The sequence below is a fragment of the Xenopus laevis genome, chromosome 1L (genome assembly GCF_017654675.1).
Source record: "Xenopus laevis strain J_2021 chromosome 1L, Xenopus_laevis_v10.1, whole genome shotgun sequence".
In the NCBI taxonomy this organism is placed as follows: Eukaryota; Metazoa; Chordata; class Amphibia; order Anura; family Pipidae; genus Xenopus; species Xenopus laevis.
In genome coordinates, this window is record NC_054371.1 from 137,256,200 (window position 1) to 137,400,378 (window position 144,179).

Below are 144,179 nucleotides of genomic sequence, written 5' to 3' on the forward strand. Positions count from 1 at the left end.
ATATGTGAGTTTAATGACAGCCAGTTTACTGTTAATCATTTGCACCCATTGTTTGACTGTAGGTGCTTGGGGGCTCATCCACTTCATTGCTACAAGCTTCTTTGCATAGAAGTACACTGATTTTAACAATATCCTGGTTTTATTCAGGGGAACCACCGCATCAACAAGCCCTAGGAGGCACACCTCTGGAGTTACCACTCCCGGCAGGAGGAACTGCTCTTTTACCACTTTGGTCCAGTACTCATGAACTAGGGGGCATGCTCATAACAGGTGGAAGAACCCAGCATCTGGGGTCTGACATTTGGGGCAAGTGGCACTAGGGTTTCTGCCCATATTTTTGAGTCTCAGCGGGGTGATGTAGGTCCTATGCATTATTCGGTATTGAACCATCTTATCCCTAGTAGAAATCAGAAAATCATAGACTCCCTCAACCGCATCCTCCCACATTGCAGCATCTAAATGAGGTATATCCTCAACCCATTTACTCATTACCTTCTCAAACGGGTTGCCTAGAGCAGAGATCAGAGACTTGTAGAGGTCCGATATTAATTTTTTGGGGCTAGGGTCCCATAGTCTGTGCACCTTGTAAGCTCCAGTATCTGAAATAAAAATTTTTCTATCATATTCTTGCATACCAGCTTAGTTATTACCACATTTGACTTTACATGTCTAGCGGCAGGCTGTGCCCTTACATATGTTGTCAGGGTCGGGCTGGGGGTCCGGGGCCCACTGAGATTACTGTCTCAGGGCCCTGCCGTACCCCCCCCAGTGTTAGCAGCTGTCAGTGAGCTTTTGAGAGACACATACAGAGGTTTTTCTGCTCACAGTGAAAGCTGCAGGGGTCTGTTCTGAAGCACTCACTGAAGCACTTAGTTACTCATGTCCAGAGAGAGTTGCTGACTAAAGGTGGCCATACACTATTAGAGGTCACCAAACGAGCGAATCTTAACCCGATATGCCCACTAACGGCTGGGCGATATCAGGTTAATCTGAACATTCGGCCCTGGGGCCGAACGAGCAGATTTCAATCTGTGAATGGGCGCCGACAGGTCACAGGACTGCATCAACTAGCTGGTGCAATCCTGTATCAAAGAAAAAAATCAATCTTGCTCGATCTGTATCTGCCAGATTTTTGGCCTGATATTGATTGGGGGGACCCGTTGGTAGTCCCCACACATGGGCAGATAAGATGCCGAATCGGTCTAAAGGACCCATATCAACAGCTTTAATCTGGTCGTGTTTGGCCACCTTAACTCATAGTTGGAGAGCTGAAAAGCAGGAAGTTGGGTTCTGTTCTATTCTGTTCGACATCCAATCACTCCAGCCTTTATACATTTTTGGCTAACTATATTGAAAACATTTTTTTTATTCTACACAGTCTATCTATTTACCCAGTGTTTTAATTTTACACTGAACTGTTCCTTTAATATATATGCTCACAATATTACCCCCAAAGCTGTCTGAAGGAAAAGAAACAGACATTTGAACTGCAGATGCTTAAAAAAAAGAAAAAAGCTTAGGTGCTTAGGTCATCCATGTGAAGATGACTTCTGGTTCAGCACACAGAGGAATTCAAGCGGCCGTCACCTTTACACATTCTGTTATGAAGCACTTTGGAAGTCAGATTGAAGCTCAAGATTTAAAAAGAAAACCAAAGGGGAGAGTAAGCCTGACTTATATAGCAGTTTGGTGGGAATTAAAGGACCAGTAACGTCAAAAATTTTTACAAAAAAATTTGTTAGCATACAACGAAAAAAAACCACCAACACAAATTAAAATTTAAAATAGCAAAGCCTTTATTGACAGAGGGTGCAGCAGCTGCAGGCGGGGAGCAGCACTGCTCACCAAAAGAAGCTCGTCCTCCTGGGGTTGCCGGCTCAGTGTTGGACGCATTCTTTTGCGGCTGCTTTGTTTCAGCTGCCTTGACAGTGACGGAGTGGGCACGGGGTCGGCAGTGAGGGCTGCATTCCTGGAGCGGAGGAGCAGGAGACATCGCCTTCATACTGCTGTTGGATGAAGAAGAGCTGGAGAAGGCGATCAGGCAGAGGACACGCTGTCAGTGTATAGCCAGGAGGAGAAATCGAGCGCTGCATATGGATGGTCGCCCTTTCGCCGTTTATGAAGAGGACAGGAAGTGGAGTTTCTGTAAGTTATTTCTTAATAAAGGCTTTGCTATTTTAAATTTTAATTTGTGTTGGTGTTTTTTTTTCATTGTATTCTAACGAATTTTTTTGTAAAAATTTTTGACGTTACTGGTCCAGTAAGTGTTAAGCTAACTTGGTGTTACTGGTCCTTTAAAAAGTTTTAGGGGCAATGATCCTCTCCTTAAATATAAGTCCCTCTCATAACCGTTATCCCATGTTCTATTACTTGACTAAGAGCTCCACATTTTCCGTCAGCTCATGAAACACCAAGACAACAGTTTCTATACAATTTATTGTTCCCAAGTTGTCCATTACATTATTCTCCATTAAGGGAGACTTTCAGTGCATGGCAGAAAAGCAAAGCTGTTTATGGTTAATGAATATAATATTATTATAGCTGTGTCAGTACGTCTTGCCTTTCATTTTTATCTTGCCATTGTTGCACCGTAATTGTGCGAGAGTAATGGAAAAAAAAAAAACAACCCAGCTGCAACAGCAATCTTGTAGCTGCATTTGTTTGTCTAAATATTGAATACAGTCTAGCTGACATGAATTCACTGTGATCCCCCCTCACAACACAAAAATTCAGAGGCAGTGATCCCTTCAATCCCTACAAACAGGCCCGGATTTGTGGAAAGGCCACATAGGCCCTGCCCAACCACACCCACATTGGTTCAAAAACACTGGGAAAGCGCTGGAGATACAATCATTTTTTAAATTTCCCCATTGATGATGAAAATTTGCACGAATAAAGGAGAGGGGACAAGTGCGACGAACGGCAGTGGGCCTAGGGGCGCCCTCTATGTAAATCCGGCCCTGCCTACAAACATCCAGCGACACAATGAACTGGCCCAAAACCTGAGGTAGAGGGTACAACCTGTACTAAACCTACAATACAAGTTGGCAACCCTGGGAATTTAGTTGCAGGTCCTGTCAAGAGTCCGCAGCCGACACTAGAACCCATTACCACTTTCCCATGTTTGAATTTGCCGCTCACCAATAGGTAAGCCGCAGTGGAGCAGTCACATGGTGGGACCACATAACCGTGACGTCAGGTCCTTTCCTAGGATAGGAACTAGCCGCTACCATTCTACAACCCCCTGGACATTTGGCCGCGCCCACGCCTTTCATTTCAAGTCCGCCTCCCCCGCGCGCAGAGTGTACGCCATAACGCCCTCTCCGTTCTGCTGTGCCTGGCCCAGCTCTGGCGTCCCTCCTCCTTCCCTCCCCCTCTCCACCCCAGTTTCGTCAGACGCACGCAGTTACGTAGTTGGTCCTGGAGGACAGGACGCAGCTGGAATCAGGCAAAGCAAGTAAATGGCAGGTGACAAGCACTGAGGCAGCGGAACTTACTTATTAGCTCCTGAACACGAGCACTGCTGACTGACATGAACTGAATGAAGTAATTGGTCCGGTCGCATCCCGGCTCCATTCATTTATTTGCTACATTTTGACATTTCTGGGCCGGCCCCTAACACTATGCGGGCCCCCTGGGTCGCCGAGCGGCTAATCCGAACCTAGTTACCGGCTACCTGGAGTTAAGCTGTGACTGTCCAAACAAGCCCAGAAACTGAAGTTGATGCTGGAGCAGAAAGTAGCGAGTCCGTCACTCCAGTTATTACAGCTGTAGCCTTAAAGTCTGTGAAAAATGGATGAGCTGAACAGTGTGTGTGACTCTATTTAATCTGACGAGAGTTCCGGATGGGGTTACAGAATGCAGGTGGACAGACAATCGAATTTGCATTCGTCTCTGTAGGTTTACATACAACTGGCATAATGTGATTTAACTAGACTTTGCTTTTTTTAATGTATTTCATCTTTCCCCCTGTGACAATCCCATCCCATTGAGATTCACTAAAAGGGCTTTGCATAATGTGCACTTGTATTGAAACTCAGTAGAGCCTGGTTTTTGTGCTGCTGCAACTGTTCAATCTCACTGTACTTTAAAGGGGAACTTCCCTTAAACTGATTATTTTCTCTCCTAATAGAAATCCAAAGCTTAGATACAGATTCAAGATGATCCTCCTATGAGACTTATCTTTACCTGTCAGTCATCTGTTATCTTATACTGAGTTTTCTGTGCAGTTTTTAAAGGGATACTGTCATGGAGAAAAATGTTTTGTTTTTTTTTTGTTCAAAATGCATCAGCTAATAGTGATGCTCGAGCAGAATTCTGCTTTGAAATCTGTTTCTCAAAAGAGCAAACAGATTTTTTTATATTTAATTTTGAAATCCGACATGGGGCTAGACATATTGCCAGTTTCCCAGCTGCCCCCAGTCATGTGGCTTGTGCTCTGATAAAATAAAGTCACTCTTTACTGCTGTAACAACCGAACAATAGGAGGGTAACCAGATAACAGCTCTGTGATACACTATAACAGCTCCCTGGTAGACCAATAGCAGAACAGCACTCAATAGTAAAAAGCCAAGTCCCACTGAGACAGACAACACAACAGCCTGCTAGAAAGCAGTTCCATCTTAAAGTGTTGGCTCTTTCTGAAAGCACATGAACCTGGCAAAATGACCTGAGATGGCTGCCTGCCCACCAATATTATGAATTTAAAAAAAATACACTTGCTGGTTCAGGAATGAAATTTTACATGGTAGAGTGAATTATTTGCAGTGTAATTTAGAAATAAAAACGACACCATAAAAAATTATGACAGAATCCCTTTAATATCATACTCTAATAAAACTTTTTTCATAGGAGGATACTCTTGCATTAGTTGGGCCACTGGCCCAAAAATGTTGTTATGCAACTTCACCTTAAGAATCCATCTCTACGGTTGCTTGACTACAGCACCCACAATATTTTAATTCATGATAATAGGTTGGTGGAAGTTGTAGTCCCCATTGAAAACATCTCTAAGCTTTTAAGGCCTCTCTAATCTATTTGAATGGGGAGTATGTAAGATGCTTACAAATGTACATCTTATTCCAATAAAGTTATATTGATTTGATACATGAGAAAGCAACTAGGGATATGATACATTTTAAGCCTTTACACACACCATACCTTTGCATTTAATAAGACAGCTGCAAATAATACCTGGCCCATATTATTGCTGGAGAACACAGGCATAGTATAAGAGGCTTCATACATCAACAGGGGAGCCTGCAGTTCAATTCCAGGTATTTCAGGCGTTCAAGGCATCAATAAGCATACAGAGGTTATACAGTGCACCTTTCAAACTGCACCTCCAGTTGACCACAAAGTAATCTGGTCTTGTGTGCTCAGTCTCCGTTATCCTTAGGAAGGTTCACCCCCAAAAATGCCCCCATTTGTATCAAGTAAGTTATAATCTGCCAACTGCCTAGAAGACAGGTTGCACTAGTAACCCAGAGTAAGCATACAGAGACTGGTTTTAACATTTTAATTGCACTGTAAAGCTAATTATTGAGTTCTCACTCAAAACAACCTCCATATCACAAGTTTTCTCAGAGCATGTTTTTGTCAACTAGATGATAGAATGGAATTACATCACCCTAGCTCCCAGTGTCACTGAATGAGAAATTAATCTGTGGTTGGACAAGCAGTAATAGACAATTTGGATTCCAGAATATCATCAAAAAGTTATGTCAACTGGCATAAATGAGTTGCTGCTGGATGCAGGGTTAACTATTTTTTTTAATCGCTCATTGTATAATAAATAAAATACTCTGATAGAGGTGTTATACTTTAAGGGGCAAAATCTTAGGGGGCACTCAAACCTTGAGGAAGATTTAATGAAATAAAATATCAACCAGTACCCCACATGTCTAGATATAGCCCTCAGCAAGGCACTCTGCTGTCCTTCTTATTAAGCCCATACATGGATATTTTTTATGGCTGCCCTTGTCAGTACCCTTTAATCCTCATTGTATGGGATATTATATAGTGTAACTTTATGCTTAAAGGCAGGCACATTTGGGGGCATAAGACCAGAAAGCAAATAACTGTTATAAACTTGAATATCAAAAAGTCCAAACAAAAATATTATTTCTGAGCAAACAAACGCTCTTGTTAAAACTAAAAAAATACTGCATTTCTTCTTTCACATGTATCATTTGAAGCAGTTATTGTGAAACTGAATATGAAGTAATGGATAAATGAACTAATGACCTATTCTGGCTAGTTCAGTCCATTCTCGGTTTAGTTTGCATGAGTATTCTGACAGATTAAAATACTTTGTTGTCCAGAGTGGATAGTTTCATGCATGCACAGAAAAGTCCGTCTTACATATGAAGTTCCACCTACGACATGCTCCTTACTTTGCCTTTTGCGTAAAAAGGCACACTGATATTTTATGTATGCGTTTGTTTTAAAACGGTTCTCACACAGAAATGTGCTTGCTTTCTTCCGCTTGTTAGTCATGGTTGGTATATTTTGGCACTGATCCCACAAGGCAGAGTCCATTGTTTGTTGCAATTCTCAGTATTATTCACAAAGGTAGAATAGGCCAAGTATATATTAAGTAGATTTTAAGCAATGTTTCTAATTTCTAAAACAATGTTTGATTTAAATTGTTTATATAATCTCTGTAATTCTTGTAAATTAGACATTAGCTCATGACACAGCTTGGCACATACAATATATATTGCGATTATATTAACAGTGGTATTATTTTCCAGGAATATGTAAACAGCAAATTATTAATTATCCCAAAATCGTATCTAAAATACCAGAATAGGCTGTTATTAGCAACTTTGAGATCCTTTATGGGTGCCAGCCCCACAACACTACACTATTAAATTTAATTATAGAATACTGTAGGTTTACAGATGGATGTAAATGTTGAGATCTTTCTAAAATGTAATAGTTTTCATGTGAAATAATTGCATTACAGGTAAAAAGTATGGTTTGTATATTTTTGTAATGTTGTTTGTATAGCAAGTTATGCATTTCTAGTATTTATTTTTGCTTTTAAGGAACTTAAGAGAGAAAACATCAATAGCTGTGACATCTAAAGGACATTCTGAAGTAGAAGATGACAAAAGAGCACTCTGCACTTCTACTCGAAGAAGATGCATCACAAGGGGCTTAGCAAATTCAAACACTGCTGCTGCGGAATCTGTGATGGTGCAGGCCCAACGACAAGAGGAGTTTCTTAAATCTAAAGAGGAAAAAAGGTAACAGAAACTGTAATCACTTGTATACATGCCTCATTGCTGTAGCTTATTTTGTGCATAGAATATCCTTTTTACAGAATAAAGTTTTCTGATTAATAATCTTATTGTGTCATTGTCTAATGCCTCTCTGAGTGAATACTTCATTTTTTGGTTACAGAACACGGATTCCAGTTAGTTGCTTATAAAAAAAAAAAAAGCTTGACTCAAGGGGGTACTATTGGTTTTTCACTTATTTTTATTTATGCTGCGTAAAATACTTTTGTTCATTTACTATTGATAATAATAATAAACCAACCATTAACTTGTAAATATTCATATTAGTTAATAGAACCTGCAGAGAAAAAAAAACTCTGCTCAGATCTTTGGAATATTGCATTGCTGCCAAGACTCTAGACCACAATGAAACCACTGTTTTTTAGCATTTTTACCTATAATTGACAAGATTAAACCAATCCATACAGAATAAAGGTGCATATTATCCCCTAAATACAATGTTGGTGGCTTAATTAAAAAATTGCTAAAACAAGTATATGTGTGTGTTTATAGAGAGAGAGAGAGAGATTACATTTTAAATATAATTTGAACTTTTTTTGTAATAGTAAAAAAAAATTAAGCAGGAAGGTGTGAGACCTTTAATATCGGGGGGGTAAGTTGGTCAACAATTGAAAAAATCAATAAGCAACAATAAAAAAAATTTACACATGTGACTTTTCTTGTGCTGACTTTTTTTGTTTTGGCTACTTTTTGTACAAATACATTAAAGTCAATAATTTTTTTTCTTGCTGGCAACTTTTTTGTGGTGGATTTTCTGGAAAAATTTGAAGATGGTGAAATGCTGAATTTCTCTGCAAATCCATCCCAGGGGGAAAATCAGCTCATCACTAATTCTGAATTGTTTACGGAACAATTAAAGAACTCACTAATGAAGGTTTCTTTAGTCCCAACTCTAATAATACAACTACTGATGCATGGGTCACTCAACAGGAAATATAAAAGATACTTGAACATGTAACGGTAAACAAAGGTCTGGAACCAGATGGTATTTATCCCAGGGTACTAAACAAACTTTGCTCTGTGATTGCCAAACCTCTTTACTTTATTTTTCAGGATTTATTGAAGCCTGGCATGGTGCTGCTATTCAAAAAGTGATCCAATTTTAAGCCTCAAAAATATAGGCTGATTAGTCTGACGTCAGTGGTAGGAAAGGGTATTAAGGTATACGATACTTTACTTCATTACAATTCACAATACTATGAATTTGTGACAGCATGGTTTTATCTGTAACAGCTTGCAGACTAATTGAATTGCCTTTTATGAGGAGGTGAGCAGGAAGCTCGACTCTGGGATGGCAGTGGATATTATATACTTTGACTTTGCTAAAGCATTTGATACAGTACTACACAGAAGGTTACTGGTTAAATTTAGGAATGTTGACCTGGAACATAGTATTTGGACCTGGGTAGAGAACTGGCTGAAGAATACATAGAATGGTGGTGGTAAATGAAACATTTTCTAATTAGACCAGTGGAGTGCTTCTGAGGTCTGTCCTTGGTCCTTTGTTTTTTAACTTGTTTATTAATGACCTCGAGGTGACCATTGAAAGTACTGTTTCTGTTATTTGCTGATGATACTAAATTGTGCAGAAGTTCCATGCAGGATGCTGTCATTTTGCAGAGTTATTTGACTAAATTGGAAAACTGGGCAGCAAACTGGAAAATGAGGTTCAGTGTTAATAAATGCAAGGTTATGCATCTTGGTAGAAATATAAATGTGCACTGTCCTGCATAAAAAGGGAATTAATTCAAGGGATAAAAATTATATTTTATCTCATGATAGGTCCCTGGTTAGGCCTCACCTTGAGTATGCAGTGCAGTTTTGGGCTCAAGTCCTTAAGAAGGCTATAAATGAACCACAGAGTGTGCAGAGACGTGCAACTACATTTATTAAAGCGATGGAAGAGGGCATTATAGAAGTTTTTCCCATAAAAAGGATCAACACACCAGAGGCCACCCCTTAAGACTAGAGGAACAGAACTTTCATTTAAAGGTGTGTAGGTGTTTTTTCATAGAAAGGTTGTGGAATGTCCTGCTGAGTGATAGCAGATTCTATTAATGCCTTTTAAGAGTGGCTTGGATGATTTCTTGGACAAACATAATATCATAGGCTATTGTGATACTACAGTCTACAATTAGTATTGGTATATATCGTTTGTTAGTGTATGGAGGGGTCCATAAGAGTGTGTATATATGTGCACTGTGTTTCATTTGGAGAGGATGAACTTTGATCTTTTTTCAACCCAACTTAACTATGTAACTACTATGTAACATGATATTATATATTTCTCCAGGCTCAGAGAACAAGAGCGACGGGAAGTGGAAGAGGCCTGCCAAAAAGAAGCGGAAGAGTGGGAAAGGAACTTGCTTGCCCTTTCCAAGCCCACCTCCATAAAAACCATGTGGGAAATACCAGCCATTGGTCACTTTCTTTGCTTAGCTCAACAAATTTTGAATCTGCCAGAAATTGTTTTCTATGAGTTGGAACGGTGTTTATTAATGCCTCAATGCAATGTTTTCCTGTCAAAAATAATGACTTCCTTATTAAGCACCCCACATCGCAGACCAACTTTACATCGTAGGCCTAACCTTCCATATAAGGAGTGGGAAAGAGCTCTCGGGCAAAGGATACAGCAGTGGTATACCATGATAGGTCAAGCGGAAAACCCAGATCATTGTGCTGAGAAACTTGGCCTCTGCTCTCAGTTTTTTATGGTACTTGGTGAAATCAATCCACTTGAAAAAACTGCATTTCATGAGCTGCCATTCTATCAAAAAGTTTGGCTGTTGAAGGGTCTGTGTGACTTTGTGTATGAAACTCAGAGCGAAGTCCAAGATGCTGTACTTGGCCAGCCTATTCATGAATGTAGAGAACTTATTTTAGGCTATGATTCTCAAGAAAATGCATACATTCACTTTCCTCAGTTTTGTGGTGCAGATGTCCGTGTGTATAAACAGAGACCATTTCGAGCCCCTGAATATCCAGTCCCGCCTGTTAAGGTGAAAAGAGCTCTCAAAAGTAGACTGGTGAGAGCAAAATGTAAGTTTTCTAATAAATGCAATGGAGACCTAAGGACTGCCAAAAAAGTGTTACCTGAAATCTATAAGGCGTGCTTTCAGAGCTGTGAGAGACAAGAACACTGCCATGAAAAACCTCAAGTTGAAAATTGCAGCAGCACAGTGCAAGATGCAAAGATAATTTGTGAGACAAAAGCCCATCTGCCATGCAACACTACAGAAACTGTATGTTTTAAGGAAAATGTGGAAAAGCCCATTAGTCCTGGAGAAGTAGTTGGTTATGGGGAACCGCTGAGTCCTGGAGAAATTCGAGTTCTTGAAGATGTTAATAAATATGGAGAGGCAACAAGAGGCAAATCAGAATTTAGCCCTCTTAAAGAAAATGCGTTTAAAACTTGCCAGATTCATGTAAATAAGAACCACACTGATAGTCCTGATGTCATTTGTCATCAAGTAGCTATGGATAAAATTTTAGATAGTTCTTTACTTAACCACAAGAAATTAAAACTCGGCAGAATACGGGCCAAAAAGAAAAAAAATAAGAAATTTAAAGATGTAATAAATGACTACTTGCACGTTAAATGTGATAACCTGCAGTTGCACAAATTCAGATCCTTAAAAACTGAAATTCAAAGCAAGCTGTATTTTACAAAAAAGAGAGCAAAACATAAGAAACACAAATCAGGTGAGTATATAACTTCAGCAGTGAACTTGTATAAATATTGATTTATATATGAAAAGCTGTAAAGGGTTAGGTACAATAAGGTTCTTTAATAACACTGGTCAGAGCAGTAGTAGTAGTCTAGTGGAGGTAGAATAATGCAAGGACATTTACCAGTGTTATATCAGATCACATAAGATCTGATAGGTGGTATATTTACAAATCAGATTCAATTGTAAAGTAGCTTGTATGCTGAGCAAAGTAACGCAATCAACAGAAGGAAAGGACACTAAGAGGAACATCTTTCTAGGACTAAAGTAGTTTTGAAGGTAAAGATTGTCCCTACTAGTGATGTGTGGGTTGACCATGTTGCCCTGCACCTGACCCGGCAGTATTTATATACCTGCATCTGCCCCGCCCATCTCTGATGTCACCTAGGAGGAGGGGTGTAGCACAAGACTATAATTACAGGCTGCCAGAGGGAGAATGGTAAGGTTGCCGGCAAGGTGAGTGTATAGTAGAGTTCTGCCCCCAACTTGCCTGTAGCTTGCATAGATATGTGGATGTGGTCTGAACCCATCAGACCCACAGGTTTTGGGCCAGCCTGCACCTCACTAATCCCACTATCTTTTTAGGTACTGATAAAATTAGGGTGGCTATCATACTGTGTAAAACATTGGTGAAAACCATCACCGGTGATGTTGCCCATAGCAACCAATCAGCAAATGGATTTCAACAGTCACCTATAAGTTAAAAACAAAGATCTAATAGGTTGCTATTGGAAACATCACTGGTGATGTTTTTCTCCACTGTTTTATACAACATTATATATAGGCCGCTAGGTGTTTGTTATTTTGTCAACACTCTGCATGTTTAAGGAAGCAGCATACCCCTTTGTTGAAAATGAGTTCAATGAATAGGGCTTGTGTTGTATACTGGCAATTAATTATTTACTTTGAAAGGACCAAACATGTTAGATTGTCACAAAAATGTTTTACATCTGTGGACCCACTTGGTTGATTTATAGATATGACAATAATAATTCTGCTGCTCTCCTGATCATATTCAACATAAAGAATACATATAGCATAACTTAAAAATCTACAATCTTGTAAGCCAGGGGTGTCCAAACAATATTGCATCCAATAAAGGGGCCATTGTAAAGAAAATAGTACATTTTAGTCCAAAGTGAAACCAGCACTATACTATACTATGTATTATTGCCTACAACAGGCGTGCCCAAAGTCAGGCCCGGGGACCAAATGCGTCCCATTTTCAAATTTACACCGACCCTCAGCCTCCATCATGAAATTAATAATAATTTGGCCCCCCCAGCAAAGTGCAATCAGGAATCACGTAGCAGTAATATTGGGCACATTAGTGAAATGATCTGCCACTTGGTCTATATTGCTGCCTGTTTGTTGAAGGTGTTAGCAATAGATACTTACTGTCACATAGTGACGCGCTGCTTCACATACTTCTTTAGCGCTGAAAAATATATTTTTTTGGGGTGCACATAATTTTTGTGCCTTTATTCCTCAACAAATGCTGTAAATGTGTTGATTTTGCAACATCTGGAATTAGAGAACTGATGGCTTGTATGGGGTGCCTTCATTTTGGGGTTCATATATGCCACATTCTTAAGTAAACTAATACAGTGGGCCTCAAACTGTTCTGGACTCCTGGCATTCATATTTAGGGTGTTTTACTTTGGTACATAATGATATGTGGGAGTTAAGATGTGGAAGTTTTGAAGTGATTTTTGAAAATGTCATCAAAATTGCCAAATTTAGGCAAACTTTGCAGCTTGGTAGTTAGGAGTAGAAAGGCATGCATACCCAATTTGGATTCAGGGGAATGGGTATTTTCTCTAGTGTGTGCTTGGGGGACACAGGGAGCCATGGGGTATAGCTGATACCATTAGGAGGTAGTAGTGTAGAAAGAACCTCACGGCACACAGGTCTGCATGAAGTTTTCAGTGATTTATTGAAGCGGAGTGCACAGCAAATGCACCAGGCATATCTTTGCTGACCTAGAAGGTGGGTGTTCTAATCCACACTACATTGCTTGGAATTGCCATTAGGAGGTAGGACACAACAATAAATGAAAAACTAGCTCCTCCCTCGCTGGTTTATCCCCCCCATCAGGCGGAGCCTAATCCAGTTTTTTGTTGTGTCCTCAGGAGGTCAGGACATGTCCTATTTTTTCTCTTCAGAAATTATTTTAATACCTTGTATTCATAACATATGGAGTTATGCCAGTCACCTACACTGTGCAGGTTGCCTGTTGCATATTATCTCCCAACGTGGGAAGTGTGCCCGGGGTTTTTTGTGCTTCACAGCCAAACCATCCAGTTACTATCAACCTCTCTCATTGTGCACAGGAGGAGTGAACTGGCCAGGACACGGAAGGCATTGCGACCCTGGGGGGGGGCTGAAGAATATAACTTCCCCTAGTCCCCTTCTCATTCTCAGCGGAGAGGGCTCTCTATCAGGCTGCATTATGCAATGTGGGAACTCTGATACTTAAGCCTGCGGGTTTATTATGCGCGACCTCTAAACAAAAGAGAGGTGCTGGAATAGCTATGGGGGTGTGCATTGTGCGGCTCTCCCCAGTAAGCAGGGCTTCATAGCAGACATGCGATCCCGCTGTGAAGAGGGCCCAGTTCTCCATGCGCGCCATTCCATTATGGAGGCCTGTCAGCACATCCTCCATTGCGTGTCAGCATGGAAGCGCATCACGTGACACGCACTGGCGCGAAACTCCTTACAGGAACTGCATATCCTCTTGTAATTACACTCTTCCGCATACACAGTGTGGCCGCATTCAGGATAACGCACACGGCAGAAGGGAGCTGTTTGTCTCACAGGACACGGTGACTAGATATAACTAGCCCTTCTTGACCTCTGCTATACCCCAGCAGCAGCAGTGTCTAAGCCTTTCTGCTTAGCAACCATAGAACCATTCTTTATCTCACCATGGCTGAGGGTAACAGTGAGGCCCTTTTTTCCAAGGGGAACACGGCTACCTCTGTCAGATACTTGGCTTGTGCCAAGTGCCGCAAAAGGCTCAAGGAGGCTATATGCTCCAGATGCAAACCGACAGCCAGATAAGGAATCCCCAGGTCCTGCTCCAGTTCAAACAGATAAAGCCACTCAGGGCTGTAACACTATATTCCTACTATGACACAAACCCCCACCATTCCTGATTGGGCAGCACAGTTAGCGACAGGCCTACCAAAACTGGCACTGTCAGACAAAATTCTTTACAAACTAGACAAACCCAGACATAGAGTTTCTAAACAAAGAGCTCCCTCCCCATTGGATGAGTAAAGTGACAACTAGAGGGAGATGGGGGACTCTGCCTGTCAGAAGGTGAGCTATCTTCCAGCTCTGATCATCTTGAGGAAGAACTGTTTAAATTCTCTGCTGAAGCAGTAGACGACCTCATCTCCTCTGTATTGGAGACTCTCAATATTCAGGAGCCAGGGACCAGCTCAGATACATCTAAGTTCCTGTTCAAAAGGAATAGTAGGTCTTCACCAACGTTTCCTACTCATTCACAGCTTGAGCAAATAATTCAACAGTAATGGAACAAGCCAGAAAGCCGTTTCCAACCAAACCGCAGATTCCTCAAGCTTTACCCATTCTCTGCAGACACCACAGAAAAATGGTCTTCACCGCCTTCGGTGGACGCACCAGTCTCGCGGCTAAGAACACGGCATTGCCAGTCCCAGATGCCTCATCCTTTAAAGACCAAATGGATAAGAAAATGGATGGGTTACTGCGGTCCCTATTCTCAGCTTCAGGCTCTGCCCTTCGTCCTATCCTGGTCGGCAGGGCTGTCCAAACTTGGTCGGACTCACTGGTTCAAGCTATTCTCTCAGGAGTTCCACGACAAGAACTGCCTCAGCTGGCAGCCCAAATCAAAGAGGCAAATGAATACATTTGCGAAGCGGCCTTAGACGCAACGCAAGTGGTTAGCAGAGCTTCAGCCCTATCTGTAGCCACCAGACGGTCTCTTTGGATGAAACTTTGGTCTGCCGATCTATCTTCCAAAAAATCTCTTACATCGTTACCCTTTAAAGGAAAACTACTGTTCAGTCCAGACCTTGACAAGATCATTAATCAGACGACAGGAGGAAAGAGCACCCTACTTCCACAACCTAAGGCTCGCTCTTCCTTTTGTAGAGGAAGGTTTTTTGTCAAGAGCTAGAGGTACTCCCCACCACGGCAGACAACTTCCAACAGGGGACCCTTTGCAAATACACGTAAACCCTCCACCAGAACATCCGACAAGCCCTCTACCGCATGACGGGGGGTTGACGGCGCATGGAACACCTTTGGGGGAAAGCCTGCTCCATTTTGCGCAACAATGGATAGAAATCACGTCAGATTCCTGGATACAGGAAGTTGTAACCCAAGGGTACCACCTAGAATTCAACTCCTTACCCCCCGCCAGTTTCTTCAAGTCAAGAAACCCAACAGATCCAGCCAAATTAAGCGCTTTCCAAAAAGTACACTTTCCCAAGTGGATGTGATTTCCTCAGTCCTGCCAAAAGACCGCTTCAGAGGATACTATTCCAATCTGTTTGTAGTACCCAAAAAAGAGTCCCTACACTCCATCATTGCAGCAATGACTCCAGGCCAATTCTTAACATCTCTAGATATAAAAGACGCCTACCTACACGTGCCCATATGCCATCCACATCAAAAGTACCTATGCGTCGCGGTACAAAACCACCACTACCAATTCAAGGCCGCTCCACTTTGGCCTCACGTCGGCACCAAGGGTATTCACAAAGATCATGGCAGTGGCCACGGCAGAAATAAGGCAGTAGGGAATTTCCATAACTCCCTATCTTGACAATCTGCTAATCAAAGCACCCCCTTTCACCGAAGCGCAAAGAGCAACCCATCGTGCTATGGACAAGCTCCAAGAACTAGGATGGTCTATCAATCTAGAAAAATCCTCCACGACACCCAGTCAGTCTATGGTGTTCCTAGGACTAACTGGCCTCCCTAACTCCCATCTCTCCACTCTACAGTCTGTATTAAACACTGCTGCAAGAATTATCCTCCTCTCATCCAAAAGGGTACAGGCCCCTCCACTGCTGAAGTCCTTATCATGGCTTCCTATAAAACAAAGATAACTTATAAACTCCTCCTCATAACCTTCAAAGCCCTTCATTCCTCTGCACCTAACTACATCTCAACTCTTGTCTTTCTATATGTTCCTGCCTGAAACCTCCGCTCCTCTCAGAGCAACCGCTTGGTTGTACCCCCCACTACTACTGCTGTTTCCCTATCAAACCCTTCTCTCTTGCGACTCCTTATATTTGGAATGCCATTCCTGAATCTCTCAGGAGAGAATCCTCCTTCAATGTTTTTAAAACAAAACTCAAAGACTACCTCTGGCAGCACCTGGATAACACCTGAACTGGCACTTGTATAACAGTGTAACAAACTGTAACCCACAGCACCTTAATACCCCTCTGAATTGTCTGTATGTTACCCTCCCATTTAGACTGTAAGCCCTACGGGGTAGGGTCCTCTAGCCTTTTGTTTCCGTGACACTGAGCACTTAATCTGCATTGTAATTATATTTTATATTTATGTGAATTGTATTCTAATAATGCACTTATTGTTACTTTTTATTCCAATGACCCCTTGTTTGTTACTACTAATTTATTGTTTTGTTGTACAGTGCTTTACCCTCAAGGAGCACTTTACAAATAAAAATATACATACATAACATACATACATACATACATACATACTTCTGTTCGACACACAGACACAAAAAGTTTCTCTGACCCAAGAAAAGATTGTACATCGCAAAGCCTTAATATGGTCTCTACTGGCAAAGACAAGCCACACAACCAGATTCTGCATGAAAGTACTGGGGGTCATGGTGTCTACGATATAAGCGGTTCCCTTCGGTCAAATCCACATGAGGGAGCTGCAACGGAACATTCTCACATCATGGAAAAGAAAATCCTTGTTTCAAGAGATACGTCTTTCACACAGAATGCGAATATCGCTGACCTGGTGGTTATGAACACCTCTACTCTCCAGAGGAAAGCCTCTTAGGAGAACCACAGTGGAGGATAATGACAACAGATGCAAGTCTATCAGGTTGGGGGGCAGTCCTAGAAAGCAAGTCAGCACAAGGGCTGTGGACTCAGGGGGAAAGCCGTTTATCCATAAATCTATTAGAGATCAGGGCGATTCGGCTAGGACTTCAGCATTGGCAAGTCGAACTGTTAGGCCAGCCAATAAGGATACAGCCTGACAACTCGACAGCGGTGGCTTATTTAAACCAGCAGGGGGGCACAAGAAGCAGAGCGGCCTTACTAGAGGTAAAGCACATTTTTCAGTGGGCAGAACAAAACAACACCAGACTGTCGGCCATATACATTCCGAGTCTTCAGAATTGGGAAGCAGACTTCCTCAGCCGCCAAACATTAGATCCAGACGAATGGGCTCTAAAGGAGGAGATATTACAGGAAATAGCCACAAGATGGGGTTGGCCAGAAGTAGATTTGATGGTGTCCCGCAACAATCATCAGGTACTACCTGCAAACACTCTCACAGTTCCTTGGGACTTTCAACTAGCATATGCATTCCCTCCAATTCCCCTGATACCCAGAATGATCAAGAAGGCACAGAAAGAGAACACCACTCTCATTCTCATAGCCCCAAACTGGCCTCGACGTTCATGGTTCTTGGATCTCATCAACATGTCAATAGAGGAACCATGGACTCTACCAAACATGCCAGACCTTATACATCAGGGTCCAATTCGACACCCAAAGCCTCACAGCCTCAACTTGACTGCATGGCTCTTGAGACCAGCATCCTAAGGCGAAAAGGATTCTCGGACGCTGGATCATACTACAGAGTGTGAATTAGCTACAGACAATGGTGCATACAACACAAAGTAGACTTCGAAACTTTTTCTGTTCCAAGACTTTTGGATTTTCTCCAAGAAGGTGTATCCTTGGGACTATCACTCAGTTCCCTCAGATCCCAAATTTCAGCTCTCTCCATTTTATTTCAGCGAAGGCTAGCCTTGTTGTCCGATGTCAAGACCTTCCTTCAGGGAGTAGCACATGTGGCCCCTCCATTCCGAAAACCAGTGCCAACATGGGTTCTTAAGGCACTTCAGAGAGCTCCGTTTGAACGACTGGTGGCCATTCCATTGCAGTGGGTAACGTGGAAGACAATCTTTCTATTCGCAATTGCCTCAGCAAGACGAGTGTCCGAGATCAGTGCCCTATCCTGTAAACCTCCATTCCTCAATTTTCAGAATGACAGAGCAGTGCTTCGTACATTACCGACCTAAAGTGGTTTCGGCGTTCCACATCAATCAAGAAATTACCATTCCTACTTTCTGTCCTTCGCCTAAGAATCCCAAGGAAGCAGCACTTCATATCTTGGATCCAGTATGTGCCCTAAAATTCTACCTTCACAGAACCCGTGAGGTACGGAAGACTGACTCGCTCTTTGTGACATGCTCTGGTCCACAAACAGGATCTCCATCCACTAAGACTTCCATATCAAGATGGATAAAGCAGACAATACTGGATTAGGCTCCGCCTGCTGGTGGGTATAGAGCTAGTTTTCCATTTATTGTTGTGTCCTACCTCCTAATGGCATCAGCTATACCCCATTGTTCCCTGTGTCCCCCAAGCCACCAGAGAGAAAAAGATTTTACGGTGAGTACACAATCTCTTTTTCTAAAAATTGGTTTTCTCAGGTGAATGTACTCTCTTGTACCTATGCCCCTAAAACATGCTGTATATGTGTTGATTGTGCAGTATCTGGAATTACAGAACTGATAACATCTATGGGGTGTATTCATTTTGAGACCACTATATGCTACATACTTAAGTATAAACCAATGCATAATGGGCATCAAACTGTTCAGTGGACCCCTGGCGTTTATGTTTAGGGTCTTTTATCTTAGTTTTTTTATCTTAGTTTCTAATGATATGTGGGAGATACTTTGCTGCAAAATAGAAGCTTTGTGGTGATTTTCGGAAATGTCACCAAAATCGGAAATGGGAAAGCTTTGTTACTTGGTACTTTGAGTAGAAAGACACATGTACCCAATTGAGATTCATGAGAATGTGTACTTTCCAAAAATATATGGTTTTATGGAGTGAATACCTTTGCCCACCATAAAATGCTGTAAATGTGTTTTATTGCAGTATCTGGAATTACAGAAAAGATAACATGTATGGGGTGTCTTCATTTCAGGGCCCCTATATGCCAAATACTTAGGTAAACCAATGCATATTAGACATCTACCTATTCAGTGCACCCCAGGCATTCATATTTAGGGTATTTTATCTGGTTACCTAATGATGTGTGGGAGATATGATGCTATAGACTGGAAGCTTTGAGGTCATATTTAAAAAATGTAACATTTTTATAAAAAAAAAAATTAAATTTTAGGATAGAATTGCAACTTGGTAGTTTGGAGTCCAAAAATATATTTACCCATATTGGATTCGTCAGAATCTGTTCTTTCCCATATTGTGTAGTCTTCTAGGGTTAAACTACTGTTAGTGGAATGTTTGACCTTAACTCATAAATATGCAGTTTTGTGGAGTCAGTGCTTTTGGTAGTGTACTGCTTGAAGTTTTTGACCTATGCAAGTGAGAAATATAAAGATCCATGTAGAATGAGTGCACACTGGGAACATTTTTTTAAAAAATCATTTTTTATTTGAAAAATGTTTAAAAAACATTTTATGCTTGTGCATACAATAAATTATGTTTCTGATATGTGTTTGTATTATGGGGAACATGGTTTAATTTTTTAGACACTTAAAAATGCCTAAGACTATATCTTTTACAGAAGGAATTAAAACAAAATTCTAGCAGATTTTGAAAGCTTAGATTGTCCTGAAAAAACATTATATAGTTTTCCTGGGTAAACTAAAAGAACCCCTCCCACCCAGGAAATGTTCCTAAAGTAAAAGAGCTGAAAATGTTCAAAAATGGTGTGGCAATAAAAGTACCAAATCGGCTGTCAGTGAAAGGGTTAAACTATTACATCATAATAGCTGTTGATTTGGCATAAAATGTCGCTTTGCTTGTAGTAGACCAATTGCCTTTAATAGCTCAGTGTGCTCAATCAATTTCATAAATATAGATCCATTCATATGTATAAAGTTTGTCTCCTTTTTTTGGAAGGAAAAAATACTGTATTCAAAAAAACAGTTACAAAGAAAAGGAAAACAACTACAAACTCACCTACAGCCCCTGAATTCCAGGTAATTTGTTTTGTTTTAAAATGGAGCTATACTATACTGATACACCATCAGGGTGTGCTTTCTTTATAGTTACACCCCTAACGGCTACATAAACTTGGCTACTTACCAAATGCTGCAAATATGAAGGGCTAAATATAAATATACATAGTGTATCTAGTTTATATGGCTTGTAGAGTTGTAGAAACAGTCATTAGTTCATGCACTGCTCTCTTTTCAGATTCTCTTAGGAAAGTTCATACACCCAGGGAACTTGCTTGCAGGTAGGAAGACTCTCAGGCTAGAGAAAGCACAGCAATGTTTGAGGATGAAAAGCCAGATGGGAGGCCCATGAATATAGAGGGCTTCTGAACACTTCCCTATTTTTATATAAATAAAAAAATACTAGAATCCCAATAGGTTTTCTGTGGAGGCAAGTAGCTTCTAGTTATGCAACTGATGACAAAGTTGTATGCAAATTGCCTGGAACCAGAGTGAGCTAGAAGGAAAAAAATACAGAAAGTGCTTTAGTTTAAAGCAATCTTGTGTGAGTACTAGAGAACCCTATGAATTCTGGTGTAAAGAAACAAGATACCTTTATAGATAAATCTTTGAGAGTTTTATCTAAAATCCCAGCCTTGCTACATAAAGTACAGATGCAGAGTGCAGTAAACCCTCTATTCAACATGAGTGCAATGAATGGTACGTAGCTTTTTCCTATTGTTTTAATCACAGAACATCTATGTTTTTATATCATGAGCTAAGCAGGGCATTTATCTCACAAGGACCACACATGGAGTAGCTTTAATTTCCCTGTTTGCTATATTTGACTAATGAAATTACTAAAAACAGACTAAAGCAATCGACTATAAAAGTATGTTTAGCACAAGTTCTATTCATTGAGCTCATGTTACAAAGTGGGTATGCTGTCATTTTAAGCTGGCAATACAAAGGTTTCCATGGGTGGTTTTCTGGCATATTGAGCCTTGCACATCTGAGCATTTGAGGTTTTGGCCTTCAGATCACACTGGTGGAACCTATATAATCTAGACACAGACTGCACACATAAAACAGGGTAGTATACTGCTTGTCCTTGCTTTATTTATTTTCAGTATACAGTGCATCTAATTTTCATAGCAAAAGTGATTTGTTGTTGGAGCATTCTTCAGCAAAGACAATATGTGTTGAAGGGAAATGATAATGATGATGTATGTAAAAGAGTATCCACATTTTAGCTTTGTTATTTATTTACTTGTATTGAAAGTGGCAATGCAAATGGGTTTTTGTTTTAATGAAAGTATCCTACTATTATTCAAGGCTGATTTATTTCAATTAACAGCTTGTGTGTACAAATCTTGACGAACTCAGGGAACTGATTAAGAAAATCGAAGGAGAGCTTAAAGTTTTGGAAACCAACAAAAAGAAATCGGTGAGTATAGTGAATAATATTTGAGTAGTTTTGGAGGATTATAATTAGAAAGATTGGGGTAGTAACCGTTCAGGCTGCACTCGAAAAGCAGCATCAGTTAAAATAATTTTTTTTGTTATCAAACACCTCCATGCTTGCCACCAATCTGACATTATTGGACCAAGGTTTAGAGACAGGGACAGCTATATTTACAAGAACAGGGGTGTAACTACAGGAGAAGCAGACCCTGCGGCTGCAGAGGGGCCCAGGGGGTATACGGGGCCCTATGAGGCCCCAATAATCACTTTCTACATATTTTGGTAAAAAGAATAGCCACTGGATATTAGTTTGCGGTTGAGCCCAGTAACATATAGTTATGCCACTGTACAAGAAACCGTTGTGGTGTAAGTTCTTGAATAATTTATTTGTACAGGATGGGCTGACAAACTATAGCTGTGGCTGTCCCATCCAACCTTAGCCACAATTACCAACATGAGCAAGACTCTAATGCTTCCATTTTACAGACCCACATGCTTTGCTTTGTTTACAAGTCACACATCCACAGTGGGAATTAGGCAGGCATGTATATAAAATACCAAAACTAAACTAGCTGTAGATCATAACACTAGTCTTCGATATTATGCTTGTTCAATAAATCCTATGCAGAATAACTGTTCAGTGGACCTCTGGCATTGATGTTCAGGATGTTTTCTCTTGGTACCTAATGCTATGAGGAAGATACGAACTTCCAAAGTGAAAGTTTTCAGATGATGGTTTTGGGGGTCAATGTATTTTTTTTTTTTACCCCACTAAAATGCAGTAAATGTGTTTTTTATTCCGTAGCTGAAGTGACTTCCAGAACAAGATTTATGCACTAACTTCATTTTAGGGTCTCTAAATGCCAGATACTTTGGTAATCCTGTGCACAATGGGCATTAAACTGTTAAGTGGACCACCGGAGTTCATATTTAGGATGTTTTTTCTTGGTACCTTATGGTATGTGGGAGATACAAACTTGCAAAATGAACCTTTTGAGGTGATTTTTCAGAATTTGCATACGGTACATTTTTTATAAAAATGTTACGTTCACAATAGCTTTGATGTTTGGTAATTAGGAGTAATTACCTCACATCAGAATGGATTTGGCAGAATGTGTACTTGTCAAAAATATATAATTTCCTGGGGTAAACCTACCGTTCCAGGAAGTTTGCTGTATTCTGCTGTAGTGCTTTGTAATTTATTGCTGAGAGTTTTTGATCCATAGAAGTCAAAAATCTCCATAAAATTATATTATATAGTAATGGAAAGAGACTTTTCCAAATCATTTGGTTTTTGTGCATAAAATGAAGTATTTTTCTGGTATTAATCCCTATATGATGAAAAATTGCTTTTTTAAAAATTTTCTTTCTTATTTAGAACTCTAAATCTTGCTCCAGATTTTCGGCAAATTTAGAAAGCTTAGGTTCTCCTGAAAGAAACAATGTATAAATTTCTTATGTAAACTAAAAATTCCCCCCCAAGCCCCTAAAGTGAGAGAGCACAAAATCTTCTGGCAAAAAAACAGCTGGCAATGAGTGCAAATGAAATGGGAAATTCTGTTGGCACTTAATGTGAAGAACCACCTACTCTGTGTTGTACTATATCAAATCCTTTAACAATGTCAGAGATCGCATCCACTGCCATCCTGTTGGGTAGACATAATCAGTTATTTTTATTTGTTTCATAAACATACACAATAACTAGGGATGCACCGAATCCAGGATTTAGTTTGGAGTTCAGCTTTTTCAACAGGATTCAGCCAAATCCTTCCTCGGATGAACAGAATCCTAATTTGCATATGCTAATTAGGGGCGGGAGGGAAATCACGTGACTTTTTGTCACAAAACAAGGAAGTAAAAAATGTTTTTTCCTTCCCACTCCTAATTTTTCAGACGAATCTTTCACAAAGGATTCAGGGGTTCGTCTGAATCCAAAAAAGTGGATTTGGTGCATCAACAATAACACATTAAATTATGTACATCCCATCCATGCTGTGTTGAAGTTTACACTGTTTCTGCCCCCTCCTTCACTCCTCATTTCCAATAAAAACCTTTGTAATTTTATTAAGCTGTACTTTTTCTGTGGGTTGAAATGCACATTCCATTAGATTTGCTGCCATTTTATCAGCCCTTTTATAAGAGACCCTTGACACCAAGAAATAATTACAGATTCTCTTCTATTAATGAAGAAAAATAAACTTTGGTTTTACTAAACAAGTCAAGCCTTGTCTCTTTCAATCTTTTCGAAAACAATCACAGCATGCAGGCAGGTGTCATTTCGCCGAAATTGTTATTTACGCATGCTTTGCATCATGCCTAAATCTTGTGTAAGCTCCAGAAAAGAGAAACTGATGCACACACCCCTAAACATAGGCTATCAGTTTATAGACAGACGGGAAATGTGTGTGAAGTGAATGCTATGACAGTGAGGTAGGGCAAGCAATGAATGCATGATTGACACCCAAGGGCTTTTATTATAAAGGTCCCATTTAAAACACAATTAGATATATCTTAGCTGTGTTTCCACTCTTTTCTACTTTCCACTTATTTACTATAAGCCACTTCCACCTGTACAACACTTTCACTTTACTTAAATTATGATTTAATCAGCCCCTCCTCACATTTCCCTTCTTGTTTATCACTTTGCATGTAATCTAAATATTTTTATAGCTGCACTGTTCTTATACTGTACAGCACTATACAATATGTTGACTTATTAATATTAATACTATATAATGGGATTCATGTAAACAGCAGAGAACAGATTTTGACTACTTTTCCAACATCTTGAAATAATGTTTTGTAGGAGAAATGGTATTTCAGAAGACAAGGTGTAAAAGAGTTGCACAGCACCTTAGTTCGTTTGCTAAATGAATTGCTGCCTTGGGAACCAAAGCTGCAGAAAGCTTTTCAAAAACACAGGTACTTTCATAATTTCTTAAATGGCTATCACATTATAAAATACCTATAGAAAATCAGTGATAGAAATATGCATCTTGCTTTTTAGCAAGTCAGAAAATATAGGGTTGCTGAAAATTGCTCTTAGTACAAAATTGATCCAGGCACTAAATCCAATTTCCATCTTGGAGTCAAAAAGGAATTTCCCCCCCTCTGAGGCAAATTAGAGAGGCTTCAGTTGGGTTTTTTTTTTTGCATTTCTCTGGATCAACTAGCAGTTTATGTAGACAGTAACGGTTGAACAGAATACGCATGTCTTTTTTTCAACTTAAGTTACTAATGCAGGTGTTCTCATCTGGTTCCCCAAATGCTTTATGATACATCACAGTAAGGTGTACAGCACACAAAGCCTAACATGCGATCATAATGTAGTAGTTCTGATTTATTAACAGAGGTGCTCAGATTCACCAGTACACCCAACAAAGGGGTCCACCCACAAAACTGATAAGATACACCAGAGGATTTCTCCACATTACTTTGCCCAGTTGTGCTTTGTTTGTTTTGCACCAGTGCAGTTACTTAAAGCAATCAATCCGCAATTTGATCAGTCTACTAAAAGCTGACTACAGAAGCAAATATCTCATTGGTCGCTAAAGGTAAGTGAACTGTTTTCCTGGTATACTACCAAACCCTTCTTCATTATCCGAGTCAATCTGATGTAAAAATTTAGAAGTTTTGAAATATTAAATTATTACAGAAAGCCTTACTAGTAACTGACACCATATGTGTGACCAGGCTTTTCTATCTCCCATGTGCCACTGAAATGTGTGCAGGAAAAGAATTCAATTTGCAAAGGTTTGGGCTAATCACTCACACCTGAAGGCAATAGCCAAAAAAATTTCTTTAATGTGTTTAGTCTGAGATGAACCGTATCTATCCTGCTCACAAACTGAGAACTTCACCTAGTTTGTGGAGATTTTTGTAGACTGCAGTAGAGTAAAACAATAATGATGTAAAAGGATTGTTTTAATTTGATTATTCTCCTATGGGAAATACATCAATCTATTTTAGAAGACTGGAGAACAAAAAGGAAATTGTACAAAGAGAAACAAAATTAAAAAGCAGGAAATGTAAACTCTAACAGATAGCACAAAGCTATATAACAAAAAATAAACTAACATAATAAAGATTTTTATTACATTTCAAAAAATTGGTCATTTTGCGAATCAAGTAACTTGTGTAATAAATTGTGGTGAGACATTAATCCATGGTTGAGATTGTATAGAATTGATGAGGGTCCTGTATAGTAGCAAAAGAATAGTCCGCAATGACATTTTTGCCTTTAGCATTTCCACCTTAACTTACATTAACTTTACTCACATTTAACAATTATGTATGGATATATGTATGGATATTTCCAATTTCAGAGCTCGTCTTAAAAAAGATTTTGATGATTTTAAAAAGTTGCCAGAATATAGAAACTTTACCAGGGAACATGGTTCTTGTGAAGAATATGAAGCATCCAAATCACCAAGCTCCGCGACTAGCACACCTGCAATATGCCATCAAAATATTCTGAAAGACGATAAGCTTGGTAAGATTCTTGGTTTTCTTTTTGTACAGCCGACCTATGCTGAAAATATATAGCTCTCTATAGGATTTGGTTTGAGATTTGGCCTTTTCAGCAGGATTTGGCGAATCCTTCTGCCTGGCCGAGCCGAATCGGAATCCTAATTTGCATATGACAATTAGGGGTGGGGAGGGAAATTGCGTGACTTTGTCACAAAACAAGGAATTAAAAAATGGTTTCCCCTTCCCACCCCTAATTTGCATATGCAAATTCATATTTTTATGCATTCCAATGTATTGAGTTATTTAACACATTAAGACCGGGCCTTAATTTAGGGTCAGGTTTCATGTCACACTATGTGACCTGATTGAATCCAGACTCCTGGACTATGGACTATTTACAACCCACCCTAATTCATTGTATTATCTCTACATTTGATCTCTATCTATCTGTAACTTCCTAATTTATTGCCCATGAATACCTTTCACTGATCTAACAGTATATATGCTGTGCTTTTCCAGCTTTCATTTGTATTTTGCCTGACGAAGGGGCTTTGGTGCTCCGAAAGCTTGCATTGTATTTTTATTGTTAGCCAATATAGTTATCACTTCTACAATACTTTTTTTTTTTTAAATTTGTTATTTTTATCTCTGTAATAATAAAACAGCACCTTGTACTTAATCCAACCTAATATATAATTAATCCTTAGTGGAGGCAAAACCAGCCTATTGGGTTTATTTAATGTTTACACGATATTCTAGTAGACTGAAATTACGTAAAGATCCATTATCCGCAAAACCCCAGGTCCTGAACATTCTGGATAACAGGTCCCATACCTGTACACACTTAAGTCTAAGTAAACATTCTGTGCTGTATACAGTTTTACCAGAAACTAGATGTACTAGGGTGAAGTCAGAAGTAAGAGTACTTGCAATAAGGTCCACACTCAGATGTGGTCTTGGATCTATATTATTTTAAACTTTATTGAATTAATTCACCTTAAATTAACCTCATTTGCACCAGCACTTTTTATTAATGAACTCAATAATTACTATTTATTTCAATTGTTGCTTGTGATAGCAACACATGTTACTTGCACTTACCAGCTTAATTAAGCAAATTAGATGACAAGGAATATATAGAATTTTTTTTTAAAACCAATCAATTGATTAAACAATGTTTAAATAAACACTTGATTAATTTTACAATCATGAGCATTGATTTCTCAGTAATTCTCAAATATTAATTATCACTAAGCCAATTGAGTTCATAAAGCTCCCCATAGACGTGACGATTCTTCTTGCCGAACGATCGATTTTAGGGAAGTCCAACCAATCCTTTGAAATTATATATTGAGTTTACTGTATACGATTCATGCCTTCAAAGTTGTCTACAGCAACCCCTTGGATTTTGTCTTGCCATGTTTTTCACTGCACATGGTTAATGTGATTTGGACGGCTGTTAAGAAGCTATGCTTAGGGGTCTTCGGAAAGCACAGCAACTGACAGAAACTCCGATCATGTGATGTCAACCACCAGAAAAGGAGATGGGGAGCTAGTGGGGGCATCTTAGGGGTTGTTCACCTTCCAAACACTTTTTTCAATTCAGTTGTTTTTAGATTGTTCCCCAGAAATAAAAAGTTTAAAGTTGAATGTTCGTGTCTCCGGTGTTTGAGTCTGGCAGTTCAGTAATTCAGGTGCAGACTCTGAACTGTTACAATTTTGCAACATTTAGTTGATACATTTCTCAGCAACATCTATGGAGTATTAGTAACTATTGTATCAATTCTAACAGCTGCATTTAATGAAACCCAGGGATTCTGCTCAGCAGGGACAAAGATAAGAAATGTATCAATTAAATGTATCCATTAAGAACAGGTTACAGGATCGGCAACCCCCCTCCGAGAGCTGCTTCAGAAATTGAAAAATTACACTTTAACACTTCAATATTAGAAAAACAGTCACACATAGAAAATAGAAAGGCATTGAAAAAAGTCGTTATTTCTGGTGATCTATAAGAAAACAACTAGTTGTTTGAAGGTGAACAACCCCTTGTTGTGGTGCAGATCTTCAGAGCGAAAAGGACTAATAACATTTAACATTTTCTAGCCTATTTGTTTGTTCAACTCTTTCATTTAATGTTCTGGATTATTGTCATGGTAATTCCATTTAGAAACATTCCTTGTGTTTTACTTAAGACTCTGTGGTGTTCAGCTTCTGATGCTTTTTATCTTGCAGATACCCCTAAGCTTAAAGAGATGGATGCACATGAAAGGGACAAATTAACTAAAAATGAATCCTTGATAAGAGACTTATCCCCAGTGCGCCAGTGCAGATCATCCATGAGTCCAGGTGCTGAAGCAAAGGATTTTGTGCTAAGAAAGAAAGCCAAGTTATGTGCACAGGTGGATAACCTGCATTGCACTGAAGTAACACAAACATGTTGCGGCTTAAAAGACGTAAAACAAGTTAAATTAGAAGGTCAGCATATATCAAAAGACATGATCTGTGCTTCAGTTACAGATTCTGCTAAAGGAACCAAACCTATTCAGGCTTTGATTGCAAAAAACACTGGGAACAAAGTGACCTTAACCAGCCATCAGACGCAGTCCACAGATGAGACAGTATGTGCTGGAGAAACATCAGCAATATCCTATACTCAGTCAGTTCAGACAAAGCCTTTGCTGACTGACCAGGCAACTTCCAAAAATCCATTACAAAGGATTTATAAGTTGCCAGATGGCCAGTGTATCCCAATTGACCTACAAAATTCCATGGTAAAGATTCAGGTTCAGCCTATGACAGATTCTAAAACTGGGGAAAATATAATGCAGCAGGTTCTATTTTTGCAAAAAAACCTGTATATTCAGTGCAAAGAAGAAAAGGCCGATGCGAAAGCAAGTCAACAAATGCAATCAAACACCGGAGGACAGCTCTGTATATCAAATGAAACAAATTCCATACCTCCCAAGAGTTTTGCTTTTCTAGAGAAAACATTTGCACTGACACCATCTGTTCACAGCACAAGTATGGTGCATTTTAAAAAACATTCAAGTCCTGCTGTAGTTCCAGAGACTGTAATATCCACGCCTGATATAAATGTTTCTCAGTCACAGTGTGACAAGGGCACTACTAAGATTCCTGTTCTGGGTACTCTTCAAGCATCACTAGGCCAGTCTGGAACATGTCTTCCTGTTCAGTCTGACACGGCAAAAGCACCCCAAACTAAGGACATTGCCAATCACACACTAAACCTGTCACCTGCAACAACTAGGGAACCATCTGAATCAAAGCAAGAACTGAGAACCGTGTGCATTAGAGATTCTCAGTCAATCCTTGTACGTACACGAGGTGGTAACACTGGTGTTGTAAAAGTACAAACAAACCAAGATCAGACCACTAATCCAAACTCAGTTTTCTCATTCACACCACAGCTTCAGTCATTTTTGGTGTCAAAGGTCAAAACATTAACTTCATCCACATCAACCTCTGTACCACCAGTTTTATCTTTACCGCCACCCGGCTTTTACTCATCTTCTGAATACTCACAGATATCTTCAGAATCTGTTTCTGGAGGTCTAAACCAGGTATCTGGAACTAACACTAAGCTGTCTCAAAGACAAACTTACAACAGTGATTTTATATCTAAGGTGTCAGATAATCTACAGCCTTCTAACCTGCTCTCCTCTGTTCCATCAACAAGCTCTTGGCTTCCATCAAATTCATGGGGTAATATGAATGCTGCTGTGTCTACTAGTAATTTATGCCATGATGGTTCATCACGTGGACGAAGTGGCATTATGGTCTCTGCAGCAGACATAAAACAGCCTGAACAAAAGATAAGCAAAATATCTGTGGTACAACCAGATAGTACCACATCAAGAGGTGAACTGGTAAATGTGCCAAACCTTCAAAGGGTGAAGTTAGTTACATCTTCTGTTCTTACACCTGGAAATGCAACAAACATGAATGTTTCAGCAACACAAACATCTTGTTCAAGCACCCCCCAAAAGTTTGTATTCTTTAATACACAAGTTCCAACAGGTTTACCTAGTACCACCATAGCAGTGCAGTCCACAAAACAAACAGTGCCATCTTTTGTTGGAAAGACACATGCGAAAATGTCTGAGCAATCTCAAATTATTTTAATTCCTTCCACATTAGGCACACCTGTGAAAATGAGTTCTACGCCAATAGTGTCTCAAGTTAAAGATTTTAAAATTGGACTAACAATAGGTCAGACTATTGTAAATACTGGCCATGCTGCAAAAAATATCTTACCAGTGCACATATTGCAAACAACATTAACCAAGGGTGAGCAGAGTGTCCTTAAAAAAACTGTTGTCTCAGATGTAACTAATTTGATTTCAGGTCCTGAAAATGGTGGCCATATTGTTGGTCAGAATCCTAATTATGATTGCACATTAAATACAGCAAAATGGCCTGCAGGATATGCTGCTGCCTCTTCTGTTAATTCTGTTGTAGCACACACCAGTTCCACAGATCAGAATAACAGTCATGTGGCAAGTAATGTGCCAGCTCTGCCAAATAGATTGTCCTCCACAAATATAAGCAACACTGTAGCTATATCCACAGTAAAAACAGGACATCTCTCTTCTTCTGTTTTACTGTCAACAACACAAATGGCTGGTCAGGTGAAGAGCACATTGTCATCTTTTCATATTCCAGTTTCACCAACATTTTCTACTTCTTGTGAGCCTTCAAATGCAACAACTCCAATAAGTTCTGCGAGTCAACCATTTTCTAAAGACGAAACGATTAATTTTCCAACACAAATATATTGTAAAACACTGTCAACAAATGTCTGTACATCACAAGGTTTACATACTTCTTCAACCACAGTGACTAAACCAAGGTCTGATTCCTTCTTTTCTCAAGGTTCCTCTGTTCCTTTACAGATACCCTCAGTACTTCCTTCCACCCAACTGTGTGGACAGTTAAATGACTCTTGCTTTCAACAGAAGATCGTTATCAATACCAGCACACCACTGGCACCTGGAACCCAGATCACAATTAACGGCACATGCTTTATTGTGCCACCTCAGGGTCTTGGTGTTGGAAGTCACGTCGTTCTAATATCTCCCTGTATAAAACAAGGGTTTCCTTTAGTTGGTAATAGTAGGCAGACAGGCCATGGCCTGGGTATTAACAATGCCACAGAACAGCAAATTACCCTAAATCAAAATATGCCTTTAGCACAAGACCTTAACAAGTCACTTACTATCTCTAAAAACATGAATTCATTTGGCACTACAAACCTGTTACCTGCTGTACAGGCTTCAACTCTAATTAGGATGTCTAAAGATAGTGCTCCAGTGGATGGGGTTCCACTAGAGTACCCAGTTTACAACTGCACTTAGACCACTACTACTTTCTGCTTTGTAGCAAGGCAGATCACCCCAGCTAAGCAACACCTTACCGCTGTCAGCAGATACCACCATTAAAGACATTGGGGTTCTTAAAACTATTCTGCCTCCATCTGTATTGTCAGATAGTAAAAATGCAGATTTGGCCTTTGCCGCATATAAGCCCTCTGTGCCAGATAAATTGCATACTATAGCATTATGAGTTAGGTAAAAGAAAAAGATGTATAATTCAGGTTGGGAATCTTTGTCATCTGCATTTTGCTGGACATAAGTTTACTTTTTTCACCAGCCATCCATTATGCCAACATTGAAATGACAGGAATGGCAGTTAAAGGGGTTGTTCAACTTTAAATTAACTTTTAGTATGATGCAGACAGCGATATTCTGAGACAATTTGCAATTACTCTTTATATTATATTATTTATTATTATTTAGCTTTTTGTTCAGCAGCTCTCTGGTTGCTAGGGTCCAAATTACCCACACCAGGCAGCAACCAGGCAGTGGTCCTTTTGAGAGATTGCAAGAAACTGTAAGGTGAACAGGAGAGGGTCTGAATAGAAAAAAATTGATAAACAATTGTAGCGTCACAGAGCAATCGTTTTTGACTGCCTTTTGAAAGCAGGAAAAAAAATGCAAATAATTCAAAAACTATAAAAAATGAGCACCAGTTGCAAAGTTTTTAATAAATGGCCATTCTAAAACATACTAAAAGAATTTGAATGTGATCTGCCCCTTTTAAGATGCACACTCATGATTTTGTAGAATAATTTTTTTTGTTAAACTAATTAAGCATTGTTTGTTGTTTTAAGTACCATGCAAAGAGTAAAGTTTACAGTTGATCTGAAAAGACTGTATGTTTTTTGTAGTTGTTAATCCAGGGAAGCATTCTGAAAGCACTTAGTTAATACCAGGGTTAAAAAAACAAATAGTTTCTATAGAAAATGTCCAGTTTGACATTGGTAGTCTAGGTCTTTGAGCTCTTTAATGACTTTGTTGCAGTTTGTCTAGAACAGCATTTGTCTTTCTACATTTGTAAAATTATTTTTTTCCTTTAAAATGATGTAGAAGTGTACATATTCTTTAACTTTAACATTCTTGACTAAATCTTATGTATAAAGAACAGTGTCTTATTTATGTTTTGTTTACATAATGTATAGTTTTTTTAAGTATTTTAGTGATTTTTTGAACAGTGTACTGTTTAGCATTGATGCAGACCAAGCTGCATGTAATAAATTAACTAACTTGCTGTATTTTTTTTTTTGCCACAGTTAAGTTCTTCAGTGTTGGGAATGTAGTATAGCTTCACATTTCTTTATTCAGATAAATGTTAGGAAAGACATTTTTTTTTTCATTTATTGTACATAGCACATCCATGGAATTGTTCAGGCACATTAAAGTTTTTGCATTGTAGCTCCTAGAATTTAGGCTTGGTGCATAAAGTGCTATTGGAAAATAAGGAAAATATTCTGCCAGTTCTAATAACCCATGCGGAGTAATCCAAAAATTTGAGCTGTGTCATAGGTGGTTTATTTAGCCCATACATATCCTGCAGCAAGGGCAACATCTCGGGCCCCTCCAAGACCTTTATCAAAGGGACCCAGAGGGGCCCAAAACGTTGCATTTGCTGTGCCAGAGGCATCAACTAAGAAAAGCGTAACATGGGTTGCATATATACTTCATATAATACAGTATACTTAAAACTCCAGTGTTTAAAAATGGCTTCCCTTTATTGTACGTTGCAAAGTGTTTTTTTAAAATCCACAATTTACTACAGTTTGTGCCTTCTCACTTAAAGGGGACCTGCCCCTTAACAAATAATTCCAAATCTTTTTCAGTGGTGTTAGTTAAATCAAGTATACTATACTTACACTATATAAATTATATAAATCTTGTTTCCTTCAGTCTTGGAATTTAAAGTCACAGCAAGCTGGCAGCTGCCATTTTTTAGACACTGTTATTTAGGCAAGCAAGTAAAGAGGGGGAATGTGAGGACTTCAGAAACATCTTGAAGGTACTGAATAGAATGTGAAAGTAATTGCCTGCCATAGAGGAGGGGAGGGTAATATATCAAGACACAACCATAGATCAGCTAAACAGCCTATGGAAAAAACAAATAACAGAACCTACTGCAATATTGTTAATATTCAGTGCTGTCACCAAAGTGTTGCAGCATTATTCTGTGTGTGTCTTGAACCATAGAAAGTCTATGCACATATTTTTCTTGTGTGTTCTATCGTGATTTCTACAAAGTGCTATCTCCAAAATAAAATTATAATTAAGTCAAATAAGGTGTTTGTAGTGCTTGCTTCAAAAGGTTAAATTAATTAAAGTAAGGTGCAATCAATTGATGAAAACACCATTGTACAGTACTTTAATTAATTTTAGCTTTTGAAGCAAGCACTACAAGCACCTTGTTTGACTTAATTATAATTTTATTTTGGAGATAGCCCTTTGTATCACTATAGCAATGATACAGTTTCTAAATAATTAAATTATCCCATGATGGTCCATCACATGAAAGAAGTTCCAACACAATGAAAGAAAGATAAGTAAAATATATCTGTGGTACAACCTGATAGTACTACATAAAGAGGTATATAGCATAGCCTTGCAGTCCGCAAAACAGCACCATCTTTCATTGGGCAGTATTCTAAAATGTCCAAGTAACCTCAAATTATTTTAATTCCTTCCACATTAGACACACCTGTTAAAATTAGTTCTGTGCCAAAAGTGTTTCGTGTTAAAGATGTTACAATTGAACAATTGGTCAGACTATTGTAATACTAGCCATGCTGCAAAAAAAATGTTACCAATGAACATTTAGCAAAAAACATTAACCAAGGCTAAAGAAAACTGCAGACTGAAATGTAACTTAGTTGATTCCAGTGACTGAGCTTGATGGCCAAATTGCAGGTCAGAATACTAATTTTGATAGCACAGTACGTATAGCAAAATAGCCTTCAAAATGTGCTGTTGCATCTTCCATTAATTCTGTAGCACCAGATCAGAATAACAGCTATGTGACAATTGTCCTTCGCAGTCATAAGCAACACTGTAGCTATATCCTCAGCGAAAACAGGACATACCATATGATGTAATTCTGATCATGATTACATTTCAGCAGGGGGTATTCGTTCTTGTAGCATCCTACAGAATGTGGTGCTGTTGCATGATAAGATTTTGTAGGTCCAGTAAACTATGACACACGAAATCTGTTCAAATCTTCCTTGATTTAGCTCTTGGGGTACAACTACACTGACGATTTCCCCACGGTTGTGCTGGATCCGACATGCGCCAAAACGCAGGCGTCAAGTCCGATACAACGGAAAACAAGGTAAGCAACAGCAGTTGGAGGGTGTTGCAGTGTTCGTCCGGCGCTACATGACTGTCGGATGCAGATGCTGCGATATGCAATTGCTAGCTCTTTGTGGCTGGGTCCCTGGAGCAGATATGCAGGATGTTCTGCTATCACATACACCTTAGTAGGAGTTGGGTAAGCGCAGCTGGTATTGCAGGTGGTCACAAACAGGGAAATAGTATCTCAGGTCTGATGTGACCGATATTTGTTCGTTAATAATGAATAATTATACACAATCATTTCAAATGTTTTCACTTATGAGCTGCAGGCTTTCAATTCCATGCAGTTGGGGTCAGGAATGTAATTACCTTTAAACATACAGTAAGGGGAAAGAGGTGTAGCATTTGTGTAGTGTAGAATACTGGTCTGCATTGACACTGAATCAGTTAATAACATGGAGGGGCTGGGAAGAGAGAACAATGGATACGCAGAGCAACTTCTGATTGGAGAGACCAGCTGCATATTTAAATAAAGCCTGGGTCAGCAGTACACTGGTGTTTTCCTATGAGCCACTGTAAGAACCTCATCTTAGGTGGCATTTTTCCAGAGTTGCCATACCTCTGTTGGATTCATGGCATTTCAAGCACACAAACAAACCCCATAGGCCAAATAAAGAGTGACTAATAATCTTCTATGTATAACAACACTGGCTGGAGTACGTACACAAGCCGTCAGTGAACACTGCGTCTAAACCTTATCTCGCCACTAGGTGTCAGCAGAGTCCAACACGGATTCGACCTAGGCATAAGCAGCAGAGACCGGAAAATATCGAACTGCGGCAGCCCAGTAAAATCGAACCCATTGATGTACGCGCATGGGATCAGCTGTTACTTTCGCAAATTAGCGACAAGTGTTCCTCGGCCGCTTCATGCTGACAGAATGTGGAGGCCTGTACGGATTCTCGCACGAAAGGTGACGGTGCCGCATCAAACACGGACTGCATCCCACTGTATGTTGCCGTGTACATGGCAACATCTGCAGGCGACTGGGAGTTCGAGCACAGTGAGTCAGTACCTGGGGCTTTCAAAAATTCCTACCGCAAAGGTAGCGCTGCATGATGTGCCACAGGGGCGTGGCGTCGTGTTTTAGCGCCCCAAGGTCAGCCATTTGACCTGCTATCACGTGACACTGCGGGTGGTCATTCAGACTTCTAGTTCTAGTGCCACTGTGGAATTACATTGAATACAACTGACTGAGCTGCATTTGGAATGCATGGTTTTTGCTAATAAGTAATAGAATGGAAGATAATAATACTACTGCGTGGGAAATGCTACACACTTGCTCACTGTGTTTCCCACAAGCTTCACTCTTTAAAGGTAGATGTAAGCCTGTGTCAGTGGAGGAGTATAGCTGGGAGCAGGTTTATGGCCATATTGATATATTAAAGGGATCCTGTCATTGGAAAACCATGTTTTTTTCAATTTTGAAATCTGACATGGGGTTAGACATTTTGTCAATTTCCCAGGTGCCCCTGGTCATGTGACTTGTGCCTGCACTTTAGAAGAGAAATGCTTTCTGGCAGGCTGCTGTTTTTCCTTCTCAATGTAACTGAATGTGTCTCAGTGGGACATGGATTTTACTATTGAGTGCTGTTCTTAGATCAACCAGGCAGCTGTTATCTTGTGTTAGGGAGCTGCTATCTGGTTATCTTCCCATTGTTCTTTTGTTTGGCTGCTGGGGGGGAAAAGGGAGGGGGGTGATATCACTCCAACTTGCAGTACAGCAGTAAAGAGTGATTGAAGTTTATCAGAGCACAAGTCACATGACTTAGGGCAGCTGGGAAATTGACAATATGTCTAGCCCCATGTCAGATTTTAAAAATTGAATATAAAAAAATCTGTTTGCTCTTTTGAGAAAAGGATTTCCGTGCAGAATTCTGCTGGAGCAACACTATTAACTGATTCATTTTGAAAAATTTTTTTTTTCCCATGACAGTATCCCTTTAAAAAAAATAAAAAAAGTACTTTGCAATTATGGAGCAGCCAACCCTTATAAACTGATAACTCTGCAGGAAGCAGAAATGTCTTTTTATAACCATGACTGAGACTATTACTCACTGGAGTAAGAGGAGATAAAGAAGAACTTTATGCAATTCTCTGCTTTGTACATCATTACATTTATACATACAGAACAGCCATTAACTGAGGTAAAACATGATTATCAATTAAGAATTATTAATAAAACAGTATAACAGCAACTAGCCACAGTTACATGCCACTAGCGAATTTTGCTTTTCAGCTGACTGTTTATTAAAATCCGTTTAGAGAGCCCCCATCCACATTTGTTTCTCATCAACATTTAATGCCTTATTAAATTATATTGACAGTACAGAAAGTTGACAAGAAATTCAACTGCAATTAATATTTGTTAATATATTCTTGTATTTTTTCCCTAGATCCAAACTTTACAGTGTTTTAGCCACTTGCTGGACTTAACTACAAGGAATACCCCGCTTCTTTATAGCAGAAATGCAGGAACCCTTTCAAATTCAAGGTAAAAAAAACACATTTGCAGGATGTATTAGTAGAACTAACATTTGGGGGATTACAGTTAGGATTCCCAAATAGACAGCACCACACGTCCAGTCAGATTCCTTAAAAAGCCTTTATTGAAGAATTGGCTTTAGCAAGACAGAAATACAGCGACGTTTCAGGCCGACATCAGCCTTTCCTCAATTTATGGATTACAGTTAGGTCCATAAATCTTTTGACAGAGACAAGTTTTTTTAATTTTGGTTCTGTACATTACCACAATGTATTTTAAATGAAACAACTCAGATGAAGTTGAACTGCAGACTTTCAGCTTTAATTTAGTGGGTTGAACAAAAAGCCTTTTTTTTAACACAAATGCTTCATTTCAGGGGCTCAAAAGTAATTGGACAAATTAAAAAACTGAAAATAAAATGTTAATTTCTAATTTGTGGTTGAAAACCTTTTGCTGGCAATGACAGCCTGAAGTCTTGAACTCATGGACATCACCAGATTCGGGGTTTCCTCCATTTTAATGCTCTGCCAGGCCTTTTTTTAAAGTCTCTATTTTATTTTTAATACAGGGAGCACCCTTATCAAACTGAGGTTAACGCCCAGCCACGGGCTCCATATTCTCTCTAATTTATCCGGACAACCTCTAGCCAAATAAGTGAGTTTAATTGAAGGAAGAGTTTTGTTAATTAGATTGACCCATTGGGTAACAGTGGGGCTGTTTGTACCCATCCAGTTCATTATCACCAGTTTTTTTCACATAATAGAGTGTGACCTGCATAAGTGTACTGGTTTTATTCAGTAGCACTAGGTTTCCACTAGCCCCAGAAGGCAAGTTTTTGGGGAATGCACTTGGGTAAGAGCTAGATTGTCAGCCAAGTAACGCATCGCCTCCCTCCAGAATCTCTGTACTGGAGAGCAGTGCCATGCCAGGTGCAAAAAGGATGCCTCTGACTCCTGACATCTTGGACACCTGGATTTCAATTCTCGACTCATTTTTTGAAGCTTTATCAAGGTTATGTATAATTGGTGGATACATTTATACCAGCCTATCGCGCAGAGACATTAAATCATAGTAGAGTGAGTCAGTGGCCCCCTCCCACTATTCCTCGCTGAGGCTCTGCCAGGCCTTTACTGCAGCGGCTTTCAGTTGCTGTTGGTTTGTGGGCCTTTCTGTCCGAAGTTTAGTCTTCAACAAGTGAAATGCATGCTCAATTGGGTTCAGATCAGGTGACTGACTTGGCCATTCAAGAATATTAAACTTCTTTGCTTCAATAAACTCCTGGGTTGCTTTGGATGTATGTTTTGGGTCATTGTCCATCTGTATTATGAAACACCTCCCAATCAATTCAACTGCATTTAGCTGGATTTGAGTAGACCGTAAATCTTCTCAGAATTCATTCAGCTGCTTCTGTCCTGTGTCACATCATGGATAAACACTAGTGTCCCAGTGCCACTGGCAGCCATGCACACCCAAGCCATCACACTGCCTCCGCCATGTTTTACAGATGATGTGGTATGCTTTGGATCATGAGCTGTTCCACGCCTTCTTCATACTTTTGTCTTGCCATCATTCTGGTAGAGGTTGATCTTGGTTCCATCTGTCCAAAGAATGTTTTTCCAGAACTGTGCTGGCTTTTTTAGATGTTTTTTTTTTTTTTTTAGCAAAGTCCAATCTAGCCTTTCTATTCTTGATGCTTATGAGTGGCTTACACCTTGCAGTGCACCCTCTGTATTTACTTTCATGCAGTCTTCTCTTTATGGTAGACTTGGATATTGATACGCTGACCTCCTGGAGAGTGGTGCTCACTTGTTTGGCAGTTGTGAAGGGGTTTCTCTTCACCATGGAAATGATTCTGCGATCATCCACCACTGTTGTCTTCCGTGGACGTCCAGGTCTTTTTGCATTGCTGAGTTCACCAGTGCTTTCTTTCTTTCTTCTTGTACTAAACTGTAGATTTTGCCACAATATTGTAGCAATTTCTCAGATGGGTTTTTTCTGTTTTTGCAGCTTGTTTCACCTGCATGGGGAGCTCCATTGACAGCATGTTGTTCACAGCAAAATCTTCCACATACAAGCACCCCCCCCTCAAATCAACTCCAGGGCTTTTATCTGCTTAATTGATAATGACATAATGAAGGAATTGCCCATGAAATAGCTTTTGAGTCAATTGTCCAATTACTTTTGAGCCCCTGAAATTAAGTGATTGTGTTAAAAAAAGGCTTTAGTTCCTCACATTTTTATGCAATCTTTTTGTTCAACCCACTGAATTAAAGCTGAAAGTCTGCAGTTCAACTGCATCTGAGTTGTTTCATTTAAAATTCATTGTGGTAATGTACAGAACGAAAATTAGAAAAAAGTTGTCTATGTCCAAAGATTTATGGACCTAACTGTATGTTTTAGGGCTCATATTTTCAGAGTTACAGCTTGTAAACTTCCAAGTTGTAGTCACTGCAGTGATTATGGAACACTTATTCAGGGTCGGACTGCAGTTTCAGGTCCCCTCTCTGGACACCATGGTGGCATGTGAGCGTTAGCACGTGCATGCAGGAAGAAGAAAAGCAGCGCAGGGTGCGGATCTGGGCTGCTGGGGCCCACAAGAGCCTGGGGCCCACCGGGTTTTTCCTAGTGTCCTGCCGGCCCAGTCCGACCCTGAACATAATTAAGATTTCTGCACATTCACAGCTTGTGTACTTCCAGGTTGTAGTCACTGCAGTGATTATGGAACACTTTATTAAGATTGCTGCCCATTTTTCTGTTTGGGAGTGAGCAGTAATTTAACTGCTTAATGTGCTCAAAAGGCATTTTAGGACTGTTGTAGCCTGAAAAATACTGCAGTTTGAAAAACCCTGGAACTAGTTTTGTAACCTGGAATACTTTATGCTCTGAGGATTTTATTATATTGCAGCTCACTTGATGAAACAACGTATGAGAAGCTGGCAGAAGAGACCTTGGACTCTCTAGCAGAGTTCTTTGAGGATCTGGCCGATCAGCCATTCACACCCGATGATTTTGATGTTTCTTTTGGGGTATGCTTGCTTAAATATGTATTATTTACATGATTCTTATAGAAAATGTTACAGACACATCATCTTCAAAACAAAGGGGCAAATTCACTAACCTGCGGAGCTGCGCCAGCGATGGCCTCGTCGCACTTCGCCTAGCGAATTTTCGCCAGCGATCCGCAAATTCACTAAAATGCGAAGTTGCGCTCAGCAAATCGAAAGGTAGCGAAGTTGCGCTATCGAAGGTGAATTTGCATACGGCGGGAAATTAAAATTTCAATGGACGTATATGTTACAGCAAATACATAAAACTATACAATTTCAAAATGAATCAGTTAATAGTGCTGCTCCAGCAGAATTCTGCACTGAAATCCATTTCTCAAAAGAGCAAACAGATTTTTTTATATTCAATTTTGAAATCTGACATGGTGCTAGACATATTGTCAATTTCCCAGCTGCCCAAGTCATGTACCCAAAATGTGATTTTTTTTTTTTTTTTTTTTTTTTTAAGTCATATCTACTCTATTGCATTTCGCAAGGTCTAAGCTGGCGAAGGCAAGTCTGGCGTAAGAGGTAACGTTCAGTAAAATCAACTTCTTAGTGAATTTGTGTAGTAACGATCTTTAGCCCTGACCAAAATTCGCTTGGCATTAGATTACGAAGTTGCGCTAGAGTCTATCTCCTTCGCTAGCTTATTTTTGCCAGCGCTCATTAGTAAATAGGCGGTGTATCGAACTTACTTAGCTCAGCAGGGAAAAAGATAAGAAATGTATCAACTCAAATGTATCAATTTAGAACAGTTTCTCCCCCCCCCCTTCCCAGAGCTGCTTTAGAAAGACAAAAAAAAGGTATTGAAGGTACACTTCAAAAAAAACAGTCACACATAGAAAACAAAGTAATTGGAAAAAGTCTTTATTTCTGGTGAACAATCTGAAAACAACTGAACTGAAAAAGGTGTTGGAAGGAGAATAACCCCTTTAAGTGAGAACATTTATTTTGGGAAATTGCCTGTTGGCAGTGGCAAACAAACCAAAGCAGAGAACACAATTATTTTCTCCAGTATGAGCTGGGACCACCCCACATAGCCATAAATCTTATTTTTTTTTACAGAATATAATTAATATTATTCAAACTAGTATATATTTATGTTCTTACACTGTTGCAACTGTACTGGTGAAACCGGTATTCAGTATTAATTGCGTTTTTGTATGTAATCCTTTGTTAGATATATAGATCAGCTACTGTCTGGAACAATCTGTGTCCTGCTTTTTTATGTATTTCCATTTTCACAGAATGGTGTACTAACTATTAAACTGGGTGGAGACACGGGGACCTATGTGATCAACAAACAGACTCCAAACAAACAGATCTGGCTGTCTTCTCCCACAAGGTGATTTTTTAAAAATGTTTTTAGCTTGTAGAGGAGTGTTTTCATGCACACAATGCAACATTTACAGCTCTCTGCTTCTAAGGTAGGACAAGGAATTTACAATCACAGAATCCACGCTCCTAACTGCATATTTCAAAACTGTCCACACTTTGCAGGAAACAATATAACCAACTTATTTTAGCAGTGCTCCAGTGTTCTTAGCATTATTTCTTTGCTGATGACTGACAATTGGAATACTCTTTCAAGTAGCAATAGTGTGCTTCAGTATTTGGGTTGTATTCTAGTCTATGTGCATTGTAACCAAAAAGAATAAAACTGCCTGTAGAGAGGGCCTGGCAGTTTGATTGATAATGTTAGCCTGTAAGGGAAGGTATCCTCATATAATTTCCCAGTTATTGCCAATTTTGCTAAGACCAGAAACATACAAAACACCATAAGAAATGGGTTTCCCCAAGTTCAGTGTTTGAAATTTTTACCAATTTGTAACATTTATGTGAGGTTTCCCTTCCCTTATTTTCTTATTGGCCAAGGAAACAATGAAAATTTTCATGTTTAACCTGGGGTAGGTAGTAATATTTTTGAAAGAACCTATTGAGGTACAGTTGTTACTTTCAGTTAATATGTTATTACTTTTTTCTTCTCATTCATTTTCTGTCTTTGTAGTGGGCCCAAACGATATGACTGGACTGGAAGAACATGGATTTATTCTCATGATGGAGTTGCACTTCATGAGCTGTTGGCAAAAGAATTATCTGTTGTACTAAAAAATAAAATAGACCTATCAAATTTGCTCCATTCTAATGGGAATTTAAAATAACTGTGATCTACATAGTCTGCATCATACATGTTTGTGTCTTCTTTTTCATATATATATATATATATATATATATATATATATATATATATATATATATATATATATATATATATATATATATATATATATATATATATATATATATATTGTGCCCATTGTTTCAGTAAAATTATTTTTTCCAACTGTGACTCTAGGCTTTATTTATTTCTAAAGCTTTTCTGTTCTGTAAATTACACCTACAAGCCTGTAGCTTTCTGGACAACACACCTGAGACCATTTAAAATGCAGTTATAATGTAATATTTACACAATTTTATGCAAATAGGCCATGCTTATTCCAAAATTTGGAAGGAGGTGAAAGGCACATAATCTGTCCAATCAATCCCAATTTCTGTCAGAGTGAAATAAATGAGTAGGCAGAGTAGGGATGCACCGAATCCACTATTTTGGATTCGGCCGAACCCCCGAATCCTTCACGAAGGATTCGGCCGAATACCGAACCGAATCCGAACCCTAATTTGCATATGCAAATTAGGGGTGGGAAGGGGAAAACATTTTTACTTCCTTGTTTTGTGATAAAAAGTCACGCGATTTCCCTCTCCGCCCCTAATTTGCATATGCAAATTCGGATTCGGTTCGGCTGGACAGAAGGATTCGGCCGAATCCAAATCCTTCTGACAAAGGCCGAATCCCGAACCGAATCCTGGATTCGGTGCATCCCTAAGGCAGAGTAACCCTGCCAATGCTTCTTATCTATGTCCACTGGTACCCCTCCACACTCTTTCCTTCGGAGTCCTCTTTTTGATTCTACTAGGCACTGGAGTTCCCACAATCGTTAATTACTCTTCATGAAGTACTTTCCACTTGAGGCCAGAGTCTGAATTGATCAATTAACCCCCCTCCTGTTGCCAACATGCTCATTCTAGCATGCTGGGCAGAGAGAGGAGAGGTTTTTGCCAGAAAACACCTTCAAGGCCATCTAATCAAAAGTAAGGGTAGGTGTGATGCAGGATTTTAAAATGCAGGAGTTGGAAGCCCTACGTCTAAAGAGGTGCATTTAGATGTACATGCGGTGTGCTAAAACAATGGATCATATTTACACAAACATGATTAAAATGTCTATCCCCTAAAATTTTCAGTGGTTACTTAAATTGCTGATAATGATATAATTGCGATTCATGAACCCCACACCATTATCTGACAATGCTGCTTTCCTTTCGATCATTCATCTCACCCCCTCCCATCACCACCAGATTCTAAATCCCTCTTAAGTGGAGAGCAAATGGGCATATTTAATTTATGGTTGGGGGTGTAGAATCTGTCCATTTGCCACTTTTATTGCGGAGGTCCCCCCCCAATATTTGTTATTAAAATCTCATGCATTGTGCCAGTCGGTTCACCTGTACTTGACACAGGCATGTTTGTATCGCTATTATATTCCATGTACACAGGAAGAGTAATTTCAGGACTGATGAAATTTGTCTCCATCTTGGTTTTGTTTGTTTTTTTATAGATAAGGACTTTAGGGTAATGTTTCTCTCTGTGCACCTTTTTTTTAAATTATTAAGAAACGGCCTTGAGGCTTTCTGATAAACATTTAACAAGGTGTTTATTGTGATGAAAATCGCAGAGTGAAAAATTATGCAAATGGCAATGTAGTAAATGTTTAAAGCCCAAATAAGATTAGGCTAGAAATGCTGTACTTTATATTGTAAACTTACTGTACCAGTGTTTAAGCAGCCAGTTACCAGTAATGATCAGTGTCTTCTAACTTTACCATTACAGATCCCTGCAGTAACGTAACTAGGTGGTGGCGGGTCCAGGCCCAGGTACGGGCCGTGCAGCCGCCCCCACCCCCCTCTGTGCTGATTTTCTTAGTGGCTGCAGCATTGCAAGATTTGCCGGGGGGCGGGCCCTGGTCCAATTGCACCCCCTTCTCCCCCAGTAGTTACACCACTGGATCCCTGTCATTTTAGGGAATATTTTGAGTGTCAGTGATACTATACATTCTCAAAGTGTACAGGGCATTGAAGTTGTTGAAAGAAGAACGATGCTGACTAATTGCACACCCCAATCTCATTAAGATGACAAGTGATGTTATTTTCATAAACTAAAAAAGAAAAAAATGTTTACATATTCAGAATTATCTATTTCAGTTCCCACTACAAGAATGCCTTATAAGGGTGAAGTCAAAAGGCATCCTGGTTTATATAGATAATTCTAAGAGTAGGTAAAACGTTTTTTGCTTTCTCGAGTGATGCAAATGAATGAATCAAATTATCAATCAGTGCACTGGATTATATCCTGCACCAGCACCAATTCAACAGAAAAAAAGACAATGGGGATCTACTAAGGGGATCGGAGCAGGCACAGATCTTTACTGCTAATGGGTCTGTAAGCAAAGTAAATGAGTGAAGACATTTATTCTTTTGAGTTCTGGCATTTGTTAGATGACCGTGGTCTAACTCTGTGGTTCATGGGCTATATGGTGGAGGCGGAGATGATATTTTCTCGTAGGCTGGTGGGGCACCAGGTACCTGCAATAAAATGAAAGGTTTTTTAACCAAACTAAATTCAAAAGGACACCCTCTGTGCTATGTTATAACCTATATGCAATAAACACACTTATAGACTTACTGCAGAGTTTATTGTACTGTAGTCTTGTAATGGCACCTTACATTCTGCATTCTCATTGGATCCCCCAAGAAAAGACCTGATAGCAGCAGAGCTGAAATGTTGGTTCTGCATTAAACAAATTATATTAATGATCACTGCCCATGCATCATATTTTATAAAATGCATTCTGTGTGCTGAGCAATGATAGGATGTTAAAAGCATGACAGAGCCTTACCTTGAGGATTTTATAGCCACTTCGTTTTTTATAGTACCAGCAACCAATGACAAATACTACAGCAATGATGATAGCAAGAATAGCTATGCCAGCTGTCCTAGAGATAAAAAGAAACAGAATTCAATCAGACTATGTTAAAGAACAAAAAGCTTTGCTTTCTTTATATTTGTATAAGGTCTCCTGTTTAGGGGGGGGGGATATCCACTAAGATACAGATTTTATCCCCAGAAATGTAATTTTTCCTGCCAGTGACCCTCTGCTTAAAACAAAAAAAACTGAAAATAAGTAATGCCAGTGTTGGACTGGGGGAGGCGGGGCTCACTGGCAAATCTGAGCTAAGGGCATATAACTACATTCACCTCAGGCAAACTGCACTGCTGCCTGCACTGTGCTTAAATCTCCACAGCCCCAAATTAGGAATTTATAAAAATAAATATATATTTATTTATTATATAAAATGGCAAGTGTAAATATATAAAATGGCAAGTGTATTTAAACAGAAGAGAGAAAGTTACATTTTCTATATATGGACTTTGGCACAATATTAACACATTCTGTTATGTATTGTAGAAAAAAAAATTGCATTGTCTGCAGTCCCCTATTTAGGTAAATAGGGATCCAACAAGTAGGTGGGCCTGAAAGGTCAAGTTACTGTGCAACAAACAATCCACAGTTTTGGAAAACGTGATATAGTGATAAAATGAGTATAATTTTTAAAATAATATCAATATCCCCTTACAAATAAATTACCAAAAACAAGAACCCCTTAAATACACATTCAAAATGGTATTTCATGACTTTGCTACTACCCAAAAATTATAAATCTCCTTTATACATACTCTTCCACACTTAGCACTTTGTATGCATAGCCTCTGCCTGAGCTGCTGTATGCCCCCAGGTTATGTGATGAGTCAGGCCGTGGCATTGCTAGTCATCCACACTTCCTGGCTGTATAGAGTGCAAAAAAAATGCATTCACTGAAAACATTATACTTAAAACTAATGCCCTTCCCATTCACATTTTTATACTACCCCCTCTAGGTTTTCTAATTGATGTAAAAAATAAAAAAAAATGCAATTAACCCATTCATGGATTTTAGGACATTTCAATGCATGTGCACAAAATACATACCATATTACTCGCCTGCTAACATAATTGGGTGGTGGTGTTTGAGTTAGCAATATTTTATTCATTAAGGTTTACATTTAAGGTTTATTAAGGTTTTTAACTTAAGTCATTGTTACAGACATACAAGCATGCTATATTGTGAAGAGGTGTAATTATGAGAGACAATGCTGAAATCTGTGATTCCACACATAGCTTTATTGTGATATTTAAATTCTTCCTCTTTAAAGGTGAATATTGCCATGTATGTAAAGAGCATGTATTTGTGTATATCCCACAGGAAGCCTCTATCTGCCAGTCTGAGATATATAGAGAGAGAGAGAGATACACAAGCTCTGATCTGCTTAGCAGTGGTGCAATAAGAAAGGCGGCTTCTAGGGCCCAGGAGCAGTAAGGAATCAATCCTGATTTGCAGTTGCATTACAAATGATTGAAAAACAGGTAATTGTCATAAAGGGTTGTAGTCCTAAAATGATTCTGGGCCACTAGTTACCTACTGTACTAAATATATGGTAAAAAAGTAGCAAAGGTTTTCCATAGTTATAAAGCATGCTACACAGCAGAGGGATTAAATGTTATGGAGAAATTCACAAAAGTGGCATTAAGACAGAGAGGGTTAAATTGGAGTAAAAAAAAAATTACTTTATACCAGAAAATCATTAAACATAACTAAACATAAAATAATGTAGACTACAGCAGGTATCTAAATGTATTGCTATTTAGCCAATAGGCCAGTAGATTTGCATATTTTATAATAGGCCAGTAGATTTGCATAGTTGTAAGGGCAATGGCGCACATAGTAATTTGCTGTCTGTGAGAAATCTCCTGCACGCTGGGAGGCAAATATCTTGCTATTGGTATCCATTAGAAGGCAATAATGCAGGATATCTGCATAAATAGTTTTACATGGCGCAATTCTAGTGTATCTGTATGTCAACGTATTTTCTCTATGTGTGCCTTTGCCAGCGTAGGACTGGGGGGGGGGCTATCGCATCAAGGGCCTGCACATCAGCCCCCAGCTTGTACATTCTTATGGTGGTGCACAATCTTAGGAGGTCATCGGGTTTTTTCACAGTATCAAATTGTATACCCCCTGTTGGTGGCTCTATAGAACAAAAATAAATACATAAAAAATAAAAGCAAAATATAAACAATAAAAAAAATAGAACAAGCCTTCTTGTTTGCTTTGTGTAACATACAAGTGCCATTTAGTTTTTTTTTGTCCCTACACAAAAGCTGTGTCTTTGCATTTGGTGTTATTTTTGTGATATGAGTTACTGTGTATCCAGCATTTTGAACCCAAATATATAGGAGAATAAGTGCAGTGCTAGTGGGGGGCAAGCCAGGGGCTATATCTTATGAGGCACAGCATTTCTGTCTGGCAGCCCTGTAACATAATAGAAATTATTATACATTTTATTAGCTTTATTTAAAGGGTATAGTATATCGTCCTTATGTGGATATATAATTATTCTTCTAGAAGCAGATATTACTGTTATTTTTAAAGTCCCAATCTCTTTCATGGTGCTATAGAATAAGAGTAGAATACAATAGATTCAAACTTAAATTACAGCACACACAAATAAAGACTCGTGCAAAAAAGGAATCATTTCCACACATTTTATATGTAATAGTGAGATGGCTTAAAACGCAGGCATAAAAACTGAATTTGCCAAACTGATTTCAGTCTTTGGTCTGTACAGTATATTTTCTGTGTAAAACAAGTTGCCAAGTTTATATGACTTAGCAACAAAAAGAAAGAAAAAAACTGTTAATATTTTATGTTAAAAAGTATGGATTTTAATATTTTTTTCATTTGAACCCCTAATATCATCAAAACATGGCAAAGAAATAATCATAAGGTTTATCTCTTGTGAAAAGAAAATAATGCAGATGTATAGACAACAGAGATTAATTAAATACATTCAATTAGAAATCATCCTTTACTGGAAATCTTGTGAAAAGCCTTTTGTCAAAGTGCAAAATTATTTAAACTCATCCTGTTATGGTAAATTAAGTGGGAAAATGAAAAGCAACACTGTATACAGTAACTAACAACCAATATGCAAGAAATCGTTATGCAGACTAAATTGCCGAACACAATAAGTTACATTTTTACACAGAAACATCCTGTGTACTCACCTCACGTTCAATGATTGCAGATTTTCTTTAGTGCAGCAGTTAGTGGAGTTTCTGTTCCCTTAATCTCCTTGGCTAGATCTTATGACTATCACAAGATGAATTCCTGAGCATTCCTGAGCAAACCTTTCATTTGGACCAATGAGCATGACAGTGGGATTAGTCAGTCAAAAGTCATTTACTTCACTCTCTCCAGTAATATGGAGAATATTGGAATATAGAAAAGATGAAATAGCAGCAATAATTCAGGACTTCAAACTTGTGACAGGGAGGTCATCATCTTCAGACATAGGAGGCACAAAATATTGTGTTTGCTTCTAACAGAAGATGCACACATAGATTAGATTAGAGAATACTGAATTGTGTCTTATCTCTCCTAATGGAGTAGATTAACACAGACAGTCATTTTATACATGATGCCCTGGCTGTTTCAATTCTGTAACTCCCTCTTGAATAAGGTGGGGTGCTTCCTTTGGCGACACAGTCAGTGAGTAGCCATTGCATAAGCAGTGTCAGAAGTTGCCTGGGACTGCAAAAAGATGCTCATGGTAACTTTAAGAGCCGAAATTCTGGTTATTAAAATTTAATTGCACTCTCTACAATAGCGATGCAGCCTCCCCTGGACCCTCTCCTGTGAAGAAATGTAAGTGCTGGTGGACAAGGGGGCAGCACTACAGGAGGAGGATAGAATGGTTCTTAAACATGGTTGTTTCATATACAGCATTTTATCGGTCTCGGTCTTAAACTCATAACGGGTATGCTCAACCCATTAGTTAGGCCATAGTGCACAATGGTGCCACCGATTCTTTAAACTTAACCCTTGCTGCTCGACCTTTCCTTTGTTTGCTGCTATTACTGACCTCTTGTGAAGTAGAAATTTCTGAAACAGTTTTATTGGCAGGTACCTTGACCTTTCTGACTTCTATAGTCTTTGACTCAGGGTTATTGACCACAGTCCTGCTCTTCCACATTTCCTTTTGGTCCTTGATCATAGTAAGCAGCATCTGGCATTTTGCTATCCTTTGGGAAGATCCTTAACCTGCGTGCTAAATCCTGCAGTTGTCCAAGTTGTGTAATTGCTAATGTGAAGTTGAAGGTGGCTGATAGAGCGAAAAGTCTGTGCAACACCAAACGAAAAGGAATCGATGACTTAGGGGGTTATTTATCAACGGTCAAATTTTAGAGCTTTGTGAGCTTTTTTAGACCTTGAATGAAGAATAGAATCTTAATTATTGTTAAGTTACAATGTAAACATCAGTGTTTAGGTGGTGTCAGAATGATAGAAGTATGACTATAATGGGTGTGTGTTAAAAAACACCATTTTGTGCATTGTATTTTAATACCTATTTGTCCTTTTGCTGTATTAACCATCCATCAATTGAACATTCACTGTGTCACATGTAGTTATCATCTGTGTTACTTTTAGCCTGTATCACTCGGGACCATGTATTAAGTCAGCTGAAAAGGCTTTCTAAGTCTATTTTTTTTACCAATACTTCTGTTCCTCTGCAGCAACAGAAACGTTATTCATTTTTCATCTCTTTTTCATGTCATGTGCATGCTGGTTCACTTGGGGGCATTATCTGGCAACCTAGGAAAACTATATAGGAAGCCTTATTTACAAACACATTCATATTTTTGACACTTTTGCCACGTTTTATCAACAATGCAGTTTTTTCCATTTCCAGCATTCTTGAGTTGTATGCTTAGTTACATCCATCACAACTTGCATAGGTTGCACCAATATGGAAGTAAATTAGCATTCTTGTTGGTAAATTGCACCAAAGTTGTCGTGCATGCTATTTAAAATCGATCACTCATGCTAAACTCAGTTTGTCAAATCTGGGATGGGATTCCTTTAGTTCCATTGTAAATCTGTGCATGCAGAACCCAACTTTAATAGCACACTCCTTACAAATGTAAATTATACATTTTTTCCTTTTAATTTTCTATAACTATAGAATTTGCAATTTAAACACCAGTAAAGCAAACAAAGGCTTAAATACTAAATAGTGACACCAACATCTATGTTAAATGTTGCAAACATTCTAGGTTAAAATTTTAGATTTATTTATAATAGATAAGGTACAAGCTTGCATGTGCCAAATTTGTACTGGTATGAGATCTGGTATGTGGAATGCTTGCTACCAGCATACACTGTTAATACAAAAATATTTAAACAATAAAAAAGTAGGCTCATTTTGACATCAGAATGATGTAAGCATTAATGCCATTATACAAAAAAGTAATAAATAATTCCTGATGTGCTTTTTATTCTTCATGGTTTTACATTACAAGCTCCTGGGTAGGAGAATTACTATATACAGCCCGGTTCTTCCAGTTAATACTCATTTACCACATAACTCACGCAATAACACACTAAAAAAAACTACTCCTATTGTGTACAACAGGGATGTCCAAAGTCAGGCCCTGGGGCCAATTGCTGCCCGTTTTCAAATTTATACCGGTCCTCAGCCTCCATCACGAAATGAATAATAATGTGGCCTGCCAGCATAGTGCAACCAGGATTCGTGTAGCTATAGCAGTAATATTCGAGCACATTAGTGAAATGATCTGCCACTTGGTCTATACTGCTGCCTGTGTGCTGAAGGTGTTAGCAATAGACACGTACTGGCACGGAGAGACAAGCCACTCTTGCATACTTCATACTTCTAAAGAGGTATGCAAGGGCATCGCGTCACCATGAGTCCCGCCACCCAAAACATCGAATTGATCGAGTTTTTGGTGAAAAACTCGAATTGCTCAAATTGTTCGAGTTATTCGTGCAAAAACCCTCTGAAAAAACTTGAACATCAAGCAGGCTGTTAACCTCTTTAAATGGTTCAACGGACCTCTGCCATTGACTTCTATATGACCTTGAAAGGTATCAGGTGGCGTATTTTCGAATTCGAGCTATTTACAGGGTCTGGGTATAATAAATCTCGAAAATTCAAAATTTTTTTTTAACCCGAAAATGTTTTTTTTTTTTGACTAGGGTTGCCACCTGTTTGGTTTTAACCTGCACAACCTGAGTTTTGAAGGGCTGCCTGGATTTCCAAATTAGGAAAAACGTGCAGAATTCCCTATGTTTGATGGGCGATCGGGCAATCGTCGATCACCCCTTCATAGCACCTCCTCTGATGTCACGACCCTACCCCATTACGTCACGTCCCGCTCCCTGCCTGAAGATAGTGTTGCCACCTGGCCGTATTACCTTTGTAATACCCTTAAAAAAAAGCCCTTGGCCTTCTAGCCATCGCGCAACATGGCCCCGCCTCTTTTGTGACACTGTATGTGGCTCCGCACCCTTTTTGCGTCACGGAACGCCTCTTTTGTTCCCGCCCACACCGGCCGTTAAAAACTTTGAGAAAAGGTGGCAACCCTACCCAGAGATAGACAGGCCAAATGCTGACAAGCCGAGTTTTGACCAAAAATTACTACTCAAATTTTCAAGAACAAACTCGAACCTTGATAAATCTGTCCCTTAAACTTACCTATGGGTCAAGTTGATTGTTTTTCACAGAAAGATAAAGTTATTGTTACTTGAGATTTCTAAACCTGATTGTCTTGCCATCCTGGCTGTCAGATCTCAACCTAACACCAACAGATTGCTGCAACACTGTCTTATGGGAACATAGGGGATAGGGCAGGTATTAAAATGAATTGGCAAATAGTTCTACAGCATGCAGAGACAACTACGTTTTAAAAGGTTACATTTCTGGTGTCAGTATCTCTTTAAAGTCCTCCAAAAAGTTTTATAAATATACGTCATATAGTAAACAGGAAAGACTTTATATTAACTTCAGCGCTCGAGGGGTTAAATCTCTTATGACCTTTTATGTACTGGACAAGGAATATTGGTCTTTGCTGCCATCCGTAACTCGCCGGCCGGGTCGTTTAGCAATTGGTTCTTGGGCAATGTCGCTAACTGGTTGCTGATTGGTAAGAGCATTGACAGTGTTTTTACTTTTGGCCGCGCCTAGTCCTCTGTAGCTAGGCTAGTGTGGGCGGGCCTGTTGTGCTAGAAGCATGGAGAGCACAGTGGATGGACTGACTATCCGGAGACCCCGGTATAATGTCTCTGCGGAAAGCGCTTCTGGATACCGGAGAGAAGCGGGTGTTAGGGAAGAGAAGAAACCGCGACAACGGGATGCAGGGTTCGGTGCTGCTGTTCCTGTCTTGCTGCTGCTCTATGTCCTGAGTGTGCGAGGGCTGGTGCACATATCGCTGCGGCAGCTTGTTACACCAGGAGGGCATAGTACAGGCTTCAATGCTTCCACTGCAAGGTGTGCATCACCTACATTAATATACCGTACTGAGGCGCCCGCTCAAGTTTATGTTCTGGAGAAATCACGTGATTCGCATTCTGAATTCAGCATGTTGCTAATGCACATATATGTTGTATAACAGTACCAGGGACGAGCACACGATATGTTTTTCGGGAGAACACGTTTTTATCATTTCCTTAAAAAAACAAAAACGGATTCCATTCAATTGCAAATATGACTTGTATATTGTGTAAGTGTCCTGCAAACAGCTATCAGTGTAGGGGCTCCTGCATTCCTTGTTGTCGTACAATGTCGTCTAACTATTTGAAACCCATTCTTTTTTAGCTCATTATTGCTAGGCCCTTAGCTATTGATCTTCTTGCCATTCAACCCACTTATAGGTTGCAAGGTTAAACAGAACCCTAGAAACCATGAACCAGTTTAAATTCTAAACTAAAGAGCCAAATAACAAACAGATTTGTTTTAACAGAATAACATTGTCTAGATTATATCTTAATTGTGAGAAAGTCATCCCCTTTAAATGGGTTTGTTCACCTTTGAATTAACTTTTAGGAGTATGCAGGCATTGATAACCCGAGACAATGTGTTATTGGTCTTCATTTTGTAGGGTTTTTTCAGTTATTTGGTTTTTTGTTCAGCATCTCTCCAGTTGGTATTTCAGAAGCTCTCTGGTCTTGTTTACCATAGCCATACCTCCCAACATTTTGGAACTAAAAAGAGGGACAAAAAAATTTTTTCCGCATGTAGCACAGCAATTTTTTTTGACCACACCCCTTTATGTGGCCACACCCCCTAATTACCATGTTTGTTTTACAAAATTTGGCAGGTTATGAAAGTTTGAAAATATTTCTCCTTATCTAAACTGTGTTTTTGTGTCTCAAAATTGTTACAAAGTATCTTATTTGCACCTGTTAGCTGTTCTGGGCTCTCTGCTAAAAGCCAATTAAGTGAGAAACTTTGTTTCTTTTTCTGGCTGTTCAGTGCAGAGAAAAGAGGGACTTTCCAGTACAAATGAGGGACTGCGGGTTGAGCTGTCAAAAGAGGGACTGTCCCTCCGAAAAAGGGACAGTTGGGAGGTATGCATAGCCACTAGGCAGTGGTTTGAAGGAGAAATGGGAATATGAAAAGGAGAGGGTCAGAGTAAAAAGATAAGTACTAAAAAGTGACAATAACAGTCGAATGTTAGCTTCACGGAGCAATAGTTTTTGGCTGCTGGGTCAGTTACCCCAATTTGAAAGCTGGAAAGAGGCAGAAGAGGAAGGCAAATATTTAAAAAACCAACTGCAACATAGCTAGCTAGGACATTCTATAACATACTAAATGTTAACTTAAACATGAGCCACCCCCTTAAAGGATAACTATACCCCCCAAACAATGTAGGTCTCTATTAAAAGATATTGCATAAAACAGCTTATTTGTAAAACCCTGCTTCATGTATATAAGCCATTTTCATAATAATATACTTTTCTTGTAGTATGTGCCATTGGGTAATCATAAATAGAAAATTGCCATTTTAAAAAATAAGGGCAGCCCCCTGGGATCGTAGGATTCACTGTGCATACAAACATACCAACAAACCATACATGTTAGGTCACATGAGCCAATTAACAGACAGAGTTGTGTCTTTTGCTTCAACACTTCTTCCTGTTACAGTTAGAGTTGTAGTATTTCTGGTCAGGTGATCTCTGAGGCAGCACACAGACCATCACAAAATGGTGGCTTAAGGCAAGAAATGTTAAAGGGCAAGATTTACTTAAATATATATTCCAGTTTGGTAAGATTCTTTAATATGCTACTTAATATGATGTAAACTATCTTAAGTATTTATTTTGGGGGTATAGTTTTCCTTTAACTGAGGCAAATATTTTATATTAACATATGAAATAATTAAAAAAAAATGTATTAACATTTGAAAATCTTTTTCTGTAACGTGCAGTTTGTTTTAGAAGTGCAGCATAATAGCTTTTTAATGATGAATTCTTTACTCAGGATTGTGCTGAAATATGCATAGTCAGGATTAGCCTGCATCCTGCACCATAGTAGTGGCATGACCTGTTTGGGCAGTGCAGGCATTTTTAGTCCCACAGCAAAGAATGTGCTATTGTTTACTGTAAAATAGTTGCCGAGTTCCTGTAACTAATACAACTGGAATTCACTTTTCACTTTCTTCATGAATATGTTTGTGCTTAGGGTCAGTTAAATGTTCTTTTATTCATGTTTAAATAATGAGATTTTCATCTCTATCTGGGCACACCTGTTTGATTGCACGCTGACTTCTCTGCCAAGTTTATCATGTAAAACTCGGTTTAGTGTATGATAAGTCTTCACATGGTTTGGAGCCTGCCCAAAATTCAAAAGTAATGCCTTAACCTGTTCTTCTGTCTGCTCAAGTTTTGCCACTTCACCCTTTTGAACTTCTTACCCATAAAATCCACGTCTTGCCTTTCTTTTTGTGTGCTCCCAACTACCATTTCTCCCTATTAGAAATTTTTTTAAATAATCCACACACCCTGTCAAACATGTGCACAGTTTATGGAAACCCAACGACTGGAAGATTTTGGTTGCAGGTCTGGACTGGGAGTTAAAATAGGCCCTGACATTCCAAGTACACAGAGGCCCAAACAGACCCTTCCAGCTCTATAAATAGTGACTGTCTATGGCAACTTAAAGCAGCTCTTCTGGCGTTTGCCATAACCCACAGATTGTCAGTCTGGGTCTGATCAGTTTGTCGTACACGGTTTGTGTAATATTTTCACTTTCTAAGGTTCTATATGGAATATTTTGTACGCTGTCGTATACATCTGCTTAAAATCTGTCTGTTGGTTGTTGTGATCCAGTTTAGTAATATAGTTTCTGTTTTACAGGGAGTACCTGCAACAGATCACTTCCATTGACTCCAGAACAGCGGGAAGCCCTGAAAATGAAATTATTGCAGTTAATTACCTTTTGGGAAAGATTAAAGACATTGAGGAAAAAATAAACTCGGTCCACAGGATAACAGTAGATGTACAAAGGCCCACAGGCACCTTTAGCATTGACTTCCTAGGGGGCTTCACCAGTTACTATGACAACATTACTAATATAGCTGTGAAGTTGGAACCTGAACATGGAGCAGAGCATGCTGTTCTTGCAAACTGTCACTTTGACACTGTAGCAAATACTCCAGGTAAAAACTATAGTTTTTTTTTTTTGAAACAAGATCAAAGTTCAGCTCCACTCCCAAAAAAAATAAGATACTGGCTTCAATTATACTCCAGGTGTGTAGATACATAGATACTCCAGGTGTGGCTTACATAGATACCAAATATTAATGATGTTTACGTTCACTGTACTCTACACACCCATTCTTCCTTCCCCCCTTTTTTTTTTTTATACATGCTTTTTCCCACAAAAAGAAATGAAAACGTTTTAAGGTTACATGCACCTCATATAATGCTGTTAGACACAATATTAACCCGTTTTTTTAACAACACAATATATATACAATTCTATTTAATTATAACTCATTGATATAGTTATTTTTCAATACATGTTCATTTAATTATGTGGCCAAGTTAGAACATTTCAGCACAGTATTTTAAAAGAGTGGATAATTAGGTTATGTATTTTTCTTCAATTTATTTCCTTCTGAGATTCACCATATGTGGATCAGAGCTCTGTAGCAGGTTGGGTACCAACGCAATACCCCCAAATCAGTCAGGATTCATCCAGAAAAGCACAGATGTCTTGGCTGTGCAAGTAGTCTGCTGGTACTCGGGTAAATGGGGAGATTACAGGAAGCTTTGAAAAACACAAAGACGCTTGCAGGACTGTAACATGAATTTTACATATATGGACTTCTCCGTAGGCAGTTTTCACAGACCTTACTTTTGTAACTTATGAGTTTAGTTGGACTGTTTGGGCAGCAGATCTGGTTTGTAAATGACTTCCTTAGTCCTTTTGTGTGGGAGACCTTCTGGCTGGGATGTTTACTTCCCTCCCTCCATGAATTCCTTCCTACATTTTAGATATAAACCCCCATATGCAATAAAAGGTACTAAGTTTGCAGAGGAGCAGTAACCCATGGCAACCAATAAGATGCTTGCATTTAAACAGGTGACTAGTAAATTCTACCTGCATATATAACTCCAATAGTGTATTCTGTAAAAGGACAGGTGTATTTTATTGAAGGTTTGTCGGAGAGAATGTCTAACTAAAAGTTATTTTAAAAAAAGTTTAATTGTTAACATAGCATTTCATAGTTGCATTGTTGGGTTGTGTATATATAAAAAAATTTTTGTTGTTGTTTCTTATGAAACCAGTAAGCAGAGCAGAATGAACATTTGTATTTAATTCCCTCTTAAATCAGAGGTATTACTAGCGGTCAGATAGTTAAACAAACTGTATATTGTACGGTTGCCTTTTCAACAAATTGTTTTGTCAGCAAGCAACTGCATTCAGCTTCAATTTGGTGCATATCACACGGTGGCCATCTCCATCTGTTTAATTCAATGTGATATTCACAGACAACTCTGACAATCAAAAATCTTCCATGTGACTTGATAAAGGACCGATCTTGGTCTGAAATGTTGCTGGGTGTCTGGGTCAGAGCCGTTTTAAATGGAAACTTTTTCATTGTCGGCACTGTCTGTGAATATCAAAGCGGTTCTTTTTTAAAAAAAACTCTTTGATACAGTATTGTAGTAACATTGGTTTTGCTGGACTGAAAGGCCATGCATGCTAAATTTCCAAAATGTATAATGTGTAATGCTTAAATTGCTGCTAATATTGTCATATGTAGTAGGCCTTTTGTACCTCCACCTGCTTTTAATAATCAACTCTAGCTGTTGTAATTGTACTTTAGGGGCCAGTGATGATGCAGTAAGCTGTGCAGTCATGCTTGAAATCTTGGGCTCTTTATCATCTTCTTCAAAACCCTTAAAGCATGCAATTATTTTTCTGTTCAATGGCGCAGAGGAGAATATCCTACAGGTATGTAACATAATGCTTGTTGCACAGAGCTTTAAAGGCAAAAATATTAGAGGGAATTAAATTGTTTGTGTATATAGACAAAATATGGACATGGTCAAAATAGAGGTCCAAAACAAAAATGCAGGAAAATATTTTTTTGTTTTCCTTATAACTTGGACCAGGCCTTGTATACTAATAAAATATATTTCATGAAGGGATCAGATGCTCAATAACTAGAGTTGCTGATATTGATCTCTGCAAAGCAATTAAATCTGATTCTCATACAAACCACTAGCATAGCTTGTATTTTTTTTGTGCAAAAGGCTGTCATGTATGTTTAATTGATTGAATGCATCTCTGTATTCAATATTAAGACTTCAAGGTCTCCTCACTGATAAACACATAGATAGGAAGGCTTGTATTTCTTTGTCATAATATAGGGTAGCCATGGATTCATCACACAGCACCCATGGGCCAAGATGGTTCGGGCATTCATCAATTTAGAAGCTGCAGGAGTTGGAGGGAAAGAGCTGGTATTTCAGACAGGTATGAAAATACAGTGGTTTCTACACATTTGTACAAATCTAAGTTTCTGTAAGCATGTGATTTAAATCATGCTTGGTTATCTTTTTTAAAGCATTGCTATACTTTTGTTTTTTAAAAGCAGTGAAGCCTTAGTATGCTTTTTTTTTTAAAAAAAAATCACTGCAAAAAGCCACTACACTGCAAAATGCTTTTTTTTTTTTTACATTGGTATATTATTTCCAAACTGTAATTGTTGACAAATTAAGATTTGTCTAATTGACTATTAAGATTATTACTAGTATTATTGCACACTTGTTAAAACACCTATTTCGTTCTTTGCTGTATGTCAGGGATGCCCAGCTAACACCTGCAGGCTATATGTAGTCCCCTTGCTTGTTCCATGGGCTTAGATGACTCCTTTGTATGGTAAAGTTAATGTTATGTAATCGAACCTGCAAGCATGTAGTATCCTAAATTATCTGGCCCACATGTACTGAAAATAAAGTTCCTTTGTACTTTTTCTTCTGCACATCATGTAATTTATCATCAACCTGCTGTTCTTTTTAACAGGCCCAGAAAACCCCTGGTTGGTGCAGGCATATGCTTCAGCTGCAGTACATCCATTTGCATCGGTGGTAGCCCAGGAAGTTTTCCAGAGTGGAATTATCCCTTCAGATACAGATTTCCGTATATATAGAGATTTCGGTAACATTCCAGGTGGGTGTACATATTATACACATTAATGCAGATATGCTATGACTTAAAGGGGTGGTTCAACTTTAAGTTAACTTTTAGTATGTTATAGTTCTAAGCAACTTTTCAATTGGCCTTCATTATTTATCTTTAATAGTTTCTGAATTATTTGCATTCTTCTGACTCTTTACAGCTTTCAAATGGGCTGTCACTGACCCCATCTAAAAACATGCTTTGTAAGGCTACAAATGTATTGCTATAGTTACTTTTTATTACTCATCTTTCTATTTAGACCCTCTCCTATTCATATTCTAGTCTCTTATTCAATCAATGCATGGTTGCCAGGCTAATTTGCATCCTAGTAAACTGACTGCTGAAATTACAAACAGGAGAGCTGCTGAAAAAGGAGCTTAATAACTCAAAAATTACAAATACGGTAATAAAATATCAAGAGCGTTTACAAATTGTCTCAGAATATCACTCTCAACATCATACTAAAAGTTAACTCAAAGGTGAACAACCCCTTTAATTAGCAGGAGATACTTTATTGTATTTGCAGGTGTGCTATGATATTCAAAAAAGACTAATGAAATGCAAGAATGTGTCTATTTTAAATATGAATTATATAGGATAGGGTTAACTATTGTAAGGATTGTTATTTATTTCTTAGAGCACCCCCTCCCCCAACCACTATTTTAAATAGTCCCAAATGTATGTGTGTACAGTTTGCCATCTCTCCATTTACTGGTGAATTCAGCTACCTTCTTTTAGTTACTTGAGTAATCGTATCTTCACGTGGGTAACCAGTGCATAATCATTGTGTGCTGCAACCTGTAATGCACTGCTGACCCACATGTCTAATTAGTGTTAATAAAAAGTATTCCCTATGAACATTTTGACAAATGTGGAGGAGGAAATAAAGCTCCTTTGTGGAAGACCATCAGATATTTGTATAAGATTCTGTTTTATATTGCACAGAAATTGTGACATTCAGATCTCTGTTTGATTTCAATTTAGGAATAGACTTGGCATTCATTGAGAATGGCTACATTTACCACACAAAATATGACACGTGGGACAGAATTCTCACAGAGTCCATACAGAGAGCAGGTTTGTATGCATTGTACATGGAATCATTTCTCAGATGAAATAATCAGTTTACTGGTATATAATCACTAACCCCTGTGATAATACACAAGCATAGAGTGTAGTGCTACACAATCAATCTCACCGCTTTTTGTAGCGTCGGGTGCCAGCTGCGACTCTGTCTGCCCAGGTCCAGTACAAATTCCAATACAAATTCCAGCAGCACTCCGGTAAAGTGAAAGAAATTTATTTGTGCAAATGAAGCAACGTTTCGGGCATAACCAGCCCTTTATCAAGCTTCATAAAGGGCTGGTTATGCCCGAAACGTTGCTTCATTTGCACAAATAAATTTCTTTCACTTTACCGGAGTGCTGCTGGAATTTGTATTGGAATAACCCCTGTGATAATATTCCCTGTGTATTTTAATAATTATTTTAACATAATTGCAAGTGTTGAGGAAATATTACATTCTAAGTTTTAAATTCAGTTTTTAACCATGCCGTATATCAATATGTAAAAGCCAATTATAATTAGATGTTTTACATCTGATATGGGTCAGTGTTTTAATTCAAGATTCTTTCCAAATGTATGAACTAGCAGTTATGATCCATGTGATTATATCCATATTATTTTCACTTAAAGAGATACTGACAACTAAAATTAAACTGTTTTAAATACTATTCTAATACTATATATAATATTTAAATACATCATGTCATTGTCTTTGCATGAGCTTTATAATTTTGCCATCAAATTACTTCCTGATGTTTTACATTACCTATCCGATCCACCAAATTCCTCTATGAGGGGGTTGCCGTATTTGTGCTGCTGTATTCTGTTTGTGTTAGACATTCTAACTGGCAGGTTAAGAAGGGACAGTCAGATTGGCAAAAGTGAGGTTTAGGAACTTCAAGTAACAATAACTTATAAAAGCAGTCCTGTTGGCAAAAAATCAGCATGACTTATAGGTAACTTTTTATGTACATTAAAATATTAAAACGTAGTTTTTTTGTGTCAGTATCACATTAATCTTCCTATTATAAGTGTTTAAAGAGCACCAACATATTGCAGTACAGTAGAAGATCACATAAAATAATCTAAACACAGCCAAAACAGGAGGTAAATAGGACCCTGCTCATTATGACCTCGTTCTGTTTATATTTGTGTCAGTAATACATACCAGGAAGACCATTTCACATGAACTTCCTGTTTCCTCTGTTGGTCTTTCAGGTGACAACATCCTTGGTGTCTTGCACTATTTAGCTACTTCTTCCCAGCTTGCTGAGTCCTCGCAGTTCCGTCATGGGAACATGGTGTTCTTCGATGTGTGTGGCTTATTTGTTTTGTCTTATCCAGCCCGTCTTGGAACCATCATAAACTACATTACAGCAGCAGTAACCCTTTTCTATATCGGCAAAAAAATTATTAAATACAAGCAAGGGGGTGAGTGTTATTCTGTGAAAACTGTTTAAAAAAATCAGACTTGTATCACTAGGCAAATTCAAAGCACACTTTAACATAATTGCTAAGACTAAGGCTTTCTAAAGAATAATTCAATTATTTTGTTTACATAGTGTGAACCACTAATGTGTTCATGCATGTGCTTGTGCTCAAATTCCCTCCAAAGCCATTCTTACACTTGATAACACATGCAGTGGGTCCGACCAGGCAAATCTTAGTGTTTGACCCATAAAGCAATAACTGTGTTACATGCAATACCAGTTAGTGTAGCTCTTTTTAAAAATTCTCTTCTGTATCTGTTGATGACGAACAATGATAAGGCAACATATTTTTTAGCATAAGGTTGATTGGCATTTGTGGAAGTACTTTTTGTTACTAATCACATTGGATATTGACTGTTTCTAACTTTACACAGGTACAAACTACGTACGGGACCTTGTATACGGCTTAATCATTACATTAGTAAGCTGGGTTTCTGCATTAGTAACTGTCCTCATCATTGCTGTGCTTGTGTCACTTGCTGGAAAAGCCCTATCTTGGTATACACACTTCTATGTTTCCATTTTCCTATATGGATCCGCAGCCGTGGCCAAGTTTATTCTGGTGCATTCTCTAGCGAAGACTTATTTCTTTGCAGTAAGTCTAAAACAGTTTTTGTTGATTTTTATTATACTAGGAATGAAATTGTATTGCCTTTTATGAAAATGTATGCAGTATTTCATGAAATAGACATATAGGGACTTACATAGGAGAAAGTCAGACAAACTCCCATATAGCTGATTTTGGATGGCCAAATTGCAACTGTGGCTCATTAGATAAGACTACAGCATATTAGCTTTTCCATGTTGTTCATGTTTGGCCATGTACTCTAGAAATCATTAGTTAACCTGGATTTGTTTTGGGTAATCTTTTCTAATGTGAGATCAGACAAGCAATCTTTTATGGCACACTGCTCCATGCTGGATAGAACAAGACAATGGAGGGCACAAGTGCATGTTTACCTAGAAGGACATGATAGGAAGGCTGAGAGGGCTACATTCAGTAATATATGAAGACTGCAGCAATTCCAAAAATGTTAGCAGTGTTTTCTCTGGTGTTCATTGTTGCTGTATGCTAATGAATGTCAGAATGCAGAATGGCATTGTCAAAATCATACATAAAATTAAGTCTTACAAACAAGTATTTGTATGGTGCTAGAGCACATTTAAATACTGAATCTACCCCTTCTCAGACCCATGGTTTTAGGTTCCAAAGGCTTTAGCACACCATTACAATAAATTAATTATGTGGATTTAAATACTGAATCTACCCCTTCCCAGACCCATGGTTTTAGGTTCCAAAGGCTTTAGCACACCATTACAATAAATTAATTATGTGGAATAAGTATTTCCCAAGCCACCCATGGCAGCTCATCACCAACATGAGTATTCCCCGCCCCTCAGGTCACTGGACAGGAAAGGGTTAACTCCCAACCCTATAACATCCGCTCTGCACCGCCCCCACCTTGTCTTTTTCCTGTCCAGGTCACTTGTGTAGCTTACCGCTTCCAGGGTCTCTCTGCTCTCTCTGCCCTGATACCTCCCATATGCTCCCCGGAGGGGATCGCGGTGGAGAAGGACCAATGGCTGGGTCACATTCCACCTGTCAGGCCCACAGTTAAACTGGCCGTGTTGTTTGGTGGCGAAGTGCGGATCCTCTGAAAACCGCTTCTAACAGACGCAGGAAGTACGTCATTTTCCTCCCAGAGCCAGGCAATCTTGCGTTCCACCGGCCGGATGTACGCGTCATTCTGGTCGCACGTCGTTCCGGTCGCGCGTCATTTCCGGTCGCGACGGATGCGTGCGCCGGCGTCTTGACGTCACGACGCGCGCCGCAATTGAAAGTGGAGCGTGGTGTGTCGGTGAGCATGGAGAAAGATAGATTCTTCATTTTTTGGACGCAAGGGTGCTTACTATTGCCTGTCTCATAGGTTACAGACAAGATTGATCAGTCTGGCTCTGGGAGAGGAGTGCAGCCAAAAGTTTCTAGGTAAGCGAATGATAACGGAGTTATTGTTTGGGGAGAGAGTGGAGGCTAATGGTGCTTGTTTCTTTCCTGTTTAGCCTCTCTCTGCCGCTACTGAAGCACAGAAGGTGGAAAGTCAACAAGCTAGAAAGCAGTCGGTTGCAGAACAACCTTTAACGGCTGAGCCTCAAACTTCTTCAGCACCCCCAATTGGATGCCTTAGTGTCCCTAATTAAGCAAGCAGTGGTGCAAAGGGTGCAGGAAGCATCTTACTCAAGCAGGAGGCCTAAGAGGTCTCCGGAAATGCTGTATGAATCAGTTTCGGACATTTCAGAAGATGAATATTATGATCCTGCGGATGTTCAGTTGGATTTATCAGAGGAAGGAGAAATTTTCTCTGAGGATGAGTCCGCCTTTGATGCCTCGACAGTAGAGGGTCTAGTGAAGGCAGTTAGGAAGACATTAAGTCTAACTGAAGAGACACCAAAGAGTTCTTCGGCAGACAAGTTGTTTCCGTCCGTGAAGAAACGTTCCTCTACCTTTCCGGTTCATGGTTCAATTAAAGAGCTAATTAGCTCAGAGTGGAAAAAGACGGAAAAGAGAGTGGTTATTCAAGGTAAATTTGCAAAGAAATACCGTGTGGATGAGCCTAATGCAAAGTTGTGGGATAATCCACCTAAGGTTGATGCGGCAGTGGTTCGCTTGGCTCGGAAGACTACCCTACCGGTTGACGATGCGGGTGCATTTAGAGATCCGATGGAAAAGCGGATGGAGTTGGATCTGAAGAAAGCATTTGTCTCTGCCGGGGCATCTTGCAGGCCTGCGGTTGCACTAACTTCAACTTCTAGGGCGATGAAGATCTGGGTAAATAATCTAGAAGATGCCATTTCTTCAAATTTCAAGAGATCAGTCCTGCGAGATATGTTATCTGATCTAAAAATAGCTACTGATTTCATGGCAGAAGCTTCCATCGATTTAGTCAGGTTGGCAGCGAGGTCAATGGCTCTTTCAGTAGCATCAAGGAGAGCACTATGGCTGAAGTCCTGGTCAGCAGACACTGCCTCTAAAGCCAATTTGTGTCAATTGCCTTTTGAAGGGGACAGATTGTTCGGTGAAAGTCTGGATTCAATTATTAAAAAGGTGTCTGGTGGGAAAAGTGTTTTTCTTCCACAGGAGAGAAAATTCAGACGTCATGGGCCTAGAGCTGAGTCGCCAAAAAATAGGAATTTTCGGAACTCAAGGCAGTACAGGCCTGGGAGGTCTCGAGGCAGACAGTCTCCATGGAGACCTTCTAGAGGGGAGCCACGACAACCGGCAAAGAAGGCAACTGGTTTTGGCTCTTCCTCAAACAGAACACAATGAGATCAGGCCGGCTCGAACCTGAGCAGTAGGAGCGCGTCTGGCACTCTTCGGGGAGGTTTGGGCCGAGAATATTCAGGATCGTTGGGTTCTAGAGATTATAAAGGAAGGTTATCATCTCGAATTTTCCAGGGTCCCAAGATACGATGTGTATCGAGTTTCTTTGGTGCCGAAGGTTCAAGGTGCAAAGGAAATAGTTCAAGAATACATGGATCAGTTGCTAGAAACCGGTGCTGTAGAACCAGTACCTCGGGAGCAACAGAGGAGAGGGTTTTACTCCAAACTCTTTCTAGTAAGAAAATCCTCAGGGGCGTTCAGACCTGTGCTGGATCTTCGACCCCTAAATCAATTTATACGTTGCAGGAAATTCAAAATGGAGTCCCTGACATCCATAGTTGCAGCAATTCCGCCTCGAGCATGGTTGGTAAATCTGGATCTCAGAGACGCATACTTCCATGTTCCAGTGTACGGTCCACACAGAAAATACCTGCGGTTTGTGTTTCGGGAACAACACGTGCAGTTCACTTGCCTCCCGTTTGGCCTGTCCACGTCTCCAAGGACATTTTCAAAGGTCTTAGTAACAGTAATAGCTTTCCTGAGAGTGAAGGGGGTCCCAGCCTTCCATTATCTGGACGATATCCTTCTGGTGTCCAACTCAGAAGAAAAAGCTGTAAAAAACAGAGACGAAGCGGTTGGAATTCTGCAACATTTCGGTTGGGTAATAAACTGGCAGAAAAGTCATCTGGTGCCAACTCAGAAGATAGTCTTCTTAGGAGCCAGTTTGGACACTCTTCAAGGGATAGTGTCTCTTCCAGAACAGAAGGTCTCATACATCATGGACCGAGTGAGGTCCTTTCAACAACTCACCAGAGTGTCAGTCAAGGATTGCATGTCAATTCTGGGTCTATTTTCCTCCACCATTCAGATGGTACGTTGGGCAAGGTGGCACATGAGACCCCTTCAAATATGTTTTCTGGGTTCAGGGTCGACCAATCCCGTAAATCTGAAGAGACTCCTTCATATTCCAAAACAGGTGATGGCGAGCCTAGACTGGTGGTTGATTCCGAGGAATCTAACCAGAGGAATGCCGTTAACAGAACCAGACTACGTCACGATTACAACAGACGCCTCTCAAACATGCCATGTTAGACGATCTGTCAGCCCAAGGGCAGTGGGAAGTCTCTCATCTTCCTTCCAATGTATTGGAGTTGAGGGCAATAAGGATGGCTCTATTAGCCTTCTCGGAGAGGATAACACACAGGTGGGTGAAAATCCGGTCAGACAATGCCACGGCGGTGGCTTATGTACACAGACAAGGAGGCACCAAGAGTGCGCAGTTAATACAAGAGCTGTCAACTATCATGTCATGGGCAGAATCAAACCTCAGAGGTTTAGTAGCCTTTTTTGTGCCAGGCAAAATGAATGTGCAGGCGGATTTCCTAAGCAGAAATGCCTTGGAGCCAGGAGAGTGGTCCCTGAATCCCGCTGTGTTCCAGACCATTACCCAGAGATTTGGCAATCCAGAGATAGACCTCATGGCCTCGGATCACAACCACAAGTGCAGGAGGTTCTTTTCAAGGTACCCATCCCGGATGTCCAGTGGGGTAGATGCCCTAAATCAGAACTGGAGAGGGATGTTCGGTTATGTCTTTCCACCCTTTCCATTAATTTGGAGGGTATTGAAGAAAATAGACAAAGAAGGGACACAGGTGATTGCAATAGTTCCATTCTGGCCCAGGCGTCCCTGGTTTCCACTTTTGAGGCAGATGTCAGTGGAGCCTCCAATGAAACTACCAATTGTGAAAGATCTGCTGATGCAGGGCCCAGTTCCATTTCAGGAGGTGTTCAACCTGTCGTTGAGGGCATGGAAGTTGAAAGGCAGAGGTTATCAGGTATGGGCCTCAAGAAAGATCTGATAGAATTGCTGTTGAAATCTAGAAAGCCCTTAACGTCAAGTCAGTATTATCGTGTCTGGTCCTGTTTTGTTAAGTTTGCGGAAGATAAGGGATTTGATCCCAGATGTCCTGGGGCGTCAGAATTGGTGCAGTTTCTCTTTGCTGGGTACCAGAGGAAGCTTAGTGTCAGCACTTTGAGAGGACAAGTTTCGGCACTGTCGGCATTAACTGAAAAACCATGGGCTGAGGATCCGTTGGTCATTCGCCTGTTCAATGCACTTAAAAGAGTGTGTCCAGTGAGATGACTAGGGATGCCTCCATGGGATTTGCCTTTGGTCCTAAAGGTTTTGATGGCAGCTCCTTTTGAACCGTTGGAAAAGGCTTCGGATTGGCATGTTACTCTGAAAGCTTTATTTCTGGTGGCGATCACTTCAGCCTGCAGAGTAGGGGAAATTCATTCTCTTTCGCGAAGGAACCTGATACGGTTTTGTTCCCTGACAAGGTGGTCTTGAGACCAGCGTTTGAATTTCTTCCGAAGGTTGTATCACAATTTCACATGAATTTGGAGATAACTTTACCCTCCTTTTGTCCGGATCCCAAAACAGAGCGTGAACAACAGTGGCAAAGTTGGATCTAGTTCGAATAATATCTCATTATCTGACCCGTACACAGTCGTGGAGGAAGTCAGAGAGACTGTTTGTCATTCCGAGGGGTCCTAGAAGAGGTTGTGCTCCGTCTAAAGCGACTATTAGTCGATTTATCGTTGGATGCATAGTGTTCGCTTATCACAAAACAGGCAGAGAGGTACCTAGAGACTTGAAGGCTGCTTCCTGGGCGGCGGAAGCCAGAGCGCCGCCAGACGTAATTTGCAAGGCTGCAAGATGGTCCTCCTTGCATACATTTATAAAACATTATAAGTTAAATGTTTTTCTTTCCCAAGAGGCTAAATTTGGGAGAAAGGTTTTGCAAGCTGTATTGCATTCATAATAAATATTAAGCATCAGTTGTTGTCCCTCCCTTCTTTTTGGCTCTGGAAATTCTCATGTTGGTGATGAGCTGCCATGGGTGGCTTGGGAAATAGAGAAATTTTATTACTTACCATAATTTCTATTTCCAAGTCACCTACCATGGCAGCACTCACCAACTTCCCTCCCTTCTGAAGCTAGGAAACATAGACAAGGTGGGGGCGGTGCAGAGCGGATGTTATAGGGTTGGGAGTTAACCCTTTCCTGTCCAGTGACCTGAGGGGCAGGGAATACTCATGTTGGTGAGTGCTGCCATGGTAGGTGACTTGGAAATAGAAATTACGGTAAGTAATAAAATTTCTCTATTTGTTTGTTAATAGCTGCTACTTTTTGCTGGCTGCATGTAGCTTTTACTGTTGCTTATGGGAGCGACTGTCCCAACACTGTCCCAAAGAAGCTAATAAAAACACATACCACAACTGCAGGTGCTTAATGCATGAGATGAAAATAAGAACAACAAATATACCATGTGTTCAGGCCAGAGTTTCTATTTTCATGTCTCTGATTTCAGAATGCTCTGAATGGTACTTGAAGTGAATGCCAAACCAGTAGTTATACATTTCTTTTATTAACATTAGATAATTTTTCCTTTTACAGGGTGCAAGCAGCCAGTATCTAGGGGACTTGTTTTTTGACATCTCCTTAATAACTTGGTGCATTCCTTTGGTGCTCCTAACACAAAGTGGCCTGTGCTCTGCTTACTTCTTTGCTGCATGGATCATTTTCCCACTGCTCACAAAGCTGTTACTTCAACCAGATATTATCCATCAAGGTCAGTGTGTACAGGGAAAGGAAAGCAAGGACACTGCACCAGTAAGCCACAACGTGTGCGTGTGTGTTATCTGTGCAATGTAAATAAATAAGCTGCAGATGTCACGGTGCTTTCAGATACAGTGGCTTCTATTATAATTGTGATTTGCTTTCATTTTGATTTAAATACTGTATATGCCCCCTTATGCTTACTGCCTTCTTTTATTGTTTTTTATAGGTTCTCCCTATAAGTTTACTGCGGTGTATCTTCTGGGATTATTTCCACCCTATCTGCACACTATGTACCATGTATGGGCAGTCTTTGAGATGTTCACCCCTATTCTTGGCCGCAGTGGCACAGAAATACCACCTGACATTGTGCTCGGTTTCCTGATTATCGCATGTACCATAATATTGATAACCTACTTTGTGAGTTCAACCACAACTACTGAATCAAAGAGAACTTAAATAGAACAAAATTTCAGATAGAAATACTATACTTATGTTTTGGGGTTCTGTGCCAGCCTGAGAGTACCCTGGATTGTATCAGTGAAGATCTGTATCTCTGAAGATACCAATTTTCTCTTATGCTAATTAAAAGCATTTGCTCTGGGATGTTGTCCGTTATTTAAAGGGGTCGTTCACCTTTAAAGTTAACTTTTAGTATGTTCTAAAAAGGCTAATTCTAAGCAACCTTTCAATTTGCCTTCATTTTTATAGTTTTTAAATTATTTGCGTTCTTCTTCTGAATCATTAGAGCTTTCAAATGGGGGTCACTGACCCCATCTAAAAACAAATGCTCTGTTGAGCTGGCCATAGACGCAAAGATCCGATCGTACGAATCGTGGATTCGTACGATTTTCGGACCATGTGTGGAGAGTCCCGACATTTTTCGTCCGGCGGAGATCGGTCGTTTGGTCGATCGGACAGGTTAGAAAATTTCTGTCGGCTGCCGATAATATCTCTGCGTGTATTGGGGATCGTACGATTTTCAGAGGGAGACTGTCACTAGTGTTGTCAGACATAAGTATTGTACGATTGCTGTCAGGGGCAGAACATTGGGTGATCTGTTCTTATTTGATCGGAATGGTAAAGACTTTGATCTGAATGGTTAGTGGAGGGTCGGGAGATGGGAAAGTCCGATCGTACGTTGATTCATACGATCGGATCTTTGCGTCTATGGCAAGCTTAATTCAGGCCTCTCCTATTCATATTCCATTCTCTTATTCAAATCAATGCATGGTTGCTAGGATTATTTGGACCTTAACAACCAGATGAGCAGCAAACTGGGGAGCTGCTAAATAAAAAAAACACATATAAAAAAAAATGAAAACCAATTGCAAATTGTCTCAGACTATCACTCTCTACATCATACTAAAAGTTAATTTAAAGTTGAACAACTTCTTTAAGTTTAGGAACCAACTCATAATATAAAGTATATGCACAATATAAACTACAACATACAAGGCTGACGAGTAAAACAAAACGCCTTTACATGACCGCCTTTAAACTATTTTATTCTGCAACCCAATTGATTAATAATCAGCCCTGTAGCATCAGCTTCTATGAAAGTACAAAATCTGATTTTCTGTTCATGATGATTATTCATGACCCCTAAATTTAGCTTCTCAACCTCACCTCAAAGCACAGTGAACATGTGCTTTAGACATAAAGTGGTGTACCATATCCATAAGACCATTGTAGTTCCTCCAGAGAACTAGGACTTGTGTAGCTCTGTGATGGTGATATAATCTGCTGTATACATAGTGGTGTTGATCTGCTCTCAGGCCCACTAATATAGTCCACTCTTGTATGTTGGGGGTCCAGGGCCAGCATAATATCTGACTAGGATTAAAAGGATAGGGATCTAAAGAGGCAGCTTTGGTGGCATTGTTATAGGGGTGACACAAAAAGATCCATACGTATGTATGTATAGTTTTCAGATTTATTTTTTCTAGATATTATTTAATCTATATTTTTATGAATTGCTCCCAGTATCTTCTTCTCTTTTTTATCAAATACTATACATAAGGTGCTTATCTCTAGGCTTGTTTTCATGAATTCAGTAATGTCTTGTGATGCATTCATATGAAATACTCTCTAAGGCTGATGGCAAGCAGGAGTATTTCTGTGGATATTTCAGCTAATGGAGAAGCACCTGGAATGACTGGTCTATAGCCCTTGCTCCTCTATGCAAACTCCTTAAAGGAACAGTAATACCAAAAAATTCAAGGAAAACTATACCCCCCAAACAATGTAGGTCTCTATTAAAAGATACTGAGTAAAACAGCTCATGTGTAAAACCCTGCTTCATGTAAATGAACCATTATCATAATAATATACTTTTTTAGTAGTATGTGCCATTGGGTAATCATAAATAGAAAATTGCCATTTTAAAAAATAAGGGCCGCCCCCTGAGATTGTACGATTCACTGTGCACACATACAAACCACATGTAAGGTCACATGAGCCAATTAACAGACAGAGTTCTGCCTTTTGCTTCCTCACTTCTTCCTGTTACAGTTAGTGTTGTAGTATTTCTGGTCAGGTGATCTCTGAGGCAGCACAGATAGAGTCACGAAATGGTGGCTCAAGGCAAGAGATGTAAAAGGGCAATATTTATGTAAATATATATTCCAGTTTGGTAAGATTCTTTAATATGTCATTCAATTTGATATAAACTATCTGTTGCTTACATATTCATTTTGGGGGTATAGTTTTCCTTTAAAGTAAAGAAAATATAATGTACTGCTATGCTGCACTGGTATAACTGGTGGGTTTGCTTCAGAAAAACTACTATACTTATATAAACAAGCTGCTGTGTAGCCATGGGGGCAGCCATCCAAAGCTGAAAAAGGAGAAAGGCACAGGATGCACAGCATATAACAGATAAGCTCTGTAGTATAGCAGAACTTACCTTACTTGTGCTTGATTGGCTACACAGCAGTTTGTTTATATAAACTATAGTTGTGTTTCTGATGCAAACACACCAGTTTTACCAATGTATGGGAACAGTATATTATATTTTCATTACTTTAAGACACTTTCATTTTTTGGTGTTACTATTCTTTTAACTGGCCTCCGAACTTACAGTCCAAGTCTACAATACTATTTTGTATACACCTATTATTGGGGATGCTTTTAAGACATTTTAATTCCAGTTTTTCTTGTTTTTTGTAGATTAGCTTCATCTATCTATTAAAAAACACCAAGAAAATCATTGTCACTTTGGCTGTTTTATCAGTGCTTACACTTCTGCTGGTCTGCAGTGGGATGTTTTTCCCATACAGCTCCAGCAATGACAGCCCTAAACCAAAGAGGATTTTCCTGCAGGTAATATATTATTATCCTTTATATATCATGTCCATATATTCTACAGCCCTTTTAGAATGTTCCATCATTCATGGGTTTCTGCCGTGGCCCGATTTCTAAAAAGACACAAATATGAACACACTAGTGTCCGCTTCATCAGAACTATTATTTTAGAGTGGGGGAAGGAACTGGAGTACCAAAGGTAATCTTTGGGACACACTGAGTACATACAGTATAAACTCTGTGCAGGTAGGAAATACAATAGGATAAGCCAGAGATCCCCTGGCTGAAAGAGGTTATGGTTCAGTCGTGCTCCTTCCAAATTTCTTTGGCTGTAGATTAAGGTGCACCACCACAAAAGTGACCAAATGTAGGAATCAAATTGCTGTAAGGCAGTATTAAGTAAACTGCAAGTGTTATTTTATTAGCAGTGTGAGTACACTACATGTTTTTATGTCCGAGCCCACTTGAGAAAGGGTTTGACCAGAAACATGTAGTGTACTCGCACTGCTAATAAAATAACACTTGCAGTTTACTTAATACTGCCTTACAGCAGTTTGATTCCTACATTTGAAATTGTTGTACCAGTGTACTTCCTTGCATATAAAAACTGCATTTTATTTGCAAAATTATTTCTTAATGTTTTATAGTCCATTGTTAGTGCCTGGATGTTTACAAGTGAAAATGCTGTTTTGGGACTATGTCAAGATACACAATTCTGATTCTATCCATAACCAATCCATATACAAGTATAGGATCCGTTATCCAGAAATCCGTTATCCAGATGGATATCCATATCCCATAGACCCATTATAATCAAATAATCCAAATTTTTAAAAATTTATTTATTTTTCTCTGTAATAATAAAACACTTGATCCCAACTAAGATATAATTAATCCTTATTGGAAGCAAAACCTGTGGGTTTATTTCATGTTTATAGTAGTATTAAGGTGTGAAGATCCAAATTACAGAAAGACCCATTATCCAGAAAACCCCAGGTCCCGATCATTCTGGATAATAGGTCCCATACCTGTACAATGATATTTTAATAATCTCTTAGCAGAAATTGCAGGGTGCAAATACAATAAATCATTAAATAGAAGTTTGGATATGGAAGCCATTTTTATGCCGTTTTTTACCTAGTGATGCCTGTAGTTATTCTGCAGTTTTTTTACACCACATAATAAATCTGTTTTATGATATCTAAGCTAAGGGTAATTAATTTGTTCAACTTTGCTGCTTAAACAGCCTATAATTTTATTGGAAAGCTTTCCACCAGATGTTGGAATATAGTATGAGAGATTTTCTGCCCTACATACATAAGAAATTGGGCACAGATGTTGGGGATCAAGCATGCATTTGGCCTTCTAAATCATCCCATAGGTGTTCAGTTGAGCTAAGATCAGAGTCAATATCTTTAATCTTGTAAACCACTTCTGTATGGTCCTTATGTTGTGCAGGGGGTATTGTTTTATAGAAACAAGAAAGGGCCGTCCTAAAAATGTAGCCACAAAGTAGTAAATATGGAATTGTCAAGTATTTCATGTTGTAATCTTCAAGGAGTTTATGGGGCTCATTTATAAACATGCTCCTGGGCAGTAACCCATTGCAACCAATCAGTGATTACCTTTTTTCAGCCAGCTGCCAGTTGAACACTGAAAGCAATCATCTGATTGGTTGTCATGGGTTGCTGCCCAGGTGCAAATTTGCCCAGTGTTTATAAATGTATGTTCTCCTAAGGCCAATGGCATGCAGGGATTTTCCTTGTGGCATAAATCAGCCAGTGGAGTAGCTTTTCTTTGTATGGGTTTACTTTTGGGTTCCACCCAATCTCCAAAAACATACAAGCAGGTTAATGGGCTCTTGATAAAACTGACCATAGTATTTCTGATTGTGATAGACACCATAGATTGTAATCTCCATGTGAATGATGTATAATCTCTGTAATTAATTTGTTGTTGCTAAGCAAATCAGAGACCATAAAAAATAATCTTCATAGTCTCAGACATTGTACCCACACATCTAGGGGCCCATTTACTTAGCTCCAGTGAAGGAATAGAATAAAAAAAACTGCAAATTCGACCATCGAATGGGCTACTTCGACCTTCGACTACGACTTTGAATCAAAGATTCGAACTAAAAATCGTTCGACTATTCCACCATTCGATAGTCGAAGTACTGTCTCTTTAAAAAAAAAAAACTTCAAACCCCTAGTTCGCCACCTAAAACCTACCAAAGTCAATGTTAGCCTATGAGGAAGGTCCCCATAGGCTTTGCTATCTTATTTTGGTCGTAGAAAAATCGTTCGATCGATGGATTAAAATCCTTTGAATCGAAGGATTTAATAGTTTGATCGAACGATTTTTCGTTCGATCGAACGAATTGTGGTAAATCCTTTGACTTCGATAGTGGAAGGATTTCAATTCGGCAGTCGAATCTCAAGGGTTAATTAACCCTCGATATTCGACTATAAGTAAATTTGCCCCTTAATATTGTGTGCAAAAGTTGACATTTCCATGATCCTAGACATTCTAAGGGTACTGTTGTCTTGCATTACAATCCAGTCTGAACTGTCGAGACTAGATTTGCTATTGGGTATTGGAATAATATACAGTGTGCTTCTTCTGTACATAATGATCTGGATGTTATATCATTAAGTTGGCCATACATGTACAAGTCTTTTTTTTTTTTTGCCAGGCCTATAATCTTATTGGTGAGTAATTTGGTGGCTCATTAGTACTTGTAAATAGTAAAATAAATCCTTGTAAATGGACCAATAAGCCACCATAATCGTTCATGAGTCAGGAAGCAGCATGGGTATCCGGTTTAGACTGACCATAGAACAGAATAATTGGGTTATGGGGTTTTAGCGTGTTTTTGTGTGACTGGATTTCAGATTGGACATTACATTTAGTATTTTGCAAACCTAAATAACTTAACATGATATTGTGTATTTTATTTATCTCTCCATAGCATACAACCCGAACCTTTCACAGTTTGACTGGAGAAGTAGTTAAAAGAGATTCTGGCATTTGGATTAATGGCTTTGATTACACAGGAATATCTTATGTCACTCCTCATATTCCTGAATTAAATGAGACTGTGCGTGCACCATGTGATGATGCCCCACTCTGTGGATTTCCTTGGTATTTTCCTGTTCACCATTTGATCAGGTTGGATATTGCTTAACTGCATTGTTGTGTATCATAAACTGTTTGACTGCACCCGTTGTATAATATAAATTGAGCATTTGTTGTAGATAGGAAATTAAAAAGCAAAACCCTCACCTTGCTGTGTTACACACACATTACTGTTCCTTCCTGCTATTGATAGCCTTACTTTTTGACTGAGGTACCCAGCATTGCTAGGGAAGTCTGATGTTACATCTTTAAAATAATAGAATCATTAAAAAACACACACTGCATGGCATGCATAAATGTTATGGCTGTTGAGAAGTCCTGCAGTGCTGAATGCTGCAATGTCATCAGTCAGAGAGGTAGGCAAGCCTGTACCCAGCATTGACAAACTGTTGGCTGCTTAATTGTTAATCTTTGTATAGCTTCTGTAACATGTCATATTCTGTGCCCAGTCTGAGTAGCACTTGAAATTATGAATATATTAGTAGTATAATAAGGCCATTCATTTAACTTGGCCTTGGCTGAGATCACTTCTCAAGTTAATGCAATTGGGTGCAGCTGGGATTTTCCTTTTTGTAATGTTCATTTCGTGTTAATTTATCCTTCAGAAAAAACTGGTATCTCCCAGCCCCACCAGCGCCTATCAATGAGCACACGGACTTTAAACTTGTGTCCAGGGAGGAGATGTCCTGGGGTGCTACAAGACTGTTTTTTGAGGTGAAAGGTAAGTAACCAACCCAGTGTGTGTGTGTGTATTAGTTGAAGGGTAATCGTAAACAGTCCAACTGACACTTTTCAATAGTTATTTTGGGTGAAGTACAGTATAGTCTACTTTCATTTTTCTACAAATTGTAGCTATTATGATATAAGGTAACTCAAATAGGTTGCAAAAATCTAGCCTCTTATTAGAATAGGAGAAGGCTCGTTTCCTTCCTCAGTTCCTCAGCATATACATACACCTTACTTTTACAACCCCTCCAAACAATCAATCTTATTTTAGGCCACATACATTAAGCATATAGTGTATCCCATCTGTTAGGGTAAAACTTGGTAAAGTTCCAGGACATTCAGAGAGAGCGAGAACTTTGAGAACTTTTTATAAATCCCCAATGTGCATCTGTTTTTGTGTACACACACATAGTATTTGAATTACCGATCATGTGACTTTTACCAGCTGTTTGTTCCCGCCACTGTGTATATTTAAGGAGGTTTAAAGTTCAGTTTGTTACTTTGAGAAAGGCTAGGGACCTAGCCGAAGCATTAGTCATTTATAATAAATGTTATGATTTTTATAAGTCCTGAGAGTGCAGACCTTCTTGTAGTAGTTAAGATCCACACTCACAGGTCTTAAAAAAAAAAAAACATAAAATTAATTTTTTATTGTCAAGTCAAGGACTGACATTTCGGCCTCCTCCGAGGCCTTTCTCAAAGTGTCAGTTCACAGTTAAAAATGCCCTATATACACATACTGGCGGGCAACTTGAGTAGCAATGACATATCGTCATCGTCACCAGTACGCGACTACTGTCAAGGCATCACATATAGAATACAACAGGACATACAGTGCCTTCGTACCACATATACATATTACATGAATTAATGACATCCTGGTCTAAACACTTTATCTGGGTAACTGATAAAAACAAAATTCATTGTAACAATATTTCCTCTTGGTGATAGTTTTACCATTTCTACAATAATCTATTGCCACAATTCACTATGTTGCAAAATTGCTACAGTATCAAATTTGAGATGTTTTAAAGTCTGCCGTGGAAATCAATCACACCTGGTCTTGTGATCTGTTCTTAATTAGATCTTATATTCCACATACCCCTCAATATCTAACCTGAATTTCCCTTAATGGTATATTACCATTTTAACAGTTACATCTACTATATATGCGACTAAACATCCCTACAATGCTAATTATTGCTAAACATCAACTTCTCTTTATTTACCCCTCAGTTTAAACCTCCCTTTTAAGTTAAACCTAACTCCATGGAAATCTAGCATCTATTCTTCTTTCGGTTCTTATACCCCTGTGATCCCTCACACGTCTATTTACTTCTCTTGGGTTCAAGTTAATTCGCTCGCATGTAGGTGGTCTGAAATCAGGATAATTTAACCTCTATCTCCATTATTAACCCGTGAGTGCTGAGTTCATTAAATAATACATATTGTGTAATACCCATCTATCCAATAGAATAATAAGTGTGATATGGTCACATACACTACCAATAAATCTAATATACCAATAATGTGTACGAATTATTATTAAATTCAAAGAGAAAACCCATCAATTTAAAATCAATACCCTGAAATAATACGATAACATTATTAGTGTGTAAAAAATTATTGTTATTACACCCCATGTGAACGACAATTAAAAAACTGAAAAAATCAAAAAATAAAGAGTGTTGCATTAAGATATAATACATGCACCCAGGCAATTAATTACCTTTTTCGTGAGTGCTGGTATGACTCCACAGTGTGTGTGTGTGTATAATTATACCTAACCCCATCTTCCACTTGCTACTACTATGACCTACAGTTATTGCCATTATTCCATTAGTCTATTAGTATTGTCATGGCCTAAGCTCATCTGGGTGCTGATGATAAATTAGCTAAAATTAGCCCATTTACCAGTGTTGTTTTTATTTTTTAACTTTGTGTTATGAGCTTGCGTACACTGACATTTTTTTGTTATCCATAAAAATTTTAAAATACATTGAGGAAGTCCAAATTTGTGTAAATTCTGTCAAACTAAGCACAGGTCAACAGTAACAATTAGACAATTAGTATCAATTAGTAACTTTTTTTTTTTTTTTTTTCTCCTGCCACATCATTGGTCCAGTACTGCCCTCACATTGATTCCTATTGGACATTATCACTTTATACCATGTTTCGATCCTTTTGTACCCAAATTTCAGTACCCCAGCAGTCTGAATAGCCTTAAAATTCCTTTCAAAGTAGTGGACTAAATCCAATGCCATAAGCAAAATGTACATCTTCACCTGCAAATTGTTTTTAGGACAGCCTCATAATGTAAACCTTGAGGAACATGAGCTATTTTGTTAAATATATATAGATACAGGTATGGGATCTGTTATCTAGAAAGCTCCTAATTACAATAACTTCATCTCCCATAGACTCTATTTTACTTAAGTAATTCAAATTTTCAACACAAATGCAACTGCTATTTTTCTGTCCAGGACCAAGTCACATGACTGTATATGTACGCCCAAACACTAACACTGTGTTGTCCAGTTGGTCTCTTGGTGATGGAATCCCTGTGGCCAGTGGAGAAACGGACTATTTTATATTTTACTCTCATGGACTGTATGCCCCAGCATGGAAGTTTTGGATAGAACTTAAGGTAAGATTAGGAGTTGTATTGTTTTTGCATGGTAACAGAAACCTCCTCATGAGAAGAAATCGTTATTAGATACAGCCAGTATTTTCCCCTGGGAAGTAATGCATTTTTAATCTTTTTTTTGTTTTGTTTCAGAACTCTGCTAAAGAAAGTAAGGGAATAGTGACAGTTGCAGTTGGTTCACATTACTTCTTTGGAGACAGTCGCAATTCCCCTGATCTAGAAACACTGGAGCTGAAATTTCCAGACTGGAGTTTCCCATCAAGTTGGGTGTGCACCTATGACCTCTATGAATACTGAAAAGTTTTTTTTAGAGACCAGCTATCCATCTCTGATTCTGTAATTTGTATGTTATTTAAATATTTCTTTCAAATCTAGTGGGCTGGGTTTTTAACAGCAGAGAAAAAAACACTATACACTGCAATATGACCTCACCTGGAGTGAAAGCAGCATTATGGTGGAGTCCAATACTGTACTGCGCCGGTATCTTTAGCTTTTTTCTATACCATCTTCATTTTGTTTTTGTCAGACTAAAATGGTGATAATTGAATTGCTCAAAGTGTTAATAATATTGAGAACCTAAAATGCCTTAAGCTGAATATTCTGCACTGAAATGATGGATCTCCTGGTTCATCCAAAAGTCTTAAACTTTAATTCATGCCGACATATAAGTTCAGTCTAGTTTGTATGGGTTTGTGCTGTGTGTAAAGCACATGTAAGTGATTCGCCTACAAGTTAACTTTTAGTACGTTCTAGAATGGACAATTCTATTCAACTTATCAATTGGTCTTCATTGTTTAATTATTTGCTTTCTTCTTCTCTTTCCAGCTTTCAAAAGGGTCACTGACCCCCATCTCAAAACAAATGCTCTGTAAGGCATTTGATATTGCTACTTTGTATTACTCATATTTCTGTTCAGGCTTTCCCTATTCATATTCCAGTCTCTTGTTCAAATCAATGCATGGTTGCTAGAGTCATTTGGACCCTAGCAACTAGATTGCTAACATTGCAAACTGGAGAGCTGCTGAATAAAAAGCAAAATAACTCAAAAACAAATAATAAAAAATGAAAACCAATTGCAAATTGTCTCAGACAATCACGCTCTACATCATACTAAAAGTTCACTCAAAGGTGAACAATCCTTTTAACCTGGTTTAGCTGTATGTGTTCCAATCGCTGTATAACTGAAATTATGGTATATCAGAGGAACTGATTGATGGGGTCATTAATAATGCTTGTCCTGATAGATGAGACATTTACGAGCCTAAGCATCATCATTAGCAGACACTAGTTACATAGACTTATTTACCATTGTTGTTGAATGAAGTGGAAAGCCAAGTAGGCCTCCAGATATCAGTATTCCGATATCGGGCAGGGATCTTTCTAGATTAACAGCAACTCCATGTACTCTTTAAAGGTGAACTGTCCGGAAAATGAAAATTTATTATACGATTCATAATGCTGAAATAAGAAACTTTGTAAATACAATCAATAAAATATTCTGCATTGTTTCTGAAATAATCAAGTTTATTGAGTGTTTCCAGTCAATACAATCACTTGGGGGTGCCTAACATTTGGCACCCCCAAGTGCAAGACGACTTTCCTTCTCCTTTATGCCAGACATGGATGAGCATTGTCTTGCCTGTGCATGACTGCTGTATAAAATACAAATCCATTTGGATTTAAACAGTTATACGTACATTGTCCTTTACATTCTAGACTCATTTATAGATTCCACGAGCCATGCAATTCTTACATTGAGCAGTTCCACTTCATTAGCCTTTCTGTTGTTTTCCTTCTATCCTACAAATCTTGTAAAGAAGGCAGCTATTACCTATTAGTAAATAACTGGTTCCTGAATGTTTATTGGTCTATTCTATGTGGCACTGTTTATTTAGGGTTATCTGCTTTACAAGAGAATGGATTCATATTAAAAGAATCCATTCCTCTTACTACTGCTTTGCTGAAAGCCCAGTCTCTATTTTTTTCCAGTTGTAATGTTGCCTAGCAAACACATTTCTGTGTAAATTACATTCACATTATTCCAGTAATATGGCTTCATGTGGAATTGGGATCTCTGCTTTTTGTGTGCCCTAAATTGTCATGGCTACACCATAAAACCCTACCAGTTATTCTACCCAATATGGAAGTGAAACCTTCTGCTATATACTGTATCTGTTTTAATGAGGTGGTTTACCTTTGAATTTGCTTTTAGACACTGATATTTTGAGACAATTTATAATTTTCATTTTTTTATTATGTGGTTTGAGGTTTTTTTTATACAGCAGCTCTCCAGTTTGCAAGTTCCGCAATCTGGTTGCTAGGGTCCAAATTACCCTAGCAACCATGCATTGATTTGAATAAGAGCCCAGAACATGAATAGGAGAGGCCTGAATAGAAGGATGAATAATATAAAGCAGCAATAACAATAAATATGTAGATTTACAGAGCATTTTTTAAAGATGGGGTTAGTGTCCCCCATTTGAAAGCATGAAAGTATCAGAAGTAAAAGGCAGATAGTTAAAAAAAACTATAAGAAATAAATAATGAAGACCTGTTGAAAAGTTGGGCAAGCTAAAGGGGAACCACCACTTTAATATAGTATATGATGAATATCTTATCCGTTTTACACATTTTCTACACTGAAGAAAGTCACATATCATGAACTAGACATTTTGATCATACAGTATGCTATACATAACCAGTTTGAGTATTAAGAAAATGGTCTGCTATGCAATCTTAAGCAAGACATTTATTCTCTGCCTAATTTACCATCCTATGGAAATGGTACAGCATTCAGTGTAACATGGCTAAGAATAGGAGCTCACCACTTACCAGATCTAATATTTAAATATACTGTAGATACTTTATAAATATAAGTGAGCACATACACTAGAAACTCTGGTAAAACATCAAACCATATCAATAAATGCTGGACTCAGTATCAAAACTGCATTAGGTTAACCTGTTTGTGTATTTTATACGTCATATCTGTAATAAACAAGCAATAATATTACACATTCAAATTGCATTTATAATAGTTCTAATGTTCTATGGGCTAAGTAATGAGCTGATCAGACGGTACCCCCATAAAATCTCAGTGGGGTAGTAAGGCTACTGTCACCCTTCACAGGTCATTCAGGTCACCCATTCCGATTAGAAGAAAAGAGGTTCCAATATTCGGGGGGGGGGGGTTTACAGTGAGAGCTATGATGATGTGGAATTCTCTCCCTGAATCAGTTGTACAGGCTGATACATTAGATAGCTTTAAGAAGGGGTTGGATGGCTTTTTAGCAAGTGAGGGAATACAGGGTTATGGAAGATAGCTCATAGTCCAAGTTGATCCAGGGACTAGTCTGATTGCCATTTTGGAGTCAGGAAGGAATTTTTTTCCCCCTCTGAGCCAAATTGGAGAGGCTTCAGATGTTTTTTTGCCTTCTTCTGGATCAACTAGCAGTTAGACAGAAAGGTTAAATAGAGTTAAAAGGTTGAACTTGATGGACGTGTGTGTTTTTTCAACCTAACTTACTATGTATGTTACAGGTGTGTTCATCAACAGGACTCTAATCCACCGGTCAGTGTATACAAGGAGCAAATTTTTGCCAGAAAACACACACTTCTGCTTTTAATTCTGTTTTGCAGGTAGAGGTACCAAATGTACCTCATTTTTTCGTGAGAGAGAAAAAGGAAAATATGGAAAAAGAGAAGCCACTTGCTGAAAATTGTCTCTTACCTTGAAGTGATACTGACACGTTCCTATTAAAACCCATAGGAATGTCTGTATTAATAAACAATTGTAGCAGGAAAATCTAGTGGACAATGCCACCCCCAGTCCAGTGGTACCTGCTGCTCACAAAGTGGACAGAGAGAAGAGGGAGTCACAATATTCCTGTGTTGCGCCGGGCTGGCGGTGGAGCAATTATTCCAAAGGCCATTTACCAATGTAAACAGTAGTCCAACCTATGGAAGGATCACACCTTCTCCAGCCCAGCGTGATTCACACAACTGTGGAGAAGTCTTGTGAAATGTCAGTGTCATTCAGGTTCGTACCACTGGGCTGGGGGGGGGGCTTTGGTGGACTTTTGGCTTCATCCATTTTATTGCCACAACTGGTTTGTAATACTGACACAGTCCTATGGATTTTCCCTTTAAAGGGGAAGTCTAAAATAGAATAAGGCTAGAAATGCTGTATTTTGTATACTAAACATAAACATGAACTTACTGCACCACAAGCCTAATCAAACAAATGATTTATGCTTTCAAAATTAGCCACAGGGGGTTACCATATTGTAACTTTGTTATACATCTTTGCAAGACCAGGACTGTGCACATGCTCAGTGTGGTCTGGGCTGCTTAGGGATCGTCATAAATTATAAAAACAGCAAAAGTCAAATAATATCTGCCAGAAGTCAATACAGCAAGACTGATTAATAATCAGAATAGGAGGATTTTTAACTTACTGGAAAATCCTTTTCTAGACAGCCCGGACTGTCAGTGCAGAAGCTATAAGGTTAAGTATCCACCTCCGGAGGCAGGACAGAAGAAGAAACTTTCAGCTCCACCCTACTCGTATACATCATGCTCCTCCTATTCCCCTCAGTTTGTGACTGTTAGCTTAGAAGAACATACAAGCAAGCAAAACAGCAGTAGATAACATCTTAACATGTGACTGTAACTATTTAACCAGAAGGGTGGGGCTTACTGCACTGACAGTCCGGGCCGTCTGGAAAAGGATTTTCTGGTAAGTAAAAAATCCTCCTTTCTCTAGATTGACCCTTCCTGTCAGTGCAGACGCTATGGGGACATTCAAAAGCTGTCCCTTAATTTGGGTGGGTAGAATAATTACTAGTGCCTGACTGCAGCCTGTAGGACTTTTCTATCAAAAGCTGCAGGGGTAGAGTGAAAGACATGTAGTCTGTAAAATTTGACAAATGTTGAGAGTGAGGCAAAAGTGGCCGCTTTACAAATTTGTTCGGGGGTAGCTGAATTATGCAGAGCCCAAGATGAGCTTAGTGCTCTGGTTGAATGTGCTCTGACCTTGAATGGCCTGGGTGTATTACTAAGATCGTAAGCACAATTTATGGTTTCCACCAACCATCTCGCAATTGTTCGTTTAGAAGCAGGTGTCCTTTTGTTCACTCCGTAAGTAACCAGAAAAGCATCATCTTTCCTATAGAGTTTGGACCTGTCTAAATAGTATCTAATTGCCCTGACTACATCTAGTTTATGTAGAACTTTCTCTTTGGCATTAGATGGTTTTGGGCACAAGGAAGGTAGATTAATCTCCTCATTTATTTAAAAGGAGGAGACAACCTTAGGTGTAAAAGAAGGAATTGTTCGAAATACTGCCCTGTCTTGGTGTAGTATAAGTCAGGGTTCTTTTTGAGATAGAGCGGCTATATCTGATACTCATTTAGCGGATGTAATGGCCAACAGAAAAGCCATTTTCCAGGTACTTTATGGGACATGAAGCTAATGGTTCGTAAGTAGGGCCGTAAGTACTAATGTAAGATCCCAAGGTGGTGTGGGGTCCCTATATGGTGGCCTAATCCTGCCTACTCGATGTGTCAAATGTGGCCAATCTGGGGCGATGAGAATGGTTAGCGTCCCTTCTTGTATTTTGCGAATTATCCGTGGTAACAGTATCAGGGAAAGGCATAGACCTTGTTGAAAGTCCACGGTATGACTAAGGCATCCACGTATACTGCACCCGGATCCTGAGTCCTGAGATCTGTTGTTGGCTGAGGTAATCTGCCTCCCAATTTAATTTTCCTGGAATGAAGACTGCCGAGATGGCTGGGACAAGAGACTCTGCCCAGTTTAGTATCTGAGCCACTTCTTTCATTGCTTGACTGCTGTGAGTGCCTCCCTGTTTGTTTAGGTAGGCTACAGCAGTGGCATTGTCTGACTGAATCCTGAGGAATTGACCCGTCAGTTCCCCTGATAAATGGAAAATTGCGTTTCTTATCACTCTGATTTCCAGGACGTTGATGGGTAGCTTTGATTCTTTCTTTGACCAGGTCCCTTGACAGTTGCGTGGCAGGAAAGTTGCCCCCCAGCCTGTTAGACTCGCGTCTGTGGTTACTACTGTCCATTGGTGTGAAGCCCAATTCCTGCCTGAGGAGAGGTTGATTGGAAGTGTGCACCAGTGTAGTGATTGTTTGATTAGTTTGGTGATTGGAATTTGTTGTGACAGGTTGAAATGATCCTTGTTCCAGTGGCGCAAGAAATGATTCTGGAACTTTCTCATGTGAAACCTGCCGAATGGTAGGGCCTCTAGTGCTGCCACTATGTAACTGATCAGTCTGAGATAGAGTTCCGCAGACACTGTGGCTTGGAGGCAGACTTGTGCTGTAACTGCGATTTTGTGAATTTTTTCTGTTGTCAATGAGATGGTATGGGTGGAAGAGTCTAACCACATCCCTAGGAAATGGATGCTTGTGCTGGAGTAAGTTGACTTTTTTTGTGGTTTATGAGCTGAAGGATGCTGACACAAATTTGGGTATCTCTCAGACTCTGTTCATATGTTGTTGATCTTATCAGTAGGTTGTCTAGATACGGAGTGTGATCCCTTTGCGTCTGAGGTAAGCCATGAGGGGGCTGAGTGTCTTTGTGAACACTCTCGGTGCTGTACAAAGGCCGAAGGGGAGGGCCATGAATTGAAAGTGTTTTTCGAGGATCATAAACCTCAGGTATTTTTGGGACTCCTTCCGGATTGGAAAATGCAAGTATGCATCCTGGAGATCCACTTTTGTCATGTAACAATGTTGTGTCATGGACATTAAAACTGATCAAATTGACTCCATGCGAGTGATTTAGAGGCTTCAAATTTAGTACTGGTCTGAAAGCGCCCTCCTTCTTTGTAACCAGGAATAAATTCGAGTAAAAACCTCTGTAGCGTTCTTCTAAGGGCACTGGTGTAATGACATTGTTGTTTTGTAGTTCGTCGACTATGGTGACAAGGCCTTGTAATTTGGTGGGATTTGGACAAGCGTTTGTGAGAGGGGGTAGTGTCACGAAAGGGATTCTGTACCCCTTGTTGATGATTGACAGAACCCAATTGTCTTGTGTGTAAGCCTGCCAAACTGGAAAGAAATTTCCAGACGACCGCCCACTCCTCCCGGACCTGACCTGTGTGAGTCAGGTAGAGGTTGTCTTGGGCGGGCCTGGTTTTCTATTTTGTCTTGGTTGGTTAAACCAAGATGGGCTGGTCTTTTTGGAATCTGTATTCGTTTGTGATGGGCGATAAGTAGAATTCCTGAAGGGGCCAAAGGAGCGACCCTGGGAGCCCCATTGTCGATTGTAAGGCCTACTAGATGATTCTTGTCTGGGCCTTTTGCTTGATGGTAAGAAGGTGCTTTTTCCCCCCGTAACTTACGTTATGATTTGTTTTAGGTCAGGTCCAAAAAGCGTATCACCTGTATATTCGAGATTGAGTAATTTAGTTTTGGACGCTGTGTCTCCATTCCAATGGCATAGCCATAGTGCCCATCTTGCCACTATTGTGTCAATACTAGCTTTGGCTGCTAATTTTATTATATCCATGGCTGCGTCAGATAAGAAGGCTAAAGCTGAACTGATACATTGTAGTTCCTCCTGTAGCTTCTCTGGTGATGTAGGGTGTTTAAATAATTCCTGGCACCAAAATTTTGTTGTACGTGCTAAACCTGCAGATGCTACCGCTGGTCGTAGGATGGCTGTTGCATGTGTGTACCCCCTTTTTAGGAACACCTCCATTTTCTTATCCATCAGTTCCTTGAAGGCCGCCTCCTCTGTGGGTAATGTAGTATTCTTAGAGAGTCTGGCAATTCACGAATCTACTCTAGGGGCCCTATCCCAAGGTTTTTGCTGTTCCTCAGGAATAGAGTAGGTGCTAAGGAAACGCTGTGTTAGTGTGAGTCTGTGATCTGGTTTTGACCATTCATTCTCAATGATTTGCGACACTGACTTAAAAATAGGAAAAGCCCTTGATCGTTTGGGTTGAACCCCCTAGAACTTTGTCAGCCTTTGAAGCGGCTGTTGTCTCGTCCTTTATTTCTAGGGTAGCGAGCATTTCGCAAAGTAATCATTTGGCTATGTCAGGGCCTGCAATGGGGCAGTAATGATGCTCATTGTCTGAGTCGTCAGAGGAATCATCGCTGGCAGATAATTCGCCTGGTTCTGGGTCACTATCGTGATCACTAATGTCACTTGAATTAGAGGAATCTGTATCTAAAAGGAGATGTGGTTTTCTCTTTTTACTCTGGGTAGATGTCTTATTAACCAACGATTGGATAGTGGATTTGATCCAGTCAAATAACTCCTCTAACTGAGGTGGTTTTGCTGACGTAGAAGGACTTTGTTCTTGTGTTTCCTTAACCTGAGTGCAATCCTCTATATCCTGTGAAAGGATGTGGTGATAAAAACTGGAGTGGAGTCCGGTGGCTCTGCACATTCCCGGCATAATTTCTGTTCATTTTTGCGCAGGTTATGTTTACATCTTTTGCATTACTTAAACTGACTATAGGCCCTTTTGTTAGTGGCCTTTTTGGTCTTGGGAGTTGTAGTGACGCTATGCATGTCCTTTCTGAGGTCTTCTAGGGCGGTGTCTGACTCCATGATCTATCAGCAACGCTAGTATTAATTGATCTGTGTAACATAAATAAATAAAGACGCTTTTAGGGACCTGAAGTAAACCCTCCTTAAGCTGTAGGGTATAAGCAATCCCTTTACTCATTAATGAGGCCTGATGGTGTAGTATGGCCTGAGGCTTAATGTGTATCAGGCCATTATGAATATAGTATATATGTAGCTTATTGAATACTCAAGCAATAACTCCAGCCATAATAAAATGTCAGCGTGTTGATGGCGGAGCCCACCCTTACCTGTAGCTCCTCTCTGGTCGCAGCTCACGCGAGATCCCGGCACGTTTACAGCCGGCTTATGCTATACTGCTTCTGTCTCGCAATCAGGCGCTGATCCAAGAAACTGGTCAATGAGATGGTATGGGTGGAAGAGTCTAACCACATCCCTAGGAACTGGATGCGTTGTGCTGGAGTGAGTTGACTTTTTTTGTGGTTTATGAGCCATCCGTGTTGTTGAAGGATGCTGACACAAATTTGGGTATCTCTCAGACTCTGTTCATATGTTGGTGATCTTATCAGTGATCTAGATACGGAGTGTGATCCCTTTGCGTCTGAGGTAAGCCATGAGAGTAAACTGGTAGTAATATTAAAGCGCTTTATTTTAAGCACACGTACAATTACAGTTGTGGAGTGCAAACTAACAGTTTCGTGCCCTTATCTCGGCACATGTGTGCTTAAAATAAAGCGCTTTTGATATGACTACCAGGTTTCTCTATTGGATCAGCACCTGATTGCGAGACAGAAGCAGTATAACAACTCCAGCCATACCTGAAAAATTGCCGAGATTCGGTATAGGGCTCACTGAGCCGAGTGGTGCTGAATGCGCCTCAGCTCTCCATTCCGGAGCATTATTTCCTTGCTGGAAAATCAAAATGGTGCCCACGATACATGTGTCGTGCGCGACTTTTGGCGCCTAAACTCTGCAAACCCGGAACTGCGGTTATGCTCAGAGTGTGTTACGGTGGAGAAGGTAAAAGACACAGCTATGCTGTCTTGAATCTGGCAACAGTTCCGATCTCTGAGAGATGCCATCTGTTAGCAGTTGTTGCGTATGTCTTTGAGCCACATCGTCCTGAGGACTATTAGGCTGGTGGTGGTAGCATTGCTTGTGACATTAAACGTGTCAACGCTTGCTCACGCAATGAGTTGCTCTGGCAAGGAAGGGTTCCATGAAAATCAATAGGAAAACCTAGAAAAATAATAAAGTAAGAAGAAAAAAAAAATGTACTGTCCTAACCTCCAGCAGGACAGAAGAAAAAATGGAGGGGAATAGGAGGAGCACGATGTTATATGAAGAGGGTGGAGCTGAAAGTTTCTTCTTCTGTCCTGCCTCCGGAGGTGGATACTTAACCCCATAGCGTCTGCACTGACAGGAAGGGCCGGTCTAGAGAAATACAGACTGCACTGGTTCCTGTGTTGTCATGTTATCTAATGTGGATTTTATAGTTTTTGTACTGTTCAATACAAACTTTCTCCAACTCTGCAGAACCAGTGGCTGCAGCAAAATAATCCTCAAATAGAATCCCATTTTATCTGTTTAAATCTGGCTCCATAATCTTTGTCCCTGCAGCTGGAGTTGGAAACAGTAAAGGGGATGTAAAGGCAAAAATAAAATCCAATACAAATCTGTACACAGTCGCTGACTGCTCTACAGGAAAAAAAAAAAGCTGCTCGAGTTCTGCAGGCCTGGGAAGTAAGGCAGGGGCTCCCCCTGCTGTTCATAAGTATGATTGTTTCCATGCTCAGCAGTTAGGGACCGTCTGACAATTCCTATCCACAGCAGTAAATAAAGGGGGAATTTCACTGCATACAGTCAGGTTTCTTCTAAAAATGGTACACATTTTTTAATTAAAGTATATTGGAGATAGGTTTCATCATTAAAGAAAGTAAAAATTGGATTTTATTTTTTTGCCTTTACATGCCCTTTAATTTGGAGCTTTCTGGACACTGGGTTTCAGGATAAGAGATGTCATTCCTGTCTATATATTTTAATATTTTGGCCAATTGGCAATGCATAGATGAGACAGCTAAATACATATGCTGCATGGAAAGATTTAGGTATAGTTGGACCCACATGCAACAATACTCACACCCAACATACCTACAATAATGATGCCCACTGGAATCCTGGAGGTGAACACAAGGAAAGAGAGCTACTAAACAAAGGAATGGGCCATAGCTTTAAAGAAGAAGGTAAGCTACAGAGGCCGTTTATTGCCAATAGATTAGCCACAACAGTGCAAGCAGTGTTGGACTGGAACACCAGGGGCCCACTCTCAGTACTACTATTTGTTGTCATAGAAATTGATAAGCAGGAGGGCCCACTGACACCTGGGCCCACCGGGAGTTTTCCTGGTATCCCTGTGGGCCAGTCCTGCACTGAGTGCAAGCTATAACATATTTATTCTACAGAATCATTTACCATACCTGAGTAAACAGCTCTAGAAGCTCTCGGATTGTTTAGGATAGCAGCTGCCATGTTAGCTTGTGACATCACTTCCTGAGTCTCTACCTGCTCACTCATAACTCTGGGCTCAGATTACAGCAGGGAGGGGAAGAGGGAAAGGGGGGGGAGATGAGCAAACTGAGCATGCTCAAGCCCTACAGTTTTAAGCTGAAGACAGGAAGTCTGATACAGAAGTCCATATGTACATAACAAAAGGACAGAAATGCTGTGTTTCTTTTGACAGGGGATTCAGAGCAGCATTACTTTGAGGGTTAACGGGTATATTTATATAGACCTTTCTGATAAAGCTTACTTAGTTTTAACCTTTCCTTCTCCTTTAAGGCAAGCAGAATACTTTCACAGAGTCAACCTGCACCCCACTACCCACAATGCACGCTGGGTAAATGTTATTGGTGCAAATGAATGACTCCCATTAGCCAGACAAAGACAAGCCTGTATTGTACATTTGATATAATAATTTATTGTACTTATTTGCATTAGTATCTGACAGAGTTGCACACATAAAAATAGAACCAAATAAAACATTTGTGTCTTACAGTTATAACATGATCAAGCAGAAATAAGCTTAGAAGCAGTGAAAACGGAATTAAAAAACAAAACTTCCCACAGAAGAAAACATGGAAAAAGCCCACATTTCCCTATGGCCTGTTTGATGGTGGTCAGAAGGTGCAGAATAGAAAAGTAATGCTATAGGAACAAACGCTTAACAAAAAGATCTTCCTTAGCTGGCCATAGAAACGTGAATAATGGATTATTACACTCAGAACTTGCAGACTAAAAGTGCTTGGATGCAGTTAGTTTTGACCAAATGAGCCCAAAAAAAAACAAACAGACTGTGTAGTTTTACGGTGGCAATATTATTATTGGCCTAATCATCTCATGGGGTTTGCATATCTATTAAAGGATAAATAAACCTTGAAAATAAGTGAATGTAAAATTGTTGAGAGGGCTCTTCTAAGCACTTTTGTAATGTACATTCATTACATTTGTATTTTTTTCCTAAGCAGAAGAACATCAGAACAGCCTCTTTCTCCTGACAACTTCTTTGACTACTTGGTGGTCAGGCTGGTTGTAAATGACCAGCAGGTGGTGCTGTCGTAACAAAATTCATTCATATTAACAGTACATGTAACCTTTAATATTTTGGAATAAAAACAAAATAAATGATTAATGTACATTGCAAAAGTGCTTAGAATAGCACCCTTATTAATGTTATATTCACTTATTTTTAAGGTTTACTTATCCTTTAAATAAAAACTTAAAAGGAACAGTAACACTAAAAAACAAAAGTGTTTTAAAAGAATGACAGTATAATGTCTCTGTACTGGTAAAACTAGTGTATTTACTTCAGAAAGACTACTATACTTTATATAAACAATATGCTGTGTAGGCATGGGGCAGCCATTCAAAGCTGAAAAAGGAGTAAAGGCACAGGATTCACAGGAGATAATAGATAAGCTCTGCGGTATACAATGGAATTTTTCAGAGCTTATCTGTTATCTATTACGTATCCTGTACATGAATTAGGGATGCACCGAATCCACTATTTGGTATTCAGCCGAATTGAATCCAAATCCTAATTTGCATATGCAAATTAGAGGCAGGAAAGGAAAAAGTGGGAAAAGAATGTTTTACTTCCTTGTTTTGAGACAGAAAGCCACGTGGTTTCCCTTCCCACGCCTAATTTACATATGCAAATTAGGATTCGGTGCAGCCACACAAGGATTTATCCGAATCCAAATCCTGTTAAAAAAAAAAGGCCGAATCCTGGCTGAATCCCGAACCTAATACTGGATTCGGTGCATCCCTAACTTGAATGGCTGCCCCATGCCTACACAGCAACTTATTTATATAAATTATAGTTGTGTTTCTGGAACAAACACACCAGTTTTACCAATGCATGGCAACAGTTGATTATATTGTCATTCCTTTTAAACACTTTAAATATGTGGTGTTACTGTTCCTTTAAGTCTAAAACCTAAACAATGAAGGGGACTCTATTAAAGAATATTCTCTGAGAACAATTAGTCCATCTTGAAAATTAATGGACCCATTGTTGGCTCATCTTAGAGGTCTTTAAAGAAAAATCTAAAATTGTCAACACCCTTGATGTGACCCAGTTATTTTACACTACACCAGTTTCCTAAAATGTAAACAATCTTTGGGGAATAATTTGTCTATATCTAATGAGAGAGAGACTTGAGGTATACTGCTTGTAGAAGGCTAAAACATGCACTTTTTATAGTCAGTGAGATGTGAGCCCAGTAGCAAACAACAAGTAACTGCCAGTTAGTTAGTCATGTGACATAGGCCTAACAGTGCCTTAGGGTTCTGCAACATGCCACAGAATGATCCTTATAAAAAATAAAAACCTGTTTAATTAACCAGAGTGTTAAATATGCAAAGTCTTGGAAGTCAGGAAAAATGTATTTAAAGGGGAACTCCACAAAAACATATCTTGAGCGTTTTGAAAAGTAAATATAATTTCAAGCAACTTTGCAATATACATCAATTACAAAATATGCAAGCTTTTCATGGTTTGGAACAGATCCCTAAGCCGAGCCCCCTGCTCTCCTGCTGATCTGTCTGACTACTTTGCTGAGCTGGCTGACTACCATTACTTTGTATCAACAGCCAGCTTACCTCAGCCTGTATCCTCCAAACTCCACAATTCCCTGCACATGTGATTTCAATAAGGAATAGAAAACATCACAGGGCAATGCATTGTGGGTCATGTAGTTCCTGCATGCTGTCTGTAAGCTGTGGAGAAGTTTTTTTACAATTTGTAACATCAGTGTTTTAGTCCCAACTTCCCTGCCAGGATTTCAAATGATGCAGAAGAAGAACTGTTAAACAGCTGCATTTCAGCATATAAGATGACATTTATTCATACTTTTTGAAGAAACGAGTAACTGTTATGGGTATTTTAGGGGTTTCTGTGTTATGTGGGCCTCTTTATCAAATGTTGTTTGGAAGCCGGAGTTCCCCTTTAATAAAGTTCAACCTGGGCCTCCACCTGCCAAAGCCATGATAGAAATAGTTAAATTGCTAAACCCTATCATGAGTGGCCAGCTGCATGCATTAGCTACAAGAATGAACATCTGTTTAACCACAAAGGCAACAGGTATAAATATATAAGCTCATTGTTATGTATGGCTAACAGTGGGAAGGCATTGCTTTACCGTGGGAGAATTTTACCCTACTATTTAACTGAATTGCACTAAAGATTCTAAGTTCGAGGCTAAACGATAGTATAAAGGTAGGACTACACAGATGTTTTCGGCGCGATCTGACGCACTGCGACGGAAATGGGTAAAGGATAGAAATGTCGGATGAAGTCGCACTGTTGATCCGACACGACTGTCGTGTCGGATTACCTAAGGCCTCGTGCCTTTTACCTATTTCCGTCGCATGCGCCTTGTCGCAGGGCGTCACATCGCGCCAAAAACATCTGTGTAGTCCTTGAGTAAAGCAAAGAAGCAAAAAAAAATGTATAGTTAACCTTTAAAACTTCTGTCCCAGAGGTATGGGTTTTGCAATATGTAAATATCAAGAACTGCAGACTGATATCATGTAATAAGCTCTTCAGCATATTGTCTGTTTTCCCAATTAGCTCCATGATGCTACAATGACCGAACCTTTGGTCCATGTAATAGATAAATAGATGCCTTATAAAAATAAACATGTATGTCTGGTATAAAATAATACACTGCACTTTGTTCAAATTGCACAGTACAATTCTGTTGGTAACCACTTTTAATACTGTTAATGGATTTACTTTGCATTTACATATTGGCTTAGGAAAGGTAAATATAATGGGAGAAGTCGAAGGCTCCGAAATAAGTCTGTTATAAAACAACAGCATGTGCAATTCATGTGGTCTGTCCGAACAGGCATGTTATATGAAAGTTAAAATAAAGTTTTAAGTCAATACACTTTATAAAAATGCTCAAAAATACACTTTATCATTCAAATTCCCATTGCAAATACACGATTACATATTTATTTACAAGGAATCCTATTTCCGTGTGTAGTATTGTACAATAGGCAATAAATAAGACCTCATTGTACCAGATTTAAAAAGCGCTGCCGGCTAGACTGCAGAATGGCTGCTCTGGTGCAGTCATTTTATAAACTGCTGATCCTGTTGATGCACTGTGCCGCTGATAAACTACTGCAATAAAAGTCCACTGCAAGTGCAAAAATGGCTTTCCAGCTAGTGAGAGTACTAGCCACGATGTGCCCGCAAACAAAAATCAACAACCGTTATAATGTTTCGAGAGAAGTATTCACAAAAATACAGATTATTTACAGTTTTTCTTAAATAAACACTTTCAGATCAAAAAAAAAAAAAAAAAAAAAAGAGCACCGGACAATGCAGTATGTAGTCAACTGCTTTGCTCTCATTGGAGATTTCCTAACAGGAAGAAACAGTTCAGTCTATAAGGGATGGGCATAAGCATGGCAAGTTTTCCAGTGGGCATACACACTTTGAAGTATTATATTCGTAGCACTGAGGAGCAACCAACACAGCTAACAGCTTTCAAGAACGGTGTCATTTGGGAAGAAGAAAAAAAAATGTCTTTTTCCCTCCCATCTTTTATGGCACATGGCATGATAGAGAGCATTTTACTACCCACCTCATTTCCTGCTTTAGTGGGCAGCCAAATATTTGCATTAGCCCCTCCCACAGATTTGCATGATAATCGCCCTGAACCTGCTGGTGCAAATGAGTATTAGTCAATAATGACCTGCAAGCTTATGATTACCATCAGATGACCACAAGCCTTACCAGAGGAAGATCTGCATCAACAAAATTGGAAAAACAATCTGGGGAAATTATCCCAGTATAAATTGTATTAAAGTGTGCTTAAAGGGATACGGTCATGGGAAAACATGTTTTTTTTTTCGAAACAAATCAGTTAATAAGGCTGCTCCAGCAGAATTCTGCACTGCAATCAATTTCTCAAAAGAGCAAAGAGATGGTTTTATATTTAATTTTGAAATCTGACATGGGGCTAGACATATTGTCAGTTTCCCAGCTGCCCCAGTCATGTGACTTGTGCAAGCACTTTAGGATGGAACTACTTTCTGTCAGGCTGTTATTTCTCCTACTTAATGTAGGTGGGACTTGGTTTTTACTATTGAGTGCTGTTTTTAGATCTACCAGGGAGCTGTTATCTTGTGTTAGGGAGCTGCTATCTCGTTACCTTCCCATTGTTCTGTTGTTAGGCTGCTGGGGAGGAAAGGGAGGGAGGTGATATCACTCCAACTTGCAGTACAGCAGTAAAGAGTGACTGACGTTTATCAGAGCACAAGTCACATGACTGGGGGCAGCTGGGAAACTGACAATATGTCTAGCCCAATGTCAGATTTCAAAATGAAATAAAAAAAAATCTTTTGAAAAATGGATTTCAGTGCAGAATTCTGCTGGAGCAGCACTATTAACTGATGCGTTTTGAAAAAAAAAAAAACATGTTTTCCCATGACAGTATCCCTTTAAAGTTATTTGAGCCTTCACCAAAAAAAATGGATGTGGTAAACTGTGAAAATAAAATAAAAAAGTTTTTCCCTTTTTTACTCAACATCATTATCACACCCTGCCCTTAAAATAAGTCTCAAAACAAATGTAAAGTGTAATATGTGCAGAACTGCAAGAACATCCATCTAAGCTTAAAGTAAATCAAGCCAATAGAATGTATTTAAAGTGTATACACCAACAGCACAGCACAAAGGTAGAAGAAGAAAAAAATGTTGGGGCCTGTTAACCAGCCAAGTGGTTCCATCTTGATTTTATGATGCATTTCTGTGGTAACCTCCATAACCACAATGACAAAAAAAAATGCACACCGTCACGCCATTGCCTAATTTTTGGTCATTATCACATTTGCTTCTCAGATATGAAAGTATTTGTCAGAAAAAATTATGAATAATAAAAATTAAAAATAAATCTCAAGACACAAGTAGGAATAATAAGGCTTTAACTTTTCTTTAAAGTGATGGTTTCTTGGAAACCAACCAATGGGTAGTGTGTTCATACCCAATCCAATGTTATTCACAGTGCAATTAACCACTGGTAAAGAAGTCAGTAATACTGCTCCAATTTTTCCTATTCAAAGCTTGTCTGTTTGCTAGGAAACAATACAATCGTAGTTCCCTTCTTGAGAAGTCTCCTCTGTTTCTTGTCTTGAGAAGTCCTCTTCATGCCTAATGCCACTAACACTGCTGGTGTCACTTTGTGGGCTGATACTGTGACTAGTAGAGATGCGACTTTCTTCAGTACAGGGACTAGATTGCTCTGTGAATTTGATCGGCATAGTCGGTTGGAAGGCTTCAGCCTGTACTTGCTCCACGGTTGCTGCACTCAGTTTTTGCAGTGGAGGTTTAATGATGTTTAGAAATGGTTTGTACCCAGGGCTGCAAAATAATGCAAAAAAGAGAATTAGAACAATCACTGAAAATATTTAATGTAATGGAAGAATGATAAGGCGAAGTGCAATAGAGTAGATAGGAGTTCCTCAAAAAAAATAGTTGAACATTTTTCTCTAAGTCACAAAAAATGCTAGTACCTTTTCCTTTTTCAGGATGACAGGCTGAAAAATAGTGTTACATTTTTTTGGGATAACCGGCTTCCCCCCTACATTTCCTAACATATGGCTCATAAACTATATACTGAGCTCATGTGTAGAGCAATATAACAACTTTATTTTATTAAGGTTTTCTGAGCTTATGTAGTGTAGTGTATTTGCTACAACATATACGTCCATTGTACTTTAACTTCACGCTGTATGCAAATTAAGCAACGCTAGCGCAACTTCGCTTGCCGCAGTAATGCTATCGCTACTTCGCCAGCGTTCGGCGCTCTGGATGCAACTTCGGATCTTAGTGAATTAGCGTCGTCCTGGCGAATCTACGCCTGGCAAAGTGTTGCGATGCGAGTGAAGCCGTCACTGGCGAGTTTTATAGATTTGCCCCTTAGTCTTTACAGTTATTAAAGGTACACTTGGGAAGAGCAGAACACTGGGCCACCAGTTAAACATGGGGGTGGAGCAATTCTGCTTTGGGGTTGTGTGGCAGCAAATGGCAGAAGAAATATAGTGTGGATAAGTGGAAGAAAATATTCTACCAAGCTAATATCCCATAGTCAGTGAAGAAAACAGGAGAAAAGTGATTTTATATTACAAGACAATGATCCAAAATCATGACTGCAAATGTATTTATGAAGTATGAACAAAGATATTTGCCTGCATAACAGTATATAACCTCCCCACATTTCTATAATGTAATTAAACAAAACTGCCAGATTATATAAAGCAGCAGTGGCTTTGAAGTTAGCAGAATATAGAGGTTTCCCAGCAAATTACTTTTACCTTCTTTATCAAACACAAGCAAAACTCAGCAAACATTTTGGAAAGGAAACTGCAACTCAAAGAGACTTACAGCCTATCTCAGATGCAGACTCAATACTTGTATAAATCCTATGATTCCTGCACTTCTCTCCTTAGTTGAATGAGAATTGTCAGGATCCTTTAGCATCATCTACTTAATTAGCTTTGTTGCACAGAATCTGGTTAATCAGATATGCACCTTGTTTCACTGACTACAGTATATTCTATTGTAAGAAAAAGTTTCACATTATCAGAATGGATCGGAGACTCATGGTTTGGAAAACCCTTTATTACACCATGCAGTGACAAACAGTAAACAGCCCCTCCTTTTAACATTTACAGGCAATAGCTCACAAACCATTCTAGTCTGTTTTAGTCTGTTCTTAAAGGGGATCTATCACGAAAATGAAAATTGAATATAGGCTTCATCTTGCTGAAATAAGAAACAAAATACAATTAACTCTCCCCCTCAAAGCAACCTGTCTCTCTCCATTTTGTATTCATGCAGTAGGTGGAGTCAATTTTTGATTGACAATTTTAATACATCCTTCGGGGGGGTTGCACCCTCACCCTAGGTGCTCAATCTTTAAAAATAACCGGCTCTGATGGAAATCCTGTTTCTCTGCGTGCAGGGTGTTTACCAGAGTTTGTTATTTTGTTACCCTTTGTTTGTGCTGGAGTTGTTTATTTGAGTTATTATGCTAAGAAAGGGAGTCCCCCTAAAAGAGGTATTAGACCTAGCTATCAAACAGAATCTGAACCAGACCCCAGAGTGACAGGTTATGGAGAGTGATAAAGGACTGGAATAGTCCGAAACGTTGCCGTTGTTGCACGCATAAAAAGTTTTTTTCACATATCGGAGTGCTGCTGCAATTGTTTATCCACAGGTTATGGAGAGTGAGATACTGAATAATTACTTGATTATTTCTTAAATGGTACAGTATTTTTAATTGATTGTATTAAGAAAGTGTCTTATTTCAGTGAGATGAAGCTTATATTAAATTTTCATTTCCACAATAAATCCCCATTAAGAGGTAAAAAAGTTACATCTAGATATTTGTTGACATAGAGAACAGCTGCCGGTTTCATGGGTATAAGGTATTAAGAGAACTGTACAATTAGAGAAAGCCTCACTCACCAGTCAGTGGTAGCCCAAATATCCACAGCTTGCAGCCCAGTCTGTATGCCTTGTAACATCTCCTCTGCCACCTCTGGACACTGCAGCAAGTTTATTACCTGGTTAATGACTGAAGATTCCCGAAGTATCAGGCCAATTATCACACACCATTCCAGGCAGCCTGCCTCCATAAATACATGTAGCAAGTATCTGTGTAGATATAATAGGAGATATAGAACAGAATAGCTTTGTTTAGATAAGTAAACATGAAAAACAACAACAAAGTTTAAAAGAAAAATAATATAACAAAAAAAGTGAATGTGGTTAATATAACAAAAAATTATTAGAGCCGTGTGCCCTTATTGGTACATTTACAATGCTATATTGCTTTCCTATAAAGATGCAAGACAACAAGGGGTATATTTATCAAAGAGTATAGTTAGAGGGCGCCACAGTCCTCTAGAGTGAAATTCCACCACTATTTATTCATTTCTATGGGATTTTTAAAAGAGTATTTATAAATGAGTGAAAGAGAAAGTTGATCCTTTGATAAATATGCATCTCTGTTCCTGTGACAGTGGCAAATAATCTGAATGGTTTACCGCAACTGAACTTGTGACTTGTGAGGTCCTTTATTAGCAAGTTCCATTGAAATGTGTTCCAGCTCTGACTGTGTCAAACTCAAGGTAGAGAAATTCTCATCTACCATTGTCCAGTCCCCATCGATCATGGAGCTTGTCTCTGTAAGGTCAGTTGCTGAGCCAATACTGCATTCATCTGCTGCAACAAAACAATGTAAATTATCATAAGGCACTTGCGACGAAAGATAAACTGGGTTTAAAGTTTAATGTCCCTGTCTCTGGTGTTTTAGTCTGGCAGCTCAGTAATCCAGGTGCAGAGTCTGAACTGTCACAATTTTGCTACATTAGTTGATACATTTCTCAGCAGCATCTCTGGAGTATTAGCAACTTTTGTGTAAATTCTAACAGATGCCTTTAATGAAACTACTCAGCAGGGACAAAGATAAGAAATGTATCAACTAAATGTAGCAATTTAGAACAGTTTACAGAGTCGGCGACCCCCCCTCCCAGAGCTATTTTAGAAGGTGAAAAATGACACTTTAAACTTCAATATTAGAAGAACGGTCACACATAGAAAATAGAAAGAAACTGGAAAAAGTCTTTATTTCTGGTGAACAATGTGAAAACAACTGAACTAAAAAAAAAAAAAAGGTGGTGAACAACCCTTTTTAATGTAGCAATCACTGGTTTAAAACACTGAGATTTAAAGACACACATTAAATAGAACAAAAAGACTAACCTTTATTCATTAAAGGGGAGAGGAAAGCATCTTGGGTATGGGGACTGTGGGATGAGGTACTGTCCATCTCTCTCTGGGATGTACCCAGGCTGCCCATCCAACTATGACCACGAACAGCACTGGGAATGGGAGTCTCTACATCCATGTTCAGGAACCCATCGGCTGACTGGGATTTCAGGAACTGTTCGCCAACTGCTAGAGCAAAAAGCAATAAAGAGAGTGTCCATAAGAATCCATAAAACCACTTCATGAACTAACATAAGCAACATGTGTTGTTACAAAATGTTTACTGTCCCTAAACCATTACCAAAATGTCAAGTTAGAGGGAATTGCAGCAGTAACTATCAGTTATCAGTCTTCTCTAAAGCACACAATTACAATACACAAATACATTTGCATCTCCTTTGGGGTTTACGTAAATAGTCTGGAAGAAGCTCGTTTTTTTACTTAGAGACATATCTACAGTTCTACACAACATACCCAACTCATATGGGGAAAAAGAACCAGATTTAGAGGACACTTATGGTGACATATCTGTAGTAACACAAGTGAGGACAAGCAAAAACAATAAATAGAACAAGATTTTTCTCCTGAGGCTTTGGAGCACATGTACCATAGATCTCTGCAAAACCTAAAATACATTCCCTGAGTATCCCATCAGTCTCCAGGCATCACCTGCAGAAGTCATGCTAATAAAACAATGTGGCTGCAGAATAATGAATGGGCTCTAGAAAAAAAGCTGCTATAAAGGAAAATGTAGGGTTAGTGGTGGCAGACAATATAGCTTGTCTGCATTTTAGACCCATATTGTAAAAATACATGGAACCAAAGCTAACAATGCTCCTTCACATCAAACACTCAAGCCAGAGCTAGCAGACAAAATGGGACCGTGTTATGGAGCATTAGAGCATCCACCATTTAATTTATAAAGTCCTAAATCTTTTGCAGGTTGAAGTAAAAATTCCCTCCACACTATTTTTCACCACCTTGTTGCTTATCAGTCTCCAGTCCTCCATGCCCCATATAACTTTGGAGGTTGTAGATCTTAAGGGAGAGTGATACACTTGTGCTACAAGAAGACCATAAAGTAGAAGCTCTAAACCATTTTGTGTGCATGTGCCTTCGTAGAACAGTTTTTCTTTTTATTAAGAACATACCTGTCTTAAATTTTCCATTCTTAAATGGAGAATTGATTGACGAGACCGGAATCACAGGGAAGGGCCAGAGGAAATCCTTATGAAGCTTTTTCAAGGAAGTGACAAAGTCATCAACACGGGCAGCACGTGTGCGCTCTTTACACAGCCAGCCAATGAGCTCAAACCCTAACTGTGCAGCAAAACAACCAAGGTCCTTTAGACGGATCTCTTCTAGAAGTCGCCGAGCATGCCTCCACAGCATCATATCAATGTACATGTTCTCTGCACAGTCACTGTCTTTACTCCACCTAAGAAACACAACATTAATTATACTTCCTACATGCAGGACAGTATAAATAAGAGATGGAAAGGCTGGTCCAAGACTGAATGAGCTCATGTGGATGCATACTCATATACATAAAGGTATGTGAAAATGACCCCTAGTGATTACCTTTTTCCAGCAGCTGCAGAGGGCATGCTATGGGTTTTTTGGAGATTAGACTTTCCAGCAGGAAAATTCTCAGCAGACTGAGATAAACTGATACTGCGATGCCTAAAGAATTCAAAGCCACTAGTGGAGCTTGGTTCCTAAGAAAAAATAAAGGTTAACAGTGTACAGAAATTCCTGCCTAGCTGCAGAAAACAAAAAGTCATGGATATCCTGTAAATCCTAATAAATAGTATAATTTATAAATATAATATAATATAAGTTCTAAATTAAGATTATATATATATATATATATATATATATATATATATATATATATATATATAATTATATATAGTTATAATATAATTATATAATCTACAGTCTGGTCATTTCCCTATGGGACCAGACAGTAAATTATATCCTTATAAACAGCGCATTCTGGCGTCAGAACGTGCCGTTTATAACTCAATGAGTCAGCAGTGGTCACTGACGCACGCTACCTGCAGCTTTTCTTCCTGTCTGTCCACCTCACTTATCACTTCCTCCATCACGTGATGTGCTCCCTCGTGCCTTCTATTACAGTCTTGCACACTTTTTTCCCCACTCTCCCACCCTCTGCCGTTTCCTCCCTCAGCATTTCTCTCACTCTTCTGTTCCCCGTCCACCTCTAATCTCCCTCAGTCTGCGTCTCTCTCCCTCTACCGCTCCCCCCCAAGCCCCTCCCACACCCTGTCATTCTTTAGTCGATCGTTACTTCTGCCTATACCACCCTCCAGCTAACAAAACTTCAGACTTGCTCGTCTACGTCTATCTCCCTCTTCTGCTCCTTCTCCAGTCACAGTCTTTCTGCCTCTCTCACATCCTGACACTATTCGCTCTTGTTAGTTCTGCCGCTCCCACCCCCTCCCACTATCAAACTTCCCCTCCTTCCCTTGCCTTCAGCCATCTCTGATGCAGTGGAAGACGTCACACAGAGCGGGCTACTTTAAAAGAACCTGAAGAAAGCAAGAATAAATACAGGTACCTAGCCTCTTAAAAGCGCTGCAGGGAAAGATAAAAATAAACAAGGAGAGACACCAGCAAAATAGACTAGTTCATTGGCATTAATCAAACACAGAAATCTTCAGGAAGTAAAAGCTGAACTCAGAAACTTTAGATTATAATGGATAATGTACCCCCTACTTAAAATTTATAAAGATATTAATAGTCACCTCAGAGTTATGTGACCTGTATAAAAGCACTCGGCCTTCGGCCTCGTGCTTTTATATGGTCACATAACTCCTCGGTAACATAATATCTTTATCAATTACAGTAGGGGGTACATTATCCACTATATAATTATAATACCCTGTATATCAATTTATAAATGTATAATTTATAATCCTTATAAATAGTGCTTAGTGATGTCATCAGTTATAACTGATGCTTAAAGATGTCACATGACTCAATGAAACATATGCATTATAACCGCCCTCTTGAAAAATATGCCGATATTAGAAGTCGATTTCTTTTTAATACAGAGTTGGGACAGGTGCTGGGAGTCGCTCCATATTAGTCACACTTCTGGGGGAGGGGACTGAAACTAGTTCTGCTATATTGGTCCAAACCCAATTTCTGGGGTTGGGGAAACCATTTAGAAAGGAGGAAAGCTCCAAGAAAAAAATATAAGAAAACCCACAAAAAACTGTAAAACAGATTTACCTGTGTGGTGGGAGTCGCAGGTGGGGTTTCCATTTCTCCAGAACCAATAGCTTTTAGGAATCTGATCATGTGTCTGCAGAGATCCCATTTTCCCTGCTCCAAAGCAGTATTAAATAAAAGGGTAGCATGCTGCCTGCTGACAGCGGCTGCCTCCATGTTCTGTAAAAACAATATGATGCTAGATTAGTGAAGGCCCATTTTTAATAAGGCAGAAAGAGACAACTTCTTCTGGTCGCCTAATCATAATCATTCATTTCTATAGTGCCAGCAAGTCACACATTGGTTTACAACACTTTTTAACAAACACTGCTCAAAACATGGTTACAAAATAAAACAGAAGAATAAGGGATAATGTGTCAAGGGAACAGGTTGTGAGCCTAAAGCAGGCTACTCCTTCTGATCTTAACACTTTCCTAAAATGCAGAAAATTGCTGGAAGTTGACCGTGGCAAACAAGTGCTACAAGAGGATAAAGAGAAGATTAAGGAAGGAGAGCAGGGGGCTAGGCTTAGGGAACTGTTAGAAACCATTACAAATCATAAAAAAATGATGTATATTGGCAAAGTTGCTTAAATTATTTTTACTTTTCAAAAAGCTCAAGTTATGTTTTTGTGGAGTTGCCCTTTAAATACTGGTACATAAGTCACTAAGGAAAAGAGAGACTGTAATTCCCCCGCCAAAGACCAACAACAGTACTAACTATGCCATCCAATGAATGAAAAGACTTCCTGGCAAACAAAAAAGACTAAAGCAAGAAATAAATAAACCTCCTCCACTATAGCATAGACAAGGCCTAATACGACTGACCTAATACTTTCACGCATGCACCTGCTGATTCTATAAAAGTATGACTACTAATGCTGATCAACACTCATTGGTCAACATACAACAGTGCATATGATGTCCTGATCTTTGCTGTTTTCTAGTGCAGAAAATAAGGGAAATTAAAATATTTATGAAAATGTTCAGCTTCTGCAAACAATGTTTCATGGCAATATAACTATTTTTTTATGAGGCTTACAATGTTCTATATGTGTGAAAAGAGCCATTGGTGACATTTAACATCTGTTTATTAGCACTTAAAGGAACAATTCAGTGTAAAAACCAAAACTGGGTAAATAGATAGGCTGTGCAAAATAAAAAATGCTTCTAATATAGTTAGTTAGCTAGCTAAAAAAAAAAAAGACTAGAGTGAGTGGATGTCTAACATAACATACCTTCCTGCTTTTCAGCTCTCTAACTCTGAGTTAGTCATTGACTATAAGGGGGGTCACATGGGACTAGGGATGCACCAAATCCACGATTCGGTTCGGGATTCGGCCTTTTTCAGATGGATTTGGATTCAGCCAAATCCTTCTGCCTGGCCGAACGGAATTCAAATCCTAATTTTCATATGTAAAGTAGGGGCGGGGAGGGAAATCGCATGACTTTTTGTCAAAAAAAAAAAGGAAGTAAAAACTGTTTTCACCTTCCCACCCCTAATTTGCATATGCAAATTAGGATTCAGATTCGGTTCAGTATTCGGCCGAATCTTTTGCAAAGGATTCGGGGGTTTGGCTGAATCCAAAATAGTGGATTCGGTGCATCCCTACATGGGACATAACTGTTCAGTGAGTTTGCAATTGATCCTCAGCATTCAGCTCAGATTCAAAAGCAACAGTTATAACATTTGGACCCCTCAAGTCACTGATTGGTTACTGGTCACTGCGTTATTTCTGGTCCATTGATCTCTGAGACAGCACACAGACCATCACAAAATGGTGGCCCCCCTCCCTGCTCCCCCCTCCCAGCCTAGCTGCTACCCCAGGCTATTTCTTTACTTACTCCCCCAGTGCAGATTCTGGCCAGCGGAGTTCACATAAGACATCTTCCAGCTCTTCGGTAATCTTTGAAATGAGAGCGGCAATTCAGCAATTTTCGTGACTTTCGCCGCATGCGCAGTTGTCACAAAACAGAAAATTGCTCCAACTATGCATGCACCGATACGACAATTACTTCCCAAAGTGAAGAAGATGGCTGCCGTGAACTCCACTGGACTGAATCAGCACCGAGGGGTAAGGAAAGAGTAAGGGGCATTTGGCCGGGGTAGGAGCTAGGCTGGGGGGGGGTCTATGTAGGATGGGGGGGAGGTTTTTTTTTTTACTTTACGGTTGAATTCTCCTTTAAGTATTCATTCTGTGGTATAGTTTTCCTGTAAAGGAGAACTCAACCCTAAAAATTACTATGGCTAAAATGCCATATTTTATATACTGTACTTACTGCACCAGCCTAAAGTTTCAGCTTGTCAATAGCAGCAATGATTCAGGACTTCAGACACACAGGGCTCACCATCTTGGAAAGTGTCCGTGACACTCACATGCTCAGTGGGCTCTGAGCAGCGGTTGAGAAGCTAAGCTTAGGGGTCGTCACTAATTATCAAGCAGAAAATGAGGTTGGTCTGTAATATAAGCTGATACTACAGGTCTAATTATTAAATTCTGTTGCTAGTTGCACTGGTTTCTGTGTTGCCATGTAGTAACTATCTGTATTAATTACTAATCAGCCTTATATTGTAACATTTCTATTCTATGCATACTGTATATTGTGAGTGGGTCCCTAAGTTCAGTAAGTGTCAGCAGCACAGAGCATGTGCATTGAATTAGCAGAATAGAAGATGGGGAGCTACTGGGGCATATTTGTAGACACAGATCTTTACTGCTAAAGGGCCATGGTTGCCTTGGGCTGGTACAGAAGCCCAAAACATAATGTACAACATTTCTAGCTACTTCTTTAGTTTAACTTTAGTTCTCCTTTAAGCTAAATTAAAAGTGTTTAGTACTTATCTAAATAAATGAAGGCCCTACAGCCCTACTGAATCGTGGCTGGCCACTCATATTATATGGCTAGGTTATAGCTAACAATTATAATGTATCACAAATTCTGATGCAAATGCTCATTTTGAAATGGCAAAATGCTAATTTAAATATTTTTACATTCCTTCTCATGTTCTGTGCCTACATTTTTTTCCTTTGGAATCATTGAAATTCATGCGTATTTGAGCTCCCTCCCATTGTAGGCGGCTTAATATTCACTAGGAGAATTTTTTGACTCAAATAGTATTGTTATCCACAACTTTAAAAAAAAATCCCATACTGAAGCTCTGTGCTTACAGGCACTTTTGTAATGATGAATGTTAGAATTGTTTGTGGTAATACCTGGAGGATGATGAGATAAGAGGCAGCTGTTTCTAGGTCCTGAGCCATTAGGCACTCCTCAAACAAGTCCTTGGGATTACCAACAGCAGCAAAAAGGTAATTCCACAGAGCATATTCTGTCTTCCGTGCACAATGTACCACGGTTTGCAAGAAAAGTGGAAACTCTGTAATGAACTTTGCCACAGTGGGAAGCAAAGGGTCGGGAATAGGCTCCCGTGAGGTAGCTTCTTCTTCCAGTACTTCATGGAGCATCAGTTCTAGCACATGAGGAAAGTAAGGAAGAGCTGCACACGACTGGGCCAGAAGCAGAGCCTGCTCCCCTAAGTTCCTGACTAACAGCTGGCGTAAAATGTGATGGAGGTAGATCTGGGATGTCCTCTCCACAATACAGAAAGGAAACTGGACTTCTAAATGTTCACTGGAAGTGCTGAGGTTATTTAAACAGTCGTAAGCAACAGTCTCATTGATGGCTCCAAGAACAAGGGCATCTTCAAACAGAACTGCAAGTGGGTAAATATTTATGTGAAAAGGCAGCATGATGCGTTTGGACAGAAAGGAATGTGGTTTACGGTGATCCCTGGGAAACAAAGGAAGCCACACTTTCATGCCAGCTCCACCACAGCTCAGCCAAAGGGCTTCCAAAAGGTGCCGTTTCTGTTTGTTGGCCCGACAGGTGCTCCAAACATTTTCTACAGACTGTGCAAGGACCACGGGAGCACAAAAAGGTAACTAGAAAAAATAAAAAAAGAAGTAAACAACAAAATGGAGCTGAAAATTGGTTGCTTCATTAAAATAATGAGCGTTTGCTATTCATGACAAACATAGCCATGATTCCATCAGCCTGATTCCTCTGTACTACATTCATCGAACACTGGACCTGTAAGTTACAATTTCTATATTTTAAAAGAGGACGCCTACAGAAAACTTGGGGTCACTTACACAAAATAACAACAGTAAAGTCACGATTTTGTTGGTAAAGTTCAACATTAAAAAAAATAAAAACATGTAGAACATTAATGAGAACATTAAAAATATGAAGATGCCTCCTTGCAGATGTAATGTGCTTCATTACTTACTAGTTTATGCTGATGGGTCCTAGCCTCTTTTTCTCGAATTTGAGGGCCAGACCTATCTCTTTGCAGCATAATCAGCTGACCAGCTAGATTCAACATAATGCTTTCTGCATCACATGCCTGAAACAGAAATGAATCAATTTTTTCATATAACTTTTATGTTTAACCTGTTTAACAAACATATATGCTGGTAGTATATGTATATCTTTATAATACACAAGAGCCACGAATATCCTGTAAATATTTCCTTATAAATGGTGCTTAGTGAAGTCATCTGCTAGTTTAGTGATGTCACATGACTCGCTGAAACTTGTGTATTATAATAAATAAAGTAGGGATGCACGAATCCAGGATTCAGCCTTTTTCAGCAGGATTCGGCCGAATCCTTCTACCCGGCCGAACCGAATCCGCATATGCAAATTAGGGGCGGAAAGGAAAACTGCGTGAATTCTTTAACATCTAAAAAAGGTTTTCCCCTTCGCACCCCTAATTTGCATATGCAAATTAGTATTCAGATTCAGTTCGGTATTCGGCCGAATCTTTCACAAAGGATTCGGGGGTTTGGCTGAATCCAAAATAGTGGATTCGGTGCATCCCTAAAATAAAGTACCCCCTGTTGCAAAATATGAGGATATTAAAAGTGACCTCGGAGTTCCATGACCTATATAAAATCACTCCGCCTCCGGTTATTTAGAATATCCTTATATTTTACAAGAGGGGGTACTTTATTCACTATATTATAAACATATCTAGTATAGGTCAATCTAAAAACAACTGGACTTGCTGAGTAATCAATGAAGACGTTTCACTACTCATCCGAGCAGCTTCTTCAGTTCAACTTCAGTTCAGTTTATATTATAAACAAATGCACATTAGGAGACAGTAACATTAAAAAAAAAATTTCCATTAAATATTGGCTGTAAAAGAATCTTTGTTGCATGTATTCTAGATCTATGCATGTCCAAAACCTTAGTTTTTAGTATATGTGATCTAATAGCAACTGTACCTGCTGGAGCATTTTTAGCGAGATACCAGTCTCTGTTCTCACCGACGTTAAGGTAACGGACACCACAAGTGAAGGGTGGGGAATGTAACGTGACATGGATACCTCTTGCAAGACTTGTAAACACACAGAAGGATTAGGGCTGTAAAGAAGAAAAAGACCCAGTCACCTTGTGCTTCAGCTATATCATGTTACTCCATAACAGCAAATAAACCAAATGAAATGAAGTATATATAATGAAATACAACTTGTCACTAAATATGGCTCCCATGACACATTTATTCAGAATCAGTCTGTAAATGGTATTGCTTTCATAAAAGTGTAATATAAATAGAAATTTTTTAACAAAGAACCCTTTTTATTTCAGTATTTTGTATAATGAAAATAACAAAAATCCACTGGAGAGCAGATATAGATGCAAATTTTGTGTAGTTTATTTAGAAATGCAGGGCACTACATGTTTCAGACCACGGAGGCCTCCTTCTGCATAAAACTGCCCCTAATGGTCCAAAATATGTAGTGCCATGGATCTCACACAAGATATGCACCTGCATCTGCTCTCCAGTGGATTTTTGTTATGTTTATGCTAATTGTGTTGGACAAGGCACATCCAAAGCACTGTTTGAAGAAGCACATACTATAAACACCAACTAACAGAAAACAAAGAAAGAAACCTCCAGGTACCCTCTACTACCTTATGTGGTTCCCTTAGCCAAATTCTAGAATTTTTTGCAGGATTCCGAGTACTAAGGGCAGAATTATTACAGGTCGAGTTGTATTTAACCGGAAAAGTTTGAGTTTTTGAGGGCATTTTTTTGTCAAAATTTAAATTTTCAAGTTAAAAAAAAAAACCCACAAATTTTTCCAAGTTTTTTTTAATCTCTAAATTTTTAGAGATTTATTTTACCGGGACAGGTTGAATCTGAAAAGCCTCCAGCTAAAACCTGTCCCGGTCATGTAGTAGTCAATGGCAGAGGTCTCTTGAACCATTTGAAGAGTTTTGTAGTCTTCCTGGTGTTTACGTTTTTTTGGTGAGTTTTGCTTGAAAACTCGATTAATTTGAGTGATTCGAGTTTCTTTCAGAGGGAAAACTTGATCAGTTTGATAATTCAAGTTTTTCCCCGAGTACACTGAATCGAGTTTTTTACATTCGAGTTTATTCATAAATTAGAAAACATTCGAGTTGTGAGTTAATTTGAAGTGTAAAACCTCACAAATCTGTAAAACATTCGAGCTTATTCGTAAATTATAAAACATTCGAGTTACAGAAGTTTTTCTATCATGTTAGTATCATCTTTTCTATCATGTTAGCTGAGCAAAATAAACACAATTTACACTAAATTTATTATTTAGATTTTGTTTCCTTCAATCTTAGAATTACACATTTATAGCAAGCAGGCAGGAGCAATTTTGTGACAATTTGTTATTAAGAAAAATTTTGTATCACCCCAAAAACTTGTGTATGCATCAGAATGGGGGGCCTAATGCCCATGCGCAATGCCCTAACTCAGCCCAGTGAACCCGGCTGAAATTCTAAACTGCTGGGGGGGGGATTTTTAAAAAAATCATTAACTAGCTTTTCAGATAAGAGAGCCCATAACTATTGTATATTCAAAACATACATACCAACACTCAGAAGCTACAAAATAATCCAGGACTCACCCCTCATTTTTCCTTTCAATACTATACAGGCAGATCGAGCAGTCTGCTCGGAAGATGATCACCATGTCCCTGAAGACACTGAGCAACAGTGTTTCCAACTGCACTTTGATGACATGAGCAAAGGCATTGTCCAGATTGGATGTACGCAGATATACACGTAGCTAAATAAATGGTTCAAAATAAATAAATAATTATTAACACATATGTAAATGACACAGCAGCAAAACACATTCACAAATTCTCACTCTTACCTCTTCTTGTTGCTCGCTTAAATTAAAACAGGCTAGGACAATAAATTCCTTCCACCAGCTCAATCCTCCACTCACTACCATGTTCTGCTCCTAAAGTACAAAAAAATACAAATATAATATCTAGACAAGATGAATATTTGCACTTACATGATAAGTAGGCAAATGTAATACATATCTGCTGATGGGAATTAAGTTTATACTGTAGCTATCCAAGGGAAATATTATAAAAAGAAAAAAAAAGGAACTGGGTTTTTTTTTTCAGTAACTGGTTAAGAAATATTACAGTGAGTGTGATTGAGAAGAGTTCTGCAGAGACATACCCTACCAATTATCGTTTAAATGTTTTTGCCTGATTCACTGTTCCTGTAAGATTCCCATCCATTCCAAGGGGACTTTGGATCATCAGTCAAAATAATTGTATATCAAATTGATATAACTTTGACAAACTTTTGTAATTTGTTTAGTATAAATATTTACCTGGGTGATTAGACCTGACAAAGCCCCTATCCTGGTTCTACACAATACTATCTACCACAGGCCCCTCTCTCCTTGAAAGAGTTAAGGACAAATGGCAAGGAGATATCCCTGACCTGAACGAAGAAAAATGGAAGGACGCACTCAAGCTTGTCACAGAACTATCTATCTCTATGAGGGACGGGCTTATACAAATACAAATTTTAAACAGAGTTTACTTAACCCCCTACCGCCTAGCAAAAATCTATGAAAATGTATCAGATCTATGTCCCAAGTGCAGAGTAGAACCTGGTACCATGTTCCATATATTCTGGTCCTGTCCGGTAACCCAGAGATTTTGGAGTGCTGTACTTCAATACTTGAATGAGAAGCTCGCACTACCAAGTATTCGTTCACCAGAAACCTGTTTGTTGGGGATAACAGGGGACTTGCAGCTACATTCCTATACTAGAGTGTTACCTACAGCTCCTATATTATGCCATATTAATGCATTGGAAATCACTCAACCCTCCTACTATACAATATTGGAAAAAACTGATAAACGACTCTCTCTCAAACCAGAAACTGACCTATCTGTCAAGAGGCTGCCCTGAAAATTTTGAGCGTATATGGATAAATGTGGAAACTGGTTAACCACATATATTCTAATATAATGGATATGACAATGTATACCTTACATCCCCTCCCCCTTCTCTCTCAACTTTCTTTCTTCTACTATACCTTCTACTGATCTTGTAAATGTCTAATGTTTTAAAATTTAAAATAAAAATGTTTAAAAAAAAAAAATATTTACCTGGGTGATATTGCCAAATAACTTCCATTTTTTGGTGAGCAAAGAATAATGTGCAAATCCAAATTTGCCAACAACTGCAACATTCTGCCCAACCTTGTCTATTGCAGTATACTGTAGGAAAAAAATATTTTCTTCAATTTATTTTTGCTTCATCAAATGCTGCTTAAAATGTACTTCTTGCTTCCCAAAAACATTCATTCATCAGTCTCCACCAGTTTCTTAGTCTTTACTTTAGGTTCCTGAACTGGTGCCTTAATACTGCATTTTCTTTAAATTCTATAGAGAAAAAGATCTCATCTTTTTTTGCCTTGGGTGGAGACATTGGCAGACATTGCCTTGGTGCCATCTGTAAGATCCTAGCTATGCCCCCTACTACTTACAAGTAGGTTTTGCCTTCCATATATTTTCCATTAGATAATCGAGTAGGAAGATAAACATACTTGTGTACATTAAACATCTGAGTTACAGATATGACACCATAAGACTCATTCTCTTGCACACGTCTACTGCATTAAGTAACATTTTCCCACTTAAAATATCCATTTAAAGGAGATTGAAAGGGCCTCCCACCAACCCACCAGAGCTCAAGCCCCAATACTGCCCTGTTGCCTGTACCTTTTAATAAAATAGAGAGTAGAGCTGCAGCTGGTATCTGCCATTTCTGGTGACCAGTGACCATGTGCAGTTGAAGTCAGTATCTGATCAGTTTAATTTGCCCATGCTCCTGTCCACTAGAGTGCTGGGACATCAGTCTACCAGAGATGAATTTCACCAATTCCGGTGCACTACTCGATAAGCACTGGGGGTTATGTGGTGCAGTTTGTGAGGAGGCAGGCCTTTGTAGGGGCCTAAAAACGGGGTTGTTCACCTTCGAGTCAACTTTTAGCATTTTAGAGAATGGACAATTCTAAGCAACTTTATATAATTGGTCTTCATTATTTATTTTCTAAAGTTTTTTTTTAATTATTTGCCTTTCTGTTCTGACTCTTTCCAGCTTTCAAATGGGGGTCACCCCATCTAAAAAAACAAATGCTCTGTAAGGCTACACATTTATTGTTACTACTGCTTTTTATTACTCATATTTCTATTCAGGCCTCTCCAATTTATATTCTAGTCTCGTTTATAAATCAATGCATGGTAGCTAAAGTAATTTGGACCCTAGCAACCAGATTGTTGAAACTGCAAACTGAAGAGCTACTAAATAAAAAGCTAAATAACTCAAAAACCACAAATAATAACAAATTAAAACCTGTCTGTTAAAACCTGCAAACTGTCTCAGAATATACCTCTCTACATCATACTAAAAGATAACTCAAAGGTGAACAACCCCTTTAAGTAAACAGCGACAATAAAAAAAAAATCACAAAATTAGGCTCTTACTGGTGGCCCCCCAATTACAGGTTAGGATTAAAAGAATTTGGCCCCCTATGCTGCTAGGGCCCCCACTCGTCTCTTAACCATCTAATACGTTAGATGTAAAAACTCACCCGAATGGGCCAGTTGCTCTGCAGATAGGTACTCTGTATCTGAAAAAAATAAGGGAAAAAACAAATTTGAATGTTTTCATTGCTAAAACGACATGAATGTGCCAATCTCTTTTCAAGATGTGAGAATGTTTTTCTTGTGCATATTTGTATTTTAAATGCTTTAAAGGACACATATGGTTATCATTTATTTACAGTGGAAAATGGTTAACATTCAGACTGGCAATCCGAGAAGTAGGGTACCATACATAATTTATGCATGTCACTGCAAGCTGATGACTGTCGAAATGCAATACAAGAAGTCTGCTCACTAGCAGAGAATTTAGTCACCGAGATATTGCCTACTGAAGAGTAGATATTTGTAAATCAGCAATGCATTATTCTGCCGTAAAACAGATCTGGTTAGCTGCTATTTTAGGGAGGAAACTATTATCCATAAAACTATTCAATCATTTCTCAGTATACATATTTATATACTGTAAACATAGTTATCCCTACAATATAGGTTTATATCCTCTTTTGTTGACATATATAAAATGTTCACTATACATTAGAATAACATGTATAACCAAGACATAGTTGTTTTAATCTTTCTTAGCTACTTGCATTGCAGTGTATCCCAGGGGGAATTAGAGACAAAAATGGGCCTGATGTTATAATACTAAGCAAGAGTGTCTTATATAATGTTGCAGCTATTTTTATCTACCTGTACTACATGCCAGTGTCTGTGTCCCAGTAAAGTGCTTAATCCTTGAGAATCCCCACTGCCACCTGGAAAAGGACTCCTGTCTCTCAGAGGCTTGTGCTCAGGCAGAGAGGAAGGGCTCCTTGCATTTTGTGTCTGCGTAGCATCCCCACAGTTCAAGTACAAACGGTCCTCCCCTTGTAAGAGAACCTGCTCCTGGTTACTCTGCAAAGAAAAACACATTTTCTCAGCTAAAATCACCAACAGGCATAAAACGTTATCACAGATACAGCAAAATTATCTCTGAGCATAAAATTATCTGTTTGGCAAAAGGGATGGTGCACTTATACTTTTGCATTAAAAAGACTTTAAATATAGTATAAACGTTGATGACAATTACTTTATCTTCATACAAAAAATGTATACTTTTATATCATACCTGCGGTTAAAGAGCCACTATAGATTTATGTAATCTCTGGAGAGGCTACACATTTGTCCCTACTAAAGTTTTGGCATAAAGAGAAACTGACACCAGAAAAGAATCTTTTTTATAACCATCATAACGTTATCATTGAATACTATTTATAATTTTGCCATAAAATTATTCGCCTGATGCTTTTATATTACCTTTCTGTTGCTCTATGAGGGGGGCTGCCATATTTGTGCAGCAGTAGTCGGTTAACATTAGAAACTTTAACTGACAGGCTGAGATGGGACAGTCAGGTTTAGGAACTTCAAGTAACAATTACTTACAAAAGCAGATCTATCCGCAAATAATGATCAACATGACCTATGGGTAACTTTTAAAGTACATTAATATTTTGAAAAGAAAATTTTGTGTCAGTATCACTTTAGGTGTAAGAAAGTGAGTCCATATGTTCTGAGCTACTAGGCCATGACACTGCTAGATTCACAAGAGAAGAGAAGCAATAACTTCAGAGGAATGAATTAGTGAGGAATAAGCAAAAGGAGACTAATTTTACTTTCCCCTCTAAAAATCGGACAAATATTAAGAAAAAAATAAAGCTAGTGGGAACTGCCAGCATGTTTATCTTAGCTTGGCTAAACTATTACAAAACTGCAAGGCGAAATTTTCAAAAAGAATACTGCTCTATTGGTCAAATGATAATCGGCAAAACTAAGAAATGATGTGTATACTGTAGGTTACCAGGAAAAACATTTTTTAATCTGATACAGACATTTACAATGCACCAATATTTTTTTTTCACAGGAACTGGATTCTAGTCACAATCAGGTTCTGAGTAAGCACATTTGCAACACTTACCATGCATGGATTCACAGTAAGAGCGCTTTTGATGAACTGAAACTGCAGGATTCCAGATTGCTGAGGAACAGTCTTATCACTCATTTCATAGTCAGTGTTTTGAGAAGAGTCAGCAGTGATTGCCCACAAATGATATCCCTCTGTACCCCAGCCCTATATGGGGAAACTGTACATTAGTATGCTTAATCCAATACCTGTTTTTGGCCTATAGATAGAAAGCACATCGGAAATCCATCCTATTCACCCATTCTCTGAGACAAATATCAAATATTTTCAAGTTGTTAAGTAACTATGAAAGAAACCTCCCCCAAACAAAACACTGTCTGATAAACCAGTTGCAACTTTGGATCTTTGAAATTTAAATTCGGATAACTACAATAGAAATATAGCCGTTTGCTCGAAGTGTGTGTCCTATATAAATGGACTGCATGAGAAATATATATGAACTTATTTATGTACTTATGAATATATATTTATGCGCTCAGTATATATGGGATTACAAGGGTGTAACATTTTATGCCAGGTCCTCCAACTTCTTAAACGTTATCATTTATTATGAACAGCATTATCAGCAGCTTATTTTAAATGCGGGATGTGATATTTATGTCACACAAAGCTTGACAGATATCTTATAATGATCTTACCATAGAACAAATTCTCAAAGCCTCTTTCTTGGTGCCATCAGCTCGGTAACTGTAGAGACAAATAGATAATAAAAAATGGAAAACCTTCCTAACCAACAATAATTCTGCAAAATCACAATCTGTGAAGATTTTGCTTCAAAAAATGTAGTTTATGCTGGCTTTTTTCATGTCATGATAGTTCAGAAGCTTTTACGTAATCTTACAGCCACAGCCCAAAGTGTCTTATGTTTTAAAAGGCTTCTACACCCAAAAACATTAATTGATGTAATCTTACTCTGAGTAATTCTCTAATCACTGTTGCAGTTTACATGCATTTTCTATTTTCACTGGCTTCTGTGATATTAGAAGAGTATCTACTAATTCCAGTGTTTCAGTGTAGCAAAATTATGTGTTAGGTTTAGCCACTAGGAATCTCACTATTTTGGACTAGTACAAAAACTTGTTGCTAGAGGTAGATGAAGATGTGCACCAGTGTACATTAGTAAATTGTAAAGAGACTGGTACTTATTCCTCCTTCATTAGATTTAAGTATCGCCGCACCTTGCTTCCATCCAAAGCCAGTAATAGTGGTTCAAAAGAGATAGGTGTCGATACAAAACAGCGCAGAGGTACTGCTGCAAAAGTGCCTTTATTAACACGACATGTTTCGAGCACCAAGGCTCTTTATCAAGTGTACACTTGATAAAGAGCCTTGGTGCTCGAAACATGTCGTGTTAATAAAGGCACTTTTGCAGCAGTACCTCTGCGCTGTTTTGTATCGACACCAGTGTACATTAGGGTTGCTGAACTCAGTTGAGCTAGAAGCCTTATATTGGCAATCTAAATATCAAAGAACCAACAAAAAAATAGAAAATGAATGTATGAATGAAGTAGAATGCAAAGAGGAGCACAGACTAAGTTTACATCAATTATATTTTGAGTTTAAATTCAAAAACATCGTAAAACTAAATTCTGACTGTGAAGACTTTTGGATTTTAAGCAATAAACTTGTACTGTATAAATAGGCACATAAAATCTGGAATTAAAAGCATCTGTTCAGGGTAGCACAAGAGGGAAGGGTGAGTTAAAGGGACTAAAAAGGCAAGCAGATGGTAAAGATGGATAAGACAAAAATTGGATACTAGATAGGAAAAAAAATGGCTGATGAAAACAAACATAAGGGAATTAGAAGAAAAAAGGGGCAATTCATTCCTGGTCTCAATGCCTTTAATTGTTAATAAATTAAAAATAAATACAAATATGCATTTTATAGTTGGGACACTTTTTATATGGACAAGCACTGGACAAAGTCACTTAAAAAATCAAGGTGGAAAATATCATTTTCTTGTTACTTACTCAAAATCTCCTCCCAGAGTACAAATAAGATGTGCCCCAAATACACTCCATAAAGACAGGCCTCCACACTCCCAGGTCACCATAACAACACTACAATCAGGAGACCACCGGATCAGCTTCACAGCCCCAGTCTTATTCCACATATCTATCAAATTAAACAAATTAAAAACAAAATTAAACCATTGCATTATATTCTTAAATCAACAAGTCCTTAATATCCACTGCCTCTCATAAAAGAATTTATCATCTAAACATATCGAAATCCTAGCAGCAGATCAGTCAAGTAGTGAGCAATTGGTAAACACTAGTGGTGTAACTAGAGTGCGCCGGGCCCCTCTGCAAAAAAATCTTGGAAGGCCTGGCGCACTCCAATCCCCATCTTACCGTCCACTTCCCGCCTATGCCCCATCCATCCCCTGCCCGACTCCGCCCACTAAAGACAGACTTGCATCCCAGGTAAGAGTGCTGGGGGAGGAGGGTTTTTTTTTTTTTTTTTTTTTTATTACCCACAGTCTGGGCCCCCCTCTGCTTCCTCTACAGTTACATCACTGCTAGTACATACCTCCAAACATTTTGTAAATAGAAATAGGGACAAAAAGATTTGCTGCGCAGAGCATGGCGAAAATTTTTTCGACCACACTAATTTTTGTGACAACACCCCCTAATTACCATGGTCATTTTACAACATTTGGCAGGTTAAGACAGTTTGAGCACATTTCTGTGGTTTTTATGAGTTATTACAGTTTTGCTAATGAAGGTGAATTGCCCTTTAAGATGCAAGTCACAGTTTCCCAAGGAGACCTTGCTTATCTTAAATTGTTACAATTGCTTATCTTAAATTTTTACAAAAGTATCAGTGCAGTGCACCTGTCACATATTCTGGGCTCTCAGCCAAAGCCAATTAAGTTAGCAACTTTGAATCTTTTTCTGGCTATTCAGTGCAGGAGAGCAAAGAGAAAGTCAGGACATTTCAGTAACAATCCGGGACTGCAGGTTGAGCTGTCAAAATCGGGACTATCCAGCGAAAAAAGGGACAGTTCGGAGGTATGCTAGTATATGTATAAGCCACAGTATTGCAAGCTTCACTTACACTGTGTCCACTTAACTACACCCAGAAAACACAAGATGAAAATAGAACTTTAGTGAAGATACATCAAACTTCACTTACCTGGATACTGCTTTGGTGTTAGCTCCAATTTATGAGACAGCTGCAAGGCTCCAGTGGTGTTATCTATAGTGTACACTAGAACTGATCCACTGAGGGAAGACAATGGTATACGCGATTATTTAAAAATAAGGAAATGGCTTAAAACACAGAGGCAGTCATGGGATTTAATACTTACCTTACACAACCAAATGCCATTAACCTATATTTGTTATTCACTGCCACGCAGGATCCATCAACAACATCCTGTGCCCAAACACCATGAATTTGCTAAGGATGAAAAGAAATCATTTGCATCTGTAAAGGCTATGTGCGCAAGTTAAACATAAAAATTATATGGGATCCGTTATCAGGAAACCTCTTACACAGAAAGCTCCAAAGTATGGGACGGCCGTTTCCATTTAAACCAAATAATTCACATTTTTAAAAATGATTTCCTTTGTTCCTGTAATAAAACAGTACAGGTATGAGACATGCCATCCAGAATGCTTGGGACCTGGGGTTTTCCAGATAATGGATCTTTCTACCTTACATCTACTAGAATATCATGTAAAAATTTAATAAACCCAAAAGGCTGGTTTTGCTTCTAATAAGGGTTAATTATATCTTAGTTTGGATCAAGTAGCAGGTACTGCTTTATTATTACAGAGAAAAAGGAAATCGCTTATTTGGATAAAATGGAGTCTATGGGAGACAGCGTTTCCATAATTCAGAGCTTTCTGGATAACTGGTTTCCTGATAACGGATCCCATACCTGTACCTTGTAATTGATCCAAACTCAGATATAATTAATCCTTGTTGGAGGCAATTATATCAACAATTCTATTGGTTTATTTCAAAGTTTAAATAATTTTTTTAGTAGACATAAGATACAGAGATCCAATTTATAATTCCCAGAGTACCGAGCATTCTGGATAACAGGTCCCATACTTGTATAAAAAAAGGTTTTCTGAAGTTGAAGAAACATATTATATTTTATAAGCTAACAAACATAAGCCCTAAGGTCACTAAGGTAGGTGGGGAGTGTTTTGTATCCAAGAGGAACAGTAACATCAATAAATCAAAAGGGTTTTTAATTAAGGAAAACAATGTCAAAAACCGTGTTTGCTTCAGAAAAACTCGTATAGTTTATATAAAGCCATGCGGGCTACCATTCTAGAAAGGACGCATAGCAGATAACAGATAAGCTATGTAGAATCCCATTGTATACTACAGTGTTTATCTGTTGTGTGCAGTGCAACCTGTGCCTTTTCTCCTTGTTTATATAAACTAAAGTATACAGTAGTTTATGAAGCAAACACAGCAGTACATTAGATTTTTATTACTTTAATTATTTTCCCTGACTGTAGACGGTCAGCCAAATAGACCAGCAGGTGGCACTGCTGCTACAAAATGTATTATATTAGTAGCCTTAAAATGTCTAAAATGAAAAATAGAAAAATAAACGTGAATTGCCAAAATGCTTAGTACAGCTCTCCGAGCAATTACACATTTATTTGGTTTTAGGATTCACATATACATTAACATACTGCGTTTCTGATGAAAAAGGATAAAAAATAAAAATAAAAAAATAAAATAAACTCTACTAACAGATAGGCTAGTGGCAGGTGTTCTACTTTAGTAAAGAGTAAACCTTTTCAAAGCAGCTTTAGCATGAATGTTTGCACAGTCTAAATTTCCAGCACTTTATTTGCTAACAGGGACTATCTATGTTATGTGAGGGTAACAGATGCGCAGAGTTCAGCAACGTGGCACAGAAAATAAATAAAACCCAGCATATAGCAGAGTTAAAGCAGTTCTATGCTAGATGTATCTATGTTTACTTTTTTGGTTGTAGTCCATTTACACTTTATTCCGTAAAATGTTTGTTTTTGAGAAACTATTATAAATACTTGTATTTATTCCATTTGCATCTTCCTTGTATTTATGAGTTCCACAAAATACTGTAGCACATGTCTGACCTCAGATATCACATGAATGAACTAAATTTGTTTTTAAGGGATAGTTCACCTTAAAGTAAAAACACACAAATATTTAATACATCTGCTAGGTAAGGAAGCCCCCCTATAAGATACTATATATTGGATTTAACGGTCAATGAATATCTGACACCCAACTCCTGCATGAAGACAGAATGAAGAGAAACAGATGCTGAGAGAGGAATAGTGAACATAAACTTGATTATTTCAGAAATAATGCAGAATTTTTAATTGATGTCGCTTACTGAGATGGCTGAATATTGAAACACAAGAGTTTAAGAGGTGTGTAGAGGAACTACTAAGCAGGGTGACTACTAAATAATGTCAAAACCATTTTACTTTTCTTTTAATATAATAATTAGTCTCAATTTTTAAATTATGGTTCATCGGTTGCTCCAATTTTGGAATTTTGACTGCTCTCTATAAGGCTTAACGACTAATGATCTGGCAACAGAGTGGAAGTCATAACAAAAAATAAATTAAAAAAGCATGAACAGAAAGACAAGCATGAAAAAGAAGAAACTAAATTAATTGGAGTCTAACAGTGATTCTACTTTTGGTTAACGAGGTCAGGGACATAAACAGATTTTAATTTGCAGGCTGGAATGAAGGAAGGAGGCTAATTATTGAAATATAATAAACAGTTGCTTAGCATTGGTTTATCTATAGCATAATATTAAAGGTGTAGTGTCCTCTTTTTTAAAAAATCTATTTAGCTTTGGTATCTAAAAGAGTTTATCTATCTATATATGAAATACAGCAACGGTTATAGGATCTTTTATCCAGAATCCTTAGAACCTGGGGGTTCTCAGTTAAGGGATCTTTCTGTAATATGGATCACCTTAGCTTAAGTCTGCCAAAATAAAATATTCGATAAAACCAAAAGGATTGCTTGCCACCAGTATGGATTCACGCAGATTAGTTACAATCAAGTGCAAGGTACTGTTTTATTATTATGGAGACAAATGAAGAAATGGAGAAATCATTTTTGAAATGCAGACTTATTTGCTTAAAATGGACTCTATGGGAGCTGGCCTTCCCGTAATTCAGAGCTTTCAGAATAACTGGGTTATGGGATCTGGCAGTTGCATATATTAATATACTTTTTATTAAAAATTCTTACATCAGCTGTGAGACGACTTGATCCCGGTGTAATGAAGCCAATACGTCCATCGTTAAAAACAACAGCAAACCCATCAAGTGTAGCACAGTACTCCATGTCTCGGATGTGCACATCCCCAAAGTCCAAGAATGAACCTGCTGGCAAATACCACAGAACCATCATTTTTTAGTTTTTCCAGTGACCAAAAGAATTGTGCAAAAATAAGTATAACTGTAAAGATAGGGAAAATGATTAAGCTGCTTTAAGTTTAAAGTACTCAAAGGTGATCACTACAGTCTTTTGTTTTTAAACAAACTCACCCACTTTCAATTCATTCCAATGGGATTTTTAGAAACGTATTTATCAAATGGCAAGTTCTAACTTTCACCCAAAGATAAATACAATTCTAAAAATCTCATAAGAATGAATAAAACATGGGTGAGCTTTTATTTATTAAGCTCTAAACATTTTGATAAATAAACTCCTTACTGTGTTTATTTCAATGTTTAAGCAGTAAAGTATTAATGTTAGTGTTACTATAGAACAACATTTGCAAGACTACTCTAAAGGGGTTATTTAACAGAGATCGAGTTGATTTTTACCTGAAAAATTTGTTTTCGAAGGTATTTTTTAGCGAAAACTCTGGGGATAAAAAAATAAACTTGAATTTTTCAAAGTAAAAAAAAACAACAACTCTAATTTTGAGATTTACGATACCCCGTAGCTGGAAATAACTCAAATCCGAACATTCTCCAGCTAAAACCTGTCACGGTCATGTAGAAGTCAATGGCAGAGGTCCCATGAACCATTTGAAGATGTTTGTAGGGTTCATGATGTTGGTTTTTTGGTGGGCTTCGCTCAAATTAATCGAGTTTTAGAGCATTTTTTCAGCGAAAACTCTATTAATAAGCGTTTTCGGGTTCATTACCCCAAATTCACCAATTTAAACATTTCCCATTCAAGTTTTTTCTTAAATAAGAAAACATTCAATTTGTGAGTTCATTCAAGATATAAAAAAAACTCACAAACTTCTAGAACTCTACCTTTGATAAATAACCCCCTAAATGTCAAATGCACAGTCTAAAACCTAACACAATAAATAATATGCTGATGACTACAAATGACAAATTGGAATTCACCAAGTGTGAATTAACTAAAATTCCCTTTTTACAAAAATCCCCAAGGCAACATCTGTATGATTACATTTTTAATCAACATGTTAAAAAAAACATGTTTTTTTTTAAAAAAAGGTAAAGAAATACATCTTGGTATAAAAAGTTGGAAATGTGGTCCAAAACCAACGAAAGGCACTCATGGAGATTTTAGAACTGATGGGGGTTAAGAGTGTAAACTTGGGGGATGACTGTATTCGTATAAAATGTACCAAGTGAGCCAGTAAGAGATTGATGCATTAGAACATTTTGCCAGTCCACTAAAAAGAAACTGCAACCCCAGAACTTTATATGCCCATTTATAATGTTATTTATTTTTATATGCGTGGGCTACTCTATAGTATGTCAATCACAGCCACAACATTATTATACAGGGTTGGTGTAAAGTTTGATCTAGAAATGGTTTTAAGTTTTATTTTTTCCAACCAAATACCTAATTTCACATTACCTCTAGAAGGCTGAAAGTCGATAGAGAATGGTATTGTTGTAAGGTTGATAGCTTTCCTGCCGTTTGTCATGCCTTCCCAGTGAATAATATGAAGCAGGCCATCCTCTGTGGCCACAAGAAGATCCTCCATCATGGACTGGATACTACAAAAAAAAGCTCACTTTAATTATGGATATGCTTGGCACTTCAATACAAGTATTGTCTTTTTAAATAACTTAAAGAGATACTTTTTCAAATATGAATGTACATTCAAAGTTACCTATAGGTCAAGTTGTTTTTTGTGGAGAGGTCACTTTTTGTAAAAGTTCCTAAACCTGACTGTTTTGTCAACCTGTTAGTTAAAGTTTCTAATGCTAACAGACTCCTGCTGCATAAATATGGCGTTTGTAAGTATGGTGTTTTACAGAGGACATGCAAAAATATAAGGAGTTTAAAAAGAATAAATAAATCCAAAAACAGGTTCTCAAACATTGTATTCTAGTTGGTTAGAGAACTATATTTGGAATATGAACTCAAGAGAAGACTACCTTGCTTAAAAGAAAAATAAACTCCTCTAGCGGTTTGTAATATCTGAGAACGGCAGATAAATACAATTCTATATGACCCTTCCTATCTTAAAAGATCTATGTGATCGCCTGTTGTCAGCTTTGAAATGAACTGCATTCCTGCATCGGGCGCTGATGTAACACAGCTCATCCAGGGAGAAAGAAGGGAAGGAAGTTAAGGGAATCAAAAAGAGATGCATTTTCAGAGACAGGTAAAGCCTGCTAATCTTGAATAAATGAAGATATGTATAATTTTGGTGCAGAATTTCACTGTGTATTTATCAACTATGCAGGGGTGGTGAGCTTTCGTAAAATTTGGGAAGGGTTTAGTTCTCCTTTAAAGAACGTCAAACCAAAAAAAAAAAAATTGTTTTGCCTTATAAAAGAAAACACAATTACAAGCACTTTTTCAATATGATTTAATTAAAATTGTTAATGCTTTACAAGTTATTTGTAAATGTAATTGCTATTGAAAGCAGAATTTCCTTAACTCCTGTTGTTACTTTTTAAACAGTGTTGCAAAAGCCAGTCTCCTACAGCAAGACAGATGTTAATCCGTTGGTTTGTCTTACATTGTTTCAAAAGTCAGAGCCATCAGTGCAGAGAATAGAAAAGGACAGACAAACACTAAATTCAAAAGCAATACATATACAAATAACTTAGAAACCATCGAAAATGTCTAATGAATGTATATTGCAAAGTTGCTTAGAAACTTCCCTAGCAGGTGAACAGCCCTGAGGCATATTTTTACGTTAGTCCAAATTGGCTTTCAGCGTGAGTACTCCTGCTTATTAATCAGTGCCAGTGAGTCAGGAAGAAAATAATGAGATAGAATAGGTAACAAATTTATACCTTAAAAAATAAAAATAGGGAGGGTATCGGCGATGCGTTGAAATAATGAAAGCACAAAGGACATGCAATTGCAAAATAATCAGGAATATATAATGCACTTAGTTGGAAAGGAGGCAAGAAACTGGAAAATAAAAGAAGATGAGAAAAACAAAACTGATTTAAAAACCCAGTAGGATAGAGTATATGTACAACACTGCAAAATGAAATTACATATTTACCAATTAATACTGTCACTACATTAATACAGACAGACAATGGGGAACGGTAACCAAGTAAGATGTGATTCTTAAGATTAAAAGGTACAAGTTATCAACAGACATGCAAGTAAGACATGCCTAATAGGTCAGAAATATACTGGTCTCATATACTAGTCACCTGTAAATGATATCCTTATCAACGGTGACTAGGGATGTCATCAGTTCTAAACGGTGAGTAGTGATGACAATTTTGTCACGGCTCACTAAAACTTGTGTATTATAATAAATAAAATACCCCTTGTTGGAAAATATGTGGATATTAGAAGTAACCTTGGAGTTCCATGACCTGCATAAAGCCTTTAGCTTGTGCTTTTATATAGTCATGGAATTCCGAAGTATACATAGTATACATATACAATAGGGGTATTTTATTCACTATATAATGTATTTAGACAATAAATGGTCAGACAAACTCCAGTAAATGTAAAAGTATGACTAATAAAACAAATTCCACTGACAAATTTCTAAGCAGAAGGTTGTACAAGCATCAGTATTTATTTGAACTTTTCCACTATTTCTCTTACCTTGTGATGGAAGCTTGCAAATCCATTACTTTTTTGGTTTCTAAATTTAATGCTGGAGCACATTGTTCTTCCTTGTAATGGGGGATAAGCTTTATATGGGGACTGCCTCTATAAAACAAAAACATTTCACAGTTTTATACAAAGTTCCAAATACATGATCATTACAGCAAAAACCTTCTAAAACAGGGGTGCCCTAAAGGCTTACCAAGATCTACCAATGAGTGTCAGAAATGAAATTGGTAATTGTAACATGACTGTTTCTTTCTTGTTGTTCTTTTACTGTACTGTGTTAAATTGCAAAACATAAACACTGCATCTTTTGTGGCAGCGTAACAGGCTGCATGTTCCCCATCAAAAGGTGGCAACCTGAGCTTAATAACAACAGTTGGAGCATTGGAACTATAGATGCTAAAAAAGTATCACCTCTGCCACTCACTCACCGTAAGTGAAAGTTTAATTACAAAAATGCATGACATTTATATTACATCAAATATAGGTTACCCTCTTCATAAATCACCCTTCTGATATTGACAGTGTTGTAATTTGTTTAAATCAAGTGACAGATCGAGTGAGCACTGGCATTAAAGGGGTGGTTCACCTTTAAGTTAACTGCTCTGTAAGACTACAAATGTATTGTAATTGCTTCTTTTTATTGCTCATCTTTCCTATTCATATTCCAGGCTCTAATTCAAATCAATGCATGGTTGCTAGGGTCGTTTGGATGAATAAAAAAAACTAAACAACTCGAAACACACAAATAAAATATGAAAACCAAATGCAAAGTGTCTCAGAATATCACTCCCTACATCAAACTAAAAATTTAATTATTTAAATTTTAAACCAGAAGATGCTGGTACTCGAAGATTCTGATTAGACATGGTGGGTAATCAGTTTGGCCAATGAACATATTGCAAGCAAGTACAATTATACCCTAAATAGGGGGGGGGGAGCCCATATTATGCAATGTCCTATATGTTTTTTTTTTTTAAGTTACCTTATGATGAACACAAAAAATGCTGCCTTACCCTGGCTACACATGGTTATCCTAAACAATGGAAAACATATATAGTGTATGGTCCCTTGTACAGTTGGATCAGGTTTTCCAAGATACTGGCAATTAAATAAATAAGGGATCATTCAAAGTATTATTTGTCATGATCGTTCCTTTGGAAACAGTGAGAACATAAAATCAAGACTCAGATAATATGCAAATAACTTCATATACTGGAGATCTCTAGGGCACACCATAGCATTGGTGCTTTATATTATGAGATAAGCAAACAGCACTGTGTGGGACAATCTGCATTTTAAAATTGACACAGAAAATTGTTTACAATCATCTGAATATGTAAGCAATGATAAGAACAATTTCAAATATTGCCTGCCCCTCCACGGGGCAGGCAGTTACTTTCACTTTCCGTTCAGCACTTCCTAGATGTCACTGCTCTCCCCACATTTTCCACCATTCTCTATACCATTTAATTGTGTTAACCAGGGCATGGGGATGGACATCTGGTCCCCCATTCTGGTGCACAAACAAGATACGGAGATAATGCAAGGCTTTCCTTAGTAACAGTGTCCACAAAATGGCTGCTGTCTGCTTGCTATAATAAGGACATCTCAGACTGAAGGAAACAAAAGTCAAATAATATATATAGTTTAATTGAAGTTCATTTTGCTTGACGGACGTAATAAAATAGGATTTGGAATATTTTTTAGGTGACAGGTCCCCTTTAACACAAGAATTTTACGCAGATTAGATTACAATATGCAATAACTTTACTAGATTAAATAAACCACGGAAGGGTTTTTAGAAGATCAGATTGCATGCTTTTGTTTTCTAAGCGGACATGTTTCCCATGAGCTTTTTTTTTTTCTTCCAAGCTTGAATTGCTCTGACCTTTAAACACCAAATAGCTTTTGCCAGTACACACAGGGAGGAATGCTTGCCCTGCACTGCCACATCAGCAGCAGCTGTGCTACATCTATACAACACAGATTCCTCCTGTGAGAACCAGCCATCCAATTCTATTTTGCCAGCACCTACTGTTGAATATTTAAATGAAAAGTTATAGGTAGACAAAAGGTTTACAGTTCTACGGCACTTTGAAGCACCTGTGTAAATAATGTTCTTTTTCCACTTTTTCATATTCATTAGATTTCTACCCCCTGCTTTTGCTCCCACTATGGTGGCCTGTTGCTATGAACTTCTACTTTGCACACAGTATCTTCCAACTTACGATGCAATTCATTTTTCTACCTTTAAAGCTATTTCATACAGCAAAGGATACTGAAGCAAAGCTATTTCTACATTCATCACACTTGCTCAGTAAATATTATCACAGTACTGTGATGCTATAGGTTACTGCACCTGATTAAAATTTGTGCTCTTTATTCCACATGGGAGCTAGAGCTTAAAAATAACACTGCACAAGGCATCTGCATTTCAACTAGCCTAAATTACACTACTGACTACTAGGACTCACAAATAAGATGCTAAATCCATATATTGCTGCATGCACATCAAAAACATCTAAATGCAAAACACATTTTATATGCTTGTTCATTCATGTGTTTATGTTGTATTTGTTGTCAATTCCTGGCATAGTCATTATTAGTGTGAGAAGTGCAATACAACATTCAGGCTGTAGTCACAAGTTAAGGTGGCCATAGAAGCACTGATAATATTGCACAAAACTTTTTGTATTAAAATCGGTGTGTGGGTTGGGGGATGACGAGCCGACCGAAATCTGCGGAAGACTTGGATATCGGTCGGCTTGTTGATTGGGCTGCCCAGAAAATTTTGATTGGGTGCCTTTGAAGGCACTCAAACATCGGCCATTGTTAGTACTCAATCCTTAGATACAGGTAGAATTCTATTGTTTCTACATGTTTATCTGATAATTCAGCTCTATATGTGTGTATTGAAATGAACAATCTTTCCTAAGATCTTAATTGTAACGTCTATGGCCACCTTTAGTAATACTGGGTGCTTTTTTAGAGCTACTCACAAATGAAAAAAAAAAATGCAGATCCTACAGGGAATGGCACTTAAGGCATAATGCATATGTTCTGTGCATCTTTTATCCAAAAACACACTGCACACCCTAAAGCTGCCATGGCCACTATTTCAGCAGGACAGATTAGGATGTGGCCTCAACCAAACCAGGTAGCCACACCCACAACACATAAACCGCCCACACACAACCACCCATGCACACACACCTACAATTATGAAAATATAGTGATAAGGAAACAATCTGGTTCACTAAACTGGGCAATATAGTTCATATGAAGATAAATGTCCAGGTTTGACATTTTTTTAAAAAGGTATCTGCTGGAAAAACCTTGCCAGCTGTCCAGTGTACATTCTCTCTTTATGCTGCAGTTCATGCAGCAGTTCGGTGTCAGATTGATATCATTGATAGTTAGAGCCAATATATCTTATGGAGGGGGAGGGGGGGGATTCCTTTCCAGCAGATATATTAGAGCTCATTCAAATTACTGATTCCAGTACAAACAAAATCTAACAAAAGAATTGCACAAATTCTGCATGTAGAGAGACAGGACTTCTGGTGATTTTAATAGAGTGAGCTCTAATACATCTTCTAGGCAAAAGGAGCCCCCATATAAGATATATTGGATCTAACTGTAAATGATTAACTGACACCCCAACACCTGCATGAAGAGAGAATGAAGAGAAACAGATGCTGAGAGAGGGATAGTGAAGAAAATGTGATTATTTCAGTATGATGAAGCTCATATTAAATTTTCATTTTTGCGATAGTTCCCCTTTTAGAGGAATATAAATGAGCTGGAGAGAGTGCAGAGACGTGCAACTAAACTGAATAAATAATGTAAAAGGTGTAATAAAACTGGCTGTTGTACAAATATGGAGAGTTTATTAACCCATTACAAATTCTAAATCAATTGTTAATCAAATAAAACCTGTCTGGCCAGGGCTCAGAATTAATTAAATGCAAATTCACGAACAAATAAACAATTATTTACAAATCATAAATGATAAAATTAATTCCCTTATAAGTTTTCCATTAAAAAGATTGTTGCTTGTCATCCACCTGATCTCCAAAGAAGATTTTAAACATAGTAAAGGTCTTTGTGTGAGAGTGATAGTTCTCCAACAATAACCCATGTCCACACTATTGATAACTTGATAGAGTAAAGTAAATAATATTGCTCTTATAGCGTAGTCTCATTAGCTGTTTATACACATGGAGTGTGCAAAAAGTTCTATGTGGGGTAAAAATTCATCATCATCATTTATTTATATAGCGCTGTCAAGATAAGACTGTTTTGTGTATATATATATATATATATATATATATATATATATATATATATATATATATATATATATATATATATATATATATATATATATATATATATATATATAAATACACAAAAGCCATGAATATCTTGGAAATTATATCCTTATAAACAGTGAGTTCTGATGTCATCAGTTATAAACGGTGAGTTCTGATATCATTTCTGTCACATGACTCACTGAAACTGGTGTATTATAATAAATAAAGTACCCCTGTTGCAAATTATAAGGATATTAGAAGTGACCTCGGAGTTCCATGACCTGTATAAAAACTCAGCCTTCGGCCTAGTGTTTTATATGGTTATGAAACTCCTCGGTAACGTATAATATCCTTATAATTTACAAGAGGTGGTACCCTGGGTGTGTATATAATCAAGAAAATTGGGGCATCCCCCTCCTATTTGCTGCACGTATACCCCACAAATTAGAATGAGTTCACCAGATCCTTCGTTCCGCTCTTTACTCTGTGTAGACTCGTTAAGCGCAAGTATCGATATGCGCTCAAAGTAGACTCCGCTTCACAGCCTCTCTCTCTACTGAACCAAGATGGCGCTGGTTGTTGATCCACAACACTGCGGAATGCAACCCTCCTGACCTTCTCTCACACAAGCACACAGATTAGCCGATTCAAGGATTTTTGGAGATTAAGTCACCAACAGTGATATTCATGGTTTGGAAGTACCACAGCACACCTTTATTACTATTGCGACGCGTTTCGCCCCCTTAGGGCTTTATAAATGTATTATATTTATTGGTATCCTAAAAGGACCTTGGGGATTAAAGGTGTTCTAAGGACTGGTTTGAGATATAAATAAAAACCGTCCCCTTTATGCCACATTACTCTATAGATGCAACTAAACTGGTTAGAGGGATGGAAGACAAATAATGATGGTAGACTGTCAAGATTTGACTTGTTTTGTATGGAAAAAAATAAGAGGCTTGCAAGGGGACATAATTACTCTTTACAAGTACATTAGAGACAAATAGCAGGGGAGCTTTTTTCACATAAAGAGGATCACTGCACCAGAGGCCATCCCTTCAGACTAGAGGAAAAGAACTTTCATTTGAAGCAGTGTAGGTGGTTCTTCACAGTGAGGATGCATTGCCGGGTGTTATGATTCTGTGAATGCTTTTAAGAGGGGTTGAAATCTTTTATTGGACAAGCATAATATCCAAGCTTATATTGGTAAACTCAAGGTAAAGGTTTGTGAGCAGCAGATCAATCAACAGCAATCAAACTGAACAGTTATGTCCCATATGGCCCCACCCATTCAAGTTGCTTATTGACAGAGAGGTTAGAGAGCTGCAAAGACGGAAGTTTGGTTCTGTTTATTATGTTAGACATCCACTCCAGCCTTTATACATTACATTTCTGGCTAACGATATAGAAAATTTTTTTTGTTATTCTGCACAGCCTATTTACCCGTTCTTATTTTTACACTGAAATGCTCTTTTAAAACAGAATTGTCACCACTATTTGTTGTCACAGTAAATCATTTCATATAAATACTATCACGCAAATGTATTGCATGAAAAGCTACAAAATGAGAGCATCTGTAAAAATATCAAGAAATGCAAAGTCATAAGTGTGTTACACCAGTCTAATTTTAAAGGGGAACTCTGGGTTCACAAAAAATCTCCTAATCTCTAATTTGTAGTGACACAGATATTTTATCAATAGCAATGCATTATTTTTTTGGACCTTTTAGAGACAATATAAACCTCTAACCTCTAAAACCTCTCCTAATGGTCACTCACACATTTTTCTTCATCACCGTTCCAGACTCCTGTTTCAGGAAGCTTCAGTGAAAGTAGTCGGCATCACTAGTAGTAGGCATCACTAATTCTCACGTCATCAAGCTCAGCAGGAAGCACAGCCGTAACCTTCACAACTTCTTCCTCCCGCTGATCGAGCTATCCATCAGAAGACCGGATCGTCTGCAGGTCCCCCCATAGCCGCCTACAGGAAGTCAACAGCAAAGAACTGTCGGACCCGGGGGTGCCGTGTACCTAGGAAATCCAACACTATCTGTCCCACACAGAGAAGGTGGTGGCAATAGAAGCAGCACAAGCAACAGCCTGCACTCCACAGCAGGATCTGTGACGTCAGCTTTGTGTGCTCCAGGGCGGCTCTACAGTTCAGAAGCTGCTGCTGGGACTGGGGAGCAGACTTGCGGAGGGACTTGGAGTAGAGGTAGGGACACCGGGCAAAAATTTTCAGCTTCCGAAGAAGAACGAAAAAAGAAGATGGCGCCCGTGAACTCCCTGCATAGAGGGGTAGGTAAAAAATTAGGGGCATTTGCCCAGGGGGGGGGCAGTTAGGCTGTGGGGGAGGAGGGAGGTTGGTCTACATAGTGTAGGGTTTTTTTTATAGTACGGCTTTGTTTCTCCTTTAAAGGGGAACTGCTAAATTGGTTGTTCTCTGGTGAATGGAGTTGTGTCCCATCCTAACGTGAACCCTGTGTGTGGGCGGTGAGATGGTGGGAGGTCGGGAATAGGCCAAGCCTCCTTTTAAGGCCAGAAGCACTGGCAACTGCGGGGTTAACTTGAGAAAGCTGCAGTAGACATTTTCCTTCACGTCTGCCTTCACCGTGGGCCTGGAAGCCGGGAGTTGTGTGCTGTACAGGGACGGATCCAGTTAGTGCAGCTGCATCTTAACTCTGCTCTCCCGGGAGCACAATACTAGCTCTTTCGGGTCTCTTGATGGCGTATATGCACCCCAATGTCCATATGTGGTGGGGCGCACCCTAGGCCCTATTTCTACAGTCCGCTCTTTCCCAGCTGTAGAGTTCTACAACTCCCGACATGCCCGGGTGTTGTGCGGGGCTGGGGAGTCGCAGACTAGCATACCCAGTAGGCACTGTGTTACTTGCCAGAAACTCTGTCCAGGAAATGACAAACTTATGAAGAGAGGAATTATGGGGGATGTAGTTTTTGGCCATATCATTTCAATAACTCATGATGATGTCACAAGCACATCCCTACTTTGGAGGACTTTTGAAAATAAACAGATCAATGCAGCTAGCTTTATGGATCAGAAAACAGGTAAAATCATATTTAAAGATTAAGAGGTGGAAAATTTGGGATGCTTAATAGTTATTTTTAGTTCCCCTTTAAACAAGCATTAAACTTTACTTTTCCAAGCTAATACAAATTAACGCTGCTGTAGAAAGCTGTTAAATTTCTTTACAAGTAGGGGGAACATGTTTTCACAAGCAGATGTTTGCCAGCATGTGGATTACTTACACTGAAAGGAATGTCTGGTAATACAGATGAACAGAGTAAAATGTTCTAACAGCACTCCCAGTGCATTGTATAAAAGAACACTAGAGTGTTGAAAAACCAGCACTCAAAATGAATGTTAAAAAGGCAATTTTCTTTAGCACAAACCACCTAACTGGACATTTTAAGTGTAGCTGCTGGACCTTCAGCCACGTGTTATCATCTGGAGTGCTGGCAATGTTGGCTGCCTCTCATAGCTGCAGACATGGTGGGGCCATGCACTCAGAAATCACGAATATCTTGGAAATGTGAAACTTTTATAAAATAACACTGTCAAACAAACTGTAACAACATTCAAAAGGGTGAAGTTGCTGCTGAGATTAGCGGACAGCTGCAGAGAGACATCCCTAGCACATAGGATGATTTGGTGAGTTTGCAATTACTCCCTTTCAGATAAACGTGGATTCAACAGGCAAAGTGAGTGAAAAATGTTCCCTTTATGTTTGAATGAATAAAGAAACCTAAATACGCAGTACATAAAAATTGCATTTTTTTTTTTTGCCCAGTGGCTTTCTATAAGAGGAACATTGGTTTGTACATTCTGCCTTACCACTAGAGATCCATTGATTCTCTCTGAGCCCAATTATCTGCTTTTTTCATTCTCAACTACTCAAGTAATTGGTAGCTATTAAAGTTTTAGTTTCAGAAAGAGCCTTGTTTTGAGAAAGGTCCTCTTGCTGGGACTGAAACTTTGACAACCATCTATAAATAATATCACTTCTTTATAAATCCCATGAGTGCTCCAAATTTATTATATATACATTTTGATGGAGTAAATACTTTTTTTTTATATATTCCGTGGGTGCTTTCATTTTTCCTTTTTGTATTTTTTTCTTGAGTGCCGGTAATATATTCAAAACAGTTATGTAGTAAATATGAAGATGAAGAATAAACTCACTTCGGATACACAGGCTCGTACAGATACTTGTCCTCTCCCACTGGTATGATGTCAAAAAACAAAATGTATCCATTGGCAGTCTGAAAACGAAAACAAAAAAAGAAGACATAAGTTTATGGCTAACGAGACAGATCTTAAAAAACTGAAATTAACAACAGAACCTTGCAGAACAGATAATTTTGAGCTCAAAATGAGTTGTGCATTGTGGGTATATATAAGGCTGTACAGTATATAATTTCATTTCCTCAGCAAGATGAGCTTTGTTTCAAACATACTGTAAGTGTGTTTCAAACGCATCAGTTATTTTTCTCTCCACAAGTCTTACATTTTTAATCAGGCTCCTAAGGTATCTCTCTTGCTTTTTTGATGTACCAATCACTACTAAGGATGCAAATAAAAAAAGTATTCAGTTTGGAATTCAGCATTTTCAGCAGGTGTTGGCCATACCAAAGACTTGAAAATCACATGACTTTTCATCACATGAACAAGGAAATTGTGATTTCATTTTCTGTATGCACAGTTCCTGTAAAACCATTTTGTCCTAATTTGCATATGCAAATTATGGTATGCATTCTGTTTGGGATTTGGCTGCACATGAAAATAGTGTATTCAGTGCATCACTAATCACTACACCAAATTTTAAAGCGGGTACCGGTATGCAGTTAGGATTTTCGGGTGAGGATAAAGAGGCTCCTCTATATTTCTTATCTTATATTAACTATATTTTACTCCTTTAGACATTTTTTAAAACTTCCTTTCTGTCCCCACTCACTTATATCACTTCCTGTTTGCAGCAATAGCAATTCCTGTTTAATGGTGGTCAGTGGGTTGCAGATGAGGGGGAACAAGTGGATAAAAATGCTGGTTGCAGGTTGGGCAAAGGTTTCAAAAATTGGTACTGCGCAGGACTCTAGCTTCAAGCACTTGCTAAGTTAAAGCATGTGCATAATAGATATTTATTGAGAAAGATAGTCGGCTTAATAGGACAAAAAACATCAAAAATGTTCCAGACACAAGAGCTTTAATACAGCATTAGTAACACTGAGCAATGATGTAAGTAGATCCGGCCTGCCTTGCAGTCACCATTGGGGTTTAAGCGTGCTGAAACAGGGAAGGGTCTTCCTTTAATTGTTGCACCAAAATAGCGAAAATTGTCAAGCATGCTATTACACGTCACTGGTCACTGACTGGAGCAGGGTTCATAGCCCAAATGTGGAAAAGCATCCCTTGACCATGATCTGCATATTGCACCAAGCTTTAGCATTAAATGCTCTAAAAAACCATAGTGGTTAGAATTAAATTCCTTACATGGCTGATAAAAGAATGTTATAGAAAAGTTATAAAAGGAATAGACAGATTATTGCAATCAGAAATCAGCTTTACTGACAATATATAATAGTATGAACAATACTTGTGTATCTAAAGTGTGCAAGAATGTGGATTAAGCTTGTGCAAATTCTGACTGAATTCCACTGTAGCATTCTTCATTCTCAGGGCCTCTTGCTATTCTCAAGAATATTTACAAGCCACTCAAACAACAGAGAAGAACAATTCTAAGAGCATAGCAAAGAAACAGACACGTGTACCTGGGCAAATACTACTAACTAACCATTTTCACAAATTTCTAAAAGTGTAGTGTATAGAATTTGGAATTATCAGTCCTAGGTAATTACAGTTTGTTTATAGAATCTGAGCAACGTTCATCTACATAGCATCTGGATTCTTCCATTTAAATCCTACTCTACCAACCCACCTCAAAATGTTAAGTAATGGTTTTAACTATGTTCTCAACTTCAGTGCCCACATAACCAAAAACTAGACATTTTTATTTATTAGCTTCAAAATTTTAGGTATCTGTACTTGAAGGTAGAGTCCTGTGCGGAACTAATCTGTTAAACCCAAACTCGACCCGCATACTTACCCACTTGGACCCGCTACCCGACCGTAACTTATCTGCAACCCGACCCACGACCCATTGACCATCAAGAAACAGGTAGTGCTGTCATGGTAAACCGGAAGTGACGTCATTGGAAGTAGGCGTGATCAGAACAAAAGGAGTAAAACTCGCTATTGAGAAGACCTGCGATCCGCAAACTCAAAGAACTGCCGACTCGTGTCCCGAAACAGGTAAACAGGTAACCCACGGGTACCCAACCCGCTGCAGGACTCTACTTGAAGGAGAACTAATGCCCCCCCCATTGGACTCCCCCCCCCCCATTCCCTCTTCCTCCCCATATAGCCCATCACTTACTATGCAGGAAGTCAAACTGACTTTTCCATGCAGAGTAGCGCAACTGAGCTCATGGGCACCATCTTCAGTATTTTTGATTCCTCTTCTTTCCTCCAGTTATCGACGGTGCTTTCCTGTACATGCGCAGTAGACACAAACAGCAAAATGGCTTCAACTGCGCATGCATGAAAAATCTTAGTGTCGGAAGCCCTTTAGCGAACGTTTCTGAAGATAATGAAGATGGTGCACGTGAGGTCAGCTGTGCTACTATACTTCTTTAAGTAGTGGGATATGTGGGAAGAAAGTGGCGAGATGGCCTAATGGGGGTTAGTAGATGGGGATTCTTAAGGAGGGAGGTTTAGTTCTCCTTTAAACCTGGTTTTATTTAAAACTTGTCATAGTGTCACCAGTATAAAAATAAAGGTATAGGCAAGAATAGGGCACAGATTTAGAAGGTAAATTAGAGCAATTGAACCTATATATAGCAGAATTTTGGTCCTACAAACTTTGAAGTCTATTGTAAACTACAAACCAAGTAGGAAATTATCACAAGTGCATTAAGAATCTGGAAACTTACTGTATACAGAATTTTAATAAACAAATATTTTATAACAAAAATCTGATATAAATAACCTCAGAATATGAAAAAGGAGCAAAGGCTTTATAGAACCAATAAAAGACTACATAAAAAGTAATTTTTATGTTATATTTTACATCGATTTCTTGCACTACAGATACAACAGTATCCAGACACTTTAATGCAGCCAACCATAATGCTGGAAATCATTCAAGGCCCCCAAAGGGGAGGTAATATGAAACAACATCTTTTACTAAGAGGATCATCCTGGATCAAAAGATTGGACACACTACACCCAACTAGGTATGAATGATAGTTGGTATGAATGATAATGTGAAATGTTACTTGTAACAATATTTAGTAATAAATGTTCATAATTCATTGCAACAAAGTTTATTGTAACAAAGCTCTTGCTACATACAGTAACTAATGGATACTTTGTTTCCTTCTTACAGCTATTAGTCTAGCCCTGAAGAAAAGTGGAATACTGCTTACTAGTAAGATGGGCAAATATATATCTTAAATGCTAAATATACTATGCATATAAGAAGTTGCCAACAGAAATATAGAAAGGAAGAGGTTTTTCCTCCAAGTAAAAACATATGGTTCAGGTGTGAAAGATTCTAGGTAGGCTAACACATGGCAGTACCATGATTTTAATGTAATTTATGTATACACCCACACTGGACTTTTTTCCACTCCCTCACAGGGTACAGGCACAGATGAAGTATTGGACTAATTGAATTAAATTGGACAATTTACAACCCCTACTGTGGGCGGTCTCATCACACTATGTACAGTATAAATGTTTTGTCTGCACTGTTTTTCTGTTACACTTGATAAAGGGCCGTGACCCTGAAACATGTTGTGATAATAAATACATGTTTTTCAGCAGCTAGTACTGCGTCAGAGACCTATCTCTCAGCAACTCCTGATTAATTTCTTGCCCCATACTGGGTTGGTGACTCTCTCTCTGGTGTTCCATAGTAACAGGTGTTTAGCAGCACATGGCGAGTACATAGCTGTTTTGTGGCACAATTCTGTTTATTCTAAAAGAGGCTTGAAATAAAGTCCACAAATTTTTAAATTGTTGGATAGTTTCCATAAAAGACTGACTACATTTTTGATTAGATATTTAAATCTAATAAAGGGTATCCTATATTGCCAACTGTTTATCAAACGTCCCATTCCAAACAGGGTGATTTAACATGAAGTTGGACTTCCCTACACTTTTCTGGGAAAATTATCCACTTGATGCTGGTAAGATTTGCTTCTATTATGAGAATGACCAAAAGTGGGCATGGATGTTGGAGATCAAGCCCAGCTCACAGTCAACATTCCAGTTCAACCAAACAGCAAACTCACTCTGTATGGACCTTGCTTTGTGCATAGGGTTATAATAATGTTGGAACAAAAAAGAGCATTCCTCAAATTGTTACAACAACATAGGGAAAAAAGGACGCAAATAAACATTTTTTGGGGTTATTTTGGACACACCATATGTATCATTTTTGATTCAACCAAATGACAAATCCTACACATAACATTTGGCCAAACGAATCAGAAACCCTAATTTAAACAAATGATGTGATTAAGATTTGCTTTATATTAAAAAATAGCATTTTCAGTGAACACATGTTGTCCCACATTTAGATGTCCACATTTAGTTGTCACCACACAGTCTGCATTATGTACAGAGGTAGGCAGTGATAAACTAGATACTGCTAGACCAAGATGCATCCAACAGATTACCAGATGGGGAACCATGTTTCATCATGATTTTACATCACTCCAGTCCTAGTTTCATATATTATCCCACTCCTTTCCCTTACCCAGAAAACAATGTAGGAACTGACAATTCCATTAATTCTATAATAAACCAAAAACAAGGCAGGATAAATGCACTGGACATTTAAAGTCACAGAAGACATAGCAGGACCAATACAACACTAATTTTTACAAGCAATACAGAAAAGAACACAACAGGGCAAATTATTGAATACATTTTCATAACCTTGCAGTGCCAATTCCATGTACACACCTGTAACTCTACTACACACAACAAATATTCTATATTTTTTGCAGAGCCCTTTTTTTTTGCTATTTTTACAGCCAGTAATGCCACAATGGACATGTGCTGACATGATAAAAGATGCCTGAACTGGAGTATACCAGTGAAGAAAGATACACTACCTACAATATAGGCTTCACACCAGTAACAGACACAAAGGAGCATGGGATCTTACCTTTATTTTTGTCAGACAGGTTCGGGAAGCCTCCCCTATGCTTAATGAAAAACTGTCTGACTATAGCCTCGAAAAAATGTTTGTTGAGAAGAAGGGGTCTATGCTGCCAGTTCGTATTAGGCAGCAGAGTGACTGGGACTTGCCCCAGTTCCCAAGGCACCATTAAATAATCACTAAACAAAATATAATGTCCATAACCCGTAGTTCATAAAAAAATCCAAAGTTTATTCAATTAGCATAAGTTAAAATTTAGTACATACTGACCCCATTTGCCCAACCCAGCTATGCCAGTATACCATTGATCACAAGATTTAAAACCAGGGTAGTCCCAATGCGGTTAACCTTCTTAATTTGGGCCATACTTTTCCTAGTACTACTCCCTATAACCTGTATAGACAATAATGGCTCATATAAAATTTCTACAGTAACTTGTGGAAACCAGCCAATTATAATATGTAATATACTATACATGTCTGAAATAAGTAAATGATACAGTTAGCACAATGTTATACATTATAGATTATACAATGTTATATCAGACTGATAATTTTGACATTTATATTCCATGTGTACTGTATATTGTGAGTTGGCCCCTAAGCTCAGTAAGCTTAGACAACAGCACAGAGCATGTGCAGTGAATGAGCAGAAAAGAAGATGGGGAGCTACAACATTTCTAGCTACTTCTTTATTTAGGCTTTAGTTCTCCTTTAAATGAACTCTCAGTTGCCTTTCACATATACTGGTTTATGATTAGCATGAGCAAATTTCAATGTGGACATAAATGAACAGAAGGGCCTCGACTTCCTTTAAGGAATGAAAAGCCTTCTGTGGCTATGAATTGCTAGGTCTGTAAGGGTTTCTTTTTCCTTGACCCTTTACTAAAAACAGGAAACAAGTACTGGAAAGAAATATGAAACCTGCCATTTCTTGGCTTCTTCAGTTCACTTGCTGTAAGCGAAGACTCATGTATTTAGTTAATGAAACAAACACAGGAAGGCAAGCTTTGTGCAAGGTGCCGGGGCATCTAACCTTCAGAAGCATTATGCAAAATCACATTTACTTTATCTCCTGGTGTTCCAGTATATTTATAATACATATAAATATATATACATATAAATAAAGACAAAAGGATGGACAGCACTCACTATTAATGCTTAAATTCTGTATTGAAAGATAAAAACTTCGGGTATTAATTCTGTATTTTGCCTGGTGGCGATATTTTTGGACAGGATCCTTGGACCCTTGGTGACCACTACACAATCCTATGTTAAGGATAGTGGGCATTTTTTGGAAAGATTGGATAGTCTAAACATACAGGACAGTGAGGATGTCATGCTGGCCACATTTGATGTTTCCAGCCTGTATACCTCAATACCCCATGAGGAGGGGTTAAGGGCCTGTGAATGGTTATTACGTGCTAGTGTACAGTATCCAGACGAAGCTTTGGAAATCATATTGAGAATGAATTATTTTATTTTTCAGGAGAGTTTCTATTTACAGTTACGTGGAACCGCGATGGGATCTAATGTCGCCCCGTCATACGCCAATACCTTCATGGTTTGGCTTGAAGAACTGTTTGTGTATCGCGATGATCTCTACCAGACGCACGCGGTGGCCTGGTGGAGATATATCGATGATATATTTGTAGTGTGGCGGGGTGACGTTGGCTCCCTATCGCGGTTCCACGAACGTCTGAACGGATTTCATCAGTCTATTAAATTTTCACATGTGTTTAGTATAAATGAAATTTCTTTTTTGGATGTTCTAATTTATAGAGATCATGGCTTGCAGACTAGGCTATATTCAAAGCCCACTGATCGAAATCAAATATTACACTTTGGGAGCAATCACCCGATACATACTAAACAGTCTATACCAATTAGTCAAATGATGCGGGTGCATAGAGTAGTAAGTAATCCCACAGTGAGGGAGTTACAAGTTGGACAGATGAGAGATAAATTTAGACAGAGAGGTTACCCTTCACAGGTTCTCGAAAGAGCAGAGAAAATAATTAAAAGTAAAAAAACAAGGAGAACTAGGGAACCGAGGACCACTTTTATTAGTGAATATGGACCAATGAGTAACAAAATTAATGTGATTTTACGTAAACACTGGTACATACTACGTAGAGCATATCCCACAATAAGTGAGTTTGCCTTACCTCCCATGACCTCGTATAAAAGGGGCAAAACGATTGGTTCTGTGTTATCTAGAACCAAGACATCTAAAGAAGATGTTGGCACCAATACATTTTTGGGCACTAAAAATACGGGTATGTACCAGTGTTTAAATTGTGTACAATGCAAACATGTAATCCGAGGAAAGAATTTTATACATCCTGATACTGGTGAGACAATTCAAATTAGGGGCTACCATACTTGTTTGTCACAGTATGTGGTTTACGTGATCGTATGCCCATGGAACAAATTATATGTTGAGGAAACCGTGCAGAAAGTAAAGTCACGGATTTCCCAACATAAATCAACAATCAAATCAGGTAATCTAGCATTGCCACTATCTAGACATTTTCGGGAGCATGGACACACAAGTGACCAGCTACGATACATGGTGCTGAAAACTGCACCTCCACTGAAAAGAGGGGGGGATCGAGAGCTGAGATTGAAACAGCGGGAGGTGTGGTGGATCAATAAATTAAACACACTTCACCCTCACGGTCTTAATAAAGATTATGATTTGTATTTATTTTTATAGTTAATTTGTTACATTAATTTGTTAAATTTTTTGCAAATTATGTGTGAGTGAAAATCGCTGCAATTATACTAAATATGTATCAATTATCTTTGATTCCATTCAGGTTAAGGGGTGGAAGCCCCGCACTATGTGTGAAAAATACATTGTATGTCACTTCCTTCTCTGGACTTTAAATTCCATTTTGAATACGGACTATGTCTTTATACCATTGATACACATGGCTTGAGAAAGGGCCAAGATGGCTCGAAACGTCGCCGAATGATATATGCACATATATGGTGATGTGAAGTTTTTATCTTTCAATACAGAATTTAAGCATTAATAGTGAGTGCTGTCCATCCTTTCGTCTTTACATATTATGGGAAGCTAACCGGAGTATCCCGAAGGACGAGCACCACATCCATATTCACTTAAGCGTGAGTGCTGTTACTAACCTTTTGTATATATCTATACATATAAATATATATATCCTTGAGAAACCCTAAAAATAAATATGGTTAAAACTGCCATGTTTTATTTACTGAACTTACTGCACTAGTCTAAAGTTTGAGGTTGACAATAACAGCAATGATCCAGGACTTCAAACTTGTCACAGGGGGTCACCATCTTGGAAAGTGTCTGCGAGACTCTCACAAGCTCAGTGGGCTCTGAGCAGCTGCTGAGAAGCTAAGCTTAGGGGCCGTCACTAATTATCCAGCAGAAAACGAGGATGGCCTGTAATATAAGCTGATGTTACAGGGCTGATTATTAAATTCTGATGCTAATTGCACTGGTTTATGTGCTGTCATGTAGTAATTATCTGTATTAATTACTAATCAGCCTTATATGGTGACATTTCTATTCTATGTGTACTATATATTATGAGTGGGTCCCTAAGCTCAGTAAGTGACAGCAGCACAGAGCATGTGCAGTGAATCAGCAAAAAAGAAGATAGGGAGCTACTGGGGCATCTTTGGAGACACAGATCTTTACTGCTAAAGGGCTGTGATTGCCTTGGGTTGGTACAGAAGCCAAAAATCACAATGTACAACATTTCTACCGACTTCTTTAGTTTAACTTTCCTTGTCCTTTAATCCTCATTGTGCTGTGGCTATGCGTCATTGTATCTGCTCTTGTACACTTTACCTATTGTTTGCTGGCCTTCTCTAAACATAAACTAATGTAGGAATGGAAAGAGTTGTACTTGCTTATATTGTTATGTTTGAGTATTAACTAGCATCTCCTAAGGTTTCATCCCTCACAAAGCGGCAGAATTAAATATCTGGAGGTTATATACAAATCTTTTAATCCCACATACTAATTTGGGTACTAGAGCCATTGCCTTCTTAGATAATGAGAAGGCATTCGACTCGGTTGAATGGGAATACCTGTGGCAAACCTTACAAATATTTGGGTTCCGTAAGAACTTCATAACCTGGATTAAAGTCCTATATAACCAGCCTAACGCCAGCATCCTTTCAAATTTAGAACTTTCACCTCCCTTTACTCTAGCTAGAGGTACCCGCCAAGGTTGTCCCTTGTCACCAGGTCTTTTTGCGCTAGCTATGGAACCATTGGCGTGTATGATTAGAGCAACATCTGAGATTCGGGGGTTCGAGATAGGGAAACTCCAAGAGAAAATTTGTTATTTGCGGATGACACTCTTCTTTACCTTAATGATACAGGCCCCTCGCTACACAAGGCTCTGGAGCTAATTAACCTCCATACTGAGTACTCAGGTTTAAAAATTAATTGGACAAAATCGTCCATAATGGCACTAGACCCTCAGGCTTTACTCCACATGGATTCCTCACTCCCTTTGGTCCGCGTAGAAACGATCAAATATTTAGGCATTCGTATCCATCCACAGATAGTCAAATTCACAGAGCTTAATTTGGAACCCTTACTGTCTCACCTCATTACAACTATCGACAAATGGCTTAGACTTCCACTATCTTTAATTGGCAGAATAAGCCTTTTTAAAATGAAATTTCTGCCTAAATTTCTCTCTCTCTTCCGTCAGTCTCCTACTTGGATTCCCATGAGGTTCTTTAGGCAATTACAAAGACTCTATTGGTCTCCAGGTCCTACTAGGGTGGCATATAAGGTCTTGACCTCTCCACTGAGTGAGGGTGGCTTGGCTGCGCCTGATATGAAGGGTATTTCTTAGCCTCGCAATGGACATCGGTTTTACGTTGGCTTAGTCCAACTCCGGAAGACCCTATCACATTGTTGGAAGCGCATTTGGTTGGATCATTGGAAGGGCTAAGAAATTTGATCTATCGCAGGCCCCCAGGTCTGTCCTACCCTACTCCAATGATTCATAATACTGTGAAAGCCTGGCATAAAGGTTCTAATAAAACTAGGGAGGGATCCCCGGGTCTTTTCCCCGCATACTCCACTTTGGTATAATCCTACTCTGCAACATTTAGTCACTGTTCCAGACCCTCAGATTTGGGCACAATTTGGTATAAAATGTCTTGGCGATTTATATGCTGATAACCTTTTATTATCCTTTCAACAGCTTAAGGACAATTTCCCAATACGATGTTATTTAGGTACTTTCAAGTGAGGCATGCTTTGGCTCAGCAATTTCAGTCGATTGAACTCCATATTAAACTCTCTTCACTTGAAAAAGTTCTACGTAAAGAACGCCTGCATAAACCTCTCTCAACCATTTACAACTGTCTTAGACCCAGAGGCATATTTCCTAGACTGGAATTGTACCGAAAGTGGACTACGAATATTCCTGATTTGACCCAGGAGCAATGGGAAGTTATTCTATCTGAATCTCTCCAACCGTTAATCCGAGCCAGGGACAGGCTTATACAATTCAAGTATCTTCATAGGGCCTATTACTCGCCACCTATCCTCCACAGGATTATTCCATCTTTCCTCGATCAGTGTAATCGGTGTAAAGGAACCAATACAGACTTTTTCCATCTGGTCTGGAGTTGCCCGTCAATTCAAGGATTCTGGTCGGAGGTCGTCACCTATATTTCTCATCTTATGGCTCTTCCAATAGAGATTCACCCATCTGTTCTGCTGTTAAATTTTCTATCGGATACAACTACTTCACGTGCAGAAACGATATTGCTCACCTATTTGCTTTTCTATGCCAAGAAAGCCATTGCTATTAAATGGAAGGAGGAATCCGCCCCCTCCCTTGCCTTCTGGATAACTCTGGTGGAGCAGGCATTACCGAGTCTGGAACACGTCTACTTTGC

At 38.7% G+C, this 144,179-nt stretch overlaps 5 protein-coding genes across 11 annotated transcripts in view; 3 read left to right on the plus strand and 2 right to left on the minus strand.

Annotated features, from left to right (window-relative positions):
• Positions 1-3,289: 3,289 nt before the first annotated feature.
• kiaa2026.L (KIAA2026 L homeolog) lies at positions 3,290-32,796 on the plus strand. Its single transcript, XM_018258174.2, has 8 exons — positions 3,290-3,896; positions 7,053-7,253; positions 9,601-11,009; positions 20,191-20,270; positions 21,586-21,675; positions 24,499-24,614; positions 26,018-26,184; positions 28,398-32,796. Exons 1-8 carry the CDS (start codon positions 3,859-3,861, stop codon positions 31,538-31,540), a joined length of 5,244 nt encoding a protein of 1,747 aa, XP_018113663.1. The 5' UTR covers positions 3,290-3,858; the 3' UTR covers positions 31,541-32,796.
• A 1,892-nt stretch (positions 32,797-34,688) lies between these two features.
• On the plus strand, positions 34,689-42,661 carry fxn.L (frataxin L homeolog). Of its 2 annotated transcripts, none has more exons than XM_041564046.1 (6): positions 34,689-34,880; positions 35,614-35,816; positions 37,300-37,397; positions 40,294-40,414; positions 41,683-41,780; positions 42,444-42,661. In XM_041564046.1, the coding sequence occupies exons 2-6, from the start codon at positions 35,709-35,711 to the stop codon at positions 42,595-42,597; spliced, it is 579 nt and encodes a 192-aa protein (XP_041419980.1). In that variant the 5' UTR covers positions 34,689-34,880; positions 35,614-35,708; the 3' UTR covers positions 42,598-42,661. The 2 variants fall into 2 exon arrangements, with proteins under 2 accessions (XP_041419980.1, XP_041419977.1); XM_041564043.1 differs by having other exon boundaries at positions 34,696-34,880; positions 35,614-35,906; positions 42,444-42,659.
• Positions 42,662-44,188: 1,527 nt separating this feature from the next.
• On the minus strand, positions 44,189-48,809 carry mlana.L (melan-A L homeolog). 2 transcript variants are annotated; one of them, XM_041564048.1, is made up of 5 exons: positions 48,715-48,809; positions 46,287-46,395; positions 45,448-45,544; positions 45,234-45,338; positions 44,189-45,133 (listed from the first exon to the last, which is right to left on the minus strand). In XM_041564048.1, exons 2-5 carry the CDS (start codon positions 46,370-46,372, stop codon positions 45,071-45,073), a joined length of 351 nt encoding a protein of 116 aa, XP_041419982.1. In that variant the 5' UTR covers positions 46,373-46,395; positions 48,715-48,809; the 3' UTR covers positions 44,189-45,070. The 2 variants fall into 2 exon arrangements, with proteins under 2 accessions (XP_041419982.1, XP_018113695.1); XM_018258206.2 differs by lacking the exon at positions 48,715-48,809 and having other exon boundaries at positions 46,287-46,447.
• Positions 48,810-52,729: 3,920 nt separating this feature from the next.
• On the plus strand, positions 52,730-80,089 carry ermp1.L (endoplasmic reticulum metallopeptidase 1 L homeolog; the record flags this gene model as incomplete). Its single annotated transcript, NM_001089244.1, is given in 15 exon segments — positions 52,730-52,997; positions 55,865-56,166; positions 57,844-57,971; positions 58,391-58,496; positions 59,046-59,192; positions 60,186-60,278; positions 61,485-61,697; positions 62,131-62,351; positions 68,596-68,770; positions 68,987-69,177; positions 71,929-72,081; positions 75,035-75,234; positions 75,807-75,922; positions 78,411-78,574; positions 78,707-80,089. Coding segments are annotated over 15 exon segments (2,631 nt in total). The 3' UTR covers positions 78,872-80,089.
• A 15,162-nt stretch (positions 80,090-95,251) lies between these two features.
• The window catches only part of ric1.L (RIC1 homolog, RAB6A GEF complex partner 1 L homeolog), a 61,936-nt gene continuing 13,008 nt past the window's right edge, over positions 95,252-144,179 (minus strand). For 2 of the 5 annotated variants that reach the window (XM_018258218.2, XM_041564052.1), the window contains exons 3-26: positions 133,209-133,288; positions 124,681-124,788; positions 122,503-122,645; positions 120,904-121,040; positions 117,980-118,071; positions 117,805-117,893; positions 116,637-116,781; positions 115,302-115,350; positions 114,658-114,810; positions 113,394-113,597; positions 112,691-112,729; positions 111,204-111,314; positions 109,937-110,026; positions 109,686-109,846; positions 108,027-108,165; positions 107,024-107,140; positions 105,948-106,676; positions 102,755-102,913; positions 101,075-101,211; positions 100,645-100,931; positions 99,488-99,682; positions 98,770-98,947; positions 98,189-98,377; positions 95,252-96,079 (exon numbers count right to left, since the gene is read on the minus strand). In XM_018258218.2, coding sequence (XP_018113707.1) covers positions 95,794-96,079; positions 98,189-98,377; positions 98,770-98,947; positions 99,488-99,682; positions 100,645-100,931; positions 101,075-101,211; positions 102,755-102,913; positions 105,948-106,676; positions 107,024-107,140; positions 108,027-108,165; positions 109,686-109,846; positions 109,937-110,026; positions 111,204-111,314; positions 112,691-112,729; positions 113,394-113,597; positions 114,658-114,810; positions 115,302-115,350; positions 116,637-116,781; positions 117,805-117,893; positions 117,980-118,071; positions 120,904-121,040; positions 122,503-122,645; positions 124,681-124,788; positions 133,209-133,288 — 4,017 coding nt within the window. In that variant the 3' untranslated portion in view covers positions 95,252-95,793. The remainder of the gene's footprint in view (positions 96,080-98,188; positions 98,378-98,769; positions 98,948-99,487; positions 99,683-100,644; positions 100,932-101,074; positions 101,212-102,754; positions 102,914-105,947; positions 106,677-107,023; positions 107,141-108,026; positions 108,166-109,685; positions 109,847-109,936; positions 110,027-111,203; positions 111,315-112,690; positions 112,730-113,393; positions 113,598-114,657; positions 114,811-115,301; positions 115,351-116,636; positions 116,782-117,804; positions 117,894-117,979; positions 118,072-120,903; positions 121,041-122,502; positions 122,646-124,680; positions 124,789-133,208; positions 133,289-144,179) is intronic. The other 3 variants (XM_018258225.2, XM_018258233.2, XM_018258241.2) reach the window with 3 other exon arrangements.

Coding starts and splice junctions, on each gene's coding strand:
- kiaa2026.L (XM_018258174.2), top strand. CDS start 3,859: ATGCAGGTGGACAGACAATCGAATTTGCATTCGTCTCT. Junction 21,676..24,498: donor AAACCAACAAAAAGAAATCG/GTGAGTATAGTG, acceptor AATGTTTTGTAG/GAGAAATGGTATTTCAGAAG. Junction 24,615..26,017: donor AAAGCTTTTCAAAAACACAG/GTACTTTCATAA, acceptor TTCCAATTTCAG/AGCTCGTCTTAAAAAAGATT.
- fxn.L (XM_041564043.1), top strand. CDS start 35,709: ATGTACGCGCATGGGATCAGCTGTTACTTTCGCAAATTAGCGACAAGT. Junction 35,907..37,299: donor CGACTGGGAGTTCGAGCACA/GTGAGTCAGTAC, acceptor TTTTTTCCCTAG/ATCCAAACTTTACAGTGTTT. Junction 37,398..40,293: donor GGAACCCTTTCAAATTCAAG/GTAAAAAAAACA, acceptor ATTATATTGCAG/CTCACTTGATGAAACAACGT.
- mlana.L (XM_041564048.1), bottom strand. CDS start 46,372: ATGCCACGGCCTGACTCATCACATAACCTGGGGGCATACAGCAGCTCA. Junction 45,545..46,286: donor AAAGTGCTAAGTGTGGAAGA/GTATGTATAAAG, acceptor TTTTATCTCTAG/GACAGCTGGCATAGCTATTC. Junction 45,134..45,233: donor ACAGTACAATAAACTCTGCA/GTAAGTCTATAA, acceptor ATTTTATTGCAG/GTACCTGGTGCCCCACCAGC.